This window comes from Equus asinus, chromosome 5 (assembly GCF_041296235.1).
Source record: "Equus asinus isolate D_3611 breed Donkey chromosome 5, EquAss-T2T_v2, whole genome shotgun sequence".
In the NCBI taxonomy this organism is placed as follows: domain Eukaryota; kingdom Metazoa; phylum Chordata; class Mammalia; order Perissodactyla; family Equidae; genus Equus; species Equus asinus.
In genome coordinates, this window is record NC_091794.1 from 11,297,741 (window position 1) to 11,405,213 (window position 107,473).

General features: G+C 39.0%; 1 protein-coding gene across 1 annotated transcript; it reads right to left on the reverse strand.

The window, feature by feature from the left end:
- Nucleotides 1–12,588: 12,588 nt before the first annotated feature.
- IFT57 (intraflagellar transport 57) lies at nt 12,589–67,743 on the reverse strand. Its single transcript, XM_014853211.3, has 11 exons — nt 67,293–67,743; nt 64,626–64,788; nt 63,667–63,785; nt 60,797–60,887; nt 56,317–56,385; nt 40,205–40,327; nt 22,139–22,210; nt 17,956–18,087; nt 16,553–16,615; nt 14,773–14,839; nt 12,589–13,771 (listed from the first exon to the last, which is right to left on the reverse strand). The coding sequence occupies exons 1-11, from the start codon at nt 67,502–67,504 to the stop codon at nt 13,593–13,595; spliced, it is 1,290 nt and encodes a 429-aa protein (XP_014708697.3). The 5' UTR covers nt 67,505–67,743; the 3' UTR covers nt 12,589–13,592.
- Between the last annotated feature and the right edge of the window lie 39,730 nt (nt 67,744–107,473).

A 107,473-nucleotide genomic window follows, 5' to 3' on the forward strand; every position in this document is an offset into this window, starting at 1 on the left:
AAGAGGCAAAGATAATGGGGAGATTTCATTAAGGCGTATAGGTTAATGAATGGTTTTAGGACAATAAAAATAAATATGTTTGTTTACTCGCAGAATATTAGATGAAAGGAATGTTTGCAACAAAGAAAGAAATGCCTATAGGACAAACAAGAGGAATGCTATTTTATTAAATTCCGCGGGTAAGTATGCGGAAGAGGCTCTGCTTTAGGGTGGAATACTTACGCTAAATAGGTTGGGTTCCAGGCAGATGTGGATAAATTAGTGAGTGCAGGTCTATATCAGATGAATAAGGAAAGGTATTTAAGATTTTCCTGGGGTTTTTTATTTGCATTTTATTTGATTTACACGTTTAGGAAATATAAAAGGCCACACAGTGGAAACCTGCTCTCTTGCATCTGTCCCACATCTGCCCAGTCCCTGTCTCTCCCACCAGGTAGTGAGCACTGTCATGGATTTCCTGTGTATCTTTTCAAATAGATTAAAAATATTTGCATATACAAGCAAGCAGGAATAAATTCCTTGAAGGCGGAAGTCTAGCCTGTGTTGTTAGCTGCCATAGAGAGGCTCCTGGGACTAGAAGGGTTGCAATAAGCACACGTTAAATGACCGAATATATTCACCCCACAACTGTTAGACAAATAGTAACATCCTGTACACGCTTGCTTGGACACATCCTGCTTCATGTATTTGACAATATGTCCTCCAGATCTTTCCTCATTGGCACAAAGAACTTCATCCTTTCCTCAGAGCTGCATTATATTCCACTCGATGGATGTACCGTAATTTATTCAACCAATCTCTTGTTAATGGCCACTTAGTTTGTTCCCAGGTTTTTGCTATTACAAACATCACTGAAGTGAATAATCTGTGTGATTATTGTATTTGTAGCCTGGGCTGTCAGAAGTGAGACACCAGTTTTTAAGAAGTCGTGTCCTCACCGAATGTCTCAGGTAACGGTGACAGAATTCTTGATCAAATGGACCCCTGCTCTGCCCAGCATGACACTTCTTATGTTCTTTTTAGTGGTCATTGAGGTTGCTGATGCCAGGTGTCTTTGGCCTGCTTTTTTAAAAATGCAGAGAGATTTGCAGCACGAGAAACAGTAAGAAGCTTTGGAAGCAGTGAAATTGACACATGGATGCTCAAGATCGTGCGGCAAGATCACAGTGGAATCAAATCTAAAATCCCAGCTCTCCCGTGGCCACGGCTTGGATCTCTAAGCTGGCTGTCTCCACTGTGAAGTATGGGTTTTAACTGCTGTTGTGTAATAATGCACATCTGAGTTTTTAATATTTTTCTAAGGACATTTGAGTACCCAGGCCAATATATAATGGCTTCTTGGCCAATCTCGCCTCATCACAGCCTTTCATTTTAGCATAGCCTTAGGGCTTTGATCTTATTATTTTGGTCAGACTGTGACACTAGGGACACCAGGCTGAAATGACAGCATCTCACTTGGTTTATCTCAGTGTTGTTTCTTACAGGGGAGGGCAAAGGTGAATCGGACACGGATGATGGTGCTAAAAGAAAACAGTCTCTGAATCCTGACCCCAGACACACGTGGCTTGCTTCTTTTCACTGCCGTGTTTCCAACTGAAATGTGAAGATAATGTCACATACCCCGCACCCTTTGAGGGTGTGGTGGGGAATATTAATGAGATAAGCTTTAAAATGCAATTTGAGCTCTTTAAGCCGGAGTCCTTGACAAAAATTGGGTTATGGAATTAGTGAGCTAAAGGTGTCATTCTGACCACGACCAGTTTTCATTAGAGAGCTGCTCTGAGCGCCTGGCCCCCACACAACATCTCGGAACTTTCGGCCCAGTGCAGATGTGTTTATAATATTCTGCTTTATCTTCTTATGTACTCAACGCCAGGGACTGTGGGTAGTTTATCCAATCAGCAGATGTGTTTAAATGTTCACTGGATTTGGATGGAGGCATCAGTTTCAGAAAGAGCCCTGTGCTGCCGGCCAGAAGGTGGGCTTTGCTCTGACTCCACCCCAACCACCCGAATGCCGTGAGCAGCTCCCCTCGCCTGAGCCTCGGCTTCCTTTCCACTAAAGCAGGGGAATGATTGCTGCCCCAGCGTCTCTCTGGGTGAATGGGAAAGTCCAGTGAGTGAGAACGGACGCACAAGCTTGGTCAGCAGAATACGGCCCACTAACGAGAAATAGAGTTGTTAATGTCTATGCAGGGTACTTGCTCAAATTGGAAAGAACACTGAGATGTTGGGAAACAAGGTCCATGCATTAAAGGCCAGGGCTTCCCAATATCAACTGAACTACAGACCAGTAACATATTTAAATTTCCTCCTGAGATATGTCAAAATCACATGGCCCTATATATGTGTAAAATATGCCTATAGGATGTATGTAAAATATGCGTATATGGATATAAAATATAGGGATGTCAATACTTCAACAATAAACATATCTTCCTTGCAGTCAGCTCACATTGAACTGGCCTATCAGAGGAGTTGGTTTTCTGTCCCCTGGAAGAGCCAGGAAATGTCAAAGGGGCCCAATGCCAAACTCAGAGCCTGGAGCATGCATTCCAGCCCTGGGAGCGGGCCTGTGGCCTTTGGATGACCTTCAGAGCCCGACACAGATTCTATTCCAAGAGCTCTGGGGATTCAGTGAGAGGAAAAAGACCTGTCAGTCATTTTTTTTTTCTGAAAGTGGAAGCTAAGTCGGGGCTGGTGATGCTGGTACGTTGCGGTGGTGATTAGAGTAACGGGCAGTGAGAATTCACTAGTTTCCACTTAAATGCAGACTGGGCTAAGCAGGTAATGCAAAAGAGTGGAGCAGCCCAGAGAAGCATTCTTATAATCCGGTGTCATTATATCTAGTATTCAGAACTGCAACTCATGGCCTCATCTCAGGAATCAATAGGGAGTGGCAAGGCCTGAGGTACAAGGGACAGCATTACTCCTCTTGGTCTGATTGTCACAGGTGGGAACGCAGGCTTTGTATTGTGCATCTTCTGATTCTTAGTCGAGTTCTGCAATCTGGATTTTTATGTGAAATTCTCCTAAGTTTTGAATTTGGGTGTGTGTAAGTGTAGTACAGGTGAGCATACACACACTCAGACACGCGTCTACAGGTCACTATGTGAAACAAACTGGAGTGGTCTCCTTGAGGATCCTTGGACTCTCTGGTGACAGAGGGGAGAGGGTGTCGCCAGCCAGGAGGAGCAGACATGATTATTACCTAGCACTGTGGCAACACTGTCGTGTTCTCTCCTGGAGCTCAGCCCAACCTCTGAGGTAGGGGTAGAGAGGCTTCTGGGCCAGCATGTAAACATCTGTCACCTTCCTAGGGACTGGAAGTTGAGGAAGGCCCCTTTACAGCTGTTTTAGATTCCCCATTTGGTGTGTCAAAGACCATGGGTCCCCCTGGCCCTAAGGGAATTAACACGTGCATAATGGAACTGTGCTTGGAAAGCTGTGTGAGTTTCTAAGATAAACTGTATGAATCACATTACAGGAAAGGTGGGTCCATGAAGTGGAACAAATGGTGACCCCTATCATCAAAAACACTGGCTCCTTCTACTAAGGGGAAAAGGTAACAGGCTGATGATTACCATCTTTGCACTTATAAAATGGCAGTGGTGAAATATGATAGCCAAGCAACAGACCTCCTAGCAGGTGATTCTGGGGAACTGGTTTGCTCCAGAATTGGAAGGATAAGTACCACCAAATGAGTCATTGTCTTGCCTCTTTGACTCCCTGGAATTTCCCAAATGCTAAGCAACGGGCAAGAAAGTGTCTGCCAGGGCATGGATGACAGCTACGAAGTTGGAGAGGGCACTGCTGTTCAGCTGATTATTTCAATTTTTTCACCCATAAAATGGTAGAGGCCAAGAACACCTTTTCAATACACTGTGAAAGCTGCTTTGGAAAGCAAAGGCTTGATCCTTTTCTTTTCCCTCACTGTTAAGCCTGTACGTTGAAATCAACCACACCTAACTTAACTGCACCTGCTTCTATTTTGATGCTAAGATCAAAGGATTTTTAAACTAAGGAATACAACCCCAGGGAAGGGCAGGGTGGGCAGAGTGCTGGAGGAGGTGAGAAGGAACACACCTAACAGGTGCAGCCACATACAGCATCCCGCTTAATACTCACAACCTCCCCAGAGGGAGGTGTCATTACCATGGTTTTACAGTGAAGCGAGTTTTCTTTTTGAAGGTTTGTTCCAATTACAAATCAAAGAGTAAAATAAAAGTGATTCAGAGGAAATGAGGGAAGAAGGCAAAGAAGGGAAACATTAGAAGCTCTGGTCCTCTCACTTGCCTTTAATTTATCCGATTGACCTTTCTTAGTCCTCTTCCTCTGGCCAGTCTGTAAGGGTTAGCCTTTCCAATCCTTGGTCCTTTTCCAGGTCTCGGTTTCTGAAAGATCTTACCCACTCCAGGCTTGAGGTGTAGCCTCCTGTTAGACTACTCCCGCCACTGGTCCAGATTCTGTCCCACATTCCAGAACCTCACCCGCTCCTAGCTAGCCACCTTACACATAACCAAGTGGAGCCGGACTGCTCACAGCCACTGGGTGTGTGTTGGCCTAGAGTCAGTACAGCCTTTTCCAGAATCCCAGTGAGATTAGGACTAAATAGCATCTGTCTAAACCAAGAGATCAGAAATCTGACTGAAGGGGGCACTTTGGGATCAGCAGCACCTTCTAGAAATAATGCTTGGAGACCACTGAATGGTTTCTGAGGGCCATGCAGTTTTCTGGTATCCTGGATTTTTTGGACCCCTTCACGGTGTGGTCACTGCAGGGAGATCCCACCCAGGATCCCTGCCTACTTGCTATTTCCCTACCAGCCCCAGGCCTGGGAAGACCAGATCTCACTCTCATTCTCCATGACCTGGCATTACCTAGTTTAGCATTTGGTATCAGACCAGTTCTCTCTGATCCCTGGCCTGCTGCCCCTAGATTGAAGCTAGGACTGCCACTTCCTGATCCCAGACTGGACTAAATCATGACCTTCCTGAGTGGACTTGGTCTTTGCCATATTGGCTCCCTCCAGGGAAATAGAAGCTTGGTCCATTTTCTCATATCCCATTACAATTTCTAGTCAGATTCCTCCACCATCATGCATTACAAGATATCTCACACCGGCTCTTGACTGATAGTATTTGTAGCTGTCTATTTGGATACAGTATTTGTAGCTGTCTATTTGAATGTATCCACATGGATGTTCTGAACATGTTTCAAATTCAACAAGGTTTAAATCAAGTGGGATCTCTCTCCTGACCCTGAGTCTGGTTCCTTCTCTATGTGCATTATGTAAGAAGGGTCAATGGCAATGGTCAATGGTGGGAAAGGAGGATTTGGGGGAGAAAGAGGGGGATGGAGTATATGTATAAAAGGCCAAAAAAAAAAAAAAAGTTTACCACTTGGGGAGGGGCAATATTTATTTGTTGTAAATATCAATTGCTAGACTTGAACATTATATTAAAATCCTGTTAGGGTTGATACTGAACCTCTTAATCTCAAGTTCATGGGCCCCATGTGCAGTAAGCCAATCAGTGAGACATTGGGCTTGGAGATTGAGAAAGGTTTATTCTAATTAACGAAAATGAGAAGGTGGGAGGAGAGGTTCTCTCAAATCCACCTTAACAAGAGAAGAAAGCAGGGGGTTTTCTAGAGCTAAGGGGTTTGGCTGAATGAGCTTTAGAGAAACAAAGGGGTAATGTGTGTTTCTTTCGCTCCTGATAAACCCTGGCCAATCTGACTGCGGCATCAACTGCAGCTGGGGGCTGGTTATCTGATGACGTAACTTCCTTGAGGGCATTCTCTTTCTTCTGTAAAACAAGCTCATAAATCCTTGTGACCCTTGAGTCATGGCTTCAGGTTAAACAAGACAATAGCAAATTGTCAAGATTAACTTCTTTTCTCTTATGTCTGTGTTGGGAACAAGGTCAAAGGTCATGTGTTGTTACTGAATATTGACAGTAACCCTCAGGTATCTGGCTTCAGGGTTAGGGTTAGGGTTAGCTGAATAGAATCGTGTAGCTGTCATCCATAGCTGCCAAAACTTCCTTGCTTTCTCTCCACTGATACCTCTCTGCAAAGTCATGATGAGTGTCCTCCCTTCCTCTCCTCCTCAGCTTCTTCTGCCCTTTTTGTGCATCCAGAATTTCTGTCTTTGCCATTAACTGGCTGATTTTGGTCAAATTTTTTCTTCAAGCTATTGTGATGATTTAATACATATATTAATTCCTTGCAGAATAGTAGCTGCTCAATAAAGTGCTACTATAATTCAAAAAAATTATTACACTATAACCAACTTGACTTACTATTGCCCTTCTACATCATATATCTCTACACTTCTCAGATTGAAGGTTTCATGGCATAATGGGTTCAAATCCTGAGTCCACTATTGTGTGGCCTTGGGAATGTTACTTAGCTCTGGATCTCAATTCATATCTCTAAAATGGAAACAATGCTTCCCTGGCTCACTTGCAGAATAAAATGTGATAACAGATAAAATGCTTGGCACAAGGCCTGGCATACAGAGTGATGATAATGATCTTTATCACTACCTTTGTGCCTCTGCTCATGTTAGTTCCTCTTCCTGAAATGCTGCTTCTTCTCTTTTCTATTTTGCAAAATTCTAGAAAACCTGGCTAAAAGCTCATTTCCTCTCAGTGGATTCATGTTTCCTCAGCTGTGTTCCACTGCATCCAGTTCCATTACTGTATTTTATCGTATTATGCATATTTACCACTTTTCCTGCTTGACTTCTTATCCTGACATTCAAAACCCTTCACGTTTTATCTTTTTCTCCCAGTTTTCCTCTAATACTTCCTCTTGACCACCTGATCTCTTAATACCCTTCCACACCCCCATGACTTTGTTTGTGTCTTCCTGTCTGCCTGGAATGGCCTTTCTCATTTTTTCTGTGCAACTGGAATCTTAACTCATCCATCCAGGCCCAACTCTATGAATTCTTCTCTGTTTTCTCCAAGGTAGAATTACTTCTTCACCCATCACACTGTTTAATTCTCTATTAGGAAACTTACTGTTATAACGTTTTAATTATATGCACATATTTTTTCCAGTAGACTGTGAACTCTTGGAGGGAGGGATTACATCTTATTCATACTTGTTTCCATCAGCACCTAGTACCGTGCTTGAAATATAGCAGTTATCTATCAAATTTTTATTATATTTATAATACCTAGATGTACCAAATAGCATCTGCCTAAACCAAGAGGTCAGAAACACGACTGACCGTGGTGCTTCTGGATCAGCCTCTGTAAAGCTCATGGGTTCTTGCTGAATGGTTTCCAAGAACCAAATGAATAAATGGCTCAAAGTTAATCACAATCTCTATCTGAAATGAAATATCCAGACACGAACATAAATATAGGCTAATATTTAATGACTAACCAAACCAGGAAGCATAAGAGAAATTGGGTCATAGCAAGGGAAATAGGTCAGTGAAACTAAGAAAAATAAAATACACCCTGGCTGTGATTTTTAGTCCCTGTGTATTATGGAGAATCCTTATTGAAATTTATGGTTGTGGAAAACTGGCCAGTTTCAGTTTCAGCATGGCTGGGTCAGGGACACTTCCTGTTATCAATAGGAAGCTGCTATACAATTAAATGGATCAATGATGCAGTGAACTGAATTAGTTGTTTTTTTTACAGTCAAGTAATTGGACTAGTTGTGCATTCTACGTTTTTTCAGTTGTACAAGCATCATCTTTGAATCTATCTGGTAGGAAGACGCTTGGGCCGCTTTAGCCTATTGATTCGAGAAGCAGTAAAAGGAATTGGGTTTAGTTAGGAAGGCAGTAAAGTAACATCAATAAGATGGCGCGGGGGATGCACATTTGACACACTGGGTAGCTTTATGGAGATTTAATGATGTTGGAGAACAATTTGCAAATCTGGTCTAATTCAATTAGCAGTGTAATAATCTACCTTAAAATATGGTGGAACATTCTGTTATATATTTATTGCACTTGGTTCTGGTCCATGGAACATTGTAATACTTATTATCAGTGATGTGCTGGTAAATCGGCTCTCTGTTTTCTTTTTGTTTTTTAAAGCCCTGATTTTTAGTGTTTTCCTATTTCTATGATGTAAATAGTCCCATTGTGGGCTGGTTTTAAGCTACCAAGAGTTTAACAACTGCTCTCAAAGTTTCTGAATGTCTGACAGTCAGCTCTTAGGAGTCATAGTTGCAAGTCATAAAAAGTGGAGGAGATCTTCCTAAAGATTTAAAATCATGCAATTTTAGGAGTAGAAGCATTCAGAATATTCTAGTCCTACTCTTTACGTTTGCGGAAAAAAAAAAATTGAAGAATAAAAATATTGACACTGAGGATAATGATGTCCTAAAAGTCATGCAGAAATTTACTAGCAGACTTGGGATTGGAATCCAGGTGTCTGGACTCCCCATGCTGTATTCTATGCAAAAACCTTCATATGAGGAATAGAGAAAAAAGCAGTCATTGGACACAAATGGAAACATGACCGTCATCTTGTTTGGGATGAGGATGGGCCAGCGTGGGTGACAGGAGCTGTGGACATGAAGCTCCCACAGAGCTGTTCCAAGCTGTGTTGAAAACCATTCAGGAAGCGTGCAGTTTGGGATCTTGGTATATAAATGGGCAGGCTACTTAACCTTTTTGGGCTTTCTTTTTATCATTTTTTTAAGTGATCGTTTTTAATATTGGTTTGTCTCAAACTCTGGTGTGCCCCAGGTTGGGCTAATGTTAAGATCCCACAGGCCAGACTTTAAGAAACACTGGTTTAGATCCTCTTTAAAGACATCTTCAGATCTAAGAAGCTTTATCTGTTTACTCCCAGCCAGGGAAGATTTCTAGAGGGGTAGCTCCCCAAAGTAGTTCTTAGATTAGCAGCATCAAAGCCACCTGAGGAGCTTTTTAAAACTTCTGGTCCCTAGTACCACCCAAGACCTAGAAAGTAAGAATTGAGGGAGACGGCTGGCAAATTGGGTATTTCTTAAAAAGCTGCCTATTTGTTTTGATGCCCAAGTAGAGTCAGGAACTTCAGAGGTTGCTCTGCTGGGTAAGAAAGTGGTAGCTACGTGCTAACTACTGACCCACAGTGATGGGGCCACGTCCAGGAATCTTCAGCCTCTCCAGTGGCTTCATGAGGAGGGGAGGGGAGGGAGCAGGTGATGGGCTCCAGGGTACTGTCTGATGGTCGACTGGAAAGTGACCTTGTGGTGCACAGCAGTGCGCGGACAAAGTATGGAGGGACCAAGGCGGGGCTGAAATAAGACGAAGGTGAGTCTGCCAATCACAGGTTTGAACTCCGCACCCAATTATGGAAATCTAATGCTTGAGACGTGTTATTTAGGACACATTAAGATGAGCATGGTTCTTGCTCTCCTCTCTCCCGTATTTTAAAAAGACGTGTCAAAAAAACCCACAAACAAACTAGTGAATCCAAACTTGCTTTTACCCTTTAAAATGCCATGCCTCCTTTTTAAAGATGAAGTTTTAGGACTTGTGACTTGGTTGTTAGGCACATTAAGTTGTGAAAAAGGTAAAGTTGTGACAATGGTTGCTACTTGACTACAAAACAGCGCAGTACATTCTAACTACTATCACGGCATCGCTATAGTAAAGACTTCTGTAAAGGAAAACCAAAAAACCTCTGTGACTGGCAGGGAAGAGTTTTAAGAAGAAAGCATTTGGCCATGTAACCCTAGGTTCTCTACAGTCTCCCAAATCCTCAGTCTACTGCCATTCACAGAGCATCGAATGCTTGTTAACCATCCACGCAGGGGCCTTGGCTCCTGTCTCCTGGTCTGCCTACACAGGTTGGCTGGTTCTAATAAAAGGTTGGAAGATAATCTCAGGTCTGTATACTGATTTTCACGCGCTCATTCTAAATCTGCATTCTGCATTCTCAAAGGGCGTTCTTGGGTGAAAGGGTCTGTGAACACATATTGGCAAAACAAATGATTAACAATGTAGATGGGAAGTCCTGAATAAAATGAAGCTTGTTTCGCATTTCTCAAATTTACTGGTTACAGAAATTTTTCTGTGTGTAAAACTCATGGGAAATGCTGGCCTAGACAAATTAGAAGGCAGTAGAAAAAAACTTCCTTATTCTAGTCAAAAAATTGTTCCTACTGGGTCAACGAGTCAATGATTATAAAGTTGTAAGTTTAAGACGTGTTCAACATAATCTTATTGGGAGGTCATATTATTTCAACAAGTTTATTATATATTTGATTCAGAGAGAGGCTAACTTTTATACAGCATGTAATTCCCAAAACTATCATTTTTTCATGCTCTATTTTGAAATAATTTCAGATTTGTAAAAAAAAAGTTATAAAAAGACAATGGATTTCTACATATCCTTCTCCCAGATGCCCAAAATGTTAACAATTCACCATTTTCTTCACCATTCTCCTTATCTCTCTCCATGTGTGAATATAGAAACAGACACATATATACATAATACATTTTTTTCTCTGAAACATCTGATAGCAAGCTGCTAACGATGCTCCTTCACCTCCACATACATCTGTGCGTATTGGGGTAAGTATATGCTTCTACATAACCACAGTACAAATATCAAAACATTAACATTGATTTAACACTATTATCCAATCTACAAACCTTAATCAGATTTTACCTGTTGTCTTAATAACATCCTTTGTAACAAATAAAAGACTTTTTTCCTGGCCCAGGATCCAATCTGGAATCACTTGTTGCACCTAGTTACGTCTCTTTAGTTTCCTTCAATTTGGAAGCGTTTCTCAGTCTTTCTTGTTTTTCATGACCTTACCATTTTTGAAGAACATAAGCCATTGTGTTCAGTGTCCCTCCACTGGGTCCATCTGTCACTTCCTACGAGTGATCCAGGTTGTGCATTCTTGGCAGTGACCCTGTGCGTGTGTGCACTTTGCAGGAGACCCATGATGCCTCTTTGTTCCACTACTAGTCATGTTAACTCTTGATCACTTAAGGTCGTGTCTACCAGATTTCTCTACTGTAAAGCCACAATTTTTTCTCTTCATGGAGCATCTTACGCACTTTGAGAATATGTAAATATCGTTTTTCATTCAACTGTCACCTACTAGGTTTAGCATCCACTGATGATCCTTGCCCCCAGGAGTTACTGCTGTGGTAGTTGCCACACGGTGGTTCCAAACGCGGTATTCCCTTTACCTCAGCTGTCATTCCTCTGTAAGGAAGGCCTTCCTCTTCTCCCATTGATTCATTTATTTCTATCTGTATGGACTCCTGGTTTCTTGCTATATTCTATGGGTTATAATTCATTACTATATTTATTTAGATGCTCAGTTGTCCCACATTGGCTGGTGGGATACCCCTCAATCTGTGTCCTTTAGCCATTTCCCCATCATTCTTTGAGCACTTCCCTATTTTCTGGTAGAGCAAGACATTTTAGCCTCATTTTGTGCTTTCCTTGCTCCAGCCCAGGAATCAAAAATTTTTCTAAGAAGCCTGTTTTTTTAAGTAGAAAACTGAGAAACCAAGATCTGAGTGCTAGGTATTCTCATTGTTACTGGGCTGTCACTGCTTCTAGGGTGTTCTAGGGGACAAAACTAGTAAATACATGTGTATACGTATACATGTTATTTCTATAAATATTTCTACTAACTTCCATATATGAAAAAACCATGACTTCATCCTGATGCTTCCAATTCCAATCCAATACCACAGGGGGAAAAAAGCCCATAACTTATAATTATTATCTTGAAACTGTGTCAAAACTCACAGGCTTGAAGTCATTAAACTTGCCATGCTGCAGACTAGGGGCTACGAGATATTCTGGAACTGCCTAATGCCAGTCATCCAACCACTTACTTACTAACTCACACTCTGTGTGCCAGGTGCTTGGGCAGGAACAGGGAAATGAAACTCTCCCTATCCTCAAGGAGCTCAACCTATTAACAAGGGTAGAAGAAAAAAATTGCAATGCAGTACAGTAGGTTCTGTATTAGAGGTATTGGGTATTCTATGGGAACAGCGAGGAGGGGCACCCAGACCAACCTGAGTAAACTGAATTAGCTCAGAGGAGGAAGGAAAAATGGGCTGCTCATACTACTCCTCGGAAGGGTTCTTGGATTATATGTGTTTCCACGAAATGAAGAGCGCACTTTGCTTCTGAGCAAAAGTACGTTTTGTTGGAGAGCTCTGATTTATCTAGAAGGGTTCTCTGCATTGATTGAATTCATCAGAAAACTGCTCAGCCATGACAGTATCTATGCAAATAAATTCCGGGGAATCAATGTTAGCTTGTGGGACCAAAGGTTGGGTTTCACTCTGCTAGGCCCCTCCCAATGACCGTAAAGGAAGGGAAAAGTTCTGGACTTGGACTTTTTCAAACTGCCTATTATCCACCCCCCACCTACCTTCTTCTTTACAAATTAAATAAACCAGTCTATTCGCCATTGTGTTGTCACTCCTTGATTAATAATACAGTAGTTTATACACAGATTTCCTTTTATCTAATTAATCTTAAACTAGAGAGAGTTTGAAGAAAAAGATTCGTGCCTATGTGTGAGTTAAAGTATATGTCTAGAAAGTAAAGGCTAAGAAAAAAATTGGGGGGAGAAAATATTAGGATAAATAAACGAGAAAGGGATTTTATTATTTTTTGTTGTCCTATACATACAGTATTCTTATCAAAATTTACCACCAGAGCTTTTTTTTTCTTTTTAAGAAATAAACGTGGGTTATCTTCTGGTCTGTACTCCCCTTCAGAGGTTCCCCAGTTCTCAGACTGGTCACTCAAATATTGCCTATCTCGCCAACTTAGAAATCCCCGTCTAGAGAGTTGCTGCGATGTGGCAGGAAAGATCCCCAGCACCGGAGGCTCATCTTCCCATGACTGTCTCTCCTTCCACGACAAAATGACCCCTCAGTAGAGCCAGTGCCACAGGAAAAGGTAGACCTGAGATAAGTACAAGCCCTTTCGTCACTATAGGAGCGGAGTCAAACATACTGAAGTATTTATTAGGTGGCCTAGATTACAGAAAATGTAAAATACGAAACACTCATGACAAATAAAGTTCAGATGTTGATAAGGATACCGAAGTTTTTTCTTATTGTTTTTTAAAAATGTAACTTTAGGTAACCATAAAGCTGAGGCAAGGGCAGTTTGGGTTCTTTGAAAGAATCCGCAGCAGTGTTAGCTGCCTCTGCGCACAGAGCACTTGTGATCGCTGCAGAGGTGGACCCAGCTGAGGGCCATACTGTGTCAAAGGTCCGTGTAGTGACAGGGCAGCAGCACCCATGGAAAGCAGGGATCACATACACTAGCTTATGCAGGGGACAACAAGAAAAGTGAGCTGGGGTGGTGGGCGGGTATGTTGTTTAACATATGTAACGATTAGTGAAAGCTTCTGTGAAAGTGAGAATTTTTAATTACTTTATTAAATATTATATTCAATTTAAAGGCTTTAACCATCCATAATCACCATGATACAATGTGTGCATGTACATATGCAAAAAATATCCATTGAACGTGCATGAAGAGGTATAACTGTGTTCAAATCTATGCAACATGAAATATAATTTGATATAAAAAACCAACTAATGAGAAGCATGAGAAACAGTATGTTTTAATAGGAGCCTATTGTGGATTCCGGAATGACTGTGGCATGCATGTCCCTAGTCATGTTGGACTTTTCCTTCAGTTTGGACTGGAGTAATGTGTGTTCCACAACACCGATTCGAATGTCCATCTGAATGGTTTCTTGCTTCAGCTTTGTTAAGCTCTGTTTAATCTTCACCAAAGGAGCTGCAGAATGAAAATAACATGGAATAAAAACGTCCATTTGGAGTCTCAGTGTATTACAGAATCGTATGACATTTTCCTCACTTTGTCTTAAGCCAAAAATAGGGTTAAAAACACAGCCAACAACTTCCTGACATTCACACAGTTTTGCTGTGGCATTTAAACACCTGAGACTTTTAGGATGGGAAATGATACAGCATTTGATGCACTGAGGCTGAACTTCCTTCCTTTACTAGGGGAAGAGTTGTCAAAAGGGTGTTTAAGGGTGTCTTCAACATTTTTTTATGGGCCAGTATATCTGTCTGAAGGAAAAGGGGATCCAGTGGGACAAAAAGGGCAGGAAGAATTACCTTGGAGATATAGATAAGGGGTTCACTCAAACATACTACAAAACCCCTCTCGATCCCCTCCTGAAAGCTCACTCAGTATACACCATCAGAATCCTAGGAAATCTTTCTAGAGCACAGAAGGATCTTAGGCAATCGCCACTGGTCAAAACAACTAGCTCATGATGGAGGATGATTACTGGAGGACTATTAATTCTTCTCTGTTTGACCCCTGCCCAGTCAGGTCTACTGGGGAAGAGGAAAACAAACAAAGGTCGTCACATCACTGCCTTTGTGCCATTTGGGCATATACTTAGTGCTCTTTTGTATATGAAATGGAATAATGAAGCTCATTTGTCAAAAATAGAAAATACTGTTTTTTTTAAACCAGCATAACAAAGTGCATATGTAGATATTTCCAACTCTATCTCTGAATTGATACAGTTTAAATTTTAAAAGTCCTAAATGACAGTAAAAATATTATGGCTCTTCTCAGCCGATTTCTAAGGAAAACAGGATACTGGTAATCAGACATCATTTCTGCACCATGTACCTCTCATCAAACAAGTACATTTAAAAAAGCAGATTCCCTCTTTATTAATACATTTTGTTAAATAGAGTCCTTGAAGAGATATTCTTCTCTTGCTCATTTTCTCCTTTAAATGAGTACGTACTCACCACCGTCAGTCATACTGCTCCCTTTTTCTTCCATTTCTTGTTTTACCTTTTCTAGTTCTTCTGTAACCTTTCATTGAAAAAAAAAGTTTTCATGAGCACTGAATTTTAATAAACTTTCAAAAATTTTGAATAATGTATTAGGAAAATGAATTTAGATATAATACATAAAGGGATATAAAGATATTAGGAGTATTCTGGATATATTTGAATAATAAGATGAAGTACGTAGATATGCAAAGCTTCTTTATCTTCTAAGAGTGCTCCTAATGTTGACCTCCACCAAATCTCTTCCTCACTGACCCCCTCAGGAGGTAACGTGATAGAATAAAAACGAGCTAAGTTGTTTTAGGCGTTAGGCACTTGCACCTTGCAGTTATCACACAGCATCTATCATGCCAGTCTCTAATAATCAGTTATTAATTAAAATAGTATAAACATCCTAAAAAGATTTTGGATTTATAAAGGTTTACTAGGTATCTTTCTTAATATATAGTTTTTATAAGAGAACATGCCACTTTTTTCTTTATAGACACTAAAAATAATGTCTATACCATATGGCTCTATAAAAATACTCTAACAGCTCTATCAGAACCATGAACTCCCAGAGGCTTACTGTGCTGTCACGTTGGCTCTTATCTGTACTCTACATCATACTCAAAATGATACTGCTATCGCCTCTATTATTAGCAAAATTCCAAACTAGGATTAATACAGGTAAAAAATACCATCTTTAAAAAATTGAAAATTTTTGATATGATCTAGAAGTAAGGCATAATTACTGTAACTCAGTAGTCTTTATTTTTAGCATACTAGTGAGTAAAAACTTCCTTGGGAATAAAGTGCTCATCCAAGTAAAGCAAATTAATTTTTTTCAGGCCCCTGAAATGTTACAAGTGGGGATAACTACCTACTCCGTCAGAACTAAACGGCTCCCAGGACGCGTGCTGAGTGTTAATTTACCTAACGTAAGTGAGCACTTTACTTCTACATAACGTTTGCTTCGCTAGAAGCACCATGGGGTTAGAGTCTAAATATTTCTAAAGTCAGATTCTTAGTATTTAAAAATAACTGTTTACTCCTCAAATAATCTCTATAAAGAAGCTTAATTCTATTACGTAGCAAAGTTTGGGATGATTATACTGGACTGTAACCAAAGATACTCTCGGATTTTAGTCCCACGTTGCCTACTGGCCCAGTTTAAGGGTTTTTCCCCTCCCAGCTCTTCAGTGAAAAATGGGAAAATATATTAGGTTTTACCTCTCTTGCAAGATCATGGAAATAAATACAACAAGACATGTAAATATTCCAGAAGTTCTCAGAAGGAAAGGGTTACAAGTCACTCCCAGTTTGTGGACAGAGAAATACTCGGGATCACACACAAGTTATCAACAGCAATCATTAAAAACAAATCTTCTGTCTTCCAGACTAACATTAAAGTTTGTTATAGACACTTAAGTTAGTGCTTTACCTGCTCTTCTATATATTAATTATAATCATTATATTTCAAAAAACATTAAAGAAACTTAAGAATTTGCTAATATTATCAGCAGTTTAATAGAACAACGTCAGGCATTTTGTGGCAACAAGCAGTATATACATACATGATGGATTCACTGATAAGAAAATTAGGTATTTTCTCCTAAAGGAAAGGATTTAAAGCCACAGGAAGCAAGTATTGAAATAAACAACCCACGGCTGCCGCAGCATTGAACCGTGAGAGGCTCTGAACAGCTGGGGCCCAGCTGACAGGTGAGAAGACAGTGAGAGCCACGGCGCACACCTCAGACAGGAGTCTGGTCCTTTCCGTCACGCCGCCATTTCCCTGCTGGTATCGCTCTCTTGCCTGAGGGAGAAAACATTTTGTTTAACAACAAATTCAAAACAGAAGCAGATTACTTAAATACCACCTCACTGTGTTTGCAATTTCTGCGTATCATTTTATGACAACTCCCCTCCTGGTCAGTGAATGCATTTGAGAAAGCGACATTTAACTGCAGCTGTTTCAGGTCCCTAACAGGCATCAGGTATCTAACTACAGCGCTGTAGATAATGAACTACCGTGACATTCGTACACGGCTGTGTGACGTGCGTGGGCATGGCTCATGATAAAAACTGTCCTCAGCCATTCCCAAACAGGTCAGGGCAGCAGCCCTCAGTTGATCTAATTTGCGTGCTATGCAGAGAAAACCAGTTCTAAAAAATCAATCATAAGAGAGCATTAGGATCAGCAATTAATAAGAATTAATAAACAGTATGACAGTACGGAATATGTTCTTGGGAACTAATCTAACAATCAATTATTTAATATCAATGTTTGAGAGATACACAGTGGCTTTAATCAGAGACTTTTACAGCATTTTAAAAGTAACAATATCCATAAATAGACGTGTAGATGAAGGAATAATTAAACAATAACCTAATAAAAAAGAGAAGATTACTTTCTGCTTGGTTTTGAGATCTTCTGAAATACAGAAGTATCTCAAGTTTATTTCCATTTTTTTCTTGTTCTAACCTTGTCTGCTGAAAGAAAAAAAAAAAAACATGCCTTCAACTGACATTTGCGAGTGTTCTTCCTCGTCTTCAACATCAGGAAAGAGGGGGTACAGATCCCAAAGGAAAGCCTGTAGGTCCCTACAGCTGGGACAAGGAACTGCGCTTTGAAAGCCTGAAGGTTTAATTTATTTTTTGGTTGAAATTCTGAAACTTTGAAAGGATTAAAAATTTGCTCAATTAATTAAACTGCTTGTCTTTGAATATGTCTTGCTTTCACATTCCTTATTGTGTGGTTGCAAGTCTTTACGGCAAGGATGTCTTTTCCCTCTGACACATGTAAATGCAGACTATTCTTCCTCCTACTCATACGGTAAATTAACAGCAGACTTAGAAACAAAACCAGGTGTCCTGACACTCTGTTCCTGTTCTAAGCCAGGTTCCCCAACAATATATACCTTCGCTTATTTCAGTCAAATGAAGAAACAAATGTAATAGGAGATAATTTCTACCACATGTAAAACAGACATGACAAGTTCTGTTGCCTCATTTGGCTTCCTAAAGTGGGCAAAGACTCAGTGTGTTGCCGTTTGTGAAAAGGATTTCACGATTCCCAAACGAAGAGCGCTGTGTCAGGTTTAGGGATGAAGGTCATTAATTGGAATAAAGCCCCAGATATCATTCTTAAATTACCTCACTCAGCTGGGCTTGGGCTGCACGATATTCTTGAACCAAGTGCTCAAGCTGATTGTTGATGTACTTTTCTCGGCTGCCAATCTTTTCCAGGGTCCTACTAATTTCATTATGGAGTTTGTCCAAAAATCCCTAGAAATTCCATGGGATTTTAGTAGGTAAAAGAATTCAAAATATATTTTTCAAAAATAGTTTAAAATGGGTTAAATCTCCCCCAATCCATTTCCCAAATTCTCAACCACTTGTGAAAAAGTAGACAGTTTGAAATTTTCAATAGCAAAGAAGTCTGCAACGAGAAATATTTCAGTTACACTTTGCAGAAGGTTAAAGTGAAAAAGCACCTAGTAGTCTTAGCTAATTCATTTGTCCTTACACACATCTAAAATGTATGTGAGTGGAATTTGCTTTATATAAAAGTTCATAATCAAAGCAGGTAAGGAATAACATGACTTTCCTGTAGCACACTTCAAAGATGCCTGGAATGTTCCAGTTGGAAGTAGATCATTAAACTTATGGCTCTAGCCTGGGACCCATAATTTCTCATTCCAACTTTGCTTCTTTGTGATGTCCTCCAAAAGCCCTTGTATCTGGCAGGACAGCAAGCCTGAGGAAGCTGTAGGTTCTACTCATTGCTGGCCTGGTGCTCTGTTATCCCTCGGGATTCAGAGAGGAAAGAATGAAATGTTTCTAACATATATATATATATACAGTCATGCGTCTCTTAACATCGGGATATACTCTGAGAAATGCATTGTCAGGCGATTTCACTGTTGTGCGAACATCATAGTGTGTACTTACACGACCTAGATGGTATAGCCTACTACACACCTAGGCCATATTATAGCCTATTGCTCCTAGACTCCAAACCTGTATAGCATGTTACTGTACTAACTAATGTAGGCAATTATAACACAATGGTAAGTATTTATGTATCTAAATATAGAAAAGGTAGAGAAAAACAACAGTATGAAAGATAAAAAAATGGTATACAAGTATAGGGCACTCAGCATGAATGGAGCTTGCAGGACTGGAAGTTGCTCTGGGTGAATCAGTGAGTGAGTGGTGAGTGCACGTGGAGGCCTAGGACGTTGCTGTACACGACTGCGGACTTTATAAACACTGTACACTATGCTACACTAAATTTATAAAAAATTTTTTGTCTTTTTTCAAGAATAAGTTAACCTTAGCTTACTGTAACTTTTTTACTTTATAAACTTCTAAATTTTTTTAACTTTTTGATTCTTTTGTAGTAACACTTAAAGCACAAACACATTGTACAGCTACACAAAAATATACTCTTTCTTTATAGCCTTATTCTATAAACTTTTATCTGTTTTTAAAATTTTTACTTTTCTTTAGTTTTTAAACTTTTTTTTTTTTTGTGAGGAACATTAGCCCTGAGCTAACATCTACTGCCAATCCTCCTCTTTTTGCTAAGGAAGACTGGCCCTGAGCTAACATCCGTGACCATCTTCCTCTACTTCATATGTGGGACACCTGCCACAGCATGGCTTGCCAAGCAGTGTGCAGGTCCGCACCCGGGTTCTGAACCAGTGAACTCTGGGCCGCCAAAGCAGAAAATGCAAACTTAACTGCTGCGCCACTGGGCTCACCCCTAAACTTCTTAGTTAACTAAGATGCAAACACACATAGTAGCCTGGGCCTACACAGGGTCAGCATCATCAACATCACTGTCTTCCACCTCCACATCCTGTCTCACTGGAAGGTCTTCAGGGGCAATAACACGTGTGGAGCTGTCGTCTCCTATGATAACAATGTCTTCTTCTGGAACAGCTCCTGATGGACCTGCCTGAGGCTCTCCTTGAGGAGGGGTCACTCTTTTCAGAAACATGTCCATGGTGGTTGCTTGGTTTGTTTCTTTTTTCATCATAAATTTGCTTACAAGCAGATAATTCAGCATGAACATTCCTCTCTATTAATGAAAACCTTTCATTGTTGGGCTCCATGTTTTCAACTTTTTGAGGAGCTTGTTGAGGTCTGTAAAAGCTTCTGCTAAACCCTTCACTGTGAATTTTCTTGGGGGTTCTTCTTTCTTCTCCTGCAGTTTCCTTTTCTCTTGCCTCTTCTTTAGCTATGTGTTCCTGTTCCAGTTCCAACAACTCCTCGTTAGTCAATTCCTCAGAACCACCTCTAGGATCTCCTCAATGTCATCCTCATCCACACCCAGGGTAAAGTTGTTTGCCATCTCAACCACAGCTTCGTTTACTTTTGCAACCTCTTCATCCTTGGCAAATCCTGTGAAGTCACGGATGAACCTCTTGAGTGTCTTCTTCCAGATGCCATTCATACACTCCTTGGTGACATCACCCTAAGCCCAAGCAAGGTTTTTGGTACAGTCATAGATGTTGTAATCCTTCCAGAATTGCATCAGTGTCTTCTCAGTGTCTTCCTCAGTTGCAGCAATAGTCTGGGCAAAGGTCCTCCACAGGTACTAGGCCTTAAAAGCTGCCAGAACTCCTTGATCCATTGGTTGGATCAAAGAGGTGGTGTTTGAAGGGAGAAACACCACTTTGATATTGGGATGAAGATCATCAATTAAAGGAGGTTGTTGGGAGCATTACCAATGATAAGCAAAATCTTAAAAGGTATGTTATTCTCAAACAATACTTCTCCATTTCAATGACATAGCAATTCAGGAGAGTATCTTGGAAGAGGAAGTGGGTCATTCATGACTTCTTATTACTCCTTGTAGTACACAGGCAGCGTGTGCTTATTGATATGTTTGAAGGTCCTGGGGTTCTCACTGTGCCAGATCACAAAGGGTTTCATTTTGTAGCCTGCAACATTGCCCCCGAGCAAGACTGTCATCCATCCTGCCCTTAAAAGCCCTGACACCTGGCAGTGACTTGGCCTCCTTCTGAATAAAAACTCCTTTCAGGCATTGATTTCCAGAATAGGGAGGTTTCATCCATATTGAATATTTGCTCTGGCAAGTAATCTTCCTCCACAATCAGCTTATCTAGAGTTTCCAAAAAGTCTTCAGCTGCCTTCACACCGGCACTCACTGACGCACCCCTCACTTTCACATTATGTAGTGAATAATGCTTCCTGAATGGTTTAAACCACCCAGAGCTGGCAGTAAATTCAGCATCATAGTTGGGTCCAGCCTTTTCTTTCAACATCACAAACTTTTTGCTTTGGTCATGACTGTCATGGCACTGGACATGCTTCTGTGTCTGGTCTTCCATCCAGATCATTAGAAGTTTCTCTATGTCTGATATAGACCCTTCTTGAACTTTTGTTAGTCTTGTTGCCTTCAATGAAGCAGATACTTTAACAGCTTCCATCACTTTGTTCAGCTTCAAGATCGTAGCTATGGTGGAATGGGACATGCCTGACTGGTGAGCAATAACCACCATTGATTTTCTACCTTTGTAGTCTTTAATCACTTTTAATTTCATTTCCAGGTCAATCATTCTATGTGACTTCTTACTGGCAACATTAGCAGTGAATTTCATACACTTAGGGGCCATGATGAACAAAACAACACGAGATGAAATCAAGCACAAGGCAAAATGATGCAATCAAGAGATGTGGTAAACATGAGAAGTATGAGGCTGCTGCAGGCATAACATAGCATACTGTTTTGCACTAAACTTTTGTTTATAAGTAGAAGGCATACGCTCTAAAATAACAATAAAAAGTACAGTATAACAAATACACAAACCATTAACATAGTCATTTATTATTAAGTAGTATGTAATGTACATAATTGTATGTGCTCTACTTTTATACAACTGGCAGCGCAGTAAGTTTGTTTACACCAGCATCACCACAAATGCATGAGTAATGCATTACACTACAATGTTACAACAGCTATGATGTCACCAGGCAATAGGAATTTTTCAGCTCTGTTATAATCTTATGGGACCACTGTTGTAGACCAAAACATCATTATGCAGGGCATGACTGTATATATAAATATATTAGATAAATATATATAATATACATAATATAATATATATATATTATTTTGCTTTTATATAAAGTTACCTTTCTTAGTTGGTTTAAGTGTTAGGGCTATCAAAAGGTAATATGGTACGTTCAATCAGTAAGCTCCTCAAAGGCCAGGATTGTGTCTTTTTGTCTTTCATGTTCTCCCTCAATAGGTGTTCCCCAGATGAGTATATGGACATTTATTTATCTGAAGTAATTCACATACCTTGGTCTCCTTTAGAGCAGATTCAATTCCACTTTTGTGTTGGTGCATCTGGTCAACATGGATTCTCCAATCCTACAGGCATAAGAGCATATAGGAAGAAGTAAAAAATACATTTCCTTCTTTCCTTTACTTTTTTGAAGTTGAGTCCTTTATTTTAATTACTTTGGTTGCTGCCTTATTTCAGGTGAGAGAGTCCTATATATAGCTTTGCAATCAGATTAGAAAGAATTATGTGTAGAGCACTTTAGGATAAAAGGTTCGAAATAAATGTAAATTATTTTATGTGTTCACAGAGTGATGTCTGACAATTTGAATATAAATTATTCCTGCACTGCTGGTGGTTAATATTTATGACTAGCCATCAAAATGAAAAAAAATTCTAATTACTAGAAAACACTTGTTTAAGCAATAACAATTATGTTTGCCAGAAGCAACTCTAGAATCAAGTACCATATATCAAATATTAGTTTGTCCCTTGGAAATTAAAATGGGGCCTTCTTCTTCAGTAAGACTTTGGAGGTTCTTTCTTAAGAAAGGAAGTCTATAATGATTGTTAGAGTTCAGATACTTTAAGATATACTGTGCCGCTACTAGACTGATCAGAATTAGCGTGCATATTTGAAGTCTGCTCCAACATTTTAATTTCCTACAAGATATCTTCAAAAATTTTTTGTTTACATTACTAATGGTAACAATTTTAAGACTTGAGAAATACCCATCATAAGAGAAAAAATATTAAGGTAAGTTGAAGTGAGCGATGGAACCAGGATAGTCCTCAATCACACATATCTGTTTACATACCCTGATGCTCCACTTTGCTATCTGCACTATTTTGTGAAGAGAAAAATATTCTGTGAATAATCCCATTCTACTGATTTCCTAACTTTGAAACAAGGGCTAGTGACTATAGGGTAAAAAAATGCTTGGGCACTTTACACATACCACGTATAAAATTACAATATATTAAAACTCCAAAGAACCTCAAAGAACATCTAGTCTCAGCCTTTCATGTCACAGATACAGAAACAGAGGCCCAGTGACAGAAAGGGGCACACCCAGGGCCACACAGGTAGTGGTGCACCTGGATCAGAACCCAACTGACTAATTCCCACACCACACATTTTGGCAGTTCAGAGTTAAGAAAAGGAGCAATGGGCTACTTGACACCAGCGAAGGTGCTAGAGCAGAGAAGAAGTCGGCACTTTCCTCTGTCCTTAAGCATTTTTGTGCCTCGTGAACAAAAAGTATCTCAGAATACGAGAGCTGGCGAGACCATAAAGATCACCTGCTCATCCGTTTAGCAGTCATCTAGTGAAGAGCTGAGGGACGGTTCACCACCTGTGACCGTAACTAGACAGACCTGGCAAGGAGACAGGCCCCTCCGCCGCAGCCAGTTAACACTCACATGGGGAGGAGAAGCAGCTGGCTGGCCTCCTGCAACTGGACCAACTAGGGTTAAGCTCAAAATGGAAACCTGTTTAAGCCCAAGCAAGCATCTTTATGAAAGAAAATGAACCTAACAAGTAGCATTATATTATTAATTTCTTTTAAAAAGTAAGCATCCTGCCTGACTCCAAAAAGAATTTCAGAAGCTTAATAAACACCAAGCTCAAGTATCCCTGTTAGTCTCTCTTGTTGTCTGTCTCTCTATATACACACAGATACACACGCACACATACACACACACATATACACACATTACATATATATATATTTTTTACTTATTGTAATTGATTTGTTTAAAATAGTTTGTGTTCTGCTTTTTCTACCCAGCATTATTTTCTACTCAGCAAATGTAAAAAATATATTCTTTTCGTGTTTTAACGAAGTATTTTGGGAGACGCAAACATGCCTGACTCATCTATGTATAACTATGGTAACTTACATTGATGTTAAACTCCACGGAGGAGCTGGCATTTCAGTGGAGCCTTGAAGCATGTGCAGCATGGCAACAGGCTGGAAAGGAGTGGGAGAGGAAGGGTATTTCAGGCTGAGGGAGTAGCAAGAACAAGGAAAATCTGGAAAATATATAGGGAACAAGTAGCCCAGGCAGGCTAGAACATAAAACACAAAGTTCTTGTGGTGAAATGGGGTGGGGAGGATGAATCATGAGGAAATAAAGCTGGAGAGGTAGGTTAAATTAGATCAAGGGCTTTAACTAAGGAGGGTAGATTTTATCTTGCGGTAATGGGCGTATCAAAGATTTCTGGTTTCAGTTTTAAAGACAAGTCTGTGTTTTGAGAAAGTGACAGCGTGAAGGACTGATTAGACAGGCAAGACAGGGAGGGGACCAGTTAAGAGGCTGTGTTATGAATGGTCCATGTGGTTGATGAGCAGGGTTTGAATTAGAGCAGTGCTTATAAGAATGGAAGGCAAAGGATGGATTCAAGGGACAGTGCAGAGACACAACTGGCAGGACTTGAGGACTGACTAAGGGGAAACGTTGGGGGCTGAAGTGGAGCTGGGTAAGCAGACAGAAGGTGTCTTTAAGGTTTCCAGCCTTAGCAACTAAGTGGATAGTAATATCACAGTGTGACAAGAACAGAATAGATTTCAAGGAGTCAGAAATTCTGTGTATTCTTATTGTCTTTTAAAGTGGAAAGCTAGTAATGACTTATAATTATCTGCCAAGCAAAACTGAATGTTTGTTTTATTAAAATCTTCTAGATGGACATATTTCCTGTGCAGTTATAAAAAAAACAAAGCTTTAAAAGTGTTCTTACCCTTTAACCTAGCAATTTCACCTCTCGAAATTATTCCCAAGGAATAATTGGAGATAAACACAAAGATTAATGTACAAGTTCTTTGTAAAAGTAAAATATCAGAAAACTCTCTAAACATCTAACAGTAGAGGACAGTTTAAACTAATTTTGTAACATTCATTTCACCACTAAAATTAAAGCAGTATGATACCATTTTTATAAAGCTCAAGCCAGCAAAACTCAACAATATACTGTGTGGAGATACACACATATGTGAAAACACTTAAAAAACAATGGAAGAAGCTACTGACAACACGCAACTTGAGAAGAGTGGTTACCCCTGAGGGGGGCGGTAGCAGAGGAGCACATATGTAATTTTGCAGGTTTTGTGAGGGTCCAGTTCTCAAGTGCGGAGTGTTTGTTTTATTATTGAGCTTCATAAATATACATGTATTGCATATTACATATATTAATATTGCATATCAAAATGTTAAATTCATTTTTTCAAAAAATATACAATAATCAGCAAAAATGCATGCTAACGTACAGTAAAGTGGAAAAACATTGCCAAAAGAGTACAATCATTTAGTAAAAATTAATATTTGTGTACATTTGTGTGTATATTAAGACAGGGATTTGATATTGGTGTTTTAAATTTCCTCTTTATCCTTCCAAAAATTTCTAAATTTCCTAGAGAGAATTTTATCACTTTAAATCATCAAGGGAAACAAAAAGTAAAAAACCTAGATGCCCAAGTCCTTGAAAGGCGTTTAATATAGTTATAGTGGAAAATACAAATGATTATACTTGTAAAATTTTAAAAACGAATATAAATAGGCAAAATACATAGCTTTGAAAAAACTACAACTGAGATGATTAAAAACTCTACAAAGGCTTGTGGTAAGAATGGAGAAGTGATGGATTTTAATGATATTTAAGACTTGATCCCCAAAATAAGTAACAGTAAAAGGAACTGTTCCACAATGATAGCAATTCTCACATTAGTAAGGAATCCATAGGTTACAGTGTACTTTTCTATACCTTTCCTTACATGATACTCACACAGGTTTGCAGCGCTAAGTCGACATCCCCTCCCTTCTCTCACCTCCACCCTTCCCTGTAGAGGGTTCTGTGATTGGCCGGCTGGCTGTGGGAGGAGTATGCTTCCCTGCTCCATGGGCACTGCCCTTGGCCACACGATTCTCTTTGGCCAGTGGAATGACGGTGGACATGGCCTATGCCAGAACCGTGCAGTAGCGCTAAGAGGCATCCATCAAGCTCTCTTACCCTTTCTTTCAGCCATGATAATAGGCATGCCCCACACGGGGGCTATCCTTCTCAGTCTGGGTCTGGGAATAAGAAACACGGAACACAGCTGGAGCAGAGCCACAGCTGAGCCATACATCAGAAAAGTTTTTTGAGTGAGAATAAATGTGTTATTATTATTGTAAACTACTGCAATTTGGGGGTTGTTTTGTGATACAGAAAAACTGACGATATATACATACTTTGTAGGAGGAAAACCAAGAATCAGGTAGGTAAACGACCTTTCAAAGTTCCATGTCTGGAAAATGGAAAGCACTCCCAAACCAGCGCATTTTCCACATATTACATGCTGCTTTTCTTTGTGATAAAAGGGACTACCAAAGGGAACCATGGTAAACCAAGATTTCTTTTTGTTATTTATCAAGTGAGACCAGGGGCTGCTAGAATTTACTGGTCACCTAGTCCAAAGTGCTCCAAGGGTGTTCATTAAGCATCATTTCTCCTCTTTATCGAAGGGGGGTTTTTCTCCTAATCTAGCACATTTCCTCTCTTTGTGGAAATGAGAAAACCAATAACGACACAGGATATCATTTCTCTAGACTTTCTACCTTTCGAAATCCTTTCATACAAAATGTCACGTATAACTCTCTCTGTCACTTGTGAGGTAGACAGCAAAGGAACTGCTGGAGCCATCACCTCCTCCCACTCCAAATTCTGTAGCACCAAATTATATATCTCCCTTTTTCAGAAACTAGAGAACGATGATGACATATCTGCAGATGGTGATTCACCGTATACCGTAAAACCACACTGTATGAGACCTAGCTGCAGCTGTTACGGTGGCTGGCAATACTACACAGATCTCTGGGTTCTACTTTAATATAACAACACCCGCACAATGATTTCCTTTGTATATGCAGAGACATTTTATCTTTTTGTCTGTATCTCCAACTCAATGCTTAGAGCTCCTCTCTGAAACTGCTGGGGAAAGAGAGATTGAAACATGAGCTTGGGATGGCAAATGGAACATAAATCTGTGTATAAGTTTCACTAATTTACAACTTGTGAAATGTCAAACTCTCAGTTTTCTTCACCCAAGTTTGAGCTTCTTTACGTGTGGAGAGGCAGAGTGCCAAAGGACCCTTGACGGAAAAAAGCTGAGGAAGACACTTGTGGACGGGGATACGTCTTCCTGGGCTCAGGGAGGGTCCATGCCAGAGCACAGCTGACTCTGGGAGTTCACGGGTCTGTCGGTGCCTTTCCCCAGCCCCCAAGAGCAGGAGCAGGGCTCCAAGTTTCTGATGTGACTGAAATTGCTTTCTACCACAAAATGCTACTTCTGCCACTCATGCTACCTTTCTCCTCTATTCTTACTGCTCCTGCCTCAATTCTGTTATGAATAATAGTCTAATGAAATCTTAATTCAATGTTCTGTTTCTGCAGCTTTATTTTAGTGAATATTAAAATATTTACAAGGGTTTTTATGGGCTTCCTCCATTTAAGGTGCCTAATCCCATTTTTCTCATTAGGACTTTGTTTCAACTCTGAATTCACCTTCTCTAGGGATTTTCAAGATCACTTGGGAAGAAATCCTGTACCTCCATGTCACAGATTGGGTAACAAATTGAGGTTCTGGGATTTTTACACTGTCAATCACAAAATGAATAGAAAACCAAATGTCCTTTCTGTCACTTATAGATTTTCCATTACACCAACTGCCTCTTTCATTTCCTTACTTTGTCACCTAATTTCAATATGAAGCACAAGAAACTGAAACTCCCAATTCAAGTTTGCACATTAAATAAATGTTTCTCAGCTTGGTTGTTTTGCTAAAGCTTAGATGCTATAGGAGGTCTGCTGCTTCTAATTTGCTGTGGACAAACAAGCTGGATTACCAACCTTTTTAGAATAATCTCTAAAACAAGTCTCCGTAAGTTCCAAAAAAGGAGTTATCAAACTCTCCTATAAACAAAATGCTTAAGTTTTAGTACAGAGTTTTTGGGATCTCTATTTTGGCTACTCAGAAAACCTTTCTATCTCCTTCCTGGGATATAGAGTAGTCACCAATAGTCACATCCATCATGAGATCTTTTTAAGTCTAACAATAACAACCTCAATGTTAACATTCAAGGAACGCTTAGTATGTGTCAGGCACTATGCTATGCACTGTCCACACATCATCACACACAATTTCTTTTCTTTTTTTTAAACATACACCCTACACCTTTAATTGGGGTTTTCCTTTTTTTTTTTTTTTTTTTTTGAGGAAGATTAGCCCTGAGCTAACTGCTGCCAATCCTCCTCTTTTTGCTGAGGAAGACTGGCTCTGAGCTAACATCCGTGCCCATGTTCCTCTACTTTATATGTGGGACGCCTACCACAGCATGGCCTGCCAAGCGGTGCTGTGTCCGTGCACCCGGGAACCGAACTGGAGAACCCCGGGCCGCCGAATCAGAAGGTGCAAACTTAACAGCTGTGCCACTGGGCCAGCCCCACAATTCTCTTAAAAACTCTACTAAGATGAGGTAATTGAGACATAGCTAGTTTTACGTGGACTGCCCAAGCTCCCCCAGGCAAATCAGTGGTAGAGCCCAAACCTGCAAAGACCACTCTATCATAACATAGCATTTCCCTGGTGAAAGGGAGTAAAGAGTACATAAAATTTTAAGAGAGGAGTGGTGAAAGGAGACTTCAGTTTTACTGGTAGTATTTGAATTTTTATAAGAATGTATTAATATATCAATTATATAATGAAAAAATGAATTTAAAACATTTTTAGGAAAAATATACATAATTAAAAATTTTCTCACAAGGAAATATTCAGACTCAGATGGCTTTGTCAGTGAATTTTCCCAAACATTTAAGAAAGAAATAGCAACAATCTTATACAAACTCTACCAGAGAACAGAAGAAAAAGGGAGAGCAATTGCCAACTTGTTTTATGAAGCCTGCATAGCATTACACTAAAACCTGACAGACACCTAAAAAACAAGAAAAATTACAGATCAGTATCTTTTGTAAAAATAGATACAAAAATCCTCAACAATATCAGCAAATCGAATCCAGTAACATATGAAAAGGATCATATATCACAATTAAGTTTCATTTGATTCCAAAATGCAAGGTTAGTTTAACACTCAAAAATCTATCAATATAATCTACCATAACAAGAGAGAAAAAATGAGGAGATAAATCATATGATCATCTTAATAGGCGAAGAAAAAAATCACTTGAAAAAATTTAACATCCATTCATAATAATAACTCTTAGCAAACTAGGAACAAAAGGGAAGTTCCTTAATCTACTAAAGAATATTTATAAAAGTCATAAAGCGAATATCATACTTAATGGTACAATTGAAATGGTGAAAACTCTTTCCCCCTTCTAATACCTTTCCTTCTAATACCACTTAGAGCGAACAAAGACTAGAGTTCTTAACCAGTACGTCAGGCAAGAAAACAGAAATAAAAGGGATAAGGCTTATAAAGAAAGAAATACGATCGATGTTATCTGCAGATGATATAATCATATACACAGAAAATGCAAAGGAATCTACAGGCCTATTGTTAGAATGAATGGAGATGTGTGTACATAAACATATACGCACACCTATATATAGAAGTGTATTTTTACATACCAGCAACAAATAAACAGAAAATAAAATGAAAAAGATACTATTTCCACAGTAGCAAATAACAAGAAACAGACCAATATAACCAAATGGAGCGTCCAGATACAGATCTGCACGCACATGCTCACTCTTTATGACAAAGCAGCACACTGGTGAAAGGATAACCTTTTCGATAAACTGGGTCAGTTGCATATACATAAGAAAATGAAATAAATCTTGAGTTCCACTTCACATCATACACAAGAATCAATGCTAGATAGACTGCAATCTCAATGCAAAAGGTAAAATAATAAAGTTTCAAGAAGAAAACATAGGAGAATCTCTTCATAACATGGGGTAAGCAAAGATTCTTAAATATTTAAAACATAAATATCACTTTGAGTGTATTAAAATTAAGCCACTGTTTATCGTAATACACCAATAAGAGTGAAAAGGGAAGCTAAACGGTAGATATTTGCAATACATCTATCTGACAAATGACTCACATCCAGAATATATAAAGAACTTCCTTAAATCAAAAGAAAAAGCAGATAACCCAATTGCAAAAGAGAAAAGAGGATAGCCAAACGCCAAATAAACATGCAGAAACGGGCTCAACTTCATTAGTCATCAGGGAAATGCAAATTAAAATGACAGAGACATCACAACATACCTATCATGAAAATTAAAATGATACTTAATGTTGATAAAGATGTGGAGCAACTGGAACTGTCCTACACAGCTGGAAGGAGTATAAATTTGTACAAGCACTTTCTAGCACTATTTGGCAAGGTCTGCTACAGCTGTACATATACAGACACTATGACCTAGCAATTCCATTCCTAGCAGACATTCCAGTGGAAATGTGGATGTATGTTTACCAAAAGACATGTACAAGAATTTTCAAAGCAGCATTATTTATAATTGTCCCAAACTATAAACAACTGATGGAAGCGAGATGCAGGCTGCTCTGCAAGGGCGTGACGTAGGGTTAGGCAGCTCTCTGCCACTGAAGGAGCGTACAGCTGGAAGTTGTCTGCTAACCACACTCTCTGTGGCTGGGCAGCAAGTCCATGCTTGCAAGCGGATCTGGACAGTTCATCTCTGTTTCAACCACAGGCAGAGAGACTTAGTTATTAAAATTATAACTAGAGCTGAAGTGGTTGAGAGGCAGGGCCAAGTGTGAGCTGCAGTCCAAAATCGATCAGTCTCAAGATTTCAATGTGGAATACCGATGTTCTGAGACAACGTTTAATACCCCAATCCGTGGTCAATGATACAACTCTTTGGAAATCTGATGCTTAGAAATCGGGTTATGCAAAAGAAGCAAAGAAGACAGCTTGACAGAAGGAGTTGCGTATGTTAAGTTCACTGTAGCAAATATTTCTTCGGCAGGTTAATAATTTATTATGCTTTCTGCAAGGATATGAGCAGCACATTTCCCTCCACCCGGAGCACTCCCTTCCCTAATAACAGAACATTGTCTGTTTTTTCTCTTTGCCACTTTGCACAAGCAGTTTTGCAATCTCTTCTTGTTCTAATTGTCAGATTAATCTTCAGCTTCATCACTGCTCTCATTTGTGCATGTATTTGTGTATGTGTGTGAGAGAGAAAGAGAAGAAGAGAGCGTGAGACTTCCATGAAATTAAATAACTTTTTCATGAGATTGAATTAATTTCTTAATGAAAAATGCCCACCGGGTTGTAGGATAATTACAGAATGTGGCTTTCCTGAATTTTTAAATGTGACATTTTTCCTTCATTGCCAGCAGCATCAAGTGCCCTGTGGTACACCCTTGTGGTGCGAAAGTATGATTTTTCTTTATATGTGTTCAAAGAACTAAACATACGACTTAAGCAGAGTTGAGCATGTACGTGTGGTGTATGTTGTATGCGTGTATTTGTTGCAGGGGGTGTGGGAATCATAATTGCTAGAAATATGTGTTTCCTCAGGAAAGTTCCTGCTTTCTAGATATTCCTCTTGTAGAGAAAAATACAACAGTGTGCGCAGAGGGTAAGCAAAGGCCATCATAACAAGCACTGGTCTTTTCACACCTGCCAGTAATTGAACTGAAACTGGAGATCCATAATCTCTCAATGAAATACCTTGTCAGTTAAATAATTACATTTCTAACGTGTGCTGAGAGATTATCTTCACTGACTACCATCTGCTACTACAGCGTTTTCATGTGTTGACTCAGACTCATTATTCATGCTCACTCCATCCACACCCCTTTTATATAGCCACACAGATCTTCTGAGTGAGGGTTTCCAGACATTAGAAGGAGTCATAAGCCCAGAGAAGAGATCTGGCAAGACAGACAGGGAGTTAATGGGGCCCTCTGAGAAAGCAGGACACTCTTAGAGCAAGTCAGAAGGTAAGTATTTACAGGACGCTCAGTAACTATGTTGGGTAGCCAAAAGAGATGACCTTGAACAGTCCCTCTCAACTTCAAGAATCTTCTAATCAAAATTTTGATCTCATACTGATACTCAAAAAACAAACAAAAAACTGAAAAAATAAATATAGTCATCTGCATATTTGAAGAACCAAGAAACATAAATTGTTACCTTAGCATAAGGAAACAGAATCAAATATAATGGGATAAAGACTATGGGGGTAAAATTTGTCCAAATACGAAGAAATTTGTAATAAAACACAATGATAGTAAGAACTACTCCAATATCATTGATTGGAAAAATGAGTCAAGCTAAATAAAAAGTACATTTTATAGGGAGGTCCATATGACAAACGGTTTCTCCTTTAATTCATATTTTATAGTAATAATTTAAAGGAAACATTAAATCATACTTTGCAATAGCGAAAGATTTAGGCAGTCTAGAAATTCTAATTATAATCAATATGTATTAATTCACTGCTGTCAATCACAAATGTCTAACTGAGGTCTATCTGCTGTGAGGCACTAGGAACTTCGCTCTGCAGTATTTACATAACATGCAGTCGTTATTGGCTATTTCCTTACAATCTGCTAGCACTGCTGAAGCTCTTTAGTTAGAGCTGATGGGAATCTCTAAAGCAAAAACACTTGTTCTCCTATTTCAGCCTGTGATATATGAAACCTTTCCCTGATCCAGTTGAAACATTATCACACTCAGGGTAAATAGGGATGAAGGCATCAACAACGATCTTGAAACACAGAATATCTTCAGTGTTCAACAAGATGGGACAGAGGCAGCTGAATTCTTTTCCAGCTGCTTAGGCATGGCTAGGTCTTTCTCCAGCCCTTTGCGGCACATTTACATGTATAATTCTAAGCATAGTTATTCTTTCCCACAATCCTGATATCTGTCCATGTCCCACATGCTACAAAGAAAATAAACTTTGTGAACACAACTTATAAGTCCACAAAATAACGGCATGATTTTAAAAAAACAAAACAAAAACCAAACACAATACTGTTTTGTGCAGTCCCCTTTAAGGAAAGTTTGCCCGTAGAAGCCCATCAGGGAAATTTCCCCTCATTCTCAGAGGCGAAGTGCGGTTGAGTAATCATGCAGGCTGTTCTGAAATTGTATGTGTATCTAGTTAATTTAGGCAGTTTATTTTGATAGCATTCACCTCTTTTTGATTATAGCAGGTGTTTCAAGGATAAATTTGCTGAAAGTTGTACTTTATTTAAACAACAGCCGCATGCACATTTCTGGCCTTACTATATTAAAAAGCATTTATTGTCTGGCAGCAATAGATACAATTACAAACATTTGTGACAGTAATTGGAGCTATTACTCCTGCATGGAGCCTCATGGAGACCAACTTATTGCCACCTGTATTTACATTTGTTACTGGTAATTGTAAAAGCTGATTTTTTTTTTATTTGGTGCCTTATTTTTTTTTAAATTATGTGAGCATTTCTCAACAAAAAGTCTGTCTACCAGAAAATCTATAGGAATTATAAATGCAGTTTCTCCATTATTTAATAACAGGCAGAATCCCATTTCAATGACTAATATATACATAAAATGCATTCCTGTATCCTAGCCCACAGAATATATTATACCATTTTGCTCATGGATGCAAGAATCCTATCAATATAGCCTATCCAACAACTAGCGTACAGAGCTTAAAAAAGGCTCTTTATTCCCAAACCATAACAATTTGTAAATCCCTACAGATCAAAAATATTTAGAAAGCTAGCTTTTATTAACACTCTTCTTACACTGCATCCAAACACAGTGATGGCAGGAGGTCAAAGCAAGTTACTCTCTCCACTGCTTTGGAATGAGAAAAATACCCTCTATTGCTTCCAGATACAGATTTGTCTATAATAGGAAAAAGAGAACGCCTACCATTGTACATTTCTGCAAGATTTGGCCTCCAATCTGAAGAGACTTAAATCTAATACGGCAATTCTGTGGTCCCTCCAGGTTCATTTAAATGGAATTGCACCTGCTGATTAATGAAGGCCTCGCTCCTCCCTCTTAGGTTTTAGCTCTCACAGTGACTAAAGAGCCCAAGGGCTAGAGACTATTGCAATGATTCCGTCCTTAGCACAATGACTCCTTGGAAGGTTTCCTGCTGTGAATTACCCAAGGCAACACCTGTATGGTTTATTTATGGTAAAGCAAAATCCAATTGCTTGGAGTTGAAACTTCAAGTTTAAGGTTCTTTTTACAATTGTACTCTGAGAAAGTCAGACACTGAAGAACAGGTAAGGATGTAAAGAAGCAGTTCAGTGAATAAAAGTCTTGAAATAATTAGAAACACACTGTAGTACTTCCAAATCCTTTAAAAAAAATCTCTTCATCTAAATTCCTTGTAACAAACCTGAAGATTTACATAATGACTAAAGAAATTTTGGTGGAATGAAGGGGGTGCCTAGCCAACTATCTTTTAAAACAAAGCAGGAAACATTTAATTACAATTGGGAAAAAAATCTACTTAAGTCATTAATCAAAAATTTAATTACAGTATCCACAGGGCACTAAAGGATGATAGAGCATTTCTTCATTGCATTAAATACCTAATATTAAATCATTATAATATATAATCTTTTGGGAATAAATACTGTATAATTGAAGAAAAGGGACTATGTAAGGTTTAGTTGAAAACTGATTTGACACTTTCTGTTCTTCCTTATTTCTAGGGGACAGGAATAAATATTTTTTAATGTTTACTTGATTTCTATTATAGTAAAAACCTTTGACTTGAAAAACATCATCTTTCTGAAAAAGACTAATATGATTGGCCATTTTAAGAAGCCACATTCCCGTGGTTCAATAAGTGAAGTTCAGAGACTAAATCGACAAAGGGACACCAGACAAGACATATCCTAAGCTCCAGTGCTTGCACGACTCTGCCCCGTCATTCCTCCAATGGGATGCTACACCTCCTGGTTTGACCCCAGCTGCTGAGCTTGTCCAAGTCATCTCTGCCACCTGGCTCTGAGCTGGGGACTGACGGTGACCTTCCAGCACTGGAGACAGCCATCTCAAGTTATGGTTTACAACTTCTAAGGATGAGTGGAAATGCTCATGATGCAATGATATGTTAAATAAAAGAGGTGTCATCTGGGGGGCCAACCCCGTGGCCGAGTGGTTAAGTTCGCTTTGGCAGCCCAGGGTTTCGCCAGTTCGAATCCTGGGTGCAGACATGGCACCGCTCATCAAGCCATGCTGAGGCATCCCACATGCCACAACTAGAAGGACCCACGACTAAAAATATACAACTATGTACCGGGGGCTTTGGGGAGAAAAAGGAAAAATAACATCTTAAAAAAACAAATAGAAGTGTCATGTCAACTGCATACATAAAGGCACACAGAAATAGTGGTGGACAAAGCGTCAGTGATTCCTCTGGCACCATTTAGAGGGCTTTGGCCATGTTTGTTCATTTAATCCTTTTAGTAACTCTCTGAGGTAGGTTTTACAACAACCCCATTTTACAGATGAGGACAAGGAGGCACAGAGTGGTTGAGTAACTGGCCCACAGGGTCCAATAGCTATATAAGTGTTAGAGCCAGGATTTGCACTCAAGCAACCTGGATTCAGAATTTGTGCTTTTAACCAGTATGCTATATTGTCACTAATGGACTGCATAAGAGCCTGGGTCGTAGGGTCAGATTTCATGTCCCTCACTCACTAGGCAAAGGCAAGTTACTTAACGTCTCCATGTTTCAGTTTCCTCCTCTTAGTAAAAGGTACCTGCATCTTACTGGCATGGAAAGGATCCAGTGAGTTAATATGCCCGCAGTGCTAAGGACAGCACCTGGCACGCAGTAACTCTTAGTAAATGTCACTTTTTACTATTAGTATCATATTATATATACCTTTAGTAGGGGAAAACTGGAAAGATTTACCAAAGTGATACTTAAATGAACCTGATTACATCCCCACGTAAGAATGTAAGGCTGATGTTTATAAACATTTCCTTAAATGATAGAAGCATTAGTGCAGAAATTTTGGAAATTCTTCCTGAATACTGATATAGACACTGAATACAAGAGGGCTATGATAGAACACAATATTATTACAATAACAATATTGTAACCTAACAATAATTCACATTTATAGATATTAGCTATGTGTCAGACACTGTTTTGGTGCTTTACAACAACTCTTTGAGGTCAGTAATATAATTAGTTCCATTTTACAGATGAGGAAAAGGAGGAACAGAGAGGTATAGCATCTTGCCCTGGGTCACACAGCTAACAAGTGATGTAAATATGAATTCTGGGTGCCAAGGGAAGGTGTGTGAGATAGGCCCCATCTTCTCTGGGTCTTCCTGGCTACCACAGTTCCACCATGTTTCTGAAGCTTTGGCTCAATAAATCAGGAATTGATACAGTGGGACTAAATGTGTGGTCACTAGCTTCTAATTCACAGCACACTCCCTGCCCCCTCTCCCCATGAATTATTGCATCCATATTATTTTTGTAATTAAAAACAAAATTGTACTTTAAAAAGACTCAGAGATTAGGATAATTCTTGACTAGTCACAGATTTAAGTCTGAGCATAATCACAGATGTTTGCTCTTAGTTTTCAATTCCACCACAGTAGTTATGTAACACTTGTGGGTGCTGCTACTGGGTCTAATAAAGAACAATAACAAAGATAAAAATGCAGCAGAAGATGAAAGCGTAAGGGGAATAAAGAGAAAAAAATGAGGGAAAGAACCAAAAGTACAGGCTGTGGAGTCACAGCATACCAACAACACCGGCAGACGATTTTATTAGGCGGCACCAATGTCTACTCTAGCTTAGGTGTCCTCAGACTGCCCTTCTAGGAACTGCCTCCTGAGCCTGCTCGCTCACTCATAACCAAAGCATTCACTCGAGTGGAATGACCTAGGATTTGGCTGAATTTACTGGCTCCCTTGGCAGAACTTCTGTCTTCACACACATGAGTCCAAGTTGGGGCAGACCTGAGTGGGCCTCTGGGGAGGGAACTGCTGTAGAAGTGAAGGTGAGGGGCATTGCCTACACCCAGCTCTAAACAGGGACTACAACAGAGTCCATTCGAGCCAGCATACGACAAAAATCCTTCATCTTCAGTTGTGAAACATATTATTTATATTTTTGGCAACATATTTATTTTCCCAATTGTAATTTGTTTAAGCCAATATTAAAATTTGTTTGCATTCTTTGAGAACTGGCAACAGTAACAAGTGGTGCCAGAAACAGGGATAAACTAGCCTAGCAATAAAAACCTGATTACAACAATATGGAGAATATAACAAATAAGACATTGGTACAGGATAGAATCTCATCAAAGCATGCATACTATAATATGCAAAAAGAACAGAAATGGAGATTTACTTTTTTTTGTAATTCCCTGCTAGGAAGCATACGAGGAATAAACTTGTGAGAAAAAAAACCAAAACAAACATTTGATCCAACGCCAAATAAAATGGGACTTATTTACTCCTACCATGAGGCCATTTTAAGCAAATTTATAATGGATTTAAATAATAGAGGCCCTTTATTACTTATCTCCCAAATCTCTACACTACTTAAAAATTAATCTAACAGTGATCAGTAAAACACATTGATCTGAAAATAATTAATTCCTTTTTTTCCCTCAAGCACAAAGTTGAAATCTCTAAATGTCCTCAATTGCCTGTGTTGAGTAAAAGGTTATTGTTTTGGCCAAAAGTAAAGGAGAGGGTTTGGTTTTGGCAGAGCCAGGAGCTGAGGAAGAACAGGATGCACCGTGATGCTGGGTCCATCTCTTCTGATGGAGGAGGATAATGAGGCCATGAGAAACCTCACATGCAACCAGATTAGTTTTATTTCTGAGACATGAAAAACATTTCTCTATTCATGAGTCCCTTATTTTCTCAAATCAATGTATAATTTATTTTCCTTAAGTAAGTTGAATTAAGAATTACTCCTAAAGCTGTATTTCCCATTTGCTACATCTGAAATACTTAGAAGAAGAGTTTGTGAAAACACTGGACACAAAGACCAAAAGATCTAGAGAAGAATTCTGAAAAAGCAATCAAATACGACTTTAGCTCAGTATGTTTTCCACAAAAATCTAAATTCAAAATGATATTCACATACTCTAAAAAAATGCTAAACAGAAAATCCCACCAAAACTTTATCTGACATTTTGGAATGCTGCCTGTAAAAGCTGATTGTATAATTAATTTGGCACAGTATATCCTCAGAAGATCAAGGCTGGTAATGAATGGCGTGAGACTAAGAGTCCAATTTTCAACTAGTTAATCTTCCCCAAATTATGAAAACATTGATTCTTTAAGAATCCAGGATTCTGATTACTGCAATGCTGGTTTGTAATAGATTTAGTTTTTTTTTTTTTAAAGACTGGCACCTGAGCTAACAACTGTTGCCAATCTTTTTTTCTTTTATTCTTCTCCCCAAAGCCTCCCAGTACAGTCGTATATTCTAGCTGTGAGTACCTCTGGTCGTGCTATGTGGGATGCCGCCTCAGTGTGGTCTGAGGAGCGGCGCCACGTCGGAGCCCAGGATCCGAACCCACGAAATGCTGGGCCGCCAAAGCGGAAAGCGCAAACTTAACCACTCAGCCACGGGGCTAGCCCCTGTATTTAGTTTTATAAAACTGTGCTTGTTAGCAGGTATATCTATATTCTTTCTTTCTGTATTCAGTTACTTCTATTATGTGGACCATGCTTAAAAAAAACACTCTTGTGTGATCCTATTAGGCTCTAAATGAGAGGTTTGGTTCCAAGAGTTACTTAGCTTGAAAATAAGCACATTAACTTGCTTCATTGTGGGATTAGGATATACTTGAGAGTCCTCAACTACACAACTATTTTAACATGTCATTCTAACTAGAATCACAATAATAGCGATTTTTAATTTTATAAAGAGAATTTGTTCTGACAAAACTAAAGAATCTGAAATTACATTTTTACAAAAAAATTACATTTTTTCAAATTAGAGATCAAATCCAGTAGAGATCTAATCAGTGAAGAAATTCTTATAATACGTATTTACACATAAGAGATATGTAAACAGAGAATTCACCCCCAGTGTAGTCAGATCATGGCTGGCCTCCATAATGACTCGTAAATATTTGGTGAACAGGCTGCAGGATTTGCCCACCCACCTTAAAGTTTGCTCCACAGCTATTCACAGTCTAGGAAGACCTCTGCTATCCTCATCCTCTCCTAGGACTGCCCTAGGAGTCCAGGCTACTTAGTACCTTCTCTAGGAAACAGTTCTACAAGCCCAAATCCAGACACTGTAAGAATGAATGAGCTTCCAAGGCTCTCTGAAAACAGTGACCTTTGTAGGGCTTCTATTTTGGGGGCAGACACAGGACCACATTTTCAGAGCGACAAGCTTCCCTGGAACCTTGTTCCATAATGCTGGGGCTTGTCTCCAGCCTCCAAGGATGAAAATCCTTCAATTTGTTCACCCTGATGTCTCCCTAGCACCTTCTGTAGAGATTATTATGGTACTAGTCACCCATTAGCTTGTTCTGAAGTTCTTACTTACAAATTGTAGGTAAAAAGAAAGTAGAAACTTGATTAAATGGGCCAGTTCATCTGGCCTAACCCCCAAATCTTATTGCATATGATTTCTCAATTATTTTCTTAATATTTAATTTTTAACCATACGTACTGAGTAAATAACGTAAGGCAACTTCCAGGATGCCTTCTGTTTTGCCATCCAGCAGAGTTCTAAACTATCTTCTAACTCTAATCAATTGGTTTACAGTCATGGAATTCCAATTTTATTCACTATTCACCTAAACAAAATATGATTGCCAAGCAAATATATCAAAATGTATTGAGAACATATCCCTCAATACCAGGGAAACGTCATGTGTTCCAATCATTTTAAAGATCTATTATGCCCTGCTTTCTGAACTGTATTATTTATTCATTCAGCAATAATTTATTTAATCTCTATTAAGATAAAACATTGGAAACTAGAATCTTACTGCCTTTCTTAAATCATTTGTATAACTGGGAGTACCCCGACCCTGAAATTGTCCTATAAAAATCTACTTGGACAAAATGTGCTCTCTCTTCTATACCTTATTGTCAGTCCTAATCGTGACTTTCAGTTGTGGTAGTACACGTTCCACTTCCAGACTCCATTCCGCAGCATCTGTTGTGGATTCCAAAATATCTTCTTGTTTGGCAGACTCGTTCATATCCTAAGAAAGGAAAGATATCACAAGATTGAGAGTTTATAAAAAGAAATGGTAAAATGTTGAGGCGCTTTAGCAGTACTGCACAATTTATATCAAGCATGGTAGTGTTAAAATTATAGTGGCAGAAGAAATTCTTCCTATCCATGTTGAAAGAAAATAATGCACCAACCTGGTAGAATAGCAAAATAAGTACTTTAAAAAAGAATAAAATATATGCTTCAACCACTTTTACAAAAAACAATGCTTTTGAGATACCAGAGTGAACTCAACAGGAATGCTAACAAATGGACAAGCCATTTAGGGATGTTAGCTGTTAACAGTAGAGGAGATACAAACACACGTTTGGGAAGAAAACGCTGTTTTAGTTTGAATTTACTATACTGAAATACAAACTCAAAATCTGAAAGATAAAAAAGGTAAGATCCCAGAAGCAAAGGGCTCATTATTTAGAAATTTTATATTCATAATTAAAGTGATATTCTGGTTAAGTCAAACTATACTGTAACTTAAAAATGTGATTTAATACAGACCTATTTGAACTCAAATAGGGTGGGGGCCAAATTTCTGCATTTGGTTTCTGCTGTTGAGTAATAAAATCAATTCATGCCTGTTTCTGAATCACAAAAGGAAAACCTTTTTTTAAAAACATTTTCCCAGCCTTTCACATTACAGCATTAAGTGTGTATGGACCTGAAAACGTAAAGAATGTACAAATTAATGATTTAAAGATAAAGCCTAATGCATTAATTTTGGTAGAAAGTTTTCCTTTAAGCTCCCTTGATAAATTACGAGAAAACATAAGGAAAAAAATATAAAAATTTATTAACATAGAAAAAAAGAGACCTGAGAGACATAAAGAGCCAAATGCAAGGTATGAACCTTACATAGATTCTAATTTGAACAAGCAATCTGCAAAAAGCTGTTTTTGAGACAATCAAGGAAATCTGAATGTGGAAGAGTATTACATATTAAATAATTGTTAATTTTACAGGTATGATAATGGCATGGTGGTTATATTTTTTAAAAGGCCTTATGAATTAGTGATAAATGCTGAAATATTTACAGGTGAATGGACTTGATGTCTGAAGTTTACTTTAAAATACTATGATGTAAAGAAAACAGGGGGGTGCTTTAGAGGAAACAACTGACAAAATGTTAACTGTTGAAACTAGGTAATATTGCATAAGGATTTATTATCTTAATCTCTCTAATTTTGTATATGTTTACAATTTCCCATAATGCAAAATTTAAAAATAAAAGACTATATAAACAACCTGATGGCACCGGCCCCGTGGCCAAGTGGTTAGGTTCACATGCTCCGCTTCAGCAGCCCAGGGTTTCGCCAGTTTGAAGCCATGCTGAGGCGGCATCCCACATGCCACAACTAGAAGGACCCAAACTAAAACTACACAACTATGTACCAGGGGGCTTTGGGAGAAAAAGGAAAAATAAAATCTTAAAAAAAAAAAACACCAACCTCATGGTGAAATTACATTCTCAATGTGAATTTATGCCACGAAAGGACTCTTCTTAAATGAAAGCTCATTAGACTAATCTTTCCAATCTAGTCTAACACTAAAGACAAGAATAACCTTACAGTGGGATTTGTATTTTGGTGGGAGCTTGAGGTCTTTGGGGGCTTTGAACTCACTCCTGACTGAGTCTCTAGGGCACCATGACATAAGAAATCCTCTCTCCCCTACCTCTTAGCTCATATGAGCAAGTCCTGAACAGACTCAGAGCCTTAAAAGGAGCATATATTGCGTTTTGTTCAGAAATTCAGGGGGCTATATAGTTCTAAACACACAATTAGGGGATGGATAACTAATACATGCTTTTACATTTTATAATATGTGGTCTGAATTTCCTCAGTTACAGTCTATTTAAAAAATCAGAAGTATAAAAAATATAAGCATTAATTTAAGTAAAATGTGGAAATTCTAAGTGAAAAATGTTCAAGAATCTATTTTAAACATTAAAGTGCTCATTTAAATAAAGGAACATTTTGAGCACTTAATAGAATGCTATATACGTCTATATAAATTGAATCCCGGGTAGCACAAGAGCACCATAGCTGGGAGACGGATGGCAGTATTCACAGAGTAGATGTGTGGAGTTACATGAGAATATACGTGACGGTAAGAGAGGAGACACTGGGTCTCCTAGTTGAAACCTAAAGCCATGAGGAAAGCTCTCTGTCATGTAACTCCACAGTGGTACCCACAACATGCACCTACTTGGGAGAGCCAGATACCTGCACACCCACTGGCACATCCCAGTACCTATCTTCAGCTCTAGGAGGCCCAATTCTGACTGGCTCATTTTCTATACCAAACAGGGTAGACTTACGGGGATGGGAATGGGGGTGGGAGAATGTATGCACTGCCAGTGGTATGTGAGCCCTGACAGTTACGGGCCCCCACATCCCAAACCCCCAGAGCCAGGCTGAGCCAAAGGAGTGTGTCCTCTCAGCAGCAGTTTTGTATGATTCTTAACAGAATGTAGATGCTCCGGTCACTGATTTAAAAATAAGTTTGATTCATGGAACCACCGTTTGGGTGAACTGATGCTAGATGCTACTCATTAACTCCCCGAACCAATGCTCCCCAGCCCCGTCCCCTCATTCCCATCCCTCCTTACAGGAGGGTGGAGTGGAGTCACCAGACAAGACCAGAGAGGTGCCCATCTACATTCCTACTTTTTTCAGGCCTGAACATAAGATTGTTCAATTGTTGTGTATACATACTAAAAAATTTTACTCAAGAAAGGGCACATTTTTCTAATTTTCACAAAGGCAAATGGGTTAGCAGTGGCCCTGTTTGAATCAGACTCAGAATCTAAGAGTTAGTAGGGACCAGGGAGATCAAACACTGCATTGAGATAACCCAGTGCATAAGCTACTATTTGCCTTTATATTGGGCCCTTTAGTAAATTGCATTTAGCCTTCTTAGCTTATTATTTGGTTCCCTTAAGCAATGACTTGCTAACTCCTACTCCCAATGTCCTAAATTGATTTAATGTAGCAGCTCAAAAGTTTTCACTCACTCCCAGGCCACACTTACTATACTGGGGGAAATGGCCTAGTTACTAGATGCAGAAAGGGCAAAAGGAAAACATTAGGCTTAGCAGAGCAGCATTAACTTATTTAAATTATACAGTCTCTTTCTACTTCCATGTTTGCAGATCTATTTCATAACCTTGTGCTTCAATCAAAATTTCCTAATGCCTAATAAGTGGATATATTAACTGAGAAAATCTTACATATGAAGCATAAATAATTATAAAACTATACCATGCCTTGGTTATACTACTTTGAGAAAATCTTTCCTTTCCAATTGTTCCTCCATTTAACAAATGGTGTTTATGTGGAGCTATTAGTAAAAGAGAAATAAATGGCTGTTTCCATTTAATCAAAATTTTATATCATCATGACAAAGTCCCTCTCTGAAACAACATTAACTAAGAGAAGCATAGCTCTGGGGAAATTGTGTTTTCCAGTTAATGCTGCTGAAGAAACAATTAGAAATTCAATAAGACACAGGCTATCCGGAAGTCTCATTTATAATTAATTAATTTACCAATAAGCCATTTGTTAAGCTCCTACAACATGCAAGGTAAGAATCCAGGTACTGTGCTTGGTGTGGAAAGATAAAAGGATTTAATCCCTGTCTGCAAAGAGTTCACAGCCTATTAGAAAGAGTTTGAGGCTAGTTAATGGGGGTAATAATTGGTCCTAAGAAAAGGAAACTGAGGAGAACTGACCCTAAGACCGCCAAAGGATGAATCAAAGAGAACAGTCTACACCGTCCCATCACCTACCCTTGGGCTCAAGAGCGGAGCATACCTCCAAAGGTAGTTCAAGGATCAAATGTGCAGTGTTAACAGTCTGGTCAGATCCTGTTCCAGTAAGAATCTCCCCTTTGCTCAGGTAATATTAATGGAATGGTTAAGCATCTGAACAAATACTGTGTTCTGGGTGTGTACATATACACACACACACTACATATATGTGTACATATATATATGGAAATATGTGTGTCTACACATATATACACACACACTATACATATTTTTATATATATAATATATACATACACACACACACATAGTTGGATGTGGCTGGTCTTATGATTACAGGGCTGGAATACAGAAAGGTCCTTTGCAGGGTAAACAAAGCCCTTTGCAGCCTCTGAGCTGTTAGACAGCCTATTTAGTGCTGCAAAGCTGCTCTGGTCCCATTAGGTTATGTGTTAAATACAAAACTTGATACACTTTCAAAATATCTTCACCTCTTACTTAATTCTGGGGACTCCAGGTAGGCCATGACAACCAGCAGGGGGAGTGATGGACTTGATACTAACAGGGAGACTGACCTATTAACAAGTAAGGATTAATACAGAAAACTGTTACAGGTGATATACAGTAGAAGCACTGGTCACGTTTTTGGTATACCTGATGAATTACCATCTTAAGCAAAGAACTTAAAAAAATGTCTTTGGCGTGAAACTATTCCTAATATGCACTGCATACTTATTGGAAAACACCATATGGGAAAGGAGACTAAAACAGGTTACTGGAGAGAGCAATGTTGACTATGACTTTCTGATACCACCAACAGTTACCCACTCATTCAGCTCTGCTGTGTCCATGACAACAAAAGTCTGGTACTATCAGACATTTTGGATCCCAAGGGTCCAAGCTAGGTTGGACAGTTGACTCTGGTTAAGATATTTCCCCACCGAGAATAAAGAAGGGAGAAAGCGAGGAGTAGGGTAAGGCAGTGTTTCTAAAACTTGACTATAGTACTTTCCTTAATCACTGATTGAGAAACACCTTGTCTGGTAAAGGGAATGTATATGGCTGTATGGGAAGACCCAAGAGTGAAGCTCAAGGCTCATGTATCCATGAGAAGACATTTCTGTTAGAATGGAGACCCCAAATCAGAAGTTATAGAGGGATCACAAGTTCAGATGGGAGCCTGGCCAGGAGAACCTAGATCATGAGGGCCTGGGCAGAAACTAGATTCACAGACTTCCAGATAAAAATGGGAGATGAAGGGGAGACAGAAAACCTCAAGACTCAATTAGCAATGAGGCACGAGGAAGTGGAGGTGCTTGAGTCTTCAATTACCAAGCCAAAATCTCTACCTCCTAGGAAGATGAGGCACCACCGTGAGACTGGATACTGGTAAAAGCTGACACTTATCGACCATAACTTAATTCTTTCTTGATGTCTCTTACTGTACTATCCTGTAATACAATGACGCCCTCAGGGCTGAGAAATCTGGATATGACTGCTCCCAAACTAAATGATCCCAGATAGCTATAATTTTTGCATTTTTAGGTCTGCTTTTTTTTTTTTTTTTAAAGATTTTATTTTTCCTTTTTCTCCCCAAAGCCCCCCAGTACATAGTTGTATATTCTTCGTTGTGGGTCCTTCTAGTTGTGGCAATGTGGGACACTGCCTCAGCGTGGTTTGATGAGCAGTGCTATGTCCGCGCCCAGGATTCGAACCAACGAAACACTGGGCCGCCTGCAGCGGAGCGCGCGAACTCAACCACTCGGCCACGGGGCCAGCCCCTTTTAGGTCTGCTTTTAAAGTGTTCCTGTAGCTTCTCTTGATGTCATGATGCCCGTGATCTTTGATTGTCTTTGGCTGTCTCCTTGATTTCTTGCAGCAACTCTTTCTCCTCCTAAACTGCTGTGCATTTAGAAACCTAATATCCACACTTGTTAGAATTTAGGCAAAGTAAGCATATAGGGGCGAAAAGTGAGACCTCAGGAAGGGGAAGGGAGGTTGGGACCCCTCGTGGAAATTATTAAAAATGGACGTGATTATACTTATTTTGGTTGCACAGCTGTCTTTTTTGTATTTTTCCTCTTTTGATGCTTTGTTCAAGATAGAATAGGTGGCCAAGAAGCTAAGTACTAAATATAATATATATGGTGTTACTATGAATTAAACAGGGTTTCTCCTAAAGGTATCTAGTGTTCCTCGTTCTTTATCGTCCAGCAATAAAAAGCTAGATAGAGGGATAAATAACAAGTTATTTCAATCAAGAGGAGTGCTCCCTCAAAATCCAATGACTTCAACAAATCATACGTAAGGCGAGAGTTAAAATTTCTCATGTCCCTACTAATCACGTCTTCATGATTAAAGAAGCATAAATCATGCATTTGATTCACTATTTTCTTTCCAAATTAGGTTTTACATGATTTAATACTATGTAGAAAAATGTCTAATACCACACAAAAAGTATTTTCAGATTTGTTCTGAATAACTAAATTAAACCCTGGCTATAATCTATCAAAAGAAATAGACAGATGGTAGCCACTGTCTTTAAATATATTAAGTTCATAAAAGTTTTTTTAAAGTTCAATTTTAAGACTATCAAAAGAATTTTATCCTGAGTTATAATATGAACTAAGATTTGAATAAATTATACTCCCACAAATCAAAAGCTCCCCCAAATTCACATAAAATCAATTGAATTTTCCAATAAGAAACCTGAAATTTTTGCATGAGAATTCAACTTGCCATATTATTTCTGTTTATCAAACACCTACCTTTGCTGCTGCTTTAGCTACTTTAATGTATATTAAGTGCTAAAAAGGTAAAATCATTTCTGATTTTTTTATTTTCTGAAAATAAAACCAAAAGAAAGTACCCCAATAAGTACGTATGGAGAAACTACTGTATTACACAGTATAGACATTTATAGACATTATACTTAGTGTTGTAGAGCATGCAAAATAAGTTTCCTTATGGCCTGAATTTCTCTGAGGCCTCTTTTCTTTGAGATGGCACCTCATGAAAATACCAGTGCCCAAATACATCTGAAAAGTTCAATTCATATAGCCGCTGACAGGGACATGAAAGTTCAATTAATTGTCAAGATTAAATAGTCCCAAGGAAAAGGGAATTAAGTTGTCTTTGTTACTGGCTCTTAGTTAATATCAGCCCTGATAGCGGTTCCCCTACATTGAACCCAGCAGATATGGGGTTAAAACCAAAAACATTCATCCTCATTCCCTGCTTCTTTAGTGACATTCATATGTAAATATCTGTCTCTTTAACCTCTGACTCCCTGAGCTTTACAACCAAGTAGAAGTTACAAATTGTCAAAGCCCAGGTGGCGGCACTGGGCTCATATGAAAGTTGTAGCTAATCATGCGTCGGTGCAGTCCACCACAGGGAAACTGTTGTCTAGAGAATGTCAGAAAGTTGAGGCTTCCCAGACCTCAACTCCTAGGCTCCCTGACACTAGACTCCACCATCCATGAAGGCAAGACAGCCAAGGAGGCACACCTGCAATCATCCCCTCTCCCTGCAAGCAGCCTCTCAAGGCCAAACGCAGGCTGGTAAGAAAAAGCCAGCCGGCAAGGCTACATGCTCCCCCTCCCCTACCTAAAACCCCAAATAAAAACCCTTGCTTGTAGCTTTTCAGGGAGTTTGGGATTTCAGCATTCTCCTCGCTCAGCGCTTTGCAATAATCAAGTCCTACTTTCTTCCACTACACCCAGTGTCAGATTGGTTTGCTGCGCAATGGGTGAAGAGAACTCACTTCACTTGAGAACAACCACAGTATGGTATAAAGGTTAAGAGGATAGGTCTGGAATCCCATCTCTGTTCAAATCCTCCCTCCATCACCGAATAGCTGTTGGTCAAGTTAGGTAACCTCTCTAAATATCAGGGCTCCCATCTGTAAAATGGGGATGATAATAGTACTCTCCTCACTGGAAGGGTTGCTGTGAGGATTAAATTAGATGATGTATTTAAAAGGTTTGCACAGTGCCTAGTACATAGCAAGCTCCCAAAATATTTTAGCAGTTATTATCAGTATTATATGCCAAGCATGGTACTAGACACTTTCACATATGGGTTAAATGCCCAATAACCACACATGAATCAAGGGAGTCTTATTCCCATTTTTGCAAATGAGAAAATTGAGGTAGAGATCAGTTAGGTAATTTTCCCAATGTCCTACCATTAGTAAGTGGCAGGACCCAGGCAATGTCACCCTAGAGCACGAACTCTGAAACACCTTACTATCTATCTGCCTATCGATCCTCTGTCATATAGGTTACAACTATATTCCCCAGTTTATTATTTGTCTTTTAACTTTATGGTGTTCCCCACACCACTCCTCCATAAATAAGGTTTTAATTTTTAAGCATTCAGATTTATCAGTATTTTTCTTTTACGGTTTTTAGTTTTCTTGCCATGCTTTATCATGCCTATTTCAACTGGTGAGTCTAACACTTGTAACTCATGTTTTTACGCTTCATCATTTTTTAATTTGTTGATCCATACGGGGTTTATCAGGGTGTAAGATACGAAGGAGGAGTCCATTTTTTTTCTCCAAATGGATAGCCTGTTATCCTATCACCATTTAATTGAATAGTTCAGTTTTCCCCACTGATTTGCACTGCTTCATATACTGACATTGCTACGTATCTGGATTATTTCACAAACTCTGCACTACTTCATTAATCTATTTATGTGGCACTATCATAATTTTTCTTCAGACTTACAAAAAATTATACAAATAGCACAAAGAATTCCCATATACCCTTCACCCAGATTCACCAAATGTTAGCATCTTACATAACCTCAGGGCAGTTCTGCACAAAGGGATATAATATTCATAGCTGGGGGCTGAGATCTGGGGAAATTTTAAAATTTTTCTTTGTACTTTTCTGCGCTTTCATGTTTTTTTTTAAAAAAAGGACTATATTTCACTTTCAAAAAGAATAAAGTTTTATCGTTAAAAGCAGGCAAAAATGTTAAGTTTGATTAACCTCCAAAAACTAGCCAGTACAGGTGGTAAATGCTTTAGTAGTTTGAATAAGAAAGAGAAGCGTATTCTAATGGAGATGGTGAGATTTAAATCTAACCTTATAAGGATGTATGGGATATAAATAGGCAGAAAAGAGACAAGCCAAGTGTTTATAGTCAGGAAAGCATCATAGGCCGGAATACTGAAATAGGAATGAAAATGGCTTGTGAAGATCACAACAAGAAAAAGACACTAGGGGCTTAGAAAGATGAATATTGGGGAGCAACAAAAAGAGCTGCATACACTGTGAAAGAAGTTAGGCTGAGGAATGTGAATTTTGTCTTCTAAGCCAGAGGGGAGGCAAAGAGTTACAAGTAAGGTAAAATGACTCTATTGATTTATCTAACAAATCTTTATTTAGTGCCTACTATATGCCAGGTACTGTTCTATTCTAGAAAGAGTGAATAATAAAAATTCTCATGGAAGAACATTCTAGTTATGTTTTATGAAAACTTATGGGTCAAAGATTTGTGGGTAATAGGATTAAATGGGGCTGGAGTGATAAGGAAAAGGTGTTACTAAGGAGGCAGATTTTGAGCTGAATCTTCAACATACGAATCAGGTACAGAGATGATGGGAAGGCATTTTAGATAACAGACAGAGGAAAAGAAGATGGCAGCAGATACGCTCATGAGGCGTTTGAAAACCTATGAGAGCACCCGTTAACCTGGAATAAAGTTATTCCAGCAGAAGAAAATAAGATTGGCTACGTGGACAGTTGTCAAATTGCTAAAGGTCTTGAAAGCCAGACCAAAAATTTACTGTTTTATAATCTATATAAATTGAGCTTTAGGCAGTAAAAAGCCATCAAAAGTTACTGAACTCAGAATGACCTGATAAAAGTCATGTTTTGGTAAGCAAGATAGAGGAGGAGGGTGAAAAATATTTTGGGAAGGGTGGGGCTGGAATTGAAGGATAAGGACCAAAGACCATTTAGGACATTACTGTTACATAACGCAGACAGGAGATGATGAGGACCTGGCCTTGAAAGACAGCTGAAGGGATGGATATGAGCGGTATTTCAAAGGCAGCGTCCACAGGTCTTAGCGACTAACTAGATTCCCTGGATGAAAATGAATCACTTGTCTGATAGTCAAAGCACTACCACTGCTAGGGGTGGACGGGTCGAGGGGATGGATTTAAAGAATATAGGCTTGTAGAAGACTGAAAAAAGCACACATTCTGGGTACCCCTCTGATACACTGAATTACATAACAAATATCTGCTATTAGCATTAATTCAGGAAATATAACCTATCCACTTATAAAATGACAGCTCTCAAAAGATTCCTGGAAGAAATCATTATACTACTTTTTATCAAATTCCCCTTAGTCATTTTTGTAGGGGAGATCTTATGAGACAGCAGATTTAGTTTAACGGGCCTTCAATAATAATCCACGTGACAGATGATGAAAATAAAGCCATGACATCACCAGGGCTTCCTAGTTTATATCAAAATGCAAGCTTCTTGATAACTTATATCCTATATAAACTTCTTACTGAAAAATACTTGTGCCATGGGGCCAGCCCAGCAGCGCAGCAGTTAAGTTGGTGAACTATGCTTCAGGGCTCGGGGTTCAGCAGTTCAGATCCCTGGCGCAGACCTAGCACTGCTTCTCAAGCCATGCTGTGGCAGGCGTCCCACATATAAAGTAGAGGAAGATGAGCACAGATGTTAGCTCAGGGCCAAGCTTCCTCAGCAAAAAGAGCAGGATTGGTGGTGGATGTTAGCTCAGGGCTAATCTCCCTCAAAAAAAAAAGATACTCATGCCAATCTAGAAACTTATTTGTACTGAGAGATGGGAACTTTTTCTATTCTAAAGCACATAAGAACGTTGGTAACTAATTCCAATCTCTAGGAAAGGTGAAAAATTATACGAAATAAGAAATGTATCAAGTGCATACTCTAGGCAGCATCATGCTTGGTGCTGTCCCCAAGTTAGGTTATATTAATCTCAAAACAACCCTGGGAAGAATTGTGTCCCTGTTTAACAGATAAGAAAGCAGAGTCACAGAGAGGTTAATTCACTATGGCCATGTGGCTAGTGACCCGCGGTCAGGATTTTATCTTAAGGGTGCTTTTCCGCCATTGTGTCAGCCTTGAAGGTACAGACTCAGATCTGGAAGAGACCTTGAAAAGTCCTTCCTTCCTACTTCTTGTCAGGCTCACAATAAAACTAGGATGGAAATGAGGATCTTCCCTATTTCAAGTGTGGATTCAAAAGCTACACTAAAGATCAAGCAAAATTCTCTTTTACACCCAGCAAGAACTGCCGTTTGAGCCTCCTCTGAGCAGCGAGGAGTACGGCTTTTTTCTCTAACCTACATTTGCTATTCACCTCCAGATGTAAAACTGATGGGCTGGGCAGGTGAGTTACCAGAGAAATAAAAGTACTTCCTCAGTCACAAGATGCTCCATCACATTCAAACATGCAGTGTTTTAACTGTTTCCCCTGTGAAATATGAACCACAGACTTCTCACAGCACAGCACAGACAAGAGGACTAACACTCAAATGTTCTATGAAAAGAGGAGAAAAAACATTTTCCTCAGCCAAAAATCAGAACCAGCGGTAACCTATGGGGCAAGTTATGTTGTGGAACAGTATTGTTTTCCTATGTTACTCACAAAGGATATTGTGTCAGGAAATAAAGCGTAAGTCATACGTAAAAGAACAACAATTTCAAGTATTTAAGATATTAACCAAAGTAGACTATCTTCTCCCCCTTTTGATTACGATATTGCAGACTTGCCACGATACTCTAAACTGAAACTGAAGGGACATTTTTATTCTAAGTCCAGATTTTTACTTCATGACAGCTTTTGCTTTTTAACCTAAAAATTCTTTCATTCTTGGTACAATCAACTTATGCTAAGTAATTAAAAACCAATTGTGTTTAAACCTTTTGAGATAGTTGGTTTTATGCTGTATAACTCAGAGTTTGGTTTCTAAAACCTCAAATTTAGCATCTCAAGGAAGAATGGTATCTGTGGCATGTTTGAAAAAAATGTTTTGAAATGAAGTGATGGGCATTTAAAAATAGAATTCGGAGAGCGCACAGCTTCCCTCCCATCTTTTTCCCTGGAGGAGGAGAATGACACGTGTGCGTTACGCTGCCAGCACATTGCTGCTGTGATTCCACTGAGCTCAGCATGGAGGGGGCTACAAAGACCACTCAGAATTACAGCGCAGCTACCACCAACACGCGGGCGGTTTCCAACTGACAAACTCAAGTTAGGAACAGAAAGCACCAGAACACCTCCCTAACTAACACCTTGCCACCAAAGCCTTCCTTCCCTGCTCCCACCTGCACATCTCTGAACATTCTACTGTCTCCCTAACCGTCACAGACCCTGCCCAGCTGTGAGGGCTTCAATACAGCTCCGGTGTCCTCCCCCATGACTGCTCTTGGGGAGGCTTTGGCTAAATTTCAGATTTCAAGAACATTCAGGAATCAGAGAGACAGAGAGAATGTGGAACTTTGTGGGCTAGCCTTAAAGTCTAACATCCATTCATAACTTTTTTTCCTTCTTAGAAAAGCTATGTGAAAATTCAAATAACTAACCTACAAATGAAGATAAAGCAATCCCTCACTAATTACAGTTTTCTTGAAAAGTACTATATTTGGCAAAACCATAATTCAGGTAATAGAATTAGAGGGGAGGATCACACAACAAGAATGCCTTTAAATATATTCTTAAACTTCAAAGTAAATAACTGTTCTGAAAATCAGCTGCTTCCAAAACAAACCAATATTATCACTGTAAGCTCTCATCATCCATAGGAGGAACTGTTTTCTTAGAACACCATTTTCAATGTTCGTGAAACACTACCACTGTGTCATGATCCAATTAAGCAGACACTTCCAAGTTTAGTCAAGAGGCACACAGCGTCTCCTTACAAATTCTTTGAATTAGCAGTGACAGGCTTCAAAGATACCGCAGGAAGTAGTGAGAGGATGGGCCACCAGGTCCCCTTTCAAGGAAGAACCTGGTGCTCAGCTGCAGCGCTTGTGGCCAGCAGACAGCCTCCTGCTGTCGCCTCCCTCAGGCTCTGCCTCACCCGCAGAGAACCACCTCACTACACCTGGGGGTATGGCCTCCCCAGGAACTGAGCCAAGCAGCCCACACTCTGCTGAAGAGCTCCGCACCAGGTTGGCCAAGGCTTTGTCAGGCCCCCATCACAGGCAGACTCCTCCCTCGGCCCAATCCTTCGCTCCTCCTTCCTTTCCCAGGTGTCTACATCTAATAAACAACTTGTATCCCAAACTCTGTCTCAGTGTCCACTTCCAGAGAACACAAATCTGCAACACACGTCTTTTTCATTTGCATTTTCTCTTGCTCTAGTTACCACAAATCTCAGGAAAATGCTTGTGTATACCCAACTTCTTGAACTATCATGAGCATGATTTCCAGAGTCTAGACTTCACTTTATTTAATGAAAGAAAGGAATATAAGTAGATTTCCCCCTGCATTATCCTACATGGTACATAGAAGAGGAATCAATTATTGTTGAGAAGTCCTTTTCTCTATGAAGATTAAGCTATGCCGTGCCTATAAAACTATAAAATAGCGTTCTGTCATGCATACGTTCATCGGACACTAGTCACTGTCGAGCGCCTTCTACACACAAGGTACAAGCGAAAAAAGCTCCTGCTCTAGAGGAGTTTGCATTCTAGTGGTTGAGACAGACATTAAACAAATCAGAAATTAATACAACGCCATGGTGTGAATAAAAATAAAGCAGGGTGAGAGGACAGAGAATGACTGCAGAAGCATCTATTGTTTCTAACTCACAGGTAGAGAGGCAGTGCAGTAACCCATACGTTGCCGGGCTGGCGCAGTCACATGTACATTTCCTAGATAGTATATGTCATTCTTGTTCCAGTGAAGAATTCATCACATTCAACTTTACTAAAATAACATTTCTTCTGCTTTGTGAGTCCACCTGCTGCATGATACACAAAATCTTAAATCTCTGTTACTAACCTATACAGCAATTCTGTCTGGGGAAAGAGCAGTCTGAGACATCATAAGCTATAGTCAGATCCAGCTGTCTCAGGCAGATGGCTTTGGTGGGCAACATCATAAACTTGCCAGATTTTTTAAAATATGAAAGGGGTTTCTGCTTCTTTAGTACTCCATGGCTGACCATCCACAAACACCTGGTGTTCAGACTTCTTCCTCTTTGAAAATGCAACCATACAGAGTCTTAGCTCAAAAGGGTATATGTTATATAATCCTTGTCCAAAAGATCTAACACCTAGATAATTAAAAAGGCACAGTTGGGAGTAAACTCTTCCTTATTTAGCTTAATTGAGATGAAAAACTGAAATCAGGACCAACAGGGACTTAGAGTACCGGCAGATGCAGATGAAATTACTTTCCTCCCTCCCAATACTCAAACTACTTTGTCCAGAGGGAATCCCAGGTGGCCTGTACAGGCCTCTATTTACACCATCAATGTAAGAATAAATAACACTAATGACAGTTTCTTTCTGAGAATAACTGTGTATGCATCTTCACTTCTGTTTTTTTCCTCATACTTTAGGAGAACTTTGTCATCATCATCTTCAACACATACAGGAACACCAATCACACAGTGTTCTTGCTTAAGGCAGGAATCAAACCATACCTGTCCTGTTGAACAACTATAATGAGCTAAAGGGAAAAAAGCAATAGACTTGGGAGAAACTGAGTTCAAATTCAACTACTCTTAATTTATTAGCTTTTTAAAAGATTAACTTGGCCTAAGGTTATAAAATTCAGTTCTTGTATCTGTAAAATGGAGATTACGATGTCTACCCAAATACCTCAGGAGGTCAGTAAAGGATGTGTCTTAAAGTACTTTGAAAACTACAAAGTGATCTGCAAATGTATTGTTACAATGCAGTTTATTTGTTTGGATTTAAATGCTAACATTATTCTGATATAATTTCAACTGAGGAATAAAAAATACATTAATTTAAGAAGTATTTATTCAGTATCTTCTGGTTACACTCTGGAGACTATAAGAAATGATAGTTATCCCTGTTATCAAGGAGCTTGTACAAATCAGATTGGAGGGGAAGTATGGGGGGGGGAACGTGCTTTTGGTGTTTGCCAACAGTTACTGAGCACTTTCTATGTGCCAGACATTGTTATCAATGCTTTACACATAATAATCTTTATTTTTCCCTGGTTGGGAAACCTCCTTCTTTATTAACCATGCCTAAAATTCTCCTCGCTATTTTTGCATATCTTTTTTTTTCTATTGAGTTCATAATAGTTTACATCATTGTGAGATTTCAGTTGTACATTATTTCTTGTCTGTCACCACATAAGTGCTCCCCTTCACCCTCTGTGTCCTCTCCCCACCCCCCTTCCCCTGGTAACCACTGAACTGTTTTCTTTGTCCATGTGTTTGTTTATATTCCATGTATGAGTGAAATCATCTGGTGTTTGTCTTTCTCAGTCTGGTTTATTTCGCTTAGCATAATTCCCTCTAGGTCCATCCATGTTGTTAAAAATGGGATGATTTTGTCTTTTTTTATGGCTGAGTAGTATTCTGGTGACTCTTTTAAGCTTTAAAAATCCTACGAAAAAGGGAGTATTTTTACCCTCACTCTTCAGATGAGGAAGATAAGGCACAAGAAGTTTGGAAACCTGGCCAAGGTCACATACCTAGTAAGTATTAAAAGTATTCAGGTCAACTCATACACTCAGGCAAGTTAGCATCAACATTATATCATGTTATATTACATTTCAACTTGTGCAGAAATCATTAATAATAACTAATACTGACTAACAATACTAAGGCAGTAAATGATAAATGAAGAGATCATCTTGGGGTGGGGTAGCCAAGGAATTCTTCATGATATGAACCCAATAATATATGTCTTTTCATAATAAAAACTGACATAAGGCAAATAAATTATTCTGAATTTACTGTGTTGATTTTCCATGGTACAGACAGGAGGCTTCCCACTTGCCCCTCTGTATTGCTATATTTGCTATAATTATAACATTTTATATATAGAAAAAAATTTTGAGAGCTACTTTTCAAATGACACATAAAACAATGGCCAACAATGGTTTCTACTTGTTTTAATCTCCAACATCAGAACACATGTACTGACTGCTTGTTGGTCCTGTGTGTATCTCACATAACTTACCAAGCGATAGGTCTGGGCCTTCAAAACATTGAGATCAATAAAGTTTTCTTCATTGTCTGTCTCCTCTTCCTTAGGAAAATTAGAGAGTTTTAAAAGTTAATAATCATAAAAAGCTATCATTTAAAAAATGTATTTCCAGCTTTCACATACATAATATACTAAGCTCGATATAAAGACTAATGCAGGAAAGGGTATTTAACAGCCTAATATCGTGCATGAAGAAGGGCATAATGTTATTAGCAGCTCATCTGCTTTTTTTGAGGTTTTGATGGTACCATTTAAAATACGTCCTTTTTCATAGGCACTGAAGAAAGAAGAAAAGAAAGAAGACAGAAGAGCGCCATGCTGTAGAACTAGGGATAAATAAACATAGGAACAGAACATTAAACAGTCCCAAGTGGCATATCTGAAAGAGACAGTGAAGGAGTTAATGGAAATTTTGAGTAATATGACTAAAATAGACAAAAATGAGAGGTTGACAGACACAGAATATTCTCACCTGCTCCAGGGACCAATCACATTAATGCATATTTTTGACATCTCATGTCTTACACATTCAAGGTTAATAAGTTAATAAGTCACCAGTACTTCTTGGCCCCTAAATCTATTTAAAGATATTAAAATATTAAGTCTATTTCAAGGTATGAAATATATATGTTTAAGATATTAACCTTGTATCTTAGATATTAACTATCTAAAAGCATAGTTCAGGTAGATTCCAAGCTGGTCTGACGAAGTGTTGGGGATGGAGTTAGAAGTAACCCTTTGAGAGGCAATCCCTCCCCTCATATACAGTAAACACGGATTCTGAGCAGGTTCTATGAGCATGTAGGACAAAACAAACATGAGCTCCCCTTTCTCTTCAAATCTTTGTGGTGACAAGTGACATAGTATGTGAAACAAATTTACCTATATCCTAAGCTTAAGGGCATAGCAATAAAGCCAGCGGAGCTTGGTCCTCAGGTCTTGTAAAGGAAAAAAAACCAGCTGAGTGTCTTCTGGTAGACACTTCCACGTGTAGAGTTGTAAAAAAACTGCAATGGTAGATTTCAAAGACAATCCTTATTTTCAAGAATTTACAAGTGTGTAAGACAGTGGTTCTCAATATGTGGTTCTGAGACCAGCAGCATCAGCATCACCCAAGAGCTTTTTAGAATACAAATACTAAGTCTCCTTCCCAGATCTACTCGAACTCTGGGGGTGGGGCCACTAAGGTAAGATACGAGAACTATGCTAATCTTTGGGCAACAGGAAAGATTTTAGTAAAATATGAACCAATATAAATGTAGATTCTACACATTCAAGTGGCATTTATTGATTTTGTTTGGGGGGGGCAGTGGCATATAGCGGTGTAGACAAACTGATTTGTTTACATCTTAAATCTGAAGCATATATACTGATGCACACCCATGCAAAGCAGTTCAGTCTATTCTGTGTTTGCACTGACAATGGTCTACTTAACAACCTGAGTAAATGACTGAAATGCCAATGATAACGCCCCTGGGAGGAGAGACAAGTCTATAATGCCTTTACAATAAGCTAATCAGCACTGTTTACACAGGCGATCAATAAATGTGGGACTGTACTGAACTGAACACTAACAGGTAAACGGCTTTAATAGTAGATACTAGGAAAAGGGTTTTAACTTACTAAATATTATTAAGAGAGCATTCAAAAGGAATTCGAATATAAACAGACTTAGAAAAAATAGTTTTAAAATAAACTAAGAGGATTCTCATCTCAGTAATCTGGAAGACATTCAACAACTTCCTACCATTTCTTTGCCTAATATGCACCTTCTTCTTTTATGGCCAATTACTAAGGATGTGATTATACACAGCAGGTGAGAATATCTGTGTTGTGACCAAGACTTTTTTTTCCCTTTTTTTACAGTTATCAGAGTGTCCTATCTTGATTTAGCCAGTTTAAAACCAAAGCTTTCTAGCTTCTAGATGATTATAGCAGAACTTGACTCTGTCAGAAGTGGTCTGCACCATCCTTGAGGCACCCCACAAACTCTGGCAACAAAGTGAAGTAATACCCCACCATTCAAAGGCTTTTGGGCACTGATTCAGTTCTCCACAGCAAGAGGAATGGGAGAAGGAAGAGAGGACTCCTTAGAATAGCATGACGACGATAACAAAGAGGGAAAGAAAACAATTCAAGAGACATGACACAAGGGAACTAACGCACTCAGAGGCAACCCTTCGAGGAAGGCCTTTGGTTTGGTCTTACGACAGGAGAAGGCCTCGACCTCACAGTTGGGAAGAAATGTGCAAAGAGGCTGCTTTCTAGTTTGTTTCTCTAATTTATACACCTAATAATGCCACTTTGAACTTTAAAGGGTTCTCAGAAAAAAAATCAGCTGTAATTTCTAAAAGTTACATAGCAATGTGATGACAGATGATTTTGTGGTCAAATATTTAATAACACCTACTATGCACCAGGCACTGCACAATAAACTGGAGATACCCAAAAAAGGGGCAAAAGTGGTTTCTGCCCTCATAGAGTTTTCTTTCTGATTACTAGGAGTTTTTTTTCACGTTTTTTTTTTTTAAGATTGGCACCTGAGCTAACATCTGTTGCCAATCTTCTTTTCTTTTCTTCTCCCCAAAGCCCCCCAGTACATAGTTGTATATTCTAGTTGTGAGTGCCTCTGCTGGTGCTATATGGGATACCACCTCAGCATGGCCTGATGAGCAGTGCCATGTCCGTGCCCAGGATCCAAACCCACGAAACCCTGGGCCATCAAAGTAGGGCGCACGAACTTGACCACTCGGCCACAGGGCCAGCCCTCTGATTAGCAGGTTTTTGTACTTTTTTCTCCTGACTGGCAGTTTTGAGTTATATGTCTTTGAAGCTAAATGTTGATGCATTGGGACCAGGTATAGATTGATAAATTAGTAACTAATAAACAGTTACTAAGAAAAGATGAGGAAAATACTTGAGTGGAATAAATGAGGTGAACAATCAGGAATACGTGAGAACTTAAATTTTTCTGAGCCTGAATAGAAACATCTATTACACCAAGAATAAAGTCTAAACTCTTCAAAATGCCCAAAATGATCTGGACCTGGCCTATCTTCCCAGCTAATCTTAAGCCTCCTGCCCCGTCACTCAGGAGATCTGGCCACAATGGTTTCCTCTCAGTTCCTTGATCATAGTAAGCTCCTTCCGCCTCAGCTTTCATACATGCACTACTACCAAGGTCTTGCCACATAATAGGTGCTCAGTAAACATTTTCAGAATGAATGAATATATTTCTACCTTAACTTTTAAAATTTATCACATTAAAAATAAAACTTTTAAACTAATTAGTTTTACAGTGGTCTTTTTCCTTCTGTAGATAGCAGAGTCATCTTTTTTTATATACATGCTTTAAGATATTTATACTGCTAATAAAATACGTGCTAAAAACTTTGAAGATACAAAGCAGCATAGAAAAGAAAAATCACCCATAATCCTTCTATCCATATATTACTAATGTTAACATATTGATATTATTTTTCTTTTCTCCATATTTTACATAGTTGAGTTTATGCTTTAGTATAACTTATCATCCCTCTCTCACTAACATTTCTTTGTAAACAATTTTTAATGGCTACATAATATTCTACTATTTGGATACAGGCTAATTTATTTAATGGTTATTTTCAGCCTTCGTTATAAAACAATGCAATGATGAATATCTTTGTAGCATAGAGTAGTTTAATAAATTACCTTAAGCTGAAATATAGAATATATTTATTACCTATTGATTTCAAAAATCACCTAAAAAATTTAATTGGTTTATGACAATAAAATACACTATGAAGTTTTTTTTTTGCCAACACTTCAATTTCAGATCATATGTATACTTCCTAAAACACGAGGGTCAATCCACCTCTGGTCCTGAGAAAGAGCTGTTTGTCTCTAGCATTTCACTAGTCGAATCCCTTGTAGAGACTTGATTGTTTAGCTTCACACTATGGATAGGATGTTAAGAATGGGCAAAGGTCCAGATGCTGCCAAACAATTTAAATAATGTTGATATTTATAAGTATTTTTTAAAGTTCCTGCAGGGAAGTACTCATCCTAATTTTAGAAGCATGAAGAAGTTTCTGAGAAATAAATGGTGTTCTTATGAAGTAGAATGTACTAATCCCTAAATTTTAATGTTCTGTTCTAAATTCTTTATTATTTATGGCCTATTTAAGATCATGAATGGTTCTTAATAAAATGTTTACTCATATAACTAGTGGCCTACTACTTCCTGTCTACAGTTTAAGAACCTCTGCTAAAATTCCGACCTCAATTATTGGAGAACACGAGCATTAACATAACCAAAGGTTTAAACAACTGATGCTTTGTACTCTATTTAAAAGCTTTTCTTCTCTAGAAACAATAAAATGTATCCCAGAAAATGGAAGTCTGGGGGAATTAAGAGAAGGGAAAGACATCAACAGGTGAAAACGAACAAAAAGTTCAGCAACACACATACCACAAATTCTTCATCCACTTTATTTAACGTTAATTCTGCATCATCTTCTGGAACAGTTTCTTCTTCTAATTCTTCCATTGGGTATGTTGGTCTAAAATAACAAGGCTTAATATGAGATAAGCGTTGAAAACAAAACAAAGCATTTTAGCAGGACAGAAAGCTATAATGTGAAAATTAAGGATCCCTTCTACATCAGATCTTGTCCTTTTTCACCTCCTCCTTTCAAAACCATTGTTAAATGTTTCATGTATTCTTCCTGAAATTTTCCACATAAAGAAGCAAAAACGTTTATCTCTAAATTTAAAAAATAAGTTTACACAAATGGGGTGATACCATGCATATTGTTATCCGACATACTTTCTTCGCTTACATTAGTAGATATTAATACCACATTTAAGTACATATACATCTTTCTTTTGCTTTACATACCTGCACTGTATTCCACTGAACAATGGTACCATAATTAAACTAGCAACTTATTGTTGAACTTTGAGGTTGTTTCTAGTTTTTTCACTAGACAATATTGCAAAGATCATCTCTATACATTTATCATTATGTATATCATTTAGAATAAATTTATGCAAGCAGAATGGCTGGTTCAACAACTTTGTATATTTTATTATTTTGCTAGATATTGCCAAAACCAGCTTCCAAAATGTTAGCCTAATTTACACTCCCAACAATAGTGACCCCATTTCCATACATTCACCAATATGGTATAAAAACTTTAAAATTTGCCAATCATCTAAGTGAAAAAAATCTCATTCTTGTTTTAATTGCATTTCTTTCTCATGAGAGTGGTTGAATACCTTTTCATGTTTTAATTAGTTATTTGTGTTTCATTTTCAGTGAAAAGCCTATCTATGCCCTTTGTCCTTTGACTTTTTCTATATTAATTAATGCTTTGCCTAATCTGTGTTAAAAATATTTTGCCTAGTTTATTACCTATAATCTTGGCTATTCAGGACTGTTACAATTCTTCTTACACAGACTTGGCAACTGTTTTGCACGGATCCTAGCTTTAACATCACGTATATAAGGCTTTCTCTCACACCACACGTCCCACACCCCTTTGGTCTTTTAGTACGGCTCTAGTTTCATTTTGCACATGTACTTCTTCGATCAATCTGAAGTTAATTTTGATATAGGTAATAAGAAGGGCTCTAGCTTTATTCTCATTTCCAAAATCTAATTAGTAGTCCCAACACTTAGTATTGAACAACCATTTCTCCATCAAGATTAATGACATGTATTTCCCATATTAAAAAAAACTTAAAAGTTTTTGGATTTATTTCTGGAAACTTATTTTAAAAACCAATACCTCTGACAAGTTAACAAAATACAAAAATCAACATTTAATATTAAGGAAGGAAAGTACTGTGAACCAAATCAATCTTCTTAAAGAATAAATTTCCTAATTTTCATTAATTAGAATTAGATTATCTCTCAAAAAATGCTCTAGGATTGTTTTGGTATATTTAGGTATATAAAATAATCATCTGTAAAGAGGCGATGTCTACGTCATTTATAAATGACATAGTTGACATACACTCTAACCCTATTACTTTTCAATGTTTTTCCCCTTGTTCTTCCCCATGTATACACAGTCCTTATAAATTATCCACCTCACAATACATGGCCAAGAATAAGATAGGCCCGGAAGCAAAGGAAGTACAAAATCGAACAATGGTTGAAATACTAATAGCTTCTATTAGCTACTAATAGGCGAATTTAGAATACACTGGGCAACAGATTTAGTAATTTTAAAAACTGTCCAATGGAGCAGCACATCTCATAACTTATCTTTTCTTAGAATCTAGTAAAGAAGTATTAGTACTGTTTGGGTTGAAGCAATGAAATTGCCTTTTTTTAGTTCAAAAACAGATGAATATTAGTAATTTCATACAGTTCAACCTAAGCCAAGTGGATTTTTAAAAGTACTTATTAATAGGGAATAGATTATTTACCTGAGAGAATGTAATTAAATATACATTAAAATATTAACAGGAAACAATATGTACCCCTTTCTACAGAAGTTAGTTCTAAATTAAAAATCAATGCTTATATTTTACCTGAATAATACCTTCCACAATCTCTGACCTATCAATAATTCCAATTGTCAAAGGACCAAATTTATGTATTTTCTAATTATAACGTATATAAATTGACAGTTTCTGAATATTTTATTCCCTCATCCACGCAGTCAACATTTATTGAGCATCTATGATATACCAAGAACTATGCTAATTGCCACAGAGTACATATGAAGATTTCATAATCTCTAGCAAAAAAGCCAGACCTGTAAACAAATGATTTAAATACCATGGGATAAATATGATAACAGAAGCATAAATGAGGCACTGTCAGGTCAGAGACAGAAGCAATGACCTACGTCTAAGACAGCGTCAGGTGGCTTCTTCAGCATTATTCTCACCCCAGTCCCTATAAGCAAAGGAGAAAATCCTATTTAAAGTACTATATTAATTCCCATTTTTTCCTTAAATCTGCAGCTATCAGTTACCTCCACGTATATATTATGCTTGTGTATGTAAATAAATACATGCAAAGAGATTTTTTTTTTAAATTCCCTAAATTGACAAAGATATATAGTTACAGTTAAACTTTCAAGAATTATATATTTGAACTGGGAAGGGGCACAATAATATCTAACACATTACTTCAGAAATGGTTTTGAAGACATGAGATATTTCAGTTTTGTCTAAGCTGACCTTTTTTAATCACCTGTGGCATTTTCAGTTTTGAACAATCAAGAGAAAATACTTCTTATTAGTTCAGTTAAATAGCTCCAAACCCTCAGAGGAAAAGGCTATGCACATACAAGTCCTATTACTAGGGTGGCTGAGCATTACCTTTTCCAGGTGAAACCAATATATTTTAATGCTTCTTCAGCTAAACAGTCAAGAACATAGCACACATGCTCTCCATAACCTGACTTTAATTTTGAAGGAGGAAAATCTGCAGTTCTCCCCTGAAATACAGAAGATAAATAGGATATTATTTATTATTTATATTCCAAATGTCAAAACATTTCAAGCAAAGTACTGCTGAATAAACGTATTACTTCTCTATTTTTCAAATATGATATAAAATAACTGTAATTACATTGCTTCTTAGAAATCCATCTCTTTAGTCTTTTTTTAATCCATTGATACATAAGAAACCAAAGGAAAATAAAGATGTTTTATTGTCAAAGCAGCAAATTAAAAGGCAATAACTTCATGACAGCAGAACAAGTCACTGATCTTGTTAGGGTGAAAAATCAGTAACGACTAGCTTGGTATCATATCATTAAACAACCACATGAAGGACAGAGTGACTCACTTGTCAAAAATTAATAACGTGTGCCAAAAATTCTTCCCTCCTGTCCCCAGGAAAAGTCAAAAATGAAAAGTACAACTACTATCATGGTCTGTTAAATCAAAGTTCCCTTTCAAAATACAGTGTTTCAGCCTCCTAGTTTTTTATCACTTTTTAGAAGGAGAACTAAGCACGTATAAATTTACTTCTGAGACATATCAAGATCAAGAAGATATTATTACTCTGGGCTATAAAGAGTGTATCTTGACCATTTTTATAAGTGGCAATAATAACATCAACCATTGTGAGAGAGTTTTACTCGGAACTGAATCCAGGTATAATTTTATATATCTATGTATGCGTGTATATATATTTAATTATATATAATAAATTAATATATATAGTTTTCACAGTGGATTATCTAAAAGGTTAGGATTTACGTTGCTGAATTACCAATATTGAAATTCATAACTTGAGAACATGCAGAAAGAAGAGAGTTCTTTACACTTACAAATAATCGAAGCTCAGATAATATGTTAGATATTGTTGCATTGGGGTCATCATATTCTTGAGGCTGCTCAAAGGGACGCCCTGCTTTGTTAATCAGCCAAGCAGCAAGAGTGCAAAACATGTAGAACTGTTCACCAGGGTTGGTAGGCAGTGCAAAATAGTGTCTATTTCAAAACAAGGGGGAAGGGAGGAATACAAAATATGAAAGATTGCAGATAAGTCTACAGTAACTAAAGAAGCCAAGTCCAAAATGACCATAGGACTTTTTTTTTTAATGGTCTTACAATCAAAAGGCGTTGATAATTTACTCTAAAGTTTCTAGTAATCCACAATACTCATATTAAAGTTTTTAATCAACTTTAGATTAGGGCAATTGCTACTGTACACAAAATATTAGATCAAAGACTTTACACCCACAGGATGCAGCGCATGTTAAAAAACAGCTTGTAGAACTTTTGCCAAAACCATTTGCAAGGAATAATTAATAAGAGAGTATCTCCTGAAAATGGTAATTTGGAATTAAGAGAATCTCAGAGTTTAAAAAAAGACCTTAATGATTATTCAGTATGCATTTTTACAATGTCACTGGTATCTTATCGGCTCAAACCTATCAGCCATGTTAAACAGGTTTTCTCAACTGGCTGCACATTTGAATCACCTGAGGAACTTGTAAAACCATTGCTACTGGGTCAAACATTGCTTCTTCCCTCGTGGGTTAAATCAGCACTTCTGGGAGGGAAGCCCCAGAATGGGTATGTTTCAAAAGCTTCCCAGTTGGTTCTAAGGTGCAGCCAGGCTTAAGAAGCCCTGTGTCTCAAACCCCCAGTCTAACAAACATTTGTTGACCTTTGCTAAATTACCTAGCCTACGAAAAACAGTCCTGTGAGGATCAACATGATTTATACCTAAACATGTTAGGAATAAAACCTGATAGCAACAACACTCAAGTCAGTTTCATCAAAGATCTTATTCTGCTTTTTTTACGTATAGCTATAACTATTATGTTTATAACGTATTTATAGCTATTATAACTATTCTTCATAAGAATCAGCAGTCTACTCCACGTTTCTCAAACTTTTTCCGGCAGGATAAGTGTAAATGTTCTGAAAGATAACAGAAAGCTAGGGAGAAAAAAGGCCATGAAGTCCTTCCAGGTATATGCTTACAACCTTTTCAAAACACCCACCACTAACAACTCATCTTTTCCTTATCAGGTGATAACTCTTGGACAGAGGAATGGACACTGACAGATACTGCAGACCTAGGACAGCAGTTCTTAAACCATAGGATGCATCAGAATCACCTGGAAGGCTTGTTAAAATGCACACTTCCAGGCCCCAGCCCTAGAATTTCTGATACAGCAGGCCTGGGAACGGATCTGTGGAACTGCGTTTCTAAGGCCCCAAGTGATGCTGATGCTGCTGGTGTGGTGACTAAACTTTGAGAACCACTGGCGAACATCTTGCTGAACTCCTGAAACAGGAAATAATACAGAGGTGATATTAATAAAACCCTAAGGCCATTTTCCTTTTAGTTTGAAAAATACATTTGGGAAAAAAATGTAGTTTTATTAACATAGAAAATGTTGGTTGTCTGTATTATCCCGATCAATTCATTTAAGTAATAACTCCCAATCCTACAATTTCTATCACGGACCAAACAACACTACTTTTTCCTCTAACTTTTCTCCTACTATGGACTGATTTACCAATACAGACAGTTTACAGAAAGCCTACACATCTTACAATTCAAGTTACTGGAAGAGAGCAAGGAATGAGATCAGTACCGCCATGGGAAATTCTTTGAGCCTAGCCACAGCCATTAAGAGAAAGTACTACAGATTCTTAATCTAAATTACTTCTTACAAAATAAAATAAACGTAAGTATTAACATGAAGGAAAAGCTATAAAGCTTATTTATCTGGCTATCACTGCGCTACACTGAGTGGAGGAGAAAGCTCTGGCTGTCTGTTACCCTCAGCAACTCACGGCATTGCCTTCAGGATACAATGGACTTCTCCCCACCAGAACAAAGGCAGAACTTTAGGTTCTGTGATAAAACGACAATTCCAGTAGCTGTCATTTCATTTGTCTCTTCCACTTAGTTTCTGAGAGTACCGTTAGTGCAAAGACAGAAGTCTCTTAAACCATAGCAAAGAGCCAACAAGTGTGCTAACTGTACGTGCAGAGCTCGGCAAGGTCCTAGGTACCCAGGTTGCCAGCTCCAGCGACAGGTCCTCTCAGAGGAAAACAAACTCTAGAGACAGATCTAAATGATAATGGCATCATCTCTGAGGATGAGATTATGGGTGATTTTAGTATTTTTCTACACACTTTCTGGTGTTTTTCTGAGTTTTCTACAAGTACTTTTATTACTTTTATAATCAGAAAAAACAGTTTGTGTTTTGCAGAGGTGCGCGTGTGCTTTAAAGACTAGGTAAGCTCTCTTCCGGTCCTTTCTGCCGTTCCAGAACTTGTTTACTCCCTACAAAAACACCAAGTCTAAACTGCGCGGGCTCCGTCGCCAGGTCTGGAGCGAAGCGCCCTTTCCTGCCTAGGAAGATGGAGGCGAGCGCTTGCTAACCCGCTGGCGCTCCCCAGAAGGCCGGAGGAGGGCATCTCCCCGGGGCCCGGCCCGCACCCGGGCGCCGGGGGACGAGGGCACCCACCTGGACGGGGGCTTCAGGTTGTTCTTCCGGAGGAGCTCCTCCTCATAGCGGAGCAGCTTCAGCTTCTCCACCAGGTCCTCCATCACCACGAACATGTGGTAGGCCGCGCCGGGCCCCCGTTCCACGACCACCTCCCCCGCCCCATCGCCCCGGGACCGAGACACCCCATCCTCCAAACCCGAAGGCGTCACCACCGCCGCGGCGGCCGCCATCGCAGCACAGGCAGAAAGGGCCCGGCGTGGGCTCCGGCCCACAGACCTCGGCGGCCTCCGCCGCCCGCGCCCCAGCAGCCGGGACCGCCGCGACCGGTTACCAGGCGACCGCCGGGCAACCCGTCACCAGGGAAACTAGACTCCGCCTCCTTCCCGCCCGGGGCTCTTCTAAATTCCTTCCAACCAGGGCGGGCTTCCTGCATGACGTCACCTCGGGCCCCGCCCCTTCCCCTGCCTCTGGGGAGGAGGTGGCTAGGAGGCGGCTCCGCCCCCCGTGGGGGCGTGGCGTCCCGCGCCCCACGTCGGCCGCGCCTCCTCCCTCTGCCACTTACAGGCGGAGCAGGGGCGGTGAGAGTTTCCGCCGGGGTCACCCGCCAACCCTTTGCGGGTGTGGGGCGGGGGTGTGGCGTAGTGGTCACCTAGGGCGTCCGACTGAGTGGCGGTTAGAAACATTGGAGAGAGAGGGAGACGTGCAGTATTGAAGGCTCTGCTAGCCCGTTGATACCTCCTTTATTTTTCCTCTCAAAATTCAAAGTTCTCACAGTTGCAAAGAGTGGAAATCGTAGGTTTCCCTTTAGCTCAGGAACTTTCCAGTGAGAGGCTTTTTTTTCTTAAACATGATCTTTGTCTCATTAGGGAACAGTGTATTTGATTTAACAGTGTTTTATAAGGCTTGAAGTATTAGAGTGCCCACTGCTACTCCAGCGCCAGGAGAGGGGTTGTCGGTTGGGAGGGTCTGGGGGAGGAGAAAGGCGGCGGAGGAGCAAAAAGAAGGCGTCGGGGAGGGTTGGTTCCACCTCAGGAACAAGATCCTGATGCTTAACGCATCTGATGCTTCATCTGTTTCAAGTCCATTACGGGTAGTTTTGGGGTTCCCTGTTAAAATCAACATAATAGAAGAGATAATCTTGAAAGAAATTTCCTTATAGCTCTACTGTCCGCTGCAGCTACTGACTTAGAAAATACAAGAAAGGGGACAGAACTGACCACAGCTTTACAGTTCTCAAAAAGGGCTTGTGTATCAAGCAGTTTTCCCAACAGCTAGATAAAAAATGAGGTGAGTGTCAGGGAGAAGCAAATTCATGGGGAGAGGTTGCACGTGGGTTTGTGTTTATAATGTGGTTCTTGAGGGATCTCTGATCTCTTCTGTCTGCTGCTGGAGAATATAGAAGTCACATCTTTTGACATAACCGAAGTTTGAAATTTATCTGTAATATCTTTTGGGTTTTGTTAGAAAAATGGGCGAAAGATGACTTTTTATTTTATTATCAATCTAGACCTAACTTGTTCCTGATACTAATAAAAGTGTCGAAAGATCAGAAAGGCAAATGCCTGTTTCTATTTACTAAAGGAAGGAAATACGTGAAGTAACTGATTTATGTGGGAAATAACCTAAAGGAGAAGGCCCCTGAGAACTGTTTTTTAAATTAGTAACATTGTCTGCCTGCTGCAATCATAACCAGCTACTTTTAATAAAGATGAGTTGGAAAACTAGATTTGACTCTACCCCACTGGCAAATTGGTCTTCTTCTTCGCCGCCTTAGAGCAGTGTTTCTCCCCCATGCATCCCCACCCCAACCAGTACACGTGTGGGTGAGGGATGTTGAACACCTGTATAACTTTCTGAGTACAAGATAGATGTATAACTTTAAAAAAAAAAAAAAAGCTGAGATACATGCTTTGGGGTGCTTGGTTAATCAGCAAGCAACCTGTGGCTTTTTAAATGACTCAAAAAAGTGTCAGACTTTGCAGGTACATTGGTTACACCCAGGGAGATAGATGTTGTCTCAAGGCATGCGGCCTGCATAAGACATTCAGACATTTTCAGAAAGTTATATAGCACTCAGATGAAATAGTCAAACATTGCCTTTTGGCTGGAGAGAAACCCTCCAACGACTTATGTATTTTGGCTGGTGGAAAAAACCCACCTGTCCCAGAACCTAGCCATTTCCTTCCCAGGCACAATGCTGGTGCAGCCTGGCTTGAAAGCAGTATCAGGAATTATTTTTCCCCTTAATTGCTGTGAAGAAGAAAAAAAAGACTGAACTATAAAGTGTCCCCTGTTAACTGTGGCACAGAAACAATGAAAGAAAAAAAGGAAAAGCCAGCTGTTCAACATTGCATCTTTTCCCACAGAAAAAAAAGGTGGGAAAGCATACTGAAATGTCATATCATTTTTAAAAGGCCCATGGATTATTTTTGCTGAATCTTTGTTTACCCATAATAGTTGATGACACTTCAAGAGGGCTTTTCCCCAATGGAAGTAGGATCCTTCACATGTGTGACAATGCACATTCAATCCTCTTCCAGCTGTCTCAGCCACTTGGAAGCTTTGGGGTACATTTGTTTCAGTTTTTTGCAAGACTAGCTCATTCATTGACTAAGGAGTTAGTTAGAGATTGAAGAGAATGGAATGTTGATATATGTTCAAAATTCCTTTAAAGAATCTTAAGAGAGGTTTATCCCTGGCTCTACAGTATTGACCACAATTAATAGCTGGGCTTCTGACTTTGACTTTTATCTCTTGTAAGCTATCTGTGAAATGATCAGAGGTCATTTTTAAGGCCCTTCAGGTGTTTCTGTGAATGGGCTAATCTCTGAGAACTGAACAGTATCACAATCGAAGCTGATTTAAGTTAAATGGATTTCTCTGGAAGGTGCTTAGCAAGGCTAGGCATAAAAGGGGCTAGGGGTGAAAAGGAGGCAGGTTCAAAGATGGAGGAAGGCTTTCCAGAAGCATCTCCAAATATAAAAACAAGTCCTCCAAGAAGACTAGACAGGCTTAAAGAAAAAAGCTGTTTTGTGTTATACATGGCTTACTACCACCCATTTGGAATGTTAAAAACTTAGAAAACCACTAATTGAATAAAACTTCCTTAACCTAATAAAAATTGTTTGCCGAAAATCTAGACAGGAAGGTCATATTTAAATGTGAAGCATTAGAGGCAATGCCTTTTACAGCCAAGAACAAGGTGAAGACATCCACTCTTCAAAACCGCACTAGATAGTTGAAATTTATGTAATGTTATAAACCGGTGTTAGCTCAACGAAAATAGAAAAAGAAAAGTAGAGATATCTCACAAAGGTAGAATAGAGAGAAAGAGAGAAGGCTAAAAGATGACTGAAGTTTGGCATTAATAGGGGAGGTGAGATGGGAACAATTTTGAGGGCAGGTAGGGTTGGTGTTAGACTCACTGGTTTGGAAGTGGTGGGAGGCCATCTGACTTGAGACTGTGGCAAATGTGGAACTCAAGGAGAGGCTAGGCAGCAGAGAGAAATTTGGGAAATATCTGCAAAGAGATCTTTGAAGAATTGGATGAAATACCTGAGTTATTCATATGGATATGGAGTTTTGCCAAGTTTTGGAAATATTAAATATGTGACAATAACAACGACAAAACTGTGCTAGAGATGAGAGGGCAGAGACTGAAAAAAAGGATTGCAGACAAACGATTGTGGGTGATATGATTAAGTAAAAAATTCAAGAGAATCTAAAGAAAAGCTATTAAGACAGCTCAATAAGTTAGCCGTATATGAGATCCAAACTAAAGAAAAGTTACTGGAAAAACAAAAATCTCAATAACAAGCCATATATAGCACCAGGAATAAGTATAGCATTATCTTTATGGAGAAATTGTTAAATTTTACTGAAAGTCATAGAAAAATACAAATAGGGTTACAGTGTTCATGAATGAGAAGAATCAGTTATCTTTGCTCAATCTATAAATTCAGTGCAATTTCAACTAAAATTCCAAGAGGGCTGACCTGAAATTCATACCTAAGAGTAAATTTTAAGGAGGCATGAGCTACATTGAGAACAGCGTTCTATCAGTGAATGAAAATTTTACTCATTCTGTAATGCATGTAGAGAAGTGTTTAAGAACACTTGTAATAAAGATGATTCAAAACACTATTTGCTTGTTACCTTGAGAACAGTGTTTTATCAATGATTGGAAGTTATACGCATTCTGTAATGCATTTAGAGAAGTGTTTAAGAACACTTCTAATAAAGATGTTTCTAAGAAAAAAAAGTATGAGGAAAGAATCATGATATCAGATCAGTAAGGTTCTTAATAAAGGTGTAACATAAAATAATGGCATCACAGGAATAAATAGAAAATAAGCTGGAAACAGGTGAGAGTTTGTATGGAAATTCAGAAAAAGTTGGTGTTACCAGTTAGTGGAGAAAGATGAACTATTCAATAAATGCTATTGAAGCTGTAGTTTTTCCATATGGAAACAAAATTACATCTCTAAATTCCAACACATAAAATCCAGAAAGATTGAAGACAAAAATGTGAAATACTTGTAGAATGTTTGGAAAAAAACAGAGTATTTTTAATCTCAATGGTGGAAAGGAGTTCTTGAAGGAAATAAAGAACAAATTTTAAAGAAAATAGAAAACCATCAAAATTTAAGAACTTAAATACAAAAGAGGACCCTATAAACAGTGAAGAGAGAAGATATTTGTGACTCATATAATGTCAGTAGATTAGTCTCCAGGATACATAAAGGTAATAGATCATCATTGCAAGGCCTTGATGCCATGTTGGAGGAGTTTAGATGTGTTCTTCTAGGTCAAGATTTCTTGGCCTCAGCACTATTGACATTTTAGGCTGGGTAATTCTTTGTTGTTGGGAACTGTTCTGTTCATTGTAGGATGTTTACCGGTATCCATGGCCTCTACCCACTGGATGCCAATAGTACCCACCCATAGGTGCAACAATGAAAAATGTCTCCGAACATTGTTAACTGGCCCCTGGAAGGTGAACCACCCCTAGTTGAGAACCACTGCTCTAGATGCGTGGATTGAAATTACAAATGCCTTTATAAAGACCAGGAATGTAAATGTAAATGAGCAGGGGTGTGTGTGTGTGTGAGATATGAACTAGAAATCTCAGGTACCTTCTCAAGCAGGGGACATTTTTGTCATGCAGGAATGTGGCCCAATTTTGCTGTTTGTTGTGATTTTGCAGGGATGTGAACCTGGGTTTTTATGTCACTGTGAGATCCTAATGCTCTTTAGAGTGACTTTCTTCACAGACAATTATTTCAGGGCCTACTTTAGTTGTTAAGGATATGTGATTTATTAATACATTGAAGTTCAAAATTGAGAAGCCTCATTCTTAACTTTTAGTTTGATGTTCAAATTTTATTCAGTTTCTAAATGTAGTAAATTTGGTACAGTCTAGTTTAAGGGGAAGATTTATAACTTAAATTCCTATAGAGGTTTTAAACTGTTTGTAAAATTATTATATTTATTTTAATATTATCTGACAAACCATTCCAAATACTGATAAATCTCTTGAATCTAAAAGTTAAAAAAAAAAAAAGGCAGGAGAAGGATAAGTTCTATTAAGTATTCCAATCCTGTATCTAAACATAGATTTTAATCTAAACCAAAAATCTAAATCAGTTACTCAGTTACGTATTATAAACTGGATTCACAAGTCCATTTCTCCAATGCCAAATTTTCAACCATTAGATATTTAAATATCACCTATGCACAAATTATTCTTTAACATAATTATTACTACTATGGTTTTGACTTTCACTATTACTGTAATTAGTGTTGCAATTTTTCAGGATTAAAATATACTCAGCCACCTGGGAACCAGTCATCATTACAACTTGAGCCTGTGAAGTTTCCCAACCAATGTACCAATAGATCCCTGGGCGAGAGGTAGAAGAGATTCTTGCCCCAAACGCCAATGGGACACACCAAGTTCTAACTTGCTATACCAAACTCCCTAACTTAGAAGGGGAAGTGGTTTTGTAACCCATTCCCCTTGGTTTACTTCACGTTCTAGTTCTTCTCTACTAAGGGAAGTCTTCCAACCCCACTAAGATTTTAGTTAGCTGCTTCAGCTAACTTTGGCTCTCAACGTAGATAAATGCCATCCAATTATATTGTACTTATTTCAAGGCTTTTCTTCGCTCCATGGTCTCATTTTCTTGAGGAAGAAACAAAGTACATGTGTGAACTGACTTCAGTTTACTGCCTCTGTATAGGTGTTTGGGATAGTTATTGAAGGGTTTCAAGTAGGTATGTGTGTGTTGGGGAAGGGGGAGTGGAAGATGATCAAATTTGCATGTTAGAATGTTCCGGCAATATTGTGAAGAAGGGACAAAAGAAGGTGAAAAATTGATTAAGAAAGCAATGTGAATAGTCAGGTGAAAGATGGTCCTGAACTGGGATGGGTGGCAATTAGAATGGTAAAAAAAATGACAGATATTAGGATATTAGATATAAGGGTGCATTTTATCTCCCTATCTGTTTAGTCTGTATGCAGACATATCATACAAAAAACTGGGCTAGACTCAGATGAAGGAGGAGTGCAAATTGGTAGAAGAAATATGCAAATTGGTAGAAGAAATATCAACAATCTGAGATATGCGGATATCTTACTGGCAGAAGGCACCAGTGATTTGAAATGATTTCTGACAAAAGTGAAAGAAGAAAGTGCCAAAGCAGGACTGCGTTTGAACATCAGGAAGACAAAATTCATGACTACAGAAGAACTATACAACTTTAACATAGACAATGAGGACACTGAAATTGTTAAAGATTTTGTTTACTTTGGTTCAATCATCAATTTAAATGGAGACTGTGGCCAAGAAAGCAAGAGAAGACTGAGACTCAGAAAGGCAGCAATGAAAGAATTAGGAAAAATCATCAAGTCTATGGAAGTGTCATTAGAGACTAAGGCCAAGGTTATCCACACCCCTCTATCCCCAATTATTATGTACAGCTGCAAAAACTGGACAGTGAAGAAGGCTGACGGGAAAAAATGGATTCATTTGAAGTATGATGTTGGAGGAGAGCCCTAAGGATACTGTCGACTGCCAGAAAGACAAACAAATGGATTCTAGAGCAAATGAAGCCCCAACTATTGCTGGAAGCAAAAATGATAAAATTGAGACTGTCCTACTTTGGGCACATTGTGAGAAGGCAGAAGTCTTTGGAAAAGACAACAATGCTGGGAAAAGAATAAGGCAGCAGGAAAAGAGGAAGACCAAATATGAGATGGGTTGACTCCATAAAGGAAGCCATAGGCCTGAGTCTACAGGAGCTGAGTAGGGCTGTTAGGACAGGACATTGTGGACATCACTCAATTATAGGGTCGCCAGGAGTCGGAACTGACTTGATGGCATGAAACGCACACAGATGTTAGGAAGTAGATTCAACAGAACTTAGTAATGAGCACCATACGATGTTCTCTGGGGCATGAGTGGCACCCCAAAGATAGCCCCCCTTGGGGCAAGAAAGCTGACCTTTATACCCCTGTCTCACTGGGGTATAATGGGCTGGCCTAGACATCTCTGGGTGAGGTGGCGTCTCTTGACCACAGGTGATTTTCTGTAGAAGGATGCAGTTATGAACAATGAGCAACCAGTATTCTTAGCAACTGGGGAATGGGTACATCAGCCTGATGAAAAGGGATCTGGGCAGGCACCAACAGCTCTTACTACAATAGTTAACATTAGCATGTAGTGTTTCTTTCTTTTTTTTTTTAAATATTGCCACCTGACCTAACAACTGTTGCCAATCTTCTTTTTTCTTTCTTTCTTTCTTCTTCTTCTCCCCAAATCCCCCCAGTACATATTTGTATATTTTAGTTGCAGATCCTTCTAGTTGTGGCCTGTGGGACATCACCTAACGTGACCTGACGAGCATGCCATGTCTGCACCCAGGATCTGAACTGGTGAAACCCTGGGCCACTGAAGCAGAGCACATGAACTTAACCACTCGGCCAGGGGGCCGGCCCCCAACATGCAGCATTTCTGAATTTCTTTATGTGAGATGTCTACTGAAGTAGTGAAAATGGTCCTAAGCTAAGATTTTCCAAAAAAAAGTAAGGCTGCTAAAGGTATAAACTATTGATCAGCTATCGTATAGACAGGTATATAGACAGGTATAAACTGTCAAATGGGAAAATACCAGATAAGTAACTCTACATTATTGAAACATTCAATCTAATTTCTTTCTTTCTTTTTGTTTTTTTGGTGAGGAAGATTGGCCCCGAGCTAACATGTTACCAATCCTCCTCTTTTTTGTTTTTTTCTCCCCAAAGTCACAGTACATAGCTGCATATCCTAGTTGTAGGTCATTCTAGTTCTTCTATGTGGGATGCTGCCACAGCATGGCTCGATGAGCAGTGTGCAGATCCATGCCCAGGATCCAAACCAGTGAACCCCTGGCCACCGAAATGGAACACATGAACTTAACCACTCTGTCATGGGGCCTGCCCCCAGTCTAGTTCTTTGGTAAGATTTCTTTCTATTCCATCATATATGTTAGAAACACTTTGATTTAATACATATTGCATACTAACAAGAATGATTAATCTGATTTGTCAGAGTTTTGAAGGTTAAGTAGAAGTAAGTTTATTCTTTAAGGGCTAGAGTAAGGAGATTCCATTTATTTTACAGTCTGGAATGGCATTTTTTTCCCCAAGAAAAAATTTAATTCAAGATAGAGAGTAAACAATACATGTCATAAGAAAAAGCATTCTTAATGGGGCTCCCTAGAGTGTAATAAAAGTAAAATCCGCTAGATGCTACCTCCTGTGGAATTATCATGTCGTCATGGTACAGCTCTGCATCTATGCCAAGCCTTCTGATAGCCTGTTTCACGAATGCTTATTGGCAACTTGTCTTGAGGCTTTGGAATCTCTTGCCAAACCATTACATGGTAATACAACATTAAATCCAAATGACTGATTTTATTCCTAGCTATTTAGTGGAGATGGTTTCCTACTCCACACCTACACATTTTGCTTTATGAGTAGAACAAGTAATCCATTCTGCCTTTGCATCCAGTGAGATTTTGACAATGAAAGTTTTTTTCTTTCTTTTTGAGAGTGTGAATGTGAAAGCCCAAACTAATAGATCAGAGCTCAGTGTTTTGCTTTTGACAGCCACAGAGGATGTTTTCTAAGACTTTTTTGCACAGCATACATCAGAGTACCTATAATAAGTTAGGCACTGTGCTTGGGCATGGTGATATGGAGACTTAGGAGCCTGGTCTCTGTGCCCAAATATCTCATACTCTAATGCAGGAAGCACATGTAAGTTGATGGGTGCAACATAGGATGATAGAGAAGTAGAGTGTGTTCTGGAAGAAGGCTCTCCAGCCTTCTTTTATCCTACCCCTCTACAAGACAGAGTTGGTTGTGCCTCCTCTGTACCCCTGTAGCCTATGATCCTTTCTGTCTCTGGAGCTCCATTTTTCTCATAGGCCCTGAAGAGTCTGGAAGAATTAGTCAGGATAAGTTAGTAGAAGAACCAGTATGTGTGAGGTAGCTCTCTTGTCTGGAAAGCCAAACTTCAGAGCAAAGGTGATGGCTCCTCTCCTTTGTGTCTAGTGTGGGGGCCAACGCCCTTACACGTTGTACCTAGGTGCGTAGGGGCATGACTCTCTGCCTTGGAACTTTAGCAAGGGGTCTGCCATATATAGTCAGGTATTTCCAGAATCTGGAGAAGAACATGCACCTGTGGCCCAACTGCTAAGAATTCAGATTGGAATGTGTTTAAGTGCATCCCAAAGAACTCACTCCAAAATAGCCCTAAATCAAGAGCATCAACTAAAAACTCTTCTTATGACTTTCTAACAACTTACATTTTCAATAAGTCTTTTGCTTGATCTACATGCCCAGTATACATTTTTTTAAAAATTATAACTACAGAGTTCAGAGGGATATTCATAAACTCTGAGTAAAACTTTCCTTCGTTTTCCCCAGTATCCCAAGGCAGAGTATGAGTTTGTCATAGTAACTTTCTGAGGAAGAGTAGACAATGGATGGTATGTAGACTGTGTGGTTGTCTAAGCCCCAGGAAGAAGGAGAGACCTTCCTCTCTGTTCCCCCATAGAGCAGGAGCTGATGGTTTCCGCTTCACCCCACGGTGCTGTGAAAAAATGGCTAACCATCTGCCAACCCATTCTTTCCCTATTAATGTCAACTGTTTATAGTTATTTGGTCCATTTTCAGACTTCAAACTTTGAACAGACTTCTCTTTGCTCATTCTCATGTCTGTAAAACTGTTTTTGTTTTCGTGGCTTTAAAATAAGATTTACTCTCTGGTAGAATAGCCCACCTCTCTAATTCTCTCAATCTTCTTGATTATCATATGTTTATCCTTTCAGATGAACTCTAAATTTATTTAATGTTGAAATATGTGCTCTTAATACCTCTAATGATATTGAGTTTATCATCCAGGGGTATGGCATATACTCCATTTCAACCTTTTATTGGGTTAAAAGGTACTTGAAAAACAATTCTTTTTCTATTTTTACATTGACAGTTGATTGTAAAACAGAAATTTTTGCTATTTGCCTTATGCTAGGAAGTTAGTACTGTTGAGTATGAAAACTCCATATTGTACTTTCTGAAGGCAAGGACAGACTGTTATGCTGCAAAAGATTTGAATCTCCTCGGCTTCTTGCAGGAAGAATAGTATTTCTGAAATGATAGGCTGGAGCTTTTTAAAGTAAAATTAGAAATGCCTTAGAGGATCTTGCTCTTTCAAAGGAAACACCAAGTCCTTTTATAAAAGAAAAAGAAAAAGGTCTTTATTCTTGTTTGGAATACGATCACGGCTTCCTTAGTCTTCCCTGCAGATCTGGTCCTCTTTCACACTTTTGTCTACACTGTTCCCAGAGTAATCTTTCTAAAATGCAAATAGGGACACATTACTGTCCTACCTGACGTCCATACATGGGTTTCTCATTCAGGACAACATCCAAATTTTTTAGCTTGCCATACAAGCTTCCAGGGACACATCCAGGCTTCACGGGGCCTGAAGCTTATGCAATTAGGGTGGGGTAGGGTGGGGAGGATGTTCTTTTTGGTAAAAAGAAATACAAAATTTTGAATTTAAAATCAGCTACAGCTAGGAGGGGGCATGCAGGTGAGGTTCCCTGGAGCATAAATTTCGCTAATTTCCTGGTATATCTGCCTCTACTAAGGGAATTGTTTTATCTCAAATGAGTTGAGATTATTGGGTCGATAAATAGTGACCAAGATAAAGTATCCAACAAGAAAAAGTTGTTTATGGCCCTGTAGGGGAGGGAAAAAAACAGCTTCCCTCTGCCTTTCTAGATTCTCTGGCTGGGCCCCTGCAAATTAGGTTGATAAAAGACAGATAACAAGAGAATAGCAAAAGTTTATTAACATGTGCAGTGAGCGTACGTGGGGGAGAAACTCAGTGATGAGTAACTCAAAAGGGTGGTTAGAACTTGGGCTTATAAAGCATCTTAAAAAGGAGTAAATTTCTAGAGAAGTGACAAGACAAAAGAAAAGGATTTTAGGGTTCCAAGGTAAATATTTAGGAGAAACTAATGGAAGATAAGGGTTGTTTTAGTAAGGCATGCTATGTCGATTCCTCTCAGTGCTGTCTCTGCAATAATAAGAATCTCCAGTTCTTAAGAGTCCAAGTTTGATTTTATGCAAATGTGGGGGACGACAGAGAGCTTTTTTTGGCCTCTGTTTCTCAATTTGTCTTCAGCTCAAAATAACCCTTATGCCAAAGTGGCATATTTTGATGTGGCAAATTCTGATCCTCTCTAGCCTAGAGATCTCTGACTGAACTCAAGACAGGTGGCTGGCTGCATATGGCCAGGATGGTTCTTCCTAATATGGGACAGACATGTCGAGCCCTTTTTATAGACACCACAATAAGGAGAATATTAAGCCCATAGTTTCAGACTAGGTTTCAAGTAGTTTCAAGTTTGACCCTAAAATTACTAAATTAAATGAAGTTAGTTAGATTACTTCCCTGTGACTTGAGATTGCAACTCTCTACCCTGGTAGTAACTAACTTTCTTCAATAATCCTTAACTGCCTGGTTGAAATATCTATGTAACAGTGTTTCTGTATAGCTGAGTCACAATTACTAATGATATTTTAATGATGGTTGATTGGTTCTGTATCTCTTATACCTTTGTCGGGCTTTCTAGTCAATGTCACCAAAGTCATGCTAATGACCTCTATGATTAAACTCTTCTTCACACCAAACAATGGGTTGGGTTTCTCTCAGTTTAGACTGGAGAGGATGGAATAATGAGAACCCCTAAACATACTCTCTTATTTTTTCTTACCCTACATAACCATCCTCTCCTCACTTTGTAAATTCCGTTCCTTCCTTTTGTTTCTTCTTAAGCCTCTTTTTCAAAATGGCAACGACTCCTTATTCTTTAGCTGACTTTTCTCTAAAGCACTTGTGTTAGTCTGAGTTTTCCAAGGAGCAGAGGCCAAAATGGGCTTAGACATACTAGAATTTTATTAGGCTATATGCCTAGGATCGAATATGGGAAGGAAGGTGGCAAAGGCTGGCTCAGCAGTCAGATCCTGGTGCAAGACTGACCCCAAGTGAAGAATACAGGGGTGGAAGCTTGGGTGGAAGTGCTCACTCTACACTGCCATGCAGTTTAAGGGTCACACTCAAAGCTGGCAGCCTTTTATGTCACCCTGTATGAGAGTGGGATAAATATTCCCAGGTTTGGAATATGTTGCTTCCAGAAGCCAAAGAGGCCTTCTAAATGCTTTTCTTCCTTCTTTGTATAGGGAATGCAAGGTACAGTAATTTGTCTTTCACTTTGGAGCATGTCCCAGCATACCTCTGATCACTGGGTTCTCAAAATTTGACTGAAGGGACTAGTACCTGAATCTGATCTCTCACTGCTAGAGTGCATGCGTCTTACCAAGGCCTCCAGTGTACTAACCACCTCGTGCTCCTGCTCAATCAGCATTATGTCATGGGTGTAATGGATAGGTGTGATGTTCTGTGGGATGTCCTGAAAGTCTAGATCTCTTTGGTCTATGACAGGGGGCAGGAGAGTTAACATAGCCCTGAGGGAAAAATTTAAATGAATATTGTTGTCCATCCATGTGAATGCAAACTGTTTCTGATCCTCTTTCCTGATTGAGGTTGAATAGAATATGTTCACTAGACTAATGGCTGCATATTGTGTACCTGTGTGATGCCATATTAGTTTGCTCTATCAACCATACCATCCTGGTATAGTAGCTACAATTTAGGATACATCTTGGATGATTTTGTGATAGCCTCCAGGATCCGTCTGGCTTTTTAAGGGGCCAGAGTATCAAATTAAATGGAGATATGATAGGAGCCACCATTCCTGCATCCTTCAGATATTTAATGCTGGTACTCATCTTTGCCACACCCCTCCATGGGTTATGATAATATTTTTGATTTACTATCTTGGGGGGGAAGTTTCAGAGGTTTCCGTTTGACTGTCCCCATTATGATGGCTCTTACCTGAGAGGCCAGGTACATAATATGGGGATTGTTCCAACTGCCAAGTATATCAACTCAAATCATGCATAGAGGCACTGTATTGTCCTAGTACATACTTGCCATGGTGTGGAGGAGTCCTTCCTCTGAGGACCCCTGCCCCTTCTTTGGCCAATAGGTTACAAATATGAAAATTAGTTCTAGTCTGGGAACTGAACAAGTGATTGTGACTGTGGTATCTTGCGCCTCCATTCTTGTCTTCATTTGGTTGTAATATTAAGCAACACCCTTGTTAGCTGCCCATCTGTTTTGCCCCTAGAGACACCATGTTCTATTAAGCACCTCTACAACTCCCTGTGGGTCAAGCAGCCTTGGCTGTCCTCCGGCCTTGCCAGTCATTATGGTAATTACAGCCTCCTGGCTCCTGACAGATAAGTGCTGCCATCTGGCCTCTATTACTTTAAGGCCTCATCATCTTCATGAATGTTAACCAGCCCGGCAATGCAACTGATTCTAGTATCAACATCCCTGGCCTGTAGAGGAAAGCCATCAAAGAATTTCTTAGTGGTGCTGACGCCCCTCTCACCAGTGCATTCCTGATGGCCTTGGGGAATGATGTGTTCTCTGGGCCCTCCTGCAGAACATCATCTTCTGGTGGGTCTTCAGCCCTTATATATCTGTACCACATGTCCACTTCCTCAGCTCCTTAATTCCTTCATCTGCCTTCTGCTGCAGCAACTTGGACATTTCTAGGTTACTGAGAGTTGGCCAGGCTTCTAGGAGCTACCCCAGCTGTGAGTCCACCTATCCTCTGGAGTTCTTGCTAGGGTCTTAAATTGTGTGTCTTGATAGAGTGTACCCAAGTCAATGAATTCTGGCTTATTCAGTTCTACGTACTGTCCCCATTGATCAAGCACTTTCAAAGTCCACTTCCAGGAGTAATTTCCTGACCCCTGCTAGTATATGTCAACTCATTCATATAATTCTTCATGTGTATCGCCTCTTTCTTCCTTTTTGAGGACAGCACATCTCCACCTGGGTTAAGCTGGGATTTAACTCTTTTATCGGTCTGGCAGCCAGGAGAGGTAGTAGGGGTACCTGTGTGGGTATCACCTGTTGCCTTGTCAGGGAGAAACTTCTGCTCTGCTGGGAGATGCTGCAGAAATGCTAGTTCTTACTGGGAAAAGGTGTGCTACCTCTGTAATCACAGACGGTCTGCGAGATTGCAGGGTCGACATCCTCAAGACATCCAGTCTGATGTCTCTATCCTGTTTCAGGGTTCCAGGTTTTCCCCACCAGAGCTCTGACCTTCAGACAACTGACCTACCTTGGCTGAGAATTAAAATGTCTCTGGAGCTCTGGGGCTTTAAAAATCAAGTCTTCAGCCTGTTGCTCAACTGTCTACCCTCCCAGTGAGAGATGGGCTCTTTGTAAGCTACCACTAAGACTCTCTGGCTCTCATAGTTAGCTGCTAACTGCTTATTTACAGCCCTCAGCCTCCCGCTATTCCTCTGCAGGGTGTCAATACATCTTAGCAGTAACCAGCCAACTTCCCTATCTTTGTAAGCATTGTTCCCTCTGGTATTTTTCAAATGCCAGTGTCATCCATACCTGTCACAGCATTCACCTCCACTGAAACGTTTTCCAGAGAGCATGCCATTCACCAAGGCCATCAGGAATGCACTGGTGAGAGGTCACTGAAATCTAGCAATTTAGTCACAACCTTCCCCAGAAACTGTGTGTGCTCCACCTACTGAGCAGGGCAGTGTCCTCTGTCTGCCTGGGACAGAGGTGAGCCAGTACCAAACCCTTATCTTAACTGCCTGTTTTTTTTGGACCACACCTGGTACCACTGGTGTTTGTCTGGGTCCTCTGAGAATCAGACACCAAGACTGGGTAAACTTAAAAGGATTTTATTGGAGAAAATGCCTGTATGAGAAAAAACGATGAAGGAGATGGAAAAGGTTGGAAGAGCTGTCTGACCCTGGGCAAGTCTGACCAGGAACGAGGAAGAGATGGAAGGAAGGTTGAGTGGAAGGATGTGGTTAGAGTCTAAGGAAGGCTCAGGAAGACCATCCAGGAAGTCCTCAAACCAAGGTCAACTGTCAGAGGAGGGCCGTGTCTCTTACCTCACTCAGTCGTCGCCTGGGAGCAGCCTTCGGGATGCCCTAGCTCTGCACAAACAAGGCAGGGCTTTGCCAGATTGCAGTAGTTGGAGCCTCTGGTCAATTCTGCTCATTCTCATGGCCGCCACAGCTCCGTCAGTGTTGTAGTTACTGTTTATGGATAACAACATACACCAAAACTTAGCGGCTTAAGATGCCATTCTACTATATTCGTAATTAAAGAAAAAACAAAATGGAGGCTACAGTTTGAATAAACCCCCAGAGCAAACACTCATAGTCACATAACCAAAACTTAAACTATCCTGATTTCCCTGAAATGCTGACTTTGACCTTAAACAAAACTTAAGCTTTCTTCATGTCAGTGTTCCTCTACAGCTTTCTAGCCAATGGGCTACAAATAAGTAAGCTTACACCGTGCTCCTCCCTTAAAAGGAATGTGAGTTTCTAGTAAGTGACAGCAATAAAAAACAATGTACTTTGCTATTCACCCTTTGTAAACTGAGCTGTAACTGCTGAGGCCTGAGCTTCCTACCACTTTCGGCTTTGAAGTCTCCCTGGTTGCAAAGTTTGTTTCTTGCTCAATAAAATATTTGTATCAAGTAAAGCTCTCTGAATTTTCTTTTAACAGTAGATTCTGGGGGCCAGGAACTCAAATAGAGCCTATCAAGCATGACTTGTCTTTGCTCCCATGTCTATGGCCTCAGCAAGGAAGACTTGAAGGCTGGGGCGACTCCACACTTGGGGGCTGGACTCCTCTAAAGGCTTATTCACTCATAACAGGCACTAGGGCTGTGATGGTGTGAATATGACGGCTGCTGGTTGTAGTGCCTCCACATGGCAGCTCCATGAGGCATGGCTTCCTCACATGTGACAACCTCAGGGTACTGAGACCCCTTACAGGGCACTTAGGGCTCCAAGTGCAAGCATTCTGAGTGAACAGGGCTTATGATCCAGCCTCTGCTGTATTGCATTGGTCAAAGCAGTCACAAGCCCACCCAGTCTCATGGGAAGGGGACAAAAACCCCCACTTTTTGATGGAAGGAGTGACATAATTTTGTGGCCATTTTTCTTTTCAACCATCACCACCAGTCAACAGGTTCCTGTAAGGAAGGCTGTAGAAAACCTGCAGCTTAATTTGTTGCAGTTGCTAGCTTCTTGGGTTTAAAACCCTCATCATCAGATTCTTCGGCTCGTGTTCTAATTGCCTCCTTGTTCCTCTGCACCTGGCACACAGGTGCTTAATGGCCATTCAGTTAACTGTTCCTCCCTTAAACCTATTTTGGGAGCAAAACTAACGTATCTAATAGCGTACAATGTAGGAAAACAAAATTACAAGTTCATGTGGCTCGAGTTATACTACAAGAGTTCAGTTTTCTTTGTTCCCTCGTCTGAATTAAATCGAGGTTGATGAGAACTGGGAATTATCCAAATAACAAACTGGAGGGAGCTATTTCACGGTTCTTCCTTTTTCTGAGACAGTTGATAAACATTTCAACTACAGTCTGACATATAATTCCAAAATAATAAAATCCTAACTTGCCTCCTGAAATGGCCTTTCTAAACTGGGAATTAGAGAACTTAGTTCTTATTCAAAGGCAATTAAATGGCCTTAATAAGTAACTAATGACTTCTTAAGGACATCCTCAGTGTATTCAAGTATGACGTGTTTACCACTGTGAGGGAACTATAAGAGAATTGGGAGGAATGACAGCCCTTTGTCCTGAAGGACATGCAGAACAATTCTTTAACCTTCTCTACTCATCTCTCCCTTTAAAGATACTACCAAAAAGTAAATGAAGAATATTAGATAATAAAATGAATTAAAGTATTTAATCTCCACCTGCACAGTAGTTAACATGCAAAGTAACAGAAGAAGCAAGAGGGAAATGAATGAGACCAAACTAAAATACATCTGATGACTGTGTGTCAAATTACCCTCGAGTTTGTTTAATCGCCATGTGATTTATACGTGAAGAGCTAGCTAATTTGTGATATTGTTTGGAGAACTCAGAGGTGTCAGAGTGAAGGCAGTTTTTCCAAACTAAAATGAGTTGGGAAGATAAGAAAATCCCCCATTTAAGATAAATTGGCTCAGGGACTAGTTAAATCTCAGTACTAAGTTCTATCAAGAATGAAATCCTTATTGGAAACTCAGCTTTGACCTATCAGTAAACACAAAATTCTTCTTTTAGTCTTGTGCAGCCATAGATATTTAATTGTAATTTTGATTTTGCCTGTGACAAGTTTCATAGCTCAGTAACTTAAGAAATTTACAGAATTTTAAAGAGAAAACAAAGGTCCATTAAAATGGGAAAAACAGCTTCCCTACCAATCCATTCTTTTCATTATTGGTTTGATGAAACAGTAGTTTACCTTGAATTGTACAGAATCTAATTATTGCACTTGGGCCTGTCTTTCTTGAAGATTGGTAGGATTACACCTTTATCTTTCTTGTATTCCCCTTGGTTTTTGTACCCAGACTAGAAGAGAGCAATGTGGACTGCTCTCTCCATAGTCTGCCTGTCTCATGTCTGGCAGGCCTGATCTAAGAGAGAATATATATGTGGAGATGGGAGATAGCTCTTTAACTTTGTTTTAGCATAAACTCTACTGGATTGAAAGCTCAAAATAGTAGTGAGAAGTACCATGAATCCAGAAAGATCTGTTTGGGTAGCTATATCCTAATCTGAGACCAGTTCTAAGAGATATGGAGAGGGGGGACATGGGGCACCTGTATCTGACATCAATGAAGGCTACAAAACTAAAGAAAAGATTCTTTTAGTTTACCAAATTGATTGAACTTACTGGAGTCTTAAGAGAACATAATCATTCAACATACTTTAATAATACAGGTACTTTGTGATACCTATTTGTCATTGGTAGTTTTTGCCTGTAAAATCGAGGTCATTAACTGAGGATTAATCATTTTAGATACCAAAAGTAACATTTGATGGGAGTCTTCTTAAACGTGTGGTGTATGGGATCCTGATCTATTAAAAACTAGCCCACTGGGGCCAGCCTGGTGGCGCAGTGGTTAAGTTTGCACGTTCTGCTTCTTGGCGGCCCGGGGTTCACCGGTTCGGATCCTGGGTGAGGACATGACACTTCTTGGTAAACTATGCTGTGGTAGGCATCCCACATATAAAGTAGAGGAAGATGGGCACGGATGCTAGCTCAGGGCCAGTCTTCCTCAGCAAAAAGAGGAGGATTGGCAGTAGTTAGCTCAGGGCTAATCTTCCTCAAAAAATAAAAATAAAAAGATAAAAACTAGCCCATTGAACAGCAGTTGCGTGGCGGCAATGCAGATGCCCATCCCCCACCAACAAGGACGTTGTGACTCATTGTGCTTGGGTGGAGCCTGAGTATCTATATCTATGTGTTTCAGCTCTCCACAGTTGAATCTGAAATGCAGCTAGTAGTTATGTGATCCTTCAGGAAAGTTACTGCTTCGATCTTATATCACGTTGCTATAGATAAAAATTCAGAACTATCTTCTTTCTCTTTCAGGAAATACCACTTGTTGGATTAACTACAGTACCCTGTGACATTTTGCAATGTGAATTTTCCTCCCTTACTTAATCATTTGGCTCCATCCATCTTGGGCTGCAACTTCTTACTGATACCGTTCTACCTCCCAGTGAAGATTTTTCCTCCGTTATGAAGAAGAAATAAAACCAAAATTAAGCAGTTCTGCTTCCATTCACTGGGTGATTTTTTAAAAAAAAATCATATTCTTTAAGCAGTGGGGTCTATCCTATCTTTATTGCTTTCTTCTTTTGCAAACTAGATTTCAACTTCCTGATGCAATCCTTTATTGTTTTTGTTATCCCCCAGTCCCTGAAACTACGCTCTGAGTTGTTGGATTTACCTACGTTTCTCTTTCCTCTCTTATTTCCAACCGATTCAGGTGCCAGAGTTTATTTTGAGCCTCCCGTCAGGTCTGAACTGTCTTTCACTAAAATAGACTGACATTTGAATGCTCTGAATGATTTGAAATAAACCTTTCTAATATCTGGCATACTTCTCACAATGCGCTTGACATCTTTTCTTTGGTTGTAATAGATTCTGAGGTATTTTCAATTTCTCTCAAAGTTTCCATTACTTCTACCTCAAAAAGAATTAATTTATGTTGGTCAGAGTGAAATTAATTCAAGGGGAACAAATACTTTCTTCCAGAAAAGCAGCTTCTTAAAAATTCTGCTTCTTTTTTTTTCAGAAGCATTTGTCAGGCGAATCAAGAATTTTAGAGTATGTTCTTTTTCTTAAGATCCCCTCTATAGGAAGCATGCCTATATCAATAGTCAACTCAGACAAAGTTTTATGTAAATAGAATTTTTCTATTAGTTTCTACAATAGAAAAAAATTGGAATCAACTAACATGTCCAGTGGTACATAGTTAATATTCCATTGTATATATGAGCTCTAATTTAGGCAACATCGACAAAGATGTTTTAAGGTATTTAATGACATGGAAAAATACTCATGCAATAAAAAAAGTAGATTTGAAAATTGTATATAAACAGCTTAATATCAGTATCCTAAAAATATATGCATACAAAAATAAGACTAATCAACATCTTTTTAAAAGTTATTCTGTAATGATTGCGTTATCTGCATTTCTTTTTTAATTTTCCAAAATCTCTGTAATCATATCTACTTGAAAAATAAGGAAAAGTTATTAGAGCATTTTTTTCTCATATATACACTTCTGTTAATGGATGTCTGCTTAGTTGGGGTTCTCGATCACGTTTACAGCTTGTTTTAGAATCAGTTTAATAATCACGTATCAAGTGTGATACAAGTGACAGAAGAAACAGTTGCTTGCTAAATAATTGTTCTGAGGCTTTCTCTATGATAGCATTTGGCTTTTGTTTGTTTGTTTTTAAAGACTGGCACCTGAGCTAACATCTGTTGCCAATCTTTGTTTTTTCTTCTTTTTCTCCCCAAAGCCCTCCAGTGCATAATTGTATATTCTAGTTGTAGGTCCTTCTGGGTCTGCTATGTGGGACACCACCTCAGCATGGCTGGATGAGTGGTGCTAGTTCCGCACTCAGGATCTGAAGCTTCAAAACCCTGGGCCCCTGAAGCAGAGCGTGTGAACTTAACCACTCAGCCATGGAGCCAGCCCCAATAACTTGCATTTGAGTACTTACTATGAGCTAGGCTCAGTGCCAAGGGTGTGAAGTACACAGTGTTTTGTGTTCTAATTTAGACACTACCTCACTTAAGCCTTAAAAGAAATCTGGTGTTTTATAGAAGAGGACACTGAAGCTCAGACTGTCTAGGGTCACACAGCTGAAATGTGGTGAGCTATATTTGACCCAGTGTCTCTAATGAAAAAGCCAGTAATCTTTCCACTACAAAGTAAATCTGACCCTGCTTCTTCCGTAGTAGTTGGAGAATAGAGCAGCCCCTAACAGAGTTATTTGTATGTACAATAAAACTTCTCCATTAGCCAGCCCTTGGGTTAGTTTTGTTATTAAATTAAACTTTTTATTTTGAGATAATTGTGGACTCATGTGCAGCTGTAAGAAATAACAGAGAGAAACCCTATGTACCCTTTACCTAGTGTACTCCAACGGAAACATGTTGCAAAACTAGGGTACAATACCATCATCAGGATGTTGACACTCGAACAGTCAAGATACATCAGCACAAGGATCCCTCGTGTCGACCTTTTGTATCCACAGCCACCTCCTTCCCCACCGCACTTAACCCCTGCCAACTACTAAACTGCTCTCGGTTTATATAATTTGTCATTCAAGAATGTCATTTAAATAGATTCAAACAGTATGTAACCTTTAGGGATTGGCTTTTTAAACTCAGGGTAACTCTCTGGAGAGTCATCCAGGAAGTGGTACGTATCAATAGTTAGTTCCTTTTTATTGCTGAGTGGTGCTCTATGGTGTGAATTGTCACAGTTTGTTTAACCATTCACCCATTGGAGGATATCTGGGTTGTTTCCAATTTTTGACTATTACAAGTAAAGCTGCTGTGAACATTACTGTTTAGGTTTTTGTGTGAACTTAAGTTTTCATTTCTTTGGAATAAATGCTGAGGAGTGCAGTTGCTGAGTCATATGGTAGTCGCATGTTTAGTTTTTAAAGAAATTGCCAAACTGTTTTCTGGACTGGTTGAACCATTTAACGTTGCCATTGGCAATGTATGAGAGGTGAATTTCTCCACATCCTCACCGGTGTTTGGTGTTGTCAGTATTTTAAGTTTTGTTATTTTTATTTATTTTTCATTTAATTTTTTTTTTATTTTGATAGATGTGTAGTGATTATCTCATTGTAGTTTTAGTTTGCACTTCCCTAATATCCGGTGATGTTGAACATCTTTTAATGTACTTATTTGCTATCCATTCGCTACTCTCTTGGATGCGATGTCTCTTCATATCTTGTTCATTTTCATATGGATTCTTTGCTTGTTTACTGTTGAGCTTTGAAAGTGCTTCATACAATCTAGATATAGTCCTTTGTTAGATATGTGGCTTATGATTATTTTTCTCTCAGTCTGTAGCTTGTTTTTTCATTCTCTTAAAAGAGTCTTTCACAAAGCAAAAGTTTAAAATTTTGATGAAGTCAGGCTTATAAATTTTTCTCTTTTTGGATCATACTTTTGATGACAAATCTCAGAACTTTTTGTCTAACCCTAGTTCCTGAAGATTTTCTCTTATTTTTTTTCTAAAATCTTACGCTTAAGTCCACGCTAATTTCCTGCCCCATTGCTAGAATGAACCATTTCTCCAAGGAGCCCTGGTTTCCTTTCTTGGAGAATGGTATTAGAAACCAAGATCTAGGCACTAGATGTTCTTGTTGTTACTGGAGTGTCATTGATTTTAGGTCCTCTCAGCCTACAGAGCAAGGAAGTATGTGACATATGAACCCATGTACTAAAATTTTCACATACATATCTATAAATATTTTTACATGTAACCGTCTATATATATATATTAAGCTAAACCTGAGTTCACATTGATGTTTCCAACTCTAATCCATTACGTACAGATTATTCTAACTTCCTCCCTCTGCTTATCTGTAAATTCCCAACAGTGAGAAACCTGGCTCCCATCATCTGCCATCTATTTCCCTAATTGTTCAATTCCAGTATACATGTATATACATGTATAGTGGTATGAGAATTGTTAATCTGCACCCTGCTGGGAAACAGCTCTATCAACTAGAGTGCAGTGCTTATGTGTAGTTTCTTTTGCTTTAGTGTTGGAGACTCCATTCATTTCCAGAGTTACTTTGCTCAGCACCTTTTACCGGACTCCCTTCAGTGAAGTTGTTTCATATATTTGTAGGACAATTAGATTGTTTTGTCACAGTTTGCATTGCATCCTGGAATCCTCTACTTTCTAAATGATTTTTTTAAATTTACATATATTAAGGTTAATCTTTGTGCCATGAAGTTGTATGAGTTTTGACAAACACACAGTTTCGTGTATTCACAATTACAGTTTAATAGGGAATGCATGTCTTAAAAATAGCCCCTGTGCTTCACCTGCTCAACCTTCCCTCGTCTCCCTCCTCCCTGGTGACCGCGGATCTTTATACAGTCTCCATAGTTATGTCTTTTCTAGAATGTCATATGATTGGAATCATACAGTATGGAGCCTTTTCAGACTGGCTTCTTTCTCTTTGTAATACGCATTTAAGATTAATCCGTTTCTTTTCCTGCTTTGATAGCTTGTTTTTTTGTAACAGCTGACTAATATTCCATTGTATAGATATACCACAGCTTGTTTATTACTTATTTTAGGGACATCTTAATTGTTTTCAGTGTTTTGTGACTATGAATAAAGTTTCAACAAACATTCACATGCAGATTTTTGTGGGGACATATATTTTCAAGTCAGTTGAGTAAACACCTAGGAGTATGCTTGCTGGATTGCATGGCAAGACTGTGTTGAGCTTTGTAAGAAACTTCCAGACTGCCTTCTAAACTGACTGTGCGTTTTTGCGTTCCCATTAGCAATGCACGGGAGTTCCCTGTTGCTCTACCTCCTCACGAGCAATTAGTGTTGTCAGTTTTTTCTTAAATTTCAGCCATTATAATTGATGTGTAGTAGTCAATTATATTCTTGTTTTTTTAAATGTAATGGAAGACAAATCATTTTGCAATGCAGAAGAGTTAATTAATGGCAAGAATACTGTTCAAAGACACTCACAACCTTTGACTTTGCCTCCTCCTCATGGAATGATGGTTGGCCTCACTGCTAAGGAATTTGCTTCAAGATCCAGGAGAGCCCAGGTTTGTAAATGTTCCCTAAAATCCATGGTTTTAAGCTTTATCAGATCCAATGTTCCCTTACAACAAATGTTTGTAATGCCTTCTTTTCTATGCCAAAATGAAATTAATCAGTGATATAAACTAAATACGTTGTTTAAAAACATCAATGTAATGATCTAACTGTTACTTACATAAAGGAGACATTTTTGAAATCTAAAATAAATTATATATTCCAGCTTGTAAATGTTCAGTCATAAATACATTGAAAGATAATGAAGTATTCAGATATTAGTAACTTCTTCTTGAATACTCACTTGAATTCTCACTTTGTGAAGTGAGAAGATCAGAAGTTATTCCACATAAGACATATAGGGAAATTGAAGCAGTGATATGGGTGGACACTAGAATAAAATATAGTATTATTCTTGTGTATAAGACAAAGAGAGCTATTTGAATATAATGAAAGGGAATCACCCCAGTTGAAGAGGAATAACATGCCAAAATAAATTACAGGCTGTTGAAGTGAAAACAATGGCGATAGACAATTCTTGCAAATGAGCACAACATTACAAGTGTGGTGTTAAAATTTCCTACATTATGACATAGGGTATGATAGTGACAAAGTGTCACATCTCCTCCTATTTTGAAATCCCATTACATGTTGGGACATATGTTCAGTTTCAGCTAAAAAGGCCTGGGAGGCAATATTCTTCAATAAGCAATAGGAACTGTAGAATGGATTGGAAAGAAGCTATAAAACAAGAGGCTATAGAGAAATTATGTGATGAATTATTAAGGACAATATTGTAATAATAGCTGAAAACAGACAACCACAAAATAATTTCAATGCTGTTTTCACAACATAAGTTTTTATCCTTGTACTACAAAAAATAATGTAAGATGGTAAGAATGGGAAATTTTAAAAACATTTTATAATGAAATGTAGCAAGATCCCCATGTGTTCCGCAAATCTGATAATATTTGGCAACAAGTCACTTAAAAGGAGTCCCAAAGCTATTAGATATTTGCAGTTTGCCTTATTTTTGCAATAATTGTGCTTCTGCACTGAAACCCTTTTTTAACTAATATGCACTTGAAAATGCTATACAACATTGAGTAGACAGGAAGTAGAGAGAAAGCAAATTATTCAATAGTTTTAAATAGTCTTTATTCCATTTAAGCTTTTCTTTCTATAACATCCTTCTCTTAAATTATGTTGACTTTTTGCACAAATATATGTAAAATCTTTTCAGTATCTTATCTACTAAAGCATCATTAGTTTATACTTGTAGTAGGTTTGGCACCCTGGGATATTAAACAATTGTTCAGGAAGATTCTTTCTGTGTGGGACTGTCCTGTTATTTTAGAATATCTAACATCCCTGGCCCCTAACCGCTAAATACTTGAGCCTCCACTATTCTATCTCCAGTCATCAGAGGAGCAAAAATGCTCCCATTTTTCCAAGATGGATCCTAAGCTACAGTACCCACCTTGTTGACAACCCCAACTACAGCTATGGTTCCTGACCTTTCATGAGGAGTCTTGCATATTTCAGCTGTTTGAGCCTGTAAGGTGAAGTCCGGACAAACAGATTCTGTAATGATTTCCTGGTAGCTGGAGAGGCCACCATGCAAGTGATGAAATGAGAGTTTTAGAGCTGAGCTTAAATGATAAATGTCAGATTTGGGAAAGGTGGATGCAAAAACCGCGCTTGAGGAATAAACTGGCTATTAGCAAAGAAGAAAGATAAGTCAGAAATTAATTTTGCTCCTGTTTTGTTGTTTTTTTTAGTACACAAAACTAGGTTAGGACACGGGAACCAAGAAGAAAAGGAAACTAATAATGCAAGCATGTACCATGTGCCAAGAGCTCTGTTGACATTTCCAAAGCTAATCTTCATAAAACCTCTTTGAGGAGGTTGCACTGTTCTCATTTAATCCTCACTTAATAGTGAAGGAAGTGGAGATTCTGAGAAATTGTGTAACTTTTCCTACTTTTGTTGAAAAAACAGAATCTGCCAAAAAGAGGAATAAGAAGAAAATTGGGTGTTGGAAATGGAACAGATTGACATACTTATGCCGTTGAATAGGCAAGCAGACTTGTTAGGTGAGAGACATCAACGTTTTGGGGGAAATAGAAAGCCTTTGTGAAGTGCTATGTCCAGGCACTCTGTACTCCTAACTTGATCTGAGGTCTTTTGTCCAAGTGGTAAGAACATACCCCATAGGTAGGAACAAAATACACCACCCAAGGTTTTTGATCCAGGTCTAGCTGTGGCTAGACCCCTATTAAATAATGGGGTCTGTGTTTGTGCAATAATTAAACATTTCACATTGAAAGATGGAAGAAATACCCCTTAGCTCAGATTAAAGATTCAATGATGTGAGTTACTTTCTGACAGATTATGGACAGAAAACTTTGAAGTATTTATTTTATGTACCATCCTTGACAAGATCTATATTTAAGTCAGTGGGTCTTGTGCTTTAATTCTGGAGTCTCAAAGGCAGTGCCCTGGAACATGCTCCTTCCGGCTTGTGAGGGCCAATTGTTAAATTTTCAGGAGTTTTGCCGTCTGTTTGTTAAACCATTGATAGTTTGAAATCAGCCGTGATGGGAATATTTACATCACAGAAATCAGCAAAAAAGTCAAACCCCTAGTCCCCACTTTCAAAATTAGCTGTTAAACATTTACTTGTTAGTACTACCATTTAAAGTTTGTAAGATGGTTCTACTGTGGTCATTGGCATTTATTTGTGCTCAGGGGATCTTGGATTTCTCAGGGTATCTTTCTGTGGTTTAAAATCATTGGCCGTATGACAATTACTGAAAAACTTACTTGCTACTTTGGCATAACCCGCTTTCATTTGGGTTGAGGAAAGTGAGAAAGTTACTTATTTTGGGGGAGATCTCTTGGGCAGATGGTGGTGATAATCAGTTTGGGGCTCATTATCATTAAGGCTTTCGTTATTTCTGTTTATCCTCATTTGTTACTCCCATTGCCCTCTGCTGTCACTGGCAAACATTCTAACCAATTTACTGTCCATACTTTTGTATATGTTCTTGTAAAATGTGTACCGTTCTGCATACATATATTAACTTAAAGAAGTAGTTCATCTCGTTCTATTTTATTCTATTTCATAACTTTTACACCCAGAACTAGTTTTAAGGATTCTTAATTTGACTATGTTGTAACCAGATTTTCTCTGGAAAGACTTCACTAGTCACTTTCCCATCAGCCATTCTTGAGGATTCCTATATTCCCACATTCTTGCCAATACTTGGCAATTATCTAGCTTTCTATTTCCAGGCTAATAGGTGTAAAGTGCTATCTTTTCTTCATTTACATTCCTTTGATTACTAATGAGTTTGAGTATCTTGTTGTATACTTGCTAGCCTTTGAGTTTTCTTTTCTGTAAATAGTCTGTGGATATATACTTTCACAGCTTTTTTCTGTGGAGTTCCTGTCTCTTTATTGGATAGTCTATGTATTACTTTCTTATCCATTATCACATCCTGCAAATTTCTTTGGAGAAGCAAATTTAAGTAGCTTTAATATCTAGGCGCCCAAGTTAGAAGCCCATAATTTCATGTATTTTGGCAATAGTGTACCTAGAGGAAAACTGTCCATTACCTTGCCCTCCGTTCTCCTCATTGGTTCTTTTATCAGTCAAGATAGATGAGATTATTTTGCAATACCAAACAACGCCCATATCTTTGTGGCTTAAATGAGGCAGCACGCCTGAGTGAGAAAAGAACGTGTCAACTGTGGATCAGCAGAGGGGTTCTGCTTGTCACATTCACTCAGGGACTGACAGACAGCCGCCACCTCAAGCATTGCTAGTTGCTAAGACAAAAGGAAAGAGAGAATTCTGGAGGGTCTAGCACCAGCAATTAAATGCTTTTCCTAGATTGATACCTGTTGTCCACAACCCATTGGCCAGGAGTGGTTGTGTGGCCTTATCCATTTCCAAATGGGCCAGGAAATACAATCCTACCATTTTATGAGAAAGAAGAGAGATGCAAATAGTCTGCAAAAATCACTCATATCTACTCTTCTGGACAGCAAATATGCTGGTCACCATTTTCTTTCCTGCAGCCAAAACACATTCAACCTTCCTTGAGAGATACAGCCCAAAAGTCACTTCCAATCAGTGCATCAAAATCAAAGCCCAGCATTTCTGAGTGATAAGTAGGATTCTTTACATCAGATCCAGGTGTGGTTCTCCATTATCTGGAAACATGAACTAAGATGACAAGTTATTAGTTTCTCATACACCCAATATACATTGGTGGAATAAAGAAAGGATAACTGAAACAAACCATCCCATTCAGACTGGGAAAGAATGGGACACTTGGGAGTCAACGGCAATTTTAAAACCACCTGGGAATGTATTGACAGGGTCGTTTATTCTGTGGGTGGGGGATGTTTCTAATTAGGGCTCAATTCTGCTTCATGGGAGGACTTCCAAGTCTGCTGTTTTCCAAGGTCTTTGACTTCAGCCTTGGAGTGTTTCTCCCTTCTTCATTATCATCCTTGGCCACATTTGAGGAGGTCATTGGAGAATATATCCTCCTTAGAAGTTGAGAAGATTTCTCAGCCTGTGCTTTAGGGCCCAAAGGTCATTTTAAAGTTCAAATAGCCAACAGATTTTGGTCCAATCTTGTGGTTTTTTGAACTACAACTACAAATGTAATTGGGTACTCATCTGTTTGATTCCAATAAGCAGCATGTGCCAGTAGACACATCCTCAATTCTTTTCAAGACTGGGCTGAGTTCAACTGAGTGCACACCTTGACCCTACAAGGATTTGGTGGGAGAATCACTGACTTTGTCTCTCTTCACTGAGCCATTTTTCCCTCTTAAAGCGGTATAGTGGATACTATAACCTTAACTAGATCTGTGCTCCAATATAACTGACATCATCCAGAAATTTCAAGCTTCAGTGGTGCCTTTGATTAGGTTCTTGCTGTAAGGCTAAATCCTAATAAGCCTTTTTTTGCTCAAAAGACTTCTCATTTTTATCTTTTGCCAGTTAAGGATGAGAAGCATTGCTGCTCCCAACACTGCAAGTCCTAGACTTTCTTGACCCTCTCTGTTCCCTTTCATTTTTGCTTGCAAACCAGCCAACTCTTTCCTGAGTTAATCTATTTCTTGTTTGTTGACAAATACAGCCAATGGTAATTAAAATTCTATTCTCCAACCTTCTACCTCAGAGAAGCAAGTTTATCAGCATATACATTACATACCTTCCAAAGTGTCACAGGTGACAATTTTGCCAAAAGTTCACCTCTGTATAACATGGATCATTATTCTTCCAGCCTCCAAAAGTTATTTTCTTGCTACCTAGCCCCTAGGCTAATGCCAAGTAATTTGAGATTTTTGTTATGGTGACATCTCCTTCTCTAAGTACTTATTTGTGTAATGATCCAGGCCTTCTTCTCTCTAAGATGGGTGATCAATGTAGCAGGTAACTATGAGGTCCTGCTGCTTACTGGACTATCTTCTCCTGATAGTGTGACTGAGTTAGAAGGAGATGACAATTCATTGGTTCATTTTCTCTTAAGGTCCATTATTTCTAAGTCAGTTACCAAATATAACATGTTAAAGTAACACTAAATGAGTATCAAAATCCAAATCTTCAGTGTCTAAAACTGATACATTGAATATCTCTTTTCCTTCTTGCTACAACTGTAGCAGTCTTGAAGATATTCTTCATGTGGTTTGCCTTCTTGCCTGACCCTTTCACCCAGGTATAAGGAATAAATGGGTAACTTGGTAATACCTGAATTTGCCAAAATATGATTCCATAATCATAGATTTTTAAGGAATTGTATTGAGGTCACTCAGGCTCCAGTTTTGTGGGGTTTTCCATTCAAGATATCCTTGAGTAATTTTAGACCATAAAGTATTGGAGTACAGATTTTGGGGAGATAGAGAAATGAGTGATGCCCCTTTACCCTGGGGGTTTGGGAGGGCAACAGAGTCTTTCATAAGGCCTGAGGGAGCTGCTGCCAGCTTCATGCTTAGAATTTGTTGAGCAGTAGGTCTGAGACCCATCTAGCACTGCCAGGGCATCAGAAGTGGATAGAGATTGTAAGGAAGTCTGGATAGGCTAGAGAGGACGAAGATGACCCTGAATTAACCCTTGCACTGAGCTTGGCATCAAGAAGACTCAAGCACCCTGTGACCTCAGCTGGTTAACACTTGATCATTGGGTACCAGAGTACCATCTCCATAAGATTGGCAGATTGAGGAAAGTGACAGCATCAAAGAGAAATGTTAGCCAACTCAAGAGATCTGTATGTAGAGCAGGGGTTGGCAAACTTCTCCTCTAAAGAGCCAAGTAGTAAATATTTCAGGCTTTGCAGGCCATGTGTGACTTCTGTCACATGTTCTTTTTCACCTCCTCCTCCTCCTTCCCCTCCTCCTTCTTCTTTTTTCTCTTCTACTTCTCCTCTTCCTCCTTCTCCTTCTACAACTCGTAACAAATGTAAAAAACATTCTTAGTTCCCGGACCAGACAAAATCAGGCTGCAGACTATATTTGGCCCAAGGGCTAGTTGGCCAATCCCTGGTGTAGAGGAATTTGGCCAAATCTCTTAGAACCATGAATACCGTGAATCTACAAGAGAGATGAGGGGTCATTTTGAGGAAAAACTCATGCCATATAAGCGACTAATTATTGGTCAATGTCTATGCTAAAATACCAAATCCCTAGGCACCAGGAGTTATGCATAGAAAGATGTGGATATGCCCGTTCTCCCCACAGCTGAGTGGACATAATTTCTGAGCAAGGATGAGCAAGAAGCCTAAAAAAAGGATCTTTAAATAGAAATGCAATTAAAATGATTTTGAAGTTGGATGGAAATAATTATTGAATTGGACCACTTTTTCTGCTGCTGAGCAGAAGTGGGGCTCCAGAGCTAAGATGGAATTGGTTACAGAGAGAGAGTTTCAATTATAATCTTTCCTACTTGACTTTCAAATCTATACCTGGTTTATAAAGATGTTTGAACAACCACTAGTGAATATTAGAGACAAAAAACATACGTCTCTCTGTCACTGTCACTTGGAGCTGTCAAGTTTGTACACTACACATTCAAGACCTCTTTTAGTCTGTGAATACAGGCTTTGTACTCCTTTCTCTGTATGTATATCTAAACCTCTGATAAGAGATAAAGTTATTTATCTTGGAGTCCTCAATTATTTTTGACCACTTTGTACAAAAGAGATAAGATATAATTTTTAAATGGTTTATTTCTTTGAGAAATTTTCTAGACTTTGGAAATTGAGTACTTTTCAAACAAATTCTGACAACACCAAGCCCACTGAAAGATACTACCAAAATGTACTTGATGAGGAAAAAAAATAACACTATCTAGGCTACAAGAAAAAAAATTGAGAAAATTGATTCTGATTATTGAAACATTCAGGCTTAAATATATCAAAAGTTCAACTATAAAAATGAATTTCAAAATGACCCTGACACTTGCTCTTTGTGATTCCTGATGGTGAGATTTGTAGGACAACTCAGTCCTCAGATCTTGAGCTGATGTCTAGAAAGGGATCTTTGGCTCTTTTCATGCCATCAGTGCTTTGGCCTAAGAAGTAGCAGCAATCATGCCCACTTTGGGGGCAGTTAAACCCTTTTTATCACAGCTCTTACACAATAATCCTGGGAAAAGGCCTCTTAGGGTTTTGAGAAGTCCCAGTCCACGTGCCTTTAGTCTTTACATCTCTCCTTTTGACAGTCTTACTGAGGTTTTTGACTGGTACTTTCTCATTCTACTGACATGACGCATGGCATGCGTCAGAGCAGAGCTGGACAGGGTTTGAGTCAGGCTGGTACACGGTGGTATAAATCAGGTCAGACCTCATGGAATCCTCAGGGCCAAGACAGACAGGAAATCCAAGGCTGGTGTATGGCTGTTGAGAGGGTGTGTTTACACCAACTTTATTTTAAATTAAAAAAAAAAAAAAGTTGTTTTGTGAGGAAAAATGGCCCTGAGCTACCATCTGTTACCAATCTTCCTCTTTTTGCTTGAGGAAAACTGTTGCTGAGCTAACATCTGTTCCAATCTTCCTCTACTTTAAGTGGGGTGTCACCACCGTGTGGCTTGATGAGGCACAGTAGGTCCACGCCCGGGATCCAAACCTGCAAACCCCGGGCTGCAGAAGTGGAGCGTATGAACTTAACCACTATGCCACTGAGCTGGTCCCTATATCAATTTCTTAACGGCTTTTGCTGTCTTTAATGACCAGGCAGCCCAGGTCCTCTTGCCCATTTCTATCTTGCTTTTGAGGTACTCTAAAAATTGGACATAAGGAGACTTAAAATGGGACTTGCATTTGTCTCTTGGTATGCTGTCCAGCAAGACTATATTCTGGGATGACCTAGGAGTCTTCAGAAAGACTTGAGCGAGCCATTTCTTGGAGCTGAGTTATTGTCTTGGCATGATCTCCCTCCATGGGACAGACAGGAACTCTGTCCAGGGGTCTGTGGCAGGTGCCTCTGGGAACACTTCTGTCCTGGTGGGCCCCAGTCTATCTGGTTATCCTTCATTTGCCCAATCCTTGGGCAATGTAGAGTAGGGCAATTAATGGTTCTGGATATCTTGTTCAGATGATTTGGGGCAGAAATGTCTACTTCATTCAGTTGTCTGCTTCCTCTGAGGATCTTGAGTCAGCAGTTGACTTGCAGTTGAATGTCATTTTAAGGTCTCTAATGGTTGTAACTTTCTAACTCTGTTAAGAATCTTTCCACTTTGCAGAGGATTGGGGATTAATAAGGACAGTGAAGTTTCTGAATACAGGACAAAGCCTTTCATAAGCCATGAATAATTGCCCCAGTAAAATGTCTTTCCCTATCATTAAGGATAGATATGTTAGGATGGCCTAGGTAGAAATCATGGAATCTTAGTGTCTCTCCTTTTTAATTATGCCACTGTGATTGCTATGGCTTCAACATACCAGAAAATAAATGTTCTGCTACTACTACATATTCACCTATGAAGGCAGATAATTTTATAAAATTTATTTGAGATGCTAACCAGTCCTGTCAATCATGGTTTCAGTCTGTAGGACCTTAACAGTTTTTTCAGCATTATGTTAATAAAAGATGAGGCATGAACTGGGTATATCCAGTCTTATTCTAGAAAAGTTTTCCCATTAATATTTAATCTTAGAGGCAATTTTTCCCATTTGTAATGAATTGTATCATGGAGGATTTTAGTGAGCTCCATTTAAACATTTAAAGTTATCTGATGACACTAGGCATCCTTCCTGGATTTGAGAGGTCTTGTCTTCATTAATTTTAAAACTTGATGATTTCCATTTTTGCCCAGAATTCGGGGTCTAATTCTATGCATCTATTATGGACTCCTTGAACTTCTCTATAGTTGTTCCCTTACTGTTATGTAGGGAATCTTTGTATTTAGAAGTTTAGTCAAAGCAATCAGTTGAGCATGGTGTTCTGCTATTGCCATGTCCTTTACTGTAGGCCTCTATCTTGATCACAGAAACTTCCTTGGGTATAAAATCTTTGTGTTTCTGAAGCATTTCAAAGTCATGAACTACTGGACTACTAATGAACTACTCCAAAATGATATCAGTGATCAGTGTGTGTGTGGGTGGGTGGGTATTTATCATTATACTTACTGGCAATTTAACATGCCCTTTGTAGACCACAAGTTCAACCACTCCCGCTGTTTTGGCCTCTGGTAAGGGATTGAGTGCTACACGAGAGTCTACAGTAGTTCTTGCACATCCATCCTGGTATTATTACTTTTCACTTTTGAGATAAAACTCATCAATAACCAAAAAGTAAGGCTCTGGTATGGGCGTGTCCAAAAGATCTGTTCTAGGATGGACACTGCTCAAAGTACAGAAAAAGAACCGTGAGAGTCTCTTTCACAAGGTAAGGCTGTCTATCTCCTCCTCGGGTCCTCAAACCCTTCTGGAACTCCAAATAGACACATGTTAGACTTTTCATTCTATTCTCCATGTCTCTTGCCTTCTCTTTTATATTTATATATCAATCCTTGTCAGATGCATGTTGGAAATTTTCTTCAAATTATATATCCACTGTAAACAGAGCAAAAATAAAATTAATCAGCTTTTTAATTCATACTTTGAATTTTACATTTCATGCAATGTATTCCTCTTTTCTACATATTCTATTTGGCTGTGTTTTAAATCTCTTGGTTCTTGTTCTTTAAAATCTCTTTGTCATAGCTCATTTTCAAGGATCTCATTTCTTTAAATATATTTGCTTTTTGTACTGATTAATAATTCTCATATCTGAAATGTTTGTGGGTCTCCTTCTGCCAGTTCTCACTCATATGTTTTCATTATTATTTTGTGATTTGTATTTTGGTGTGTGTATGGAGATGCTCAATTTCCTTGGAGTTTTATCTGTGGGAATTCTTAGAGTTCTGGGTTGTTGATAAATCCCTCAGAGAGGATGCTGTTTCCTTCTCTCAGAGTCCTGGAGGCATGACTAATCCAGGGCAACTGAAAATTAAATTATGTGCTTAGGGTTTTCTTGGACCACACAGGTAATGTGAATATAGACAGTAAAATGAGGGCTAGTTTATGTTTATGTGTTCTCAGTGAAGAATTTATTTTCTTTCCTTTCACTTAGCACCAAGTTTAAGAAGGTATGTTTCTTGATGTCATCATTTTTGGTAATGTTCTTTTTTTCCCTTATATTCTGAAGGAGTCAAAATTTTATGCCTGGGTAATCTGTAGATTCCCCGACTGGATGGGCCATAGGATTTGGTTCTTCTTCCTCATATTAGCTCACAAAGAATGAGCTCAAGAAAACCAGGTCAGCAGAAACCGACAGGTCCAGAAATGGATTTGATGCCTGCTTTACCAGCACTCTTGGTTTTAAATAATTTGGGGAATTTTTCATATTCCTTAATTTTGGACCAGTCTATTGACATTTCATAAACAATGTTTTTCATATTTCTATTCATTCTCTTAGATTCAGTTAAGAAGGGTTGTTTAGGATATTTATCCACCATATTTCTGGAAATATAAATACTGATAATTCTTTATCTGTTATGATTTTCATGGAACCTCAAATTTTTTTCCAAATGTTTGTTACTGGAAGGTAAGATTGCATATTTTGGTAATTACATACTTTAAATAAAACCAGTTTTCAATAAAAATCTAACCTATCCAAAAATATTCCTGTAAGAAAAGCTCCCTTTCAGAAGAAGGGAAAGGTTAACATAGTCCAAGGAAAACCTGTTTGTCACCAAAGGGTTTTTTTTAAAAGCCAACGTGCTGCTTGCCTTTGTTATCTAATACAATCTTGGTGTTAATAAAATTTTTATCCCTTTCTGGTTTGTCCATACTCTGTTCTCCTTCCAAAGCTTCCATGTTTCTTTCTGTTGACCTTCTCTCTCTCCTCCTTTCCATCCCCCAGGATCAAAATTCCAGGCTCTGTTTTTAACACTCTTGTGTTAGGGGAGCATTCAACCCATTGGAAAGTAGAAACATGCATTTCTAACATTCCCATTTACATTATTTTTCCTGTGAAAGGTGCTGAAGGACTAAACATTTTCCACTGAGCCTGGCAAGACCTTAGCCCCAACTGTTCCTCTCCACCTCTCTTACTAAACCCAGTGGTCCCACCGCTGGCTGCTAAACATGGCCCCAATCTTGTTGTCCCTGCATCTTGTCCTGTGATTAACGCAACCTCAGTTTTCCATATCTTTCAAGTATTTGAACAATGAAATTTGATCTTCTTTAATATAGCCTATAAAATCTTTAAAATCTTTAAGTGTCTTGTTCCCCCTGGAACATTCAACCTGAGCACTTGTCGCATTGCAACTTTTAAAATAAATGCTGGGGTTAATTCTTTTTTTTTTTTTTTTTCTCCTTTCAGACTTCCTTTGTTCAATAAATGCTTATTAGTTACCAGACAATAAGTACCCTAGGTCCTAGGGTGATAAGGTGAATAAATATGACTCCTGTTCTTAAGGAAGCTCTTAAAAAAATTATAGAGAGAAGTGAATAGCTCCCACGTGATCTGAGGCATTCTTCACCTTACCTGGTAACGGAAGAAATATAATCCAAGTCTGGGTAAACTTGGCCTCCACAGATGAAAAGGAGAAAAGAATATGAGGGTGCATCTGACTCTCTGGGGGTGGTAAGCTCATGTTTCTAGGAGTGGGAGTTCCTTTTACAACATGCAGAGACAAAATGCATTCCCGGAGAGGAAGACATCTGATCTTCGCATAAAATAGGCTGCTCTTAAGGAATCTTACCCTTCCACTCCCTTCTGAAGTGTGGAAGGAGATTCTGGAAAATTTACATCTCCCATAAAAATAAAGAAAAATGGGTATGTGACATTTACTGTGTTTAAGGAAATGTAAATATTTTCAACAGACCACTGGGATGGCAATCAAATCACCATATCTGAGGTTCTTAAAAGCACGTGAGAGTCTCTTCACCTTCAGATTCATTTGACTTGTTAGAATTGGAAAGCTAAACCAATTAACCTCAGGGTAATGATTGTGTACTTGCAATTGTCTCCAGCTCTAAAACTTTGAACTGTTTAATAACTTAAAGAAACTCTCATGGTATACTCCATTGTTACAGAGGTCTAAAATTAATTAAATTTAGTGTTCTTCACCCAATAAATTATATGCTTTTAGAATGTTATGATTTAGATTTGCTTATGCACAGCTCTCATCCAAGAATTTAATGTAGGAGAAATCAGACTCTGTAACTGTACATTTCACTAGCTATGTGCCTGTGTTGCTGTTTGATGGTAAAGGAAAACCTGATTTGTGATGACTAGAGTGGAGGCCTGAGTTTTCCCTTGTGGTGGCTATTACTCCCTTATATGATAGTGCTTGACTTTGCTGGCAACTGTCACCACTTCCGCTCTGCTGGCCTCACTATAATTCCACTTCATTCTGCTGTGGAACAATGGCAGAACTGGGAATAAAGACAGGGCAAGACTGTCTTAATAAAGAATGTGATAATGGCAGGATGTTATTGCATTATTGTAGTAGTGCGCCTTTTTTTTTTTCTTATACGGTGAAAGGTGAGGGTATCATTCAGAAGAGAGTGTTTGCATGTGTCACCACTCTGTTCCTATGAGATAGATATCCAGTGTCATCTCCATCCTGTTATGGAGGAAATGGCTGTGTTGCTGAGGCTTGGCCCTCAGACGCACTGTAAAATCATAATAGTATGGGAGGAAATTACAGTTGAGTAGACATTTGAGTGTCTACTACGTGCTAAGGGTTTTGCTAAGGGAATCACATTCCCATATCGAACAAGATTGCCAGCTCCAAGGGGGAAAATCACAAACACTTCTAAGGGTATTGAGAGGATACAAGGGTCTGGCAGATATTGAGTCTCCCTGGAACTAGAAGATTCAGAAGAAGTTTTGTAATACACACTTGGAAGATCAGGAAACTGGTAGCAGACTTTTATCTCAAAAATGTCTAAGGAAATAATCCATAACCAATCTATAAATCAAATTGGGGTGAGTTTATTATGAGCCAGCCCTGAGGACCATATAGCCTGGGAGAGTCCATTCACAAAGGAAGGGAGCACTCCAAAGAAGTAGGGGTGCACAGAGTGGTTATATACCATCAAAGAGTATGCATCACATGTGACTGGAATGTCTCTTTTACAACAGTCATGAGATCGCTTTGCTGGCACAGCAATTTGATGAACACAGCAGCCTGGTGGTCACAAGGTGAGTGGTCACAAGATGAGCACATCAGGTCAGCAATTATTCCTTAGTTTAGGGAGAGATGCTTATCCTTAAAGAAATGCCAATGAGGGGAAAGTTACATCCTTATCTTTAAGGGCATTGCTCTTGTCTTTGGGACAAAGTAAATATTTAAAGCAGATGTACAATACATGCTCAACAAGGCACGTCAGGCCCCTTTGGAAAAACAAGGTCAGATCAAATTAGTTTAAACCCAAATGGCTTCTTCATATACTCCAACATATCCTATTGCTTGTCATTTATTTATCAAAGAGAAGCAATCCAATATTTAAGTGTTTACAATGAGTCAAGCACCTTACAATGTTGTTGTTTAATCTTCTGCACCACCCTATGAGTAGTTGTTTTCCAGGCCTCACAGAGGAGGAAACTGCAGGATAAAGGTCAGAGAGCTAAAGTGACAATGAAGGACTTCTGCTTCCAGGAAGATTGAGTAAAGTACTTGTCTCTTTTCCTCCAAGTACAACAAAAAACCTGGACATCATATATAGATGATGAAAGGTATGGAGAAGCAGGCCAACAGGCTAGGAACCCTGGGACCTGAGAAACAACAGTGTGAAGAGATCTCTGGGTTTTCTTTTAGTCTCATATATCCCATACTTGGAGCTGAGGAGGCTGACAACCCAAAAATGCCAAAAGGCACAGACAAATAAAGGCCCAAACCAAGGCTTTCTCTCTCTACTAGAAAAGACCAGGAAAGGGGAAACCTAGAAAAACAGAAAACTTTTAGATAATAACCTCTCTATTCATCACAAACACCACAGAAAAATGGTGGTGGAGAACCTAGACTTCCACCTTCTGGAGGCTATAAGAAAGTGCTACACCCTCTCACTGGGATGGTGTCAGAGAAGGTTGAATAGAATACTGAGACTTTCATCCCTCCTAAGCAGTATGGAGTATGTTGGCCTCCCCAGGGTGTCAACAGAGACTATTTGGGGAGCCCAAACTTCCCCCTACTCTGTAGTATTGACATCGCAGTCCTGTCTGCCCCTGCAAGAGCTGCATCAGAAAAAGCCAACTAAAATACAATGTAAAAATGAGATCCAGATTCTCATAAATTAAAAAATTTTGCTCTGCAAAAGTCTCTCTTGGGAGGATGAAAATACGAGCTACAGATGGAGAGAGAAAATATTTGCAAACTACATGTCAGACAAAGAACTAGTATCAAAAATATATAAAGTACTCTAAAATCTCAAGAGTAAAAAGGCAATCCAATTAGGAAATGTACAAAAACGTGAACAGACATTTCACCCAAGAGTATACACGGATAGTAAATAAGCACATGAAAAGATGTTTGACATTATTAGACATCAGGGAAATACAAATTAAAACCACAATGAGATCTCATTACACCCCTATAAAATGGTTAAATAGTGACAGCACAAAATGCTGGTAAAAAATAGTGACAACAGCAAATGCTGGTGAGCATTTAGAGAAACTTGACCACTCATATTACTAGTGAATCATTTGTATTACTGAAATAATACTGAACCTCTTAATCTCAAGTTTGTGTGCACAATGCGCAGTAAGCCAAACACTGAGACATCCGTGCTTGGAGATGGAGAAAGGTTTATTTGAATTGGCCAAAATGAGAAGATGGGAGGATAGGTTCTCTCAAATACAGCTTTACAAGAGCAGAAAGCAGAGGGTTTTATAGAGCTAAGGGGCTTGGCAGGAGGAGCTTCAGAGAAACAATGGGGTCACTCCCAAAAAGCCCCTGGGCAATCTGACTTCTGGGTGTCAGCAGCAGCTGGTGGCCCAGCCGTCCAGTGATCACAACCTCTATGAAGTCATTCTCTTTCTTCTGCAAAACAACCTCACAAGTCATTGGGACCCCTGAGTCACCCCTCAACTTTAACAAGAAAAAAGCAAATTGACAAGATTCATCTATGTCTGTGTTGGGAAAAACATCAAAAGGCAATCACATTCTTATTAAATATCTACAGTAACCTCCAGGTACCTGACTTTAGGAATATAAATGGTACTGCCATTCTGGAAATGGCAGTTCTTAAAAAATTAAATTTCACAGCAATTGCACTCCTGGGTATTTATCCCAGAGAAATGAAAACTTATGTTCACTCAGAAACCCATATATAGATTTTTAAGGCAGCTGTCTTCATAATAGCCCCGAACTGAAGACAGCCCTGATGTTCTTCAATAAGTGAATGGTTACACAAATTGTACACCGTAACGTGGAATGCTACTCAGCAATAAAAAGGAATGAACTAGTGATACACGCAACGACCTGGATGAATCTCCAGAGAATTATGCCGAGTTAAAAAAGCCATTTCCAACAGATTATATACTGTCTGATACTGTTTATTAGGCATTCTTGAAATGACAAAATTATAGAGATGGAGAACAGATTAGGGAATGCCAGAGGTTAAGTGGAGTGAGAGGAGGGAGGTGAATGCGGCCGTAAGAGGTCAATATGAGGGATCCTTGTGGTGATGGAAATGTTCTGTTTCCTGACTGTATCAGTAACAATATCCTAGTTGTTATGGACTGAATTGTATCCTCTCAAAATTCATATGTTGAAATCCTAACCCCCCAATACCTTAGAATGTGACTACATTTGGAGATAGGGTC

Bases quoted from the DNA above. Each gene is read 5' to 3' on its own strand.
- IFT57 (XM_014853211.3), bottom strand. From the start codon at position 67,504: ATGGCGGCCGCCGCGGCGGTGGTGACGCCTTCGGGTTTGGAGGATGGG. The intron at 60,888-63,666 runs GTAATGCTCAGC...TTGTTATTTTAG, and splicing joins ATTGGTTTCACCTGGAAAAG to ACCAACATACCCAATGGAAG. The intron at 40,328-56,316 runs GTAAGTTATGTG...TTCCTTTCTTAG, and splicing joins AGGCCCAGACCTATCGCTTG to GATATGAACGAGTCTGCCAA.